Source organism: Balearica regulorum, chromosome 7 (assembly GCF_011004875.1).
Source record: "Balearica regulorum gibbericeps isolate bBalReg1 chromosome 7, bBalReg1.pri, whole genome shotgun sequence".
Taxonomy (NCBI): domain Eukaryota; kingdom Metazoa; phylum Chordata; class Aves; order Gruiformes; family Gruidae; genus Balearica; species Balearica regulorum.
In genome coordinates this window covers 20239184-20382218 of record NC_046190.1, presented here as the reverse complement: position 1 = coordinate 20382218, position 143035 = coordinate 20239184, and the positions used below count along the sequence as shown (strand labels likewise).

Sequence of the window (143035 nt, the reverse complement as noted above, 5' to 3'; positions counted from 1 at the left end):
CACCCAGTGGTGTGTTGTATGTCCCTGCATCCCAGGAAACTGCAGTTGTAGCCGTGCTGCTTCCTCTCACTGAGATGAAAGCCACCTCCATCTCACCTCACAGTACTGGGTGAAAGAAAGTTTGTTCTTGCTTTCTTCCAACACACGAAGTGTCATTAGATTCTTTAGGAATAAAATGTTTTTGTCTCTCTGAGTGTGGAGTTAACTTTCAACAATGGAATTTTTGTTTAAAAAAGATTTCTCCTTATGTGCTTGTTTGATGGAACTTGGAATGTAAGACTGAAGTGATTAATTTGCACTTTGTTTTCTTGCATTTTTTTCCTACTGTAGTTCTGGCTGTTTTATCAGATTTACTTTCACTATCCTTTATGCAAGAAAAATACTTCAATACACAGTACTTCATGTTGTAAATTCTGCAGCCTGGACTGATAATTTGTACTGTTAATTTGTAAAAAAATCATAGCAGTTCCTTCTGCTCCTGAAATCTCTGGACAGTTTCTAATGGAGCATTACTTAAAAAGTCAATGCTGATTTATCTGTTCTTCCTTTCTAAACTGGCTGCATAGTGCAGCTACTTAGAATCACCAGGTTCTGCCCCAGAGCGAGCTGCTTTGTTTAGCCCATGTCTTTGCTGTGTCTCAGCACTGACAAGCATCTCTTAGGGGAGTCTTGCAGAGGCAGTTCAAGATAAGGTTTTGATCCTCAGCTGCCTGTATTGCCCCTCAGCTGCAGGTCACCAAATCTATGTATTTCGAGGGTTTACTATGTCTGACATCATAAAGCCCCAGTGAAAGTAAACAGGAATGGCTGAGACATGGGTTGGTATTCCTTTCTGCCATTTTTTGCTAGGTGAATGTCTGAGTGGGTTCTCCTTCTCTGGCTTTAATTAACAGCACCTAAAACCACCTGATCATAAGTCCATAGCCCTATATATCAATTCAAGGCTCTGTTTGGGAAAGCAACTGCTTTTATCCAACCCATAGGCAACTCCTTAATATTAAATGTATGCTTTTGCTGTGTTGTCTTGCAGCTTTGTCGTAGGTTAGCATCTCAGTGAAATGTTGTGACATCCTTCAGGAATAAAGTTGCTGTCAGGACATGATATAGATTATAAACACATATGTAATGTATACAGATAACCATTTAAATAATCATAACATGACTTTTCATATCTCCTATAGATTTTGCTCTTTCCAACCTGCTTTGAAGTCAAAGGGGATAACAGAAGAGTCCTTAAATATAAGGTAAAGACATTTGGATAACCGTAGATAGCAAGTGCAATTGTGTGAATAAGTTGCACCTTAAAAAAGCATCTAGAAACTTACATATTTGTGCCCCGTATTTTAAAGATTTAAAGGTGTCCCCAGAACTCCGAAAAACATTGTAGTGTACAGCATCCATGGTATGAAGACATGAATAATGTGTCAAGTAGCTGACTCTGCATATTTGATTAATAATTTTTACCTCCTTAATATGACTTTATTGGTAAACTCTACACAGATGGTTAGTGTGGGAAAGAGACAGTCAGTGAGGTGAGGTTAGAGCTAATCCGTAATTCTTCTGAGTAAGGGCCTCTTTATTGTGTGGTTAGGGCAGACAGTGATAGATGTACACATGGATGTTTCAGCATGTAACTGTGCAGTGGAGGTTCCAACTTGTCCCTCAGATTTACCACTGCAGGGAAATAAAGTTTTCTCCTAGTGGGAGGTGACTGAGAGCATGTTCCATGCTGACCTTGAGTTACTTGCGTACCTCTAACTCTTTTCAATTTGGATATCTGAGGAATACAACCCTAAGTGCCTAATTGGTGTCCTCTGAAATGATTGCCTGGAGACTGGAATAATGTTGAGACCTGAGGGGCAGATTGCCCCTATGAGTTTGTGGCCTGTCAGCTGTACTCTTTTTAATTTTCACTCTACCTGTTGTAGATCATTACCCATCTTGTAAGTGAACATTCTGACTCCGAGTATCAGCCATCAGCTTGTAAAAAGTATCAGTGCAGCATGCAACCAGCTCTGGCTAGAGCCTAACCTATGCCTGAGGTGATGGCTGACTCAGTGGAGCATGATGTGTTCTGGGTGGAGTAAGCAATAACCCACACCAGGATTTCCTGTGCTTGCTGGGTGCTCAACAGGTGGGAATGTCTTGAGATAAGATGCACTATGGCTACAGGAACTTTGGGCATTAGCTGGGCTTGTGATTATTGTGAGAAACACTTGACTCATGTTTGGTCTCAGAGATTGAAGCAGGCTGTATGTCTAGGTCTAAAGTAGCCTGTCCTGAATCCCAGAAGGCCTTCAATTTTACTCCATTGGCTGAGATAGAACCCTCACTTTATTCACTCTGAGAATGTAAGGGGCCTTTGGCATAGCTTTGGCTGGGCCATGTTACCACGTGAGCTGAAATAAAATGAATGTAAGATAGCGCCACTGCCTAAGTAATGATCCCAGAAAAGTTGTGCTTAAGTGTAAAGCTAGAGAAAAGTCCCTGTTGGGCATGCTTCCCTTTACTAAGCACCAATCTGGGAACTGAAGGACTAGGGTCTTGATGAGCTTACTTTTGCCTTGTTTGAATTCTGGAGCCATTTCTGAGTTAGAAGAATTCAGGAGCAGCACAAGGGACTCATTCCCCATCTAGGGGGCAATGGCCATCTTCCATAGCATCCTAGCATTTCCTGCCGTACTTGAGACAGGGAGACAGGCCAGACTAAGCTCTTTGCCCAGACACACTATTAATAATTGCACAGCTGAAGCATGGAAAGAAAAAATTACTCATTTGTATCGTATGATGTTGAGGTAGTAGCATTTCTGGGAAACTCCATATCAGTTTTTCCACCTAGTCCATAGGAATAATACACAGGAGTTCTGACTCCCAGACTCTACTGTAGCCATTTAAAAAATTATAATGGACTGTGACTGGTCAACTGAGTACTTTGCCCCTGGCACTCTGTTTTTCATTTAAGTATACTTAAATGTTTGCTGTCACCATATGTTACTACGGCCACAGCTAGCACCTCTTCTCATGTCATGATTGGCTGCTTTCATAATCTGCTCATTGCTTGTACCTGTAATTGCTGTTTGCAGGCTGTCAGCACTCTCTGCCCTAGGGATGTGATTTGAGCAAGTGAATATATGTGCTCAGGTGCACACGTGCATGTGCGCAGAAAGCTAAAAGTACTGTAGGGACACCAGACCTGATTTCATCGATTCACCAGCTGACTCTTGGATCATGGAAGAGGGTGACTCTTCTCTTAGTCACTGCTTAAGTGATATGCCCAAGACCCTTAAAAAGAGCAATCTTATCCCTACCCTTTTTCCCTTCTGTACCTTCCTTGGAGGGAGACTTGGAGTCAGACAAAACACAAGTATAGGTAATGGTGCTGATTGTGTTGTGCAAGTTAGAGATCACTGCATCCACGTATAGCACCCAGAATCCCAGAGAACTTGCTTATGCAGAGCCTGGCCCCTTGATGGCAAACATCATCACTGGTTGTTTAGCTCTAGGCATTGAGTTTGTACTGCTTAATTACTCCTGAGCATAACACTTGTGTCTGCTACCTCTGCTGAACTGGAATGGGCTCATGGTTCCTACACTGACAGTGCCTATCTGAGATTCTCTGAGGGGTTGGTGGCAGCCACCAGCAGCAGAAGGTTCCAAGGTCTGTTCCTTTTCCTCCAAAAGGTGTTTACTGATACTAATTTAACTCTGTCTCACCTTATGAAAATGAACAGAACTAATGTTTGGGGCTCAGTGGTGGAAGTGGTGTTACTAGAAAAACCTATCTTTTTGAAGATTCCTTCACTGGACACGTGCTCACACAGAAGACAAAAAAAAAAAAAAAAAAAAACCCAAAAAAAAAGCACAAAAAAAACCCCCAAACCCAAACATGGAGAACATGTTGTAGGAACAGGCCCAGATGGAAATAGTCCATCCTTTCCCAAATATACATGTTTTAATTGCTTTGGATTTCACTTCAGAGACCACACGGATCTGTTTCTAAAACTTAGTAGATCTTTAAAGGAAGAGAACTGAAGGAAAAGGGAAGAGGAAGGAGGTCAGCTTTTTATTAGCTTGGGCTGGATTTCATGGGACATGGTCTGTGGAGTGCCTTGGTATATTTCAGGGATGTTTGCCTCTTAATCTCCATTCCTCTTGGTTATCCTTTGCAGAGGAATTGGGTGTAAGGAGTAAAGGGAAACTTGGTTTCTTCGAGGGGCTGGGTGTCACGCTCTTTAACTTGTTCAGCTTGTCCCTCTCATCCTGACATATCTTCAGGCAGGAAGAGCACAGATCTTTCTCTTGTATTAAATAAAGCGTTTTTACGCATTTAACGGAGTTGGCGTGCTCTTCTTGCTTTGTTGAATCTGGGAAAGGGTTTCTTTCTGCATTCAGTTTCTTGAGCTTGGGGAGCTTTTTCACACTGTTTGGGATGGTGGTTAAGGCATTGTCAAAGAGACCTATCTCCATAAGTTCCTTCAGGGCCCCAAGACTGGTGGGAATACTGTCAAGACAATTCAAGCCAAGGTTGAGAATACGCAGGTTCTTGAGGAGGTTTAACTCTTCTGGCAGATTTTTGGTGGTCAGCTTGTTGTTGCATATATTCAGGTAGAAAAGGTTCTGAAGCGTGCCTATTGCCCCGGGCAGCTCCTCAAGCTGATTACTATGCAGGTCCAGCCAGCGCAGTTTCTGGAACTTCTGGATGCTGCTTGGAATCTTTTTTAACATGTTTCTGCTCAAATCAAGTTCATCCACATCAGCCAGTTTCAGAATGCACTTGGGGAAGGTGGTGATACCCATCTTGCTTAAGTCAAGACGACGCCCTCCATCAAAAGATATCTGGATGGAATTTTTTGCAATTTTCAAGGTGATCTTCTTCCCTTTTTGACCCTTTGCTTTCCCCTTGGCCATCTCTCCACTGAGAGACAGTCAGACACACACACACCAGGCTCTGTGGACAAAGTGTGAGAACTCCAGTAAAGCCTTTGAAAGCAGTGGCTGTTAGTCCCTAAATAAAAACAAAATAACATAGTTATAAATTAACATGTTACTGCTGGACTCTCCAGAATTCTTTTTTTTAAGGTCAGGAGTTTTCAACCCTGAAGCTGCAACTCTGAAAGTTCTTCCTGAGAGTATTTTAAGTAGGTGAAATTTACAATATTATTTTATTGCGTTGTAACATCTATATTGCATTACAGGGTGAAATTACAAGTGGGAGAAATTTTCTGTCTTTCATCCCTAGATACTGATTTGAGCTCAGCATGTAATGAAACTGAATGAAATGTGTTGTTATCCATCAGCCATTTGAGGACCTGAGCAAAATCTATTGAGTTTCAATCCAGTCCTTAGGGACTGCACTAAAAGAAGCCATCCAAAACTGTACTTGTTCTACCAGACCAATAGGTCACCTTCTTTACAGGCCTAGCATCTGTTGACAGGTTGGTTAAACATCCTGTTTAATGTACCTGAGATTTGGGCTCTGGACACTATTGAAAGATAAAATATTTAAAGCAAATGATTAAGAATCTTGCTTTAACCAGAACCTCTGGAACATAGTGGGCTGCTAGATTTGCCAGGACTGCTTGCAGTTCATCCATACCTGCAGGGCAGGTTGCAACAGGAGGGAGTGTCTGGCAGTGCAGCTTAATGAAATGTTAAACCAGGCCTTAGTAAGTGTCTCCTGCACTTTTAAGGGTGGACTCTGGGTACTCTAACCTGGTCTTTCCATCCATGCTGTGGGATAGATGGACTCCCACTGCGAAGGTGTCCTGCCCTCAAAAAATGCATGTAGGTGTCAGACTTTTGACTTGTGCTGATGCTAGAGCATGTATTATGTGCTTTGAATTGAGGCCTGTATGAGTCCACTGTAGTCTCAGGTTTGGTGAGCTGTCTCTCTGAAGGCCGTCAAATACAGCTGCTAATTATGGCTAGATGACAAAAGAAATAGGATCCCTGGAAATGGATGACAATGTCCCTCTCAGCCAGAGTGCAGAGGGGAGCATGGGTTACAGCTGGCTAATCTCAGGATGGTGTGGGTGCTCTGGCATTTAATTGTGAAGAGTCAAATCGCAGCTTTGATGAATGATTGTTTGGGACAAAATATGGATTTGTGTACAATACATTTATTAGAAAGGCTTCATTACAAACCCTTCAGGCTTTTTGGCTACTCATTAATCATGTGCAAATACATGAAGGAGAAGCTCAGGCTACAGCTAAAGCATTTCAGCTCCTTTTCAATTACATGCCATAGCCAAAAATAATGCAAAAGCAAGGGGGATCTCTGCCAGTTACCACCCACCCTCTCGGGAGCTCTGTAATGTGGCAGATGCTTCAGAAAATCTTGGAAGCAGCACAGTGGGGTCAGTCTTGCCCTGAGGGTACGTTCCAAGATTGAATCTTCGTTATTTTATATAAAAATATTTAAACACAGTTAAATCTTTTTGTGTCTGTCACTCCCATGTCTCTGTCACCAGAACTTACAGGCACATATTACCATTATATCTGATGGCCTCTCACTCTTTGCTGTATTTAACCTTACAGCGCCCCATGGGCAATGCTATTCTTTCTGTAGTGTAGACTAGTAACTGAAGCAAAGTACTCAAGTGGAAAATTAAGCACTTTTTCCCACCTTTGTTAATATTAGCTTAAATAATTTGCCCAGGAGTGGGTAAGAAGTTCTGGAGATCAAAGCAATAGGTTTTTTATCACAGTTCACTCATTTTAAGGATTTGATGCAATATTCTTGTTGTCAATTCCCTGAAGATAAAGTTCAGCTGCATGGGAAATGCTAGAGCCTTACTGCTGATACAGGACACCCTGAGTCTCTTACTGGTGCACAGAGAGTGACCACCATGGTTCAGAAAAACTTCTGCAGGGCAGCTTCCTCACATTTTGGCAGGATGGAAAGAGACTTTCTGCTTCCTACAATTCATGTGAACCTGGTGACTTTTGGGTCCAACTTTATTTTTTTGTTTGAATTTTGAACCAATTTTTGTTTGAATTTTGTGTTGAAGAAGTTGACCAATACATTCAGTGCATTTTGATCAGTGAAGTTTTTCAGCCAAGTATACCTTTAAAGCAAATGAAGGGGACCTCAAGGAAAAATACATATTTTTCCCTAAATTCAAAAATAATGTCTTTTAAAATTCTTTTAAAACCTCTATAAAACTCTCAGAAAACTTTTTGTTCAGTTCCTAGTATTTTTTTCTATTACTATTTATTTAAAACCCAATGGGGAAACATTGATCCAAACCAGTTTGCTTTCTTAAAAATACCAGCTAGCCAAAGAATCAGCCCGTTCTGCAGCTGTCAGTGCCGGTTCCCAGGGCTGGTGTCCCCGGTGCTGTGCGTGCCTGGGAGCACTAGAGGGAGCCTGAGGTGGAAGGTTGAGTGCTGGAGGCTTGTCAGGAGCAACAGTACAGCTTAACCTCTTGGGTTTGGGTACTTCTCTCACCAACCCTTACCAGCTTGTGACAAAGTTTGAACCCAGACCTGTCAGATTTTTAAGAACAGATTTTAAACAAACAGATCAGTGTAATTTCCCTAAGGGCAGATCTCGTTGTATGATGCACTGGGTAATGCCCAGACTTCAGAGAGATTTAAACACCTGAAGGTAGTGTCAGGTCTCCTTTAGATGGATATTTTTTTTTTTTAAATCCTATCACGGACCTCTAAGATGCACTACTCAGGAACACATGAATCCCTAGGGAGTGGTCATGCTTTCCAAGTGCTATTTTCTTTGGATTAAAAGTGGGAGCTATGTTTCAAATTTACAGAAAGGTGATTTTCAATCCCAGAGATAGGGATTAACAGTAGTTCTGTAGAAACACCGCAATGCACCAGACATCTTGAAGGGGATGTAAATAGCTCTCTTGTCTCTGCATGCTTGTAAACTAATTATCAGTGTTTCACAGGACTGTAACTGGAGCTAATGGAGCTTACTTAGCCCCATCTTGTTTTCTTTAGCTCCGCATAAGAGATCTCTAGTTCTGTAGCCACTGATATTAAAAATTCAGGAATCACAGGAGCCCTCCTTGCTGTAAATGTTAATTATGCCTGTTCAATTGCATGCTTGCAGTGCATCTCCTGGAATAGCAGAGGGCGAGGTACGTGTGTTGCCCTACTGCCTAAGAAATGACAATGACAAGAGGAAACTCTATTAATTTTCTCTAAGCCCTCACCTCGCTACCGGGTTCACCATCTGAGTTGCTGGCAAGCCTTTGCCCAAAGGTGGGGGTGCTGCATTTCTATGTGGTAAGGTCTTGCTAAAGAGGACCTTGACTAGAAAACTCTTTCCCTTTTTATCCACACTTCGTAAAATCTTTGGTCTGGATTGGGCTTTTGAAAGCCCAGGGCTAACCCCAGAGCTTTAGGAGTGTTTCACAGGCCCAGAGCTTTGAGGCTGACCTGATACAGAAATGAATAGGAAATGTGTGTCATGGGCATCATGCTGTCTGTGATGCTCTGTGTTGCTGGGAGGTGCAGGGAGGGAACAGACCTTGAACATCGGGACTAGTGTCTGAGGCAAGGAAAGATTGGAGATTACTCCTTATCTGCACTTAAGCACTTGCACAGGGGCCAGTCATGACCTATTGTAGCTTAAGCCTGTCCTAAGAAGGATATCCAGTCCTAAAATAGTAGAGGTTTGGACCCTGATGATACAGTCTCTTCTACCTGAACCTTTTTTCTTCCTTTCTCAGCATAGGGCTGGCAGGAGCAGAACAGACCTTCTGCCTTTGACACTGTCTGGGGTTTCAAGACCTCCTCCTCTGTGGTTCTGCCTGTTATTTTTTTCCCACAGGTTGATGCTTCCTATTTTGTCACACCCAAAGCTGCACAGAACCATCTTGAACTAGTCTGTGAGAAAAGTTTCCTCTGTCTTTCCTCCTGGAAGTCTGTATATTGCAGAGCAGGCATGCCAAGTCCAGCTGAGCTACGCGTGTCCTGCATCTCTCTGGGGGCACGAAGGCAGTGAGGTGATATGTCTTAATTTACTCATGGAACAGCTCTATGGAAATACTTTCCTATAAAGCTTAAAACCAGCATTCATACAGTGAATGATTTTGCATGAAGCCAAGCGGTTCCAGCTAGGGTACATTTTTATTTCCCTGCTTACAAGCCTGTTACCATTTATTTGTTGTTGAATATGACCTGTTGTGGAAGAGAGAGATTAATTCACTGACTATCTTAAATGCAGTCTCTTGCTAACAGGCAGGTTTAGACTAAATCCTGGCATGAGCAAATAGAGAGGTTTCCTTCCTTACTTTTCTTACTTTTCTAGATCACTTCAGAGCCACTGTGCTATCAAACAGTGCAAGCTCACTTATAAAATCAGGGCCGACCAAGAATAAACAAAAATATTTTTTCATCTTAACAATTCTGCCAGACTGCCCCCCTGCACAAGATCTTACCGGCTAGCAGCTAAGACGACTTAGAAGGCGAGGTATAGATGTCACAAACTGCTTGGATTTTTCAGTAGTGTGGGATGAGCCTTCGTGGTCTGTTATTGTGCAGTTGCCGTCTGTCTACTCGTCTTTGAGTAATGCATTAGTCTTTCAGTCTGTAAATAAACTTGTGAGCAGGGAGCACAGGATAATTTCCTTTTCAGTCCTGCAAATTTTGAATTGTACTTCCTTGATGTAAAAGGGCAGCCCTTCAAGAAACTTGTGTATGTGAGTGTGGGGGGGGAGGAGGAGAGGCAAAGAGGACTTCCCCAGCTCCAGGGTGTTTCTATTCAATTCTCCTTCCACAGCCTGTGAAACTTTTGTTCCTAAGCAACAGCAATGCTAGGTCCTTGGAGATCATTAGCATAATGTCTGGTTCCAGCATGCAAGCTCAAGCTGGAGGGAAAAGAACTGAACGACATGCAGTGCCTGGAAATGTTAGACTTCAAATTATGCAGAAAGAAAAAGCATCTGGACCTAGTTAGAAGCTGTTCATCAGCTTCTAATGTTGCCTTAACTGTCCATTTTAGTCATTTGGCTATTTCATTTTACTTGGCTGTAACACAGTGTCAGATACTTTCGTGTGTGTGTGTGTTAAAACTCTCAACATTTGTGATACCATCCTTAGCGCATGCCAGATCAGATAGATATGGATGCAGGCAGAAAGGCTTATTCAGCGGTACAGCAGAGAGAATATGAGCTGCAGTTTATATTCATCTATGTCAGACCCTTCAAGAGTGTAGTTGGTACAATTTGTCTTTGTAGCATGTGAATTTACTGGAATTTGTCTCTGTGACTAGGGCTACTGAGCTCAAACTTTTAGTAACCAATTGTAATAATTTCAAAATAGTGTCTGGAAAAAAAGAACTATGGATGAGAAATAGCTGTGTGTTTTGTAGCAGGTATTGTTCACAGGAGATGCAACACTGAGGTTCCTCTCTTGCTGATAAGGGGTCTGGGATATTATTGGCATAAAGAGGCTGATGACATTGATGTGCTTGCCTGATTCCATGATTGGAGATTGCATTCTGCTCACCTCAACAAATTCATTAAATTTTCTTGATGTTTTTCTTCTGTGACCTGAAGTGTACCTGGGTGCAGCGCTTCTGTGGTGGAACTGTTATCCCTTTAAGCCTGTGAATACACATGGTGCAAACAGTATTCTGTAAATGAGAGAGATTCCTTTGCCCCTCCCTAACCCATTTAATACAGCCTACTTCAAGAAGCCCTACTTTAATATTATGCTTTTTTATAAATTTTGTATTATATCTCTATTCTTTGAGCACAGAGTAAGAATACCGAGGAGGTGGACTGGTACAATCAAACAAGGAGGGCCCTGTGCCTTTCTTCTACAGTAATCTATCCTAACACGTTTCTGAGGTTTGAAAGAGACTTGATTGTTTTACAGGGAAAACTGACATTCCTGTTACGTCTTCTTTCCTCTTTTAGTAGTATGACTTGGACCTAGGTTGTGGCTTACAAGGAAGGGGATTTTCCTCACAATATTTTTGGTAATTGCAAAGATCCTTTAAGAAAAGTGGTTTTAGGAGAGCCTCGGCACTGTTTTTCAGGCTTAAGAAGTCTGAGGGACAGAAGACAAAAAGAAAATGAAAGCAGCTTTGTGAAATTGAAGAACCCAATTAAGTTTATTGGAATTTTAGTATTAATTTCAGTGGGGGCAAAACCTTATCCTTTTGAGATTATCTCATCTGCAATGAATCTCCAAATGGGTTGAGGTCCACCTGTCTCTAGCAAATGGAGAGCACTGGCTATCACGAGAGTGAGATCATAGCCTGATGTTAATGGAAGAGGGATTAATAAATCACTTATGCATAGTGTAGCCAAAGGTGGCTCATCATTAGTACACATCATGCTTAGATTCTGCTGTGGCTAGTGCCCTACAAATACCGTAGATTTAGATATAGATAGATATGTAGGTACTTCTCTTGACTTCATATAACTTAACCCCCTCTTGAAGTTTAGTTATTTACATTTATAAAACACTCTGTTTCTCTTTCAAACTAGCCTTTGATTATTTATTTATTTTTAAATAAAATAAATTTGGTTGCATAGCTGCAGTTGATCTACTTTGAGCTTTTGCTCTGTTGGCTTGTGAGGTGCTGGCTGGAGGAATGCTGATTAATTACCAAGGAGAAAGGAGGAATAGGCTTGAGCTGCCTGTAAGGCAATTCATGTTCTGAGCCCCCCGGAGTCAACAAGGGAGAATGCAGTATTCCAGATCTCTGGGGACTTAGAGGGAGCATCCTGCCTGGTCCTCTGAGACCCAGGATGACTTTTACAGGGGAGCAACTACATTTAGTCTTGCATATTTTGATGATGTGGTGAACTCATCAAACTCCTTTGAGTTACATAGTGGCTTCCAAAGTCAGCAGAGAGAGGTTGTTTTGACCCTTGTAGAGTCCTTATTAGCTGTTTAGGGCTTCTGAAAAGCAAAGCAAGAGTTCCACTAGAGGGTCATGGCACTCACAAGTCAACATATATTATGCATATTTGCATAACATAGACTGGCCCAGTTTAGTCCTGTGTATAGTACTTTAGTTCCCCTATAATGCTCCCACTTTAAAATGTTGGAGGACTGATGGATTGAGCAAGTTTGTGTGTTACATAACCCCCTGCTTTCTAACTCTGCCATAAATCCAAAATAAACCTGGGCAGTTTTAGTGAGCGTCTGCCCTTGTAGAAAGAGAAGAACCTAACCTGATCCCTCTGTGACACACACCCTAATCCAACCACGCTTCAAATAATGCCAGGAATCCTGATCCTGTTCCATCCCTTTAAGATCCTCTCTCTGAGTTACAAATGTCTGTTGGAGACCTTACAAAGGCCAGTGGGGCAGAGCTCTGTGAAATCTATATATAGTGCGAGAGGGCTTAATTGTAAAGAGTAAACGCTTATAATATCTGTTCTACTTCAGAATTCCTACATTCTTGAGCAATATGTGGCTCAAACTGGGGGTGCAGTATCACTGTAACATTAGTCAATGGACTTTCTCCTGATTTATACTGTGTAAATTAGACCATCTTATCTATTATTTTTTTGGACAAAGAGTAAAGATCTTATTTTCCCATATCAGATATGAACTACACCTTTTTGTGTTGCCTGTTTTCTATAAATATAGCATGTCATTGTTAGGTTTCATGTGCTTAGCAGGAGAACTAAACAAAGCTTAGGAGTTGTAGACCATGAGCTAAAATTGGGCCTTTGTTTCATGTTTCTTCATGGAATAGGTTATTACTTAGGCTATGCAAAATTCGTCCCTCAAATACACACTTTTCTCTGAAGATAGTGTCTAAGAAAAGAACAAAATACTGTGTTGAGTGAAATGTAGTGGTTTTCCTTTATGTACACTATTAACTGGTCCAGGAGTGAATAGGCAGTAAAATAATGATTAATAATCATGACAGATAGTTTACAAGGATTTACTACTGCAAATTCAATAAAACTGTAATGATCGTAGACCATTCTGGTGTTTTATTTAGATCTTTGAGGCTGCTTTAAGCCTAGCTTTGTGGATTTCTGGTGTGATCCAATACAGAGCACAAGAGTGCAAAATAGTGGCTAGTTATTCCTGTAGAAGTTTTACAATCTATGGCTGAACTGATTTCCTTGCACTTTGAGAAGTTAGTAATCCTGTCTCTGAGCTGGCACTTTAGGATTAAAGTTGTACACTCAAAGGGGAAAGCATCTCCTACCACCAGTTATATCATGTCACGTCAGTAACCCTGTTTATTTTGGCAGATCAGAAGTTTCTTTAATCCAGAAGCTGTCACTTGTCTCAGTTTGATCTCTAGGAATTGACAAGAGCAAGTCTATGGCCTTCAGATAGTGACACGCCTTCTAGTTCAGTATAGTTGAAATGTTACTTTTGTTTGCTCAGAACCTTTGACCCTTGCACGTTTTTAGGTGAATTCCCATATTTAGAATCTGCCTTCAGCTGGTTTGTTTTTTGTTTAAAGTTCCATTAAAAAGTTGCATTTTGGGAACAAAGAAAGTGGAAAAAACATATTTAATCTATTACTTTTAAAAAATTATAAAAATGAAAACCCATTTTTAAGGACTGCATTAGTTTCCAAGTGTTTTGTGCAAAAAATATCTGTGATATGGAGACTGACACACCTCTGTTTTCATGCTAGTATTTTCAGAATAGAAACAGACAGTCTTAATGGTACCTATCACTAGCACTCTAACTCTACAGTGGGATGAGGTTGCGATAACAGACTGATTAGCAGTGTGGCTTAGCTCAGAACAGCTGAGGAGGATGGTGTCCTCAGCTGTCCATCTGCCTCTGCTGCAGGGGCATCTTCTCTGCCTGTGAGTCAGCTTCTGAATTCTTGCAGTTTACCATGTGGCATCACTGCTGCAGTTTGCAGTGGTATAAGGCAAACAGAATCCATACTTAGCACTGCCACCCTACTTCATGCTTTTTTTTCTTTATTAAATACCATACTTTAAGCGGCACTTCATTCAGGAGCAGACTGGCAAGTAGCTTAGGGAGAGTCAGCATGTCATTGGGAGAGTGACTGACAGTGATAAATTCATCAGCTATCTGAAGCTAGGCCATGCCTGTTCATCAGACAGAGCCTTCCTTTCTAATGAAAGCAGTAATGAAATTTGTATGGTGCAGCACTAACCTAACCAATAACACTCTGATTTTGGAATTATTTGGTCAATGATGAAACCTCAACATTCTTCCAGTCTTGGTGTTCTCTTGTTTCTGTGGGATGAGACCAGGGGGCACAGGGAGCACAGATGTTAATGTATTGACTTTCTCTTACTGTTCTGAAGCAGGTTATTTCAATTGAATGTTTGTTCCTTACAGGAAACACTCAGGAGGAGAAAAGACAATGCTTCAGAAGTGGCAGGTAAGCTAAATCTTGGCTGCACGCAGTTAAGTGAAGAATTTCAGCACCTGTCTGCGTGTCCGTGCACAGATATGTGTGTATGTATGTACTTCAAGGCCTAAGCTGTTCTCTCGCTGCTGGAGGTGAGGTTATTGGCAAGAGGAGCAGAGTATTTACATCCGGCTATTGCAGAGGTTTTGGCTTCCTGCTGTGAAACATACAGTGCTACTGGCTGGCAGATTAAGTGTGATTTTTATGCACATTTTTAAACTGAGACCAAAGAGAGCCACCTAGTTGAATGACTGTTCACAGATCATCTGTACATCTAAATCAGTGCACCTCTTGTTTTCCTAGATGTTTTCTGAGCTGAGATGCATTTACTTGCACGTACTCCTGATCTTGGTGATCCAAGACACATTGAAGAAATCTGTATCATCTTGTTTACATGTAGTGCTTCGTGCAGTCTTTTCTGTACAGGTAGTTCTCCAGGATTTTCCAATACACAGATTGCATGCATTTGGCTCAGTTTAAATTGGGGAAAAAGTGATCCGTTATGCAAATACAGCATAAAAACAATGGGTGATTATAGACAAATGCAAATGGCCTGCCTGAAGAAGAGCCAGAATGAAAACTCAGATTCTGTTGAATGGATTGTTATATAAGAGATTTTGTGCTGATCTGAATGGCAATGGGTCTTTGATTACACTATTTATAATTCTCGTCCTGGTGGACCTGGGAACCACAGGGCTCTGAGGGTCCCTTTGAGGCATGGTCTTCAGGGGTGGAGTTAGGAGATTTTAATGCTTGTTTCCTTTCCCTGGCAGAAAAGGGAGATCAGCAACTTTGATTACCTCATGTACCTGAACACATTGGCTGGCCGCAGCTATAATGATTACATGCAATATCCTGTGTTTCCATGGGTCCTCGCTGACTATCACTCCAAGGTCAGTACTTGCTGCAGCATTCTATGCTTTCTATGACAGCAACCATACAAAGGTTTGTTGACTGATGCAATTGAAGCAGAGAGGTCTAAACCAAGTGTTCAAAAGTTGGGATAGTTAATTTGAATTGTACTGATTCTTTATAGATTAGCCTTATTTTCAAATCACCATGCTCAAGATCATGTTCTGCCTCAGAAAGGTAGATGAACATCTGTCAAATACATTCATAGGTAAGGGCAGGCTGCATCAACTCAGCAGGTAGCCAGGGACAGGCTTCTGTGACCCCTTACATAGAGGTTTGGACAGAAAAGCCTTGAGAGCAATTTGCAACTTGCCAGGTTCCTTATTTGTGAAGCTCTTTGTACATGCTATCGTTTCAGTGGCACATGCTGCCACTCTTTCCAAGTCTCATCCCAGTTCTGGAGATGGGAGTTTCAGTGCTGAGTCTGTGGCCTTCTTGTTCCAGCACAGCCTTGCTGCTATTCAGTGTCACTGAGCTGGTCATGATGTCTAAGAACTCAGGGATATAAAAGTCTACATCTTTGCTGGTTTTGCATTTCAGACTCTAAACCTTACTAATCCTCATACATTTCGGGACCTGTCAAAGCCCATGGGAGCACAGACTGTGGAGAGGAAACACAAGTTCATCCAGCGCTACAATGAGGTGGAGAAGAGTGAGGGTGAGTATTTTAGGAGACTAACAGACAGCAAAGGCTTGACTCCCCTCAGGCCTTTGGGGTTGCTGGTGAATCCCTTGGAAAAGATCACCCAAAATCTTTCCAGAGATGTGGCTAAGGGAAGCACCATGCAAGAAGATCCTTTTGCTTCTGGGTACAAATTGGTTGAGGATTCAAGGAGAAATGACTCCTGCAAGTGCTGCCTTATGTACCTTATACTGCTGCATTCTGTTCTCTTCCCTTGCGTAGGAAGAGATACTACAGCAAAAAGCAATGTTCCCTAGAAAAGACTGCTCTGTTAGCTAAGCTACACGCATTAGTCTTGCTTGTTAGCTAAACTGCATGTAGAAGACTGCTGCACACAGCTTAGCTAACAGTTACTTTAAGAAAAGGAAACAGGACATTTAGGCTGTTGACCTCTGGAGATCAAGACCTTTTTTGGTACTAATGGGGAAGGGGATGGTCTGGAAAGTTAAAGGCCTTATTCTTCAGAGAATGAAATGTGGAAGGCCAAAAAAGACTATACAGAGATGGTAGTAACTGCACATTCAATGAAAATATGCAATGTGTGCTTTTGCTCACAGATACTTGAACACATCTGCTTTAAAGACCTGCTCTCTATTTAGTTGTGCTGTGGTAACCAGATGCTATGGGCTTGAAATAGTGATATTTTGCATTGGAATCTGATTTGTGTCCAATTTCCAGGAGACCTGTCAGCCCAGTGCCACTACTGTACTCACTATTCATCAGCAATTATAGTGGCATCTTACCTGGTCCGAATGGAGCCATTTACCCAGACCTTCTGTTCTCTGCAGGTAAGGGGCAAGATAGCTTCCCTCCTACACCTCGTTATGAACCATGTAGCACATTATAGTGGCTGTGTAATGAAGGAGGATTAATTCTTTTTATGTTTTCTGTATGGTCTATGCTATGTCTGTTGAATTCAGTGAAAACATCTTAATGGGAGCATGATTGATGCCCGATGATCTTTTTTTCTGAGGGAGAAGGATTGTTTAGTTTTGGTCTTGTGATGCATTTTGTAAGAGCTGAGGCATGTAAACAACTAGACAATGTTTTACTACTTGTCTGAACATAAACTTCTGACTTTGGGGCATATGAGACTTCCATGCTCAGTATTCAAAGCCCAAGTGCCCACACAATAATGCGGCTACAGGCAAGCATTTGGAGCTGGCTGTGGTGGCATAAAGAACATTCCTGGGCCGGATGAGGATGCACAGGTTCTGGTGGGTGGGTAATAATAGGGATCATAGGATCAGTTCCTTGAAGGAGAAATGGGGTGAGACTACATCCAGTGCTCCAGAAGGACTGTTTTGTTTTAGCTGGTTCTGAACTTGGCACTGGTTTATGGTGCCAAAAGCACGCACCATGGAATTGAATTTCATGGAAACTGAACTTTGTGCTTACCTTTCCCAGCTTGTCAGCCTACAGGTTCACCAAATTTCCTGACTGCCTTCATCAACAGGCAGTTGGTGACACCCAAGCACAGACACTTGGGCTGTAGCAGACAGTTGTTACCCTTATTTCTGGAACATGTGTTGTGTTATAGCAGGGTCTACCAGGAGAACAGGTCCTCAAAAGTGTATTTTTTTAAGGAGTATCTTGATGGAATCTGCCTATCCTTATGGAGCAATGTGAGGGATATCACTAGGCCAGATATTTCGCACTCAGACTGCTGTATGTATGGTGAAGGCTGGTCATGCCTCCTGCAGCTTTCCAAGTGCTTTGCTGTTGTGCTTGTCTTTTTTCTTTCTCTCTTTCTTTTTTTTTTTTTAATGAACTAATACACATAAAGTGCTGTGCTAATTAAGTAATAAGCCCTATGATATTGGCTGTTACCAGCAGTAGCTGATGGGTTAGTGAACCACCTGAGGCATTGGTTACCATCGCACTCTGTGAGCCATATGTTAGCTGCAGTCATGAATGACTGCGGAGTAGTTATTTCTTGTTGTAAACAACAAAGGCTGCTGTATTTCACTGGCACGCTTTTCATGCACAGCAAGTTCCCAGCCTGAGTAGCTGCTTTGCAACTGTGTGTGATAAGCAGGTAACCAGCATTTTTGTGGGGATCATTATCTTTAGAGGCTGCTGAGATCTGAAGCTCTCAAAATTTTATCTGGCTGTGAATCCACTGAAACTGTTGAACTTCTCATTCCTTTGCTCTTATGTTGCTGCATGTTCAGCTGAGCTCCTTGCTGTCATGTCCCCCAAGTGACTGGTCCTGTAGTGGCTTAGGAATTGCTAACTGTGAGAAGCAGTCAGGCAAACAGCAAACCTGAGAACTGTATGGTCAAGTCAAGAGCAGGTTGGAAATGGAGTACTCCCAAACTTAAGACCTTGGAAAGGTGCTGAGCTGGGAGCTGTGAAAGCTTCTCAGCATCTTAAAAAGTGGGAAAGCTATGCTTATAGCTGCAAACTGCCTGTCTGAATGCACATGACAAGGAAATGCAACAACTTGGGTGCACCCCTTCTGAAAAATGGATGATGGCATAACATCCTGTCAAGTCAAAGAATTGATTTGCACCTGATAACAAAAGGTGGCAGTGAGGAAGCATTGCGTCTAGTAAGAGAACTGTACAGGAGTTTACAAAACATTATTTCTCATTTTATTTAAGTCTATTGAGATATGACTCTGGAAAAAAGTGCGTATGTACTTTGCATATTGTACTGGAATGGATGAAAAACTGGCTCAGACACGTGCTGTATGGTACCTTTCACTTCGCCTTGGTCAAGTACCTCCTAGAATTCCTTTCAGGAATTGGTCTCAGCACCACAAAAAAGCAGCAAAGGTTTCTGTGTTTAGTGTCTTCACTGGAAAGGCATTCTAGGACCCCATGTGCTCAATAATTAGTGACACTTGCTTTTGATTCAACTCAGATTTTATCCCCTTTTATTCTTATCCCACTGTTGCATTTCAGCTAACAGGCTGATCATCTTTCCCGGCATTTACTTCTCAAAGAGAATAGGGTTCTTACTCTTCATTGTGTCACTGACTCTTGAGCAGTCATTTAAGCACTGTCTGCAGGTATTTACTGCTCAGCAATTCTGGGGTTGTAGTAAGTCTTTGCACCTTTGTAAGCATCTCTTAGAAACACTTTGAGGTCTTTGAGTTTAAAGTACCACTAAGGATCAGTGATACTTAGTTTTATAAATGTGGGAAGTTATAACTTCTCTCTAGAGATCATTTTGACTAGTTGCTTTGCATATACCCTGCTGAGCTGTAGTTTTAAAAATCATATTTTTCCAGTATTCCTGATGACAGTATAAGGCCTCTACTGAAAGGAAAGAAAACAGAGCCTTACTCTATCTAGCTATAGTAAGCCATAAGAGTTTATGCCAACCTGCAATCTAAAGGCATAAAACAATTCTTGATTCTCTTTTTCCCTTTCAGTGCAGTTTTTGCATTCATAGAGAGAGAAAACTCATTAATTTTGATATAAATATATGCAAATAAATTTATTAATATAGGAAATGGGAAAATCAGTTATTGCTTCCTTTATAAATAATACAGGCTTAAGTTTTAAAGATATTACTTTTCCCTAAAATGAATTAGACAGCCAGGGAAAATATCACATTTTTTCGTAGTGGTAATATCTTTAACCAGATTTGTTGCGCTAACAGCATTTCCTATGTATATATTATTTTTATTTAATACAGGTAATCTTTTTATTACAAATCATATTGTTTCTCAGGAGATTACCATCAGCTCTCATAAAAGCTGCAAAAAAAGATGAAAAAGCATCAATCACCACCAGACACAGCGTGCTGTGTGCAGATTAAATATACAAAACCCTTTAATATGCTTCAATGAGATACTTGTTAACTGTTGATTTATTTATAGTCCTCCTTCTACTCTGTTTTAATTTCAATTTGAATTTGACTCCGAGGGTCCCTGCCTAATAATGATCAAGAACAAGATGACCTTGTGCATCAGATTAACTCAAGCTAGGCTTACTCATGTGATTAGCCACTTTTTCACTCAGTCCCTTGAGTGGGTGTGGGAAGGCTTCACAATTGTCAGTGGTATGAGGAAGAAGGACATAAAATACAAGGAAGTAAAGTGGAACTATACTGTCATTTAGAGATGAGACTGGACCAAAAACCTGGCCAGAATTCACCTCAGGGGAAACACAGTCGGGGTATTTCCATCTGGAATATGTGTTGGCTTTTGGTGGGAGTCTATCTCAAAAGACAAGCAAGGAGATATGGATTCAGAACTTAGGGTTTATTGAATTCTGTATTTTGGTAGCTTATCCATGAGGGTCACTTCCTAACAAAAGATAATGGCAAAAATTATTTCTTGATTTGCAATTCCCAGACTTAGCAGAGTTTGTAGATCCAAAGGAGTTGCATCGTAAGTGTGCAGATGCCCTGGGAGTCAAAGGACAGTGGTTCTTACCATCAGAAACCAATACGGGAACTGCTGCTCAGGGTTCTTCTGGTCCATGGGAGTGGGATCCCATCCTTACAGCATGAGGATGCTTGGATGTTTCTATTTAGTGGAATGCAAGTCAAAGCTTCAGTTGACTGTTACTGTGCAGAAGGACAGCATCTTCCTCACCTGGCACATGCAACAGTCTACAGGCAGAGAGCAAACCAAAAGCTATCAAGTTTTCTCAATAGGTCAGCCATAAACAGAACCTGACTGCATCTCATTTATTAGTAGATTCAGTCTTGTACCAGCTCTGGGTTTTAGTGTCTTCATTCTGCAATCCTGCTGGCCTGGTCTTTTTGCCCGGTGAAGCAGCTTTGAGGACTGAATGGTTGAGGATGAGCAATTGTTCATACACTTTTCACTGCACTGCAGAACTGTTTAAAGATACTTGTTCTATCTTTGACAATCTAGCTTGAGCCTTAACAGTGGGATGTAGTGTTATGTCCCATGACATATAATCCAAATTAATTAACCCCAATGAGAAATACATATATTAGCCTGAGAACAAGTTGCAGTTGGGCAGCTATACTGCTGTCAGTACCTGGACTAGGTATTGAGAAACAATTTGGTTCTATCACTTTATACAGTTAAAAAGTCACCGTTCTTCTGAAACAGCTTGTTCATTCTGACAAACTCATTCAGATGATCTCCATAAACTGATTGGCTATTTGGTTATTTCCATTGTTGTGGAAATTTTATATTAAATTCTTTCATGCTCAATGTAGAGATCCTTATACACAGGCAAACCTGGATTTTCACAAATGCATATATTATCTGAAATCTCATTAGAAAATCTTTTAGGAATTATGGTAAGGCATATATGCTTCATTCAGTGAATTATATTATTATTAATATTAATTGTTGTTATTGTCTTTCTTCTTGAGGCCTTAGTTCAGAGTGATGTCTGGGGCTACTAGGGCTGCTTTTGTCTAGTGTTTGACTCTCATTAAACTAAACATGTTCAAATGATCTCAGGATATGATGTAGTTTGTTTCTTCTTCTTTACATACTAATTCAGCTTGGGACCCAGACATTCTTCCCTTCTTCCTCCCTTTAAGCTGTCCCTCATTGCCATAAGGAATAAACTGTCCCTTCTGGCTCGTGCCCACTGCGCCTTTCTTGTTTTCCTGGATCTGATTAATGTCATTTGAGTGGTACCCCCTTTCCCCAAAGACTTTTCTCCGAAGGATTGCACATAAGGTTGCGACCCAAATAGTTGTGAACAGCTGAAGTGAAAGCACTGAAGTTGTGTCCACAGGCCTGCAAATCACTTTGGGATGAAAGGAATTAATTGCCTTCAGAAGCATTAATAATGGGTACACTGATATTCTCAAGCTGCCCATGATCATTTCAGCTTGCCTCTGTGTTATTGCAAGCTATGCTAAGACTCCAAGCTTTATGGTATCTTCAACCTACAAAGCTACAAATCAGGACTAAGACAGCCCCTAATATAAGGTCACAGTAAATAGAGCTGTGACAGATCTTGAGGTATCACCTAATCAAACATGTGATGAGGTGATGTGTTGGTTTTGCGTGGCAAGGTTTTGGTAGTGGGGGGGCTACAGGGGTGGCTTCTGTGAGAAGCTGCTAGAAGCTTCCCCTGTGTCTGATAGAGCCAATGCCAGCCGGCTCCAAGACGGACCCGCCGCTGGCCAAGGCCAAGCCAATCAGCGCCTCTGTGATAACATATTTAAGGAAGAAAAAAACAGTTAGAGGGTGCTTTTGCAGCCAGAGAGAGGAGTGAGAAGATGTAAGAACATCTGCAGACACCAAGGTCAGTGAAGAAGGAGGGGGAGGAGGTGCTCCAGGCGCCGGAGCAAGATCCCCCTGCAGCCTGTGGTGAAGACCATGGTGAAGCAGGCTGTCCCCCTGCAGCCCATGGAGGGAGGATGAGGGGGTGTAGAGATTCCACCTGCAGCCCGTGGAGGACCCCACACCAGAGCAGGTGGAGACACCTGAAGGAGGCTGTGGCCCCGTGGGAAGCCCGAGCTGGAGCAAGCTCCTGGCAGGACCTGTGGATCTGTGGAGAGAGGAGCCCACGCCAGAGCAGGTTTGCTGACAGGACTTGTGACCCCGTGGGGGACCCACGCTGGAGCAGTTTGCTCCCGAAGGTCTGCACCCCGTGGAGGAGACTCACGTTGGAGAAGGCCGTGAAGGACAGTCTCCCGTGAGAGGGACCCCACGCTGGAGCGGGGGAACAATGAGTCCTCCCCCTGAGGATGAAGAAGCGGCAGAAACACCGCGTGAGGAACTGACCGTAACCCCCACTCCCCGTCCCCCTGTGCCGCTGAGGGGGGCGGAGGTTGAAGCCGGGAGTGAAGTTGAGCCCGGGAAGATGGGAGGGGTGGGGGGAGGTGTTTTTAAGATTTGGTTTTATTTCTTATTCCTCCACTCTGTTTTGCTTAGTAATAAATAAGATGAATTCCCTCTCTAAGTTCGGTCTGTTTTGCTCGTGATGATAATTAGAGAATGATCTCTCCCTGTCCTTATCTCGACCCGTAAGTTTTCTTTCATTGTACCTTTTCTCCCCTGTCTAATGAAAGAGGGGAGTGATAGAGCGGCTCTGGTGGGTACCTGGCCCTCAGCCAGGGTCAACCCACCACAGGTGATTATTGCAGAATTGGCTAAGATTCTGCATCTGCTTGTTATTTAACAGAATATTCACACTGCAGTCTTTTTGCCTGTCTCCATTTCACAGGGTGGGAGTTTCGATGTTGCAGACAGGATGTTTCACAGCGTCAAGAGCACGTGGGAATCAGCATCAAAGGACAACATGAGTGATGTCAGGGAACTCATTCCTGAATTTTTCTACTTGCCAGAGTTCCTAACCAATGCGAATCACTTTGAACTTGGTAAGTGCTAGAAGGGACTTCAGTGTTCCCCTTCTGCTCCCCAGCGTCCTGCCAAGGGAAAAAGTCCAGATCACATGTTGGGAGCTGATCCCTAACTATGCTGACTGATGAGGCTCTCTAGTGATGACAGATCAATTTTTATTAAAATAAGACTACCAGAATACAAGCTTCTGATATCCGAATGCTATCCGAAGACTCATGTTTCTAGCTTAGAAGGATTGTAGCTCCTATTAGTTACTGTGCAAAGGAATTGCACATTTTGTCAGACAAAAGTAGATTTCAATATAAACAATCTAGATGACTGCTTTTGAAAATCTGGTTTGTATCATCACATCTATGTGGCTATGGACAACAGATTAATTTGACTTTTGGAGATGGATCAATTGTTAGATGGTGTTGGTGAAAGGTCTTTTTTTAAAATCTCATGTCTCTGGTGATTAAAGTTGCCAAATGTCCTCACTATCATCTTGAGAGTTTCTGCACAAACCATGTGTACTTGATCTATCATCCCTGGCCTCCAGCAGCATCACAATCTCTTCTGAATGTACAATAATAATAATAACGATAAAAGAATATACCAAAAAAAGTGATGCACAGCACAATTGCTCACCAACCAAAGCTGATACTCAGCTAGTTTTTGAGCTAAACTGCCTCCTGACCCACCCCTCTGTTATATACTGAGCATGACATCATATGGAATGGAATATCCCTTTGGCCAGTTTGGCTCAGCTGTCTTGGCTGTGGCCCCTCCTAGCTTCTTGGGCACCCCCCCACCTTCTTGTTAGCAGGCAAGTATGAGAAGCTGAAAAGTCCTTGACTGCTTAGCAAGAACCAAAAGCATCAGTGTGTTATCAACATTATTCTCATCCTAAATCCAAAACATGGTACTATATTAGCTGCTAGGAAGAAAATTAACTCTAGCTCTGCCAAAACCAGGACAATCAATGATGAAGGGTGAGAGAGAATCCAGAAAAAATACTATTCAGAAATAGTCATGGCAGTCCTGATTCACTTCACTTTACAGGTAATTCACATCATTTGCAATACAAAGCTGCTTCTTGTAGTGGACACAGGTTGGTTAACAATTAAGGCAGAGGAGAAATACTTTAAGAATCATCCTAAATTGGTGACGGTAAAAGCATCGTAACCCATGGAGTTGAGGTCTAGCTATAATTGTGTTTAAGATATTGGTGAAATGAGACATGCTAAGAAAAGGACAGAATGGGAAAAAGATGTTAGAACGTTGTTAAAAGATAAGAAAGAATTGGAGTAGTTTCATCTTGAGAGGTGGCTGAGAAACAGAGCCTTGCAGAAATCAAGATCCAGAGACTGACCTGAGTGGAATCAAGTGCAGGAACCTAAAAAAGACACCAGAATCTTGCCAATAGAGAACAAATATACAGGAAGATTTTACACTAGGAAAAGACAAGTATCTGTTCACTGCTACACTGTAAGGAAACTTGCAGTCCCAGATCTAAGCCTTAACTTAGAACTGAATTCATCCAGTTGCGCAAGACTGTGCTCTGATTTAAGAACATATGCTCACCTTCTGAAAGGAATCAGATTGCAAAGGACTTGAGAACAAAATCCCTCCCAGTGGCTTGTTTAGTAGAAATATCTGGCAGTTAGGCCTATGGGATTATGTATAAAAAGAAAGTTGTGCCAACAGGTTTGTCTTGTCTGAGTTTGCAGTCTGTGCTAGAATGGTTTGTGCTGAGGATGTGCATATTTTTACTGTAATAGTGACAGTTACTAGAGCATCTTCCTAGTGCTTTATTACTTGATCAGAAATCCTAGGAGAAATTGGTTCTGCAGTGCTCTATGGCACTATATTTGATGTAGAACCTGAAACAGCATGTGTGAAAATTAGCTCAATTTCCTTTGACTTCAGTGTTTTAGGAAAGCTGTTCCTATTTGCAATGTATGTGATTCTTGTTTTTAATTCTCTGTTTGTGATTCCTGCAGGCTGCATGCAGGATGGAACAGTGCTGGGAGATGTGCAGCTTCCTCCTTGGGCAGATGGGGATCCCCATAAATTCATTCTCCTGCACAGACAGGTCAGTAAATATCAAGATTTGTGTCAAAATGTTGAACTGGGTCCCACTGAAATCGAAACTCTGAAGGCCAGAGTCACAAAAAAAACTTTAGATCCAAATGCATCCTGCCTTTGCAGAGTTTGTGCTGGGTTCTCAACTTTGCATGTCTAATTGCCTGCCTAACAATTCACCCTGAATCAAGGCAAACTGTGTGAGGTTTATATCTAGATCTGTGGCATGGACCTGTCTCAGCCCGTAAGTGTATGTGTACATAACATAATGCATGCATATGGCATTTATATGCGTACAGTTCCATGTTGTTGCTAACCACCTGTGTGTTTATTTAAACTACCTACCTCCATCTCTGAGTCTGGCCAGGACTAAAATTATTTTTCTATTTTGGGGGGGAAAAAATGTAACGTGATTTCCTACCCTTAATAGAGTCAGCCTTGGCAATTTGAAAGCAAATAGCTTTAAGGTCCTGAGACTTACTGCAATTAGTGCTATCTGTTAATAGTTAGGGACTCTTCTGTATGATGTCACCTTCTACGTAGTAGTGAGTGCAAAGGCAATTCTGTATGAAGGCTGTTGCATTGAACACAGACTTTGCAGCAGAATATCTTGGTGCAGGTCTCTTTTTGTTAGAGCTAAAAAAGGAGTGGGCTGTGCTACAGTCCCCCTGCATTATCTCATCAGATTTCCTCTGGCAAAGGGAGTCGATCTGTATTTGTATATGTGTGCAAATTGTTGCTGTGTACAAGAAGAGTGATGATTATGTGGTGGGAATAAACAAATAGCCTGTGATTTTCAAGGCATTGCATCATCCTGGTTTGTCATATGTAGCTTCAGTTTCTGCCTCAGTGGGTTCTTGTCATCTCTCTTATGCTATGCCAGTCCTGCCCTTGGGCGTTCAGCTTCCACTCTCTATAATCTCTTTGTAGGTGATTGCATGCAAACTTGTGGCTACAACCATCTTCTCTATTTTGATATTGCCAAATAAGCCCCTCCTCAGCTGACCTCTCCAAATGTTGCTTCCTAAATCCTGTCTCTGACCTTACTGACTGCCTGAACTTTTTATTCCTGTTTTGAACAAAACTAGTGTCATACTCTTATCTTGTAAATACTCTTTTCTCCACTGTTCACTTAACCATTGACAGCAACCGTGATTCTCCCATTAAGTTACTGTTACTTTCATGTCCCTTGCTTAGCACATCTGCTGCATGCAGAGTCTACTTTTTGTGATCGTCCATACTACTAAACAATTTCCATGCTTTTCCTGGGCATTCTTTTGAATCTTTGTCTCATTCTTTCTGATGTCCTGATACCTTATTTGAAGTCACTACAGGGACAACTGGAAGGGGACCATCTTTGTTGTCTGGCATTATGTACAAATCTCTTTCCCCATGCCCTTACATTTTGAATTTCTGTATGGCTCCACTCTTCATACTTAAAGTGTGTCTCCTTTCCCTCTTGAGACCCTATGCATCTGATTTATTTGTTCTGGCCTCTTCTTACATCTCCTTCTCCCTGCAGCCACCTGGGTGCTGTCAGTAATCTAGCCTTAGTCTCATGTTTGGCAATGCCATTTTTATCCATGTTTGAAAAAAATAAAAAGTCCTTTATAAGCTGGTCCATGGGCTATGAAATCCATCCTTCTTCTATTAAACCAGTTTTAACAGAACAGGCTCCTGGTAGTGTGCATTATCTGTATATCTTACAAATAATTAATTGTTGTTAAAACATTATATTCTAAATATAAGTCAGTGCTTTGTAGCACTTGCACCCCATAGTGTCTTTATAGGTTCCTGATGCTTTGAACACTTTGGCTTGTGAATAACTCTGAGAGTGAGCCAGTTCAAATCTGGATTCATTTACACGTGCTCAGGTTACTCCTGTGAGTGAACGTGGACATGATCTGAGCCTGTGCTTGCCTACTTTTTTGTGCAGTAGTCTTGCCTTTGTTGCTTTTTTAGGACTGTTGAGTGATATATTTCATTTTTAGTTTAATTGATTAAGAGGCTCCCTTTAGTCTCTATTGTGAATTCATGACCTGAACACTTCAAATCTGTGTCAGAACAATAATGCTAAAAATATTTAAAAGAACTTTATTTTCTATCTTGTTACTTTACCTGTTTTGAAATGGATAACTTTTGCATCTACTTATTAAAAATGTTGTTTTCAATCGTTTTGAAAATGTGATTGAAAGTAGTCATCTACCACTTTTTGCTCCAGAATCCTGTCTCAATACATAAAAGCTTGTGAATTAATGATATTCCAAGTTGAGTGGTGTGGAGAATAGCTGCTTACTATTATTAGCAAGTCTCAAGTGTCTCCATGCTAAGTAGCTTGACTCAGTGGTGTGGTGCCACACAGTTTAGTAACCTAAGCCAGTACATTGAATTTACAGCATATTCAGTAACTAATCAGTCCCTTTACAGAAGCTACATTAATATATAGCTCCATTATTAGTAAAATAAAAGGATGTAATTTTTTCAAATTCAGATTTGGGCGGGAAGGATTTTAATACATGAGAAAATTTGAAAGTTGGACTTTTTATTCTGATTAGGAAAGAAAACACTATTCAGTGTCTGAATTTCCTCCAGAACCTGGCTTCCATCTTTCAGTCAGACTCTATCCTGTGCCTGTTTGCAACCTATTAGCTTGAGGGGATAGGGAGAGAATGTTTTTGCCAAAGAACTGAGATGCAGAGAGATTAAGAGCCATGTTCAGACTGCTTAAGCTCCTGTACAGACACAATAATAGGTATTACTGAGTCAGGCATCTCTGAAGGTGCCTAGAGAGAGACTTAGGGGCTCAGAGCTCTAGTCACACTGAAAAGTGGTGGAAGGGAAGAGAGACCTGAGTTTTCGTCAGTGCCCATAACCACATGATGACCTACGTCTGCTATGAGGAAGGAGATCCTTATGTATGTGTTGTCCGCGCCGCAGGCTCGCTGCTTAAAGTACAATCCTTGCTAAAATGAAGAGTTGAGCCTAGGGATTGCCCAATTCCTTCCCTTGCAGGGAAGCAACTCAGTTCTATCCACTGAAAATAGGTTTGGGCCACTGAGGTCAAACATACAACAGTTCCCTGATGTTCCTGAGTGACTCCAACCAAGGCATGTAGGTTTTGGGGCACTTTTAGGTTCCTTTCTCTGCACTGTTTCATGCTCTCTGTGACTTTCCAAGGTGCTTAGTCTCTATCCTCCAGTTTCCCAAACATGGGAAAGACAACACTGTCCTTCCCTAACAGAGTTGCTGCAGACAGAAATCCACAGATGTCTGAAAGCTGCTGTAATTTTACACTTTTTTAAAGAAAAACATAGGGAGAAATGCTGTCCCTTGTATTGTGGCTTGTGTGGAGTGTAAAGTACTGAGCTGTGCTTCTTACTGCTGGTGTAATGGTGGGCACTCCAAAAGCACTTAGATAAAATGGGGAACATCTGCTTTCCCCTTGTACTTTGGAGTAAGGGTGCAGCTGGAAATGAATCTATCAATCATCCCTGCATAGCATGGTTTTGCTTTCATTGTAGAGTGATCTCAGATTGTGTGAACTAGGTTCATTTTGGATGAAACGAAACTGAAAGCTGCACTCCAGTTGTGCACTCCAGATGCTGGTGGCATTCAGCCTGTGGGAGCAGACTAGATCTAGTTTGAAGTAAAGCCCCCACAGTGCATGTAATGTGGATACCGGGCCCTCTCTACCATCTGTTCTTTTCTACAGATCTGCTTCCACTGAGCTGCACTGTTTGATTACATTGGCACAGCTGATAAAACCACACAACTTTTACAAATTAGTTCAAATTTCAAATAGGAGCTGTTTAACAAATGAAAGATCATGTTTATAAATTGGTGTTATTATTGATTTGCCAGTCCTGATCAGACCTCACATGCAGGAGTCCAATATTCTCTCCAACTATTGCTGGTACTAGATGTTACACAGGGGGGTGCAAGAAATCTTGCTGTGGAAAGAAAGTTGATTAGCCTGCCTGGAAGAGTTCATCTAACCCTGAAGTAAAGAGAGATTTTGACTTCTGAAACACAAGGGTTTCTGTCTCCTCTGAAATCATCCACAAGACTGGAGGTACTTGTTACTGGTATGACGGTCATTTTTAGGAGGCTTCACAGTGAGTTTGGTACATTAAACAGATCCACGTCAACACTGTTCTGAGGTTTGGCTATTGCTTTGAAGAATATAAGAGCAAAGAATTGTTCTTGACATAAAATTTTGAGTAGCTCCCTGTTTCATGTTTAATAAGTTAGGAATATAGTCTACTAAAGAAATTTATTTGCTTCCTCCTTACACTGCAAGTTCTTCCTCCCTGGCCGGGCTTGTCATAGTGCTCAGTGAAATACTGAGGCTGCACAGTTGCAGCTCTGTTGGTTGCTTTGTTTTGCTCTGGCAGTGATGCTAGGCAAAATTTACAGTTTGTAATTCATGGACTAACTGCTTTTATTAATGAGGATGAGTTCTGAGTCTGTTCATAAGTGTTTTCCTGTTGTTTGCAGGGGACAGATTGTATGTCGTGCTTGCTCTCTGAGCTGCCCTGTGATCATTATAGCTGTGGGCAGGGTCATTTAAACCAGCTGCACTGGGTTAACTGTCTGCTCTGTGAAATGAGCCATTGTTCTGGATCCCATTAGCTTGTTTACTTCTGCTGTGCTTTGGGTGGGATGGTCTGCTTGGGAGACCTTTAACTGAGCATCAGGGAGTATTGCACAGTCAAATGATTTGGAGATAGGGAAGTATTTTTAATAATGCTTAACACTGCTGCTTGAATCATTGGGCAAGGCCATTTGGGAATGCACAAAAATTTGGTGAGGCAGGTGATGGCAGGGGCAGCAGCATTTAGAGAAGCCTCATGGGTTAGGTTGGCTATCCTGGAGGTGGGCAGAGATTCAACTCAAACTTATTGTCCACTGCTTATGAATGTGATGTCTGGGTCTTCCAAGTACAAGTTGTCCACTAAGATTACACTGAGCTTTCTAGGGAGTCCACACTGGGGTTGGATGTATTGCCTTGTTGCGTCTCTTCCAGTCTCCTCCGGTAGTAATTGTTTCTTCTGGTTCCATTAATCCACACACCTGTCACTATGGGTGGCAAATCTAATCAAAGTTAACCATTTCTTATTTTGGGGAAAAAAGTTCAGTCCCCAAGTTTTTCCAGGATGAGGAAATCTGGTGCTGCGACTCTTTCTGCTTAAGCCCTGCGAAGGTAGCAAAATGTTTCTTGATCAAACCCAAGCATTCTTGAAGCTTCTGTCATACAGCTGCCCTGCTGCACCCCAACTCTGCTATTGCAAAACCCCTTCCTTGTCTTGGCTTGCAGCACTCCTTGCCATTTCAGTACAACCTCTACGTTCTTTTTGGTTCGTGGCATGCAGCCTCTGCTGTATCTTTCAGACCCATCTTAAAGCCCCTCTGCTAGCCATCTCCCTTTCCAATCTGTGTTTATATGTATCTTCTCAAATAAAGTCTCTGCTACTCAGTGTGATTCATAACTAAGGCATATTTCTACAAATAGACTAGTACCTTAATTCACTTGTGATTTATCTATAGAGAAAAGTGCTGTCTAGTATCAAATACTAACAAAGTCTAGTATCAAAATACTAACAAATGTTTTTCTTATTTAAACCATCTTTTGTCAGTAACAGTATTGGTGAAGACATGATAGTACAGGCTTTAATGTATGCTGGAGGACATGCCAAGATCTGTGGAGTGCTTGCACTTTGCTTAGTGGAACCTGCCAGTGTTGTCTCTGAGGATATTGCTCCTGGTCTCTGCTGAATCAAGAACGCTGCACTCTGTCCTTCCTTTTTCTGTGGGGATCCACCCTTCATCTCTTTGGTTGCATTTTGTGAGGATCTGCTGGGTATGATGGTACTGGAGGAACTGAAAGTGTGAAGATTCACTTGCAGAGAATTTAAGTCTTCAGCTAGGATTGTAAGGTGGTAATGCATTTGTAATGGATACACTCTACTGAATTAATTAATTTTCTTTTGGTTTCAGGCACTGGAAAGTGAGTATGTCAGTGCACACCTTCATCGCTGGATAGATCTGATTTTTGGCCACAAGCAACATGGCTCAGCTGCGGTGGAGGCAGTTAACACCTATCACCCTTACTTCTATGGAGACAAGATGGACCTTAACAACATTAAAGATCCTTTGATTAAGAGCACCATCCTGGGTTTTATCAGCAACTTTGGACAGATACCAAAGCAGGTACCACTTTATCATGAGAGTAGACAGCATAATTTATTTTGGTTTTGTAGTATTTCAACTGGAAAGAAAGAATTGAAGCTTAAATCAGAGACATTTTCTGATTTAAATCTGCTGAAAGATGAGCTATAGACTTCTCCATATCATGTACTACATCAGAATGCACCCACCTACACGTGTGTGATTCCACTGTCTAATCATGCTGTTCCTGTTGTATGCCTGAGTTCTGTATGCCTGTATGTTTCTGATTTCTGCTCCTTCAGTACAGTCACGTGAGTAACCACTTGTCTGGGAATGGGTACAGTCAAATAAAAGCAGCTCAAAGTCTCACCTACACTTTTCTCTCTTCTGAATCACTGGGATTAGCTTCCTATCTCTGTGAGAAAGTAGTCTGACAAAAATGTAATCAGGGTAAGATTTTATTTTAATGAAGAGGTTCATGTATGACAATCCTGGAGTCTATGATTAAGGATTTAAACAGATGTGTCTCCTGCATGATCTGGCAAATAGAGGTTCATTTTTCAATGCCATTCCTTTGTTCTAGCTCTTCACGAAACCACATCCATCCAGGAATGCCCAAGGGAGAAGCTCATCAGGAAGAGAGACTGTGCTGTCCCTTCACTCAAGTGGAATTCTTCCTCCTTTTATGAGCAGCCTGCAAAATCTGAAGCTCTCACCAGTTACAATAAAAGGTGCTGCAGGGGCTGTGCTCCATTATGTGAGCTAATAAGTGCAGAATTCTTGGATGAGGTGAATCTGGATTTTCAAGAGCACAAAAATAGTCATACAGCTTTGTATGAGTTGGTACAATCAAGAACCTTTCTGCCAATTGTTGTTTGGAAGTCAGCCTTGAAAACACCCAAATGCTCAGGAGAAATATTGAGACTTCTGTTGTGGAGTTCAGAGCAGGTTTTTTTTTTTTATATAAGACAAGTAAATCTTTTCTCTCCTCTACATTCTGAATATGTTAAATTGAAACATAAAGCTCACTGTTTTCCATTGTTGTTATATCTCTTTATATTGAACAGCAAAGTAAATACTCCTGTTTTTCTGTTTTTAAATACTGTTTTTCTCCACTTCTTGATCTTCAATTCTTTTCTTTTTCTTCATCTTTTTCTTAGTCTGTTACTTTTCTTACAATGAAGAAGCCTGGAAAATTTCAATGTCTACTTTTTCATTCCTCAGTGGTGTTCTTTACATCCCATATCTTTGTGGGGACAGTGGGTTCCCATAGCTGTACTACAGAGGCTATTGGTGACATGCCCAGCATCCTCTGCAGTGGATGGCATAAGGCAGTCTGCCAATGAAAAGCTTAATGACACTACTGTTAAACCCCCTCCTTTGGAGCACGTCACTCCCTCTGCATGGATTTATGTGGTCCATTGGAAAGGAGTGTTTCCACTATTTTGTCTGGAATCTCAGTTGTAGAGTGGATTTCTGTCTGTGGACTTGCCCACAGCACTGAGCCCAGTTGTGGGACTTGCCAGCCTCACCACACAAGCTGTGCAAAGAGGAAAGTTAACATAAGTGCTATAAAACCAACAGAATTCAATATGTTCTCTGTCTTTTCAGACTATCCCAAAGGAGCTATTGGGCACATTGTGCACACTGAGAAAGGCATTCTGGCTGTCGAGAAAAATAAAGTTTTGATTCCTCCTCTGTGGAGCAAAACATTCTGCTGGGGATTTGAGGACTTCACCTGCTGCTTTGGCAACTATGGGTCTGAGAAGGTAAATATGAAAAAGTCTAAGCATTCCAGAAATGAATGATATCCTGTGGTCTTTGGTTGGCTTGGGCACCCATTTCAGAGGCTGTTGGGGGGCTGATTTCAAAGAATGCTGTACAGGACTTTCTCGCAGTCAAGCCTCTTAAAGAATCTCAAGTTTGATATTCCAACAGAGTACAAAGTCAGTCTGTGCTGCCGAAAAATGTGGCATTTCCCCTCTAAATTATCTCGTTTTCCTTCCAGTGACTGTGGTGTTTATCAAAATGAAGGAGAAACCCCATTTCATAGGTTGTAAGGACAATACAAGGTCTTCTGGTCACTGATTAGAAATTTCATTGTGCAGAAATTTCTGCTGGAATTAAGATAGGACCATCTGTCAATTCCCCTCTGGCTCCCAAGCTTAACCCAGTGAATTCATTCAAAATAATAATCTCTTCCGTTCCAGAAAGTTAATACTCTTACTTCTTTGCTGCTAAAAATCAATGATCTATGTCATTGGACTGCTTGTTAGGGCACTTGACATATCCACTTTCTTCCTCTATCACAAACACACTGATTTTTGGATGTTTTTGGGACAATGTATGACATGTAGAGACATCTGAGTTAGCTTGGGTACCAGAATAGTGGAAATCAACAGTCAGCAAGATACTAACTTGGGGATTTGTGCAAGCCACATCATTATGTTTTTACACACATACCCATAGTCAATGGAAGTGAAAAAGACATGAGATGTATTTTACTTTCTGCTCCCTGTATAAAATTGAGAGTTTTCTCCATTGATTTCAGTTAAAATCAGTGCTTGGCAATTCATAGTGGTATAAATTATTTGTTTTGTCCCTTCAAAAGTCAGGGAGTCACTGAGCCTAGTGACACTGAGCATAATGAGTGTGATTACACAGTCACTGTAAGAAGTAGTTGGGAGTCCAAGTTGAGTTCTCTGGATCAACAGTGCCTCTGAACATGAGCTTAAAAGAAATTTTTGTCCTCATTGTAAGTAGGTAAAGGTTTGTTCTGTCTGTGGTATGGTTTTTGTAGCTGTGCCATCCAGCTCATCATTAGCACCATAGTGTTGTCCTCATGTGTGAGTATGCTAATTCAGAATGTGAGCAGAAGGATGTTTGTGCTGTAATTGTAGCAATGTATAATAGTCCTGACCTTGGTTTAGGCTGGTTTGGGTGCTGCTAACAGAGCCGTTAGCAGAAAATGGAATTTAGTGCTGTGGTTTTTGGCTTTTCAATCCAAGAGGAGGGTTGCAGAGCCTGGCACTAACTCTGTTAGTAGTGGCCATCACAGCCTGAGCTTTCTTTTTAATCTACATTGAATGTTTGCATTCTGTCACTATATAGTGGCAGAATGAGCTTGCCTGAAGTTATGTAGGAAGTCTGTGGCACAAGAGGGATTGAGACTCAGATCTCCTAAGACACAAGATGCTGACCTTTTCCAGCCTTCCTATTTGGCCCCTGGAGGATGGCACGGTTACATGCAGCCACGTGTTATGCAGCTGTGCTGTGATTATAGATACTAGTTAAGATGAACTTTACTTTTCTGGATTTGAAGAAATGGAGGCTCACTTCTGAAACTTTAATCTGCCATTTGGCATTAATAAATGCATGATATCATCAGATAAGCATTTGACTTAAAGCTGCTTTCTTGTACAGAATATGACTACATTTGAGTGCATGGCAGACTGGGGAAAGTGCCTCTGCGCTGTGTGTCCTTCAGCAACTACCGTAATCACATCTGGAACAAGCTCGGTTGTGTGTGTCTGGGAACTTTCCTTGGTCAAGGACAAAGTGAAATGTCTAAACTTGAGACAGGTCAGTACTGTGGCTCTTTTGCTATAGAAACTTAATGAAAACCAAAAGATTAGTGTCTTTCTCTCAGATGACGGGCACAGGAAACACCTTTTGGTGAATCAAGATGACAGGAAAAAAACCAATAATCAGTTGTATCATGTGACAACCTCTTATGAGGTCAGGAGCTGATAATATGCCTTATACACACATCTTATAGTTATGAACTCTGCTTGGGTTTTTGGTTTGGGGTTTCCCCCCCCCCTTTGGTAGCATTTCCAAAGTTTATCATGATCAAAGAAACAGTGAAGATAAGGCATACGTTCTTGTCACTTGAAGTGCAGCCAACCCTTGGATTATTTTCAAAAACTAGTATCACATGCAGATGCCTATAGTTCTTCTTGGGCAGCTGCAGTGATGGACAGGATCGCCAAACACCCTTCAAACTTAGCTGATGGACACGAAGGCTCAGCTAGGTAAAGTTCTTGATTCTTTTCTGTCAACCTGAATTCAGAAGATAAAAGGTTTTTCTGTCACTCCATGAGGTAGGGATGCATCCAATAACAACAATATAATTTGTGTCCTCATTGTCCAAAGTCCTTTAGTGGTTGTTGATTTGGAACTCATCTGTAGTCATCAAACAGCTGTATAAATGCTATTTCATTTACAAAAGTGAATTCTCATTCAAGATTTGTGTGTTTCAGCTATGGTGAGTTCTCAGCTTTACAAGTAAAGCTATAGTATACCTCTATTATATCTGAAAGGCAGCATGGGACCCTCTTTCCCTAAGAAGTCAAGGGACAGGAAACACTCTGCTACTTTTAGGCAAACTAATAAAGGATTCACTGATCAGCAGGAAGGTCTTCAAGTGTTAGAAGCTTCTTCTATTCATTTTCTCTGGAGGGATATTCAGATGATATTTCAGTACTTTCTGTACCCTGACCCAAAACATATTTTATTTGTCATTAAATGATGTGAAAACTTCAACGTCTGTTGGGATGCTGTAGAAGTATTTAGATCTTAATTCATCTGACATTCTTGTGTGTTAAAATTAGAGGGGATCTGTATTTAGAGCAGTCTCTCTTCTGAGGATTATGATGTTTCCTGCTTGAGAAGTCATCAGAAATATGAGACAAGATCTTCAGTGATGACCTTTTAATCTGGCTGGTTATTATTCCAAACTAGGACGTGGATATAGAACTGGAAGAAATAGCAGTAGAGAAAAGCATAAGCAGTAATCTGCTTCAACATCAAAATGATACCAGTCGGGGGTCAGTTTGAGTTTTAGGCAACTGCTGGAAGAGACTGTCTTTTTATCTCCAATATAATGCCTTTCTCTTTAACAATCTAAAATCAGCTTTGCTGGTGTCTTCCACTGTGATTAATCTGGTATTACCCAAAGTCCACAAAGTGGCATGAGATCATGCAAAGACAAATTCTGTATTTTTTCCTTCTCTTTGCTAGCAGGGGCTTTTTTTTGATGACTGTCTGACATAGATGTAAATTTGAACTATGGTTCTAAATGTCTTCCAGTGAATTACTTGCTGCTTTCATGTAATTCACTGTTTCATGGTGGCTGCTTTTTCTGCTGAACAAAAAAATTGTATCATCTTTCCTGAGAGTGAGCTTTGCTTAAGTAAAGCTGATGTGCTATAAAGTGGATGCTATTCACTTACCAGCTATCTCATGGGACTGGCACATTCTGGTTTGGAATGTAGTAAAGTACAGAAACTATATTTCAGCAGAAAAAGTCACTTTTCCCTCTCCAGCAGGAGCTGCTTCCACAGTTTTGTGGAACTTTAAAGATTGAGCATAATAGCCTCAGTATTGATCCATGCAATTTACCAGTTCCCTCAATGTTCGTAAGCATAGTGATTTGTGCGATCCAGCCCCCGGGCCAAATGAAACACTAGACTGGAAGAAGCACTTGGGCAAGCTGTGCTCTGTCTGCCACACAGACCTCTCAGGGAGGTGTTGAGTGTAGCTATGAAGTGTCTGTTTCCATGTCAGCCAGTTAAGTTAGATGGTCAAGCTTGGTTTAAGTTTTCGTGGACTAAGCATTCCTTCAGTGAAGCTGGTCGCCTTTTTTGTCTTTTGATATTTGTGAATTTACTCTAGAGATAGGCCTCAGAGTTTGTTCTGCAGATATGTGGCAGGATATTTCCTCTTAAGGGAAAAACCTGTCAGTCTTTGCACAGCAATAATGAGAAGATGATAGAAAGCTAAAAGCATGTGACTGGTTTTGCATGAATATACATTGAGACACTGGTGGATTGAAGCTGAGATTATAACTGCTCAGGTCTAGCACTCCCTTCCACACTCAGCTTGTATTTCAATGATTTCACTGTCAGGTAGTATCTTTCTGGGTTAAAAAAAAGGGTTTTATTAAAACTGGCGTAGGAGCTTATCTCTGCTTGACTTGGCAGTTTGGGTGCTGTCACAGTGGGTATATTTTCTTTCATGTTTTGGAGGAAGGAGAGGAAATTTGGAGCCTGTGAACCTGCTTTGTCCCAGCCCTTTTTGCAGAGGTCTTGTGCAGTTCTCAAGCACAGGTACATGGGTTATGCCCAGTCCTTTGTAAAAGAGACTGTTCTACAGCCATTCCAAAACTATTGCTGAGCCTCCTTTTCTATGCTCAGTTGAGAGTGTTTCTGCCCTTTGAAAACCCCTCTTGGAGAGCTCATTTTGTACCAGTATTTTTAGTCAACAGTTCTTGTGAATGGAATAAATCACAAGCTGAAATTCATCCCTCGCAGTTGCGGGTCACCTTCAGTAGTACATAGCCTGCTGCAGCTCAGCTTCTTCACCAGTGGATTAATGTTTGAATATTGTTGTCCTAGTAACCTTGGCAAGTGGCAGCACGTTAGCCAGCAAGAGTTCAGTCTCACAGTCACACGCTGGAAAAGAGTATGAGATGCGTTTGCAAAAATCATCTGGGACACGTGGCTCTCCTGCTCCATGCTGAACTGAGACAGACCCTGAAGATGTGCTAATTATGTCATGAAGAGAAAGCCAGCAGGGAATATGCCTTTATTGTTAAAACTAACATTAAAACTGGTGGGTCTGATTTTTCACAGCTAAAAATCGAGCCCTGAAAGGCCTTGTAGGAAAGCTGTGAAGGACATTTTCTCTGTTGCCCTACAGGCTTTACTTTCGTTGGTGGTTATACAGCAGAATTGCATACTGCTGTCACTCAACAATGCTGCATTAAACAATTGTTGTCAGTATACCTTTATCCATCATTTCTATCTGTGCTATTAAATTGCCTAAAGTGTAGTCCTTTTTTATGGAATTGTTTAAGGCTAAACTAAACTGGGCGCTCCTTATGTCTCTAGAACCTATAAAACAAAACAAAAGGTTGTTGGATAATGATGAAAGAGAAAGGAATTAATATATGGCTTTAAAGCAAAAATTATCTCCAAATGCTGTTTTTCTTCTTAACAAAAATTGGAAAAATATTAGTACTTGTTCAGAAAAAACAGAAAAAAGACTGGGGAAGGTCATTGAAATACATCTTGATAAGTTTTGTTTCAAATTTGAAAAAAAAAATAAAATTAAGAAATAGTAAATTTCAAGCATAAATTTTACTTAAAACTGCATGGACTGAAGTGAAAAATGCACAAAGCATTGTCATAGAGTCTGAAATGTTTGTATGCCAAGCGCCCTGAGTTAGTGTGCAGCTTGGGGCAAATCATTTAATCTCTTGGAGACTCAACTTTCCTCAACCACAAGTTGAAGACAAAGATACTTCTATAAGATCCTTTGGGAATTTCTCCCCATACCTTTTTTGGTTGTCCAAAGAATGTCTAGGTTGTGTATTCTTACTAAGCAAATGAATGTAGGATCGTGGTTCCCTAGTAAATCAGCCGTGCTCTGCTGTGGTTCATTGGTTGCTTTTCCCCAGCAGGCTTTGTATGGGCACACTCAGGCAGTGACCTGCCTTGCTGCATCTGTGACCTACAGCATCTTTGTGAGTGGATCCGATGACAGAACCTGCATCATTTGGGACCTGAACCAGCTGACGTACATAAAGCAGCTTCCTGCCCACAGGGCAAGCCTCTGTTCTGTTGCCATCAACAATTCAACAGTAAGATCTTCATTTATCATCTTTCTTCTGATGTATCCATGAACATTTCATGATAATTTAATGGGTGCTCTTCCCAACATAAAAACATCCTGAGAGTCTGATACATTGATTTTTTTTTCCTTTCTACAGAGATTGCTAATAGTGTTCTTAACGATGAGAGGCGAGCACTAAAAGCAACATCTTAGACTGAGTAGCTAAGTAGAAGCAGGATTAAACAACTTTTAGTTTACAGAGCATGAAGTATTACCCTAGTAGCTCCTGGATTTGCTTCACCCATAACCTTATTGACTCCATTATTTCATTAGTTTCTCCTGACATTCATGCAGCAGAGCCATGTCAGCTGAGACATGTTAGTCCTCAGTCTGCTGCCTCAGCTGACAACTTCCTTACACCTTTGCAGTGACAATATTGGCTTTACTTTTTCTTCTACTCTCAGGTGTGGGAAGAGCTCTTGATAGCAGTGGGCATAAGCCTAGTGCCTGGCCAGAATTGCATGCATGTTGATAGGAAAATATTCTGTATTGGAATTTACTGTAAACACTCTGGATGATATTTTTTTCCAAGCTTCTACCACCCAGAAATGTTGCTTGCACATTTGTATATTCTGTCTCTTTTAATATAGTAGAACAGGATTCCAGCTGTTCAGACAATTCAAGGTTGGATCCAGTACCAGAGCTTGTACCGAGAGAGGCAAAATTGAGTTCATAGCAGAAAGAAACCAGGCAGACATTCTCTGCTTAGTCTGTGCAAAAATAGTCATATCATATCAGAGCTTTATTAACCATGCAGTCTGATGGTTAGTAATTGAGGGTGGGAATTCAGTAGTCTGTGCAATGCTAGCTCAGGTGCCGGCTCCAGTGGTCCTGGTTAGTGTAAAATGGCCAGTTAGTCCTGGTTAGTGGCTTCAGCAGGCCAGTTCAGAATACCCTGGTGTGGTCCCTTATGAAGTCAGCTGAAGCAGTGCCAAGCATTCAGAAATGAGTGGGTGGGCTGGCACAAAGCATGGGCTTCACATCCCAAGAGGATAGCGTCCTCTCCTTTCAATGTACCAGCCGACCATTGACAGCAGCCTTGTCATTGGTAGCTCCTCTTCTGGAGCTGTCCAAAACTGAAATGGTCTGTGCCAGGAACAGTGTGGTGATGGATCTAACAGCAGTTCTCCAGCTTGCTGGAATGCAAATGGTTAAACTGATTGGACAATAGTCTGGAGAAAGGCTCATTTAAAAGAGGAAAAACCTTAGGAAAGTATGACTGAAACTTCAAGGAAAAAAAGATGAAGGGGTCCATATGTTGTGGATGAAAAAAAAAATTTCGATGTTAGTAGAACAGGATGTTTAATTCTGAAATGTGTTTTTATTTACATTTTCTATGTATATTTATATATTATAACATGAAGATAGAAACAAAATGTTTCCATTATGCTAAATTAAATATTTTGATTGACATAAAATTACATGTTTGGTAACCAAGTTCTTTCCTGGAAAATTCAGAACATTTTGAAGCAAGGATTTGAAGGAAACTAATTTCTGAACCACGTACTTTTCTGTGAAATAAGAACCCTGTACAGCTCTTTGTTATGTGACCGTTGGTTTTTATGTTTGCTTGAGCATCTAGAAGCTCCATTTATAGATCCAAAACTCATGGTGTTTGTATCACATATACACAAAATAAAAAGATAATCCCCAAAAGTTTATAAGCTGATAAGGATTGTAAAAGCTTACTCTAACTAATGATTTCAGTTTTAAATCCCTGGTCTAGACCTGAAAAACACTGTAGATCATTACCAAATGCCTGGACATTATGTACTCTTGTGCAGATAAGGTAGCTGAAATTTAATCTCTTGAATTATTGGCAACTCTGTATCCTTGTTTTATCTTCAGAATAATGCTCTGCGGTGTGAAGAGTTCTGGCCCCAAATCAGGCAGGGGTGAAGTACAGTGTTAGTTGATTTAAACCAGATGTATGCTGCTAATTTAAGGGCACACTGGCCTTTGCCAGAATTGGATGATTTTGGTGTTCTATTTAGCTGGTTCTTAGTATGCATCGAGGGTGGAGACATTAGGTGGAATTTCAATTAGTAACTTGATCAAAATGCACTTTTGATAAGATCATTTGAAATTGTAGCATTGGCTCTTGGTTCTGTGTGTTTCTTGCCCCTGCGGGATTTGCTCCTTAAGTGCAGTCTGTGGTAAACCTGCACCTGCAGGGAAGGGAGGAGAGATTCAGCGGCAAAGGATGTTTTCTGCATCAGCAGTGCAGCTCGCTGAATGCTGAGCTGGTCATTGGTCAAATGCAAAACACAGTCTAAAAATGCGATGACATTAAGCTCCCTGTGAGGGGCAGAGGAGGATTGTGAAATCACCAAAGGCTTTGCAGCTAAGCAGGTGAACACCATGTCCTTATTTAAGAGAATGCTTATTTGTAAAACTTAAGAGTACTAGTCCTGGCCCTGAACCTGTGCTAGGCATTGCCTGTGCACAGTCCCTTTCCCTGACAGTAGCTAGGCCAGTTTGTCAGTCTGCTTTTTTTTTACTAAAAGCTTAGATTTTCTGGAAAACAGAAAGGGAACATTTAAAGAAATGTTTTCATTTTAAAAATGCCAAAAAAAAAATGTTTCTGCGTTATCTTGCTAAATTTGAGTCAAGTTGTTTTGCGTTTCTATAGTGTAAAAAATGTCGGAATTTTTCATGAGGAAAAAAATGTCTTTTTTACTTTCTCTGGTTTAAATCATCTGCCCAGAAGCTAAACAAAGGTCAGAATTTAAGTCAGAGCAGCTCTGTAATTTATAATCAGCACTTACGAGTTGTGAGGAGGATGAGTGTAGGATTTTGAAACATTACTTCTTGCTTTGTTACAGGGTGATATTATCTCTTGTGCTGGATCTTACCTATATCTGTGGACAATCAATGGCCAGCTTCTTGCAAGCATTAACACCACCTGCAGCCCCAAAAGCCATGTTGTTTGCTGCTGCTTCGCTGAAGTGATGGACTGGGACACACGCAGTATCATCATCACAGGAAGCACAGATGGAGTGGTGAGGGTAGGTGGATGGGAGAGAGGAGAGGGATTCTTGATTCATTACAAACCAGAGGCAGAATTTTGCATCCTAAATGGAGGGACAGAGCTCCTAAAAACCCATGCCACTTTCTTGACAGGGCAGCACAGGGCAGAACCTGAAAATCAGAGTAAAATATGTGCTTCCTATCAGCTTTTATCCTCCTGAATGGAGAAGTCTTTGCCATTCCAGAAGAGTTTTGAAAACGTGCTTTTCATTCTGAAAGCAAAAATTGTATTGCCCATCAGAAGTATGTTTGAGCCTCTGGGAAAAACAATTCCCTGGGAGGAAAAAAGCAGCACCTGGCTCTTATAGCTGTGGATTGCAGTGCATTGCCTAAAGAATTCAGTATGCACTGCCTTTATTTTACAAATGAAGACACTGAAGTAGAGGTGGTTTTGAGGAATCGTTTAGGTTCACTTTTACATAGATTGACACTGCAGAACCTGTAGGATCCATGGTTTCTGAGAGCTGGTTCACAGCTCAATTTATTAAGTCATACTTTCTCAGGAGCAGGAGAAAGTATGACTTAATTCATTGCTGATTCCACCTCCAGTCTGGCAGGAGAGCTTCCTGGTTTACTAGGATCCTCATTAGTGCATCAGACCTGCAACCTTACCAGCTCCCTACATATGTTTCTCCAGTGTGACACCCTGCAGCGTAGTGGCAGAGGGAGAGACCACGGGAAGTCTTCTGCTGATGATAGTCCAGTTTCCACCCCTTGCTGGGCAGCAGACATTCACATCTCTCTCTTGTTCTGTTGTTATAATCCATGCTTTTTTCCCTTTTTACCTCCTTGCTGGCACAGCTGTGGAGGATTGAATACACAAATACTCCAGACCCAGCTGCTGGAGTGAGACTGCAGAGAGGCATGATGGAAGAACCAGGCAACACAGGTATGGCCACAGGGTGGGCTGTGAACTCCCGTGTGACTGTGTGCTGCAGACCTTATTCGGTTGTGAGGCAGAAGAAGGTGTCTGAGTGCAGTGGTGTGAAGGGGGAGATGGTGCAGGTGACTGGTACAGTGTTACTGAAACCAGCAGCAGCAGTAGTGGGTAGCCACTGCCCTACTTTAGAGACAGAGTGCGCCCCTGAGCCACTAGTCTCATGGGCACATCCTGCCTGGATGAAGCTGAAAGCTTCTTCATAAGCTCTGTCATGGGTTCTCACAAGCTTGATAGACCACCTTTCTACATAAACCTATAAAACTAATGAACTATCCTGGCTCCAGAAAGCCTATTCCCTTGGCACCTCTGCTGATGGCCTGTATTAAAGTATCCTGGTATAATGTCAAAATGGGCAGTACCAGATCCTGCCCTGGGATGGAACAAGGAAGTTTGTTTTCTTTGCCACCTTAAATGAGGTCAGAGGCCCTTCAAACTGGTAGGAGGCCAGCAGCAGGCCTTAGTGCATGGAGCTGTTTATTCAAGGCTGTGTCAAGCTGAAGCTGATACCTTAGAGTTCTTGCAGAGCTGAGGTTAATAAGATGATGGGGTTACAATGCTGACTGGTATTAAAAACAGCTCAAGCTCACTTCTCTGTTCTAACAAATACAGGAGCTGAAATCTGCCAGGGAGCTTTAAAGGCACGTCCTAAATAGCACAGCTTGCTTCTCTTCACATTTTATAAGAGAAAGAAATTGTAGTGTTTGTATGTATAATTTACACCACTTATTTGCTGTGATCCTCATTACAGACATTCTCTATTGCTTCAATTTTAGCCACAAAATTTGCATAAATATAGAGCTATAGATGTAACATCTGCATAAAAAGATATTATACAGTAATTGGGCATTACCACTGAGATCTTCAGAAGTGCTGTTCATGGAACTTGGCATCTACATTACTTCGATTGCTATGTGAAAATATTTATACATACAGAGGCATATTGGAAATGCCAAACCAGATGCCCATCGTACATTTTGTCACATCTCAGAGTAGCTAGAGCCAGATGCTTCTAGGGAAGGTGCAAGAACACCAGAGATTCCAGATGTGACATAGTCTGGCTGTGGTAGCTACATATTTGGTTTCATTGTGGTGTCTAATCAGAGATTGCTGTAAGTCAAAGCAAAAGACAACATTCCTTCCAAAATCCTTGTAGTATTCAGTAGTAATTTTGTAGATTCTTTTTACGTGTAGAAATGCCCAATTTGTTTTAAGAATTTCCTAAGTTCTTGTTCATAACTTCCTGTGGCAGATACTTCCATGTCCTATTTGCTCAGATACAATTGCATGGGAATGTCTTTGAACAAACCGAGATTTTAGCTATTTTTAAAATTTATGACTTGGTTTTCTAAATGAGGACTCAAAAGCTGCCCATGGGAGCACAGCAGAATACTCCTGTTTGTGCCTTTTTCAGAGAGGATCATGGAAGACATGTACTGACCCCAGGAATCTGGTAATGTGTACAGACACACACACCTGTTTGCACAAGAGCATAAGGATGCATGTTCTCAGGCATGCACAGCAACAGCGTTCTTTATTAAAGAGTTGAGAGGTGTAATCAAAGTGGTGATATGTTCCCTTAAACTATTCAGATGACTTCAGAATTATTTTAAATAACCAAATATTCCCACATCTCATTCTACACATTTAGGAAAATAAAATTAATACAAAACAGTCATTAAAAAGACCAAAGTAATGATGATTGAGTTATGTTGTTGGGGGAAGTTGTGTGTGTGTGTGTGAAATGTTTTCAGCATTTAATTATTGGATCTGTTATGAGCAGATTTAGATAAGTTGATAATACCAGGCTTTATGTAATTTCTTTTTACTAGGCAATTATGGGCTGTATTATATCCTGGCAGCAAGGTATTGTGGGGCATCTTATTAAGCATAGAGCCAGTGAAAACTGATGAACAATTTTGCTGAACTAGGCATGCAATTTAGAAAGCAATAATACACAAATCCAATTTAGTACACAATTGATACAGCCGCACGTCAGCACATGTAACTATCATAGCCACAAATTAAATTGGGATGGGCCTATTTTGCAACAGCACAGGCTGAGATTAAATATATTTGTTCTCAACTTAACAACTTGCTGACCGTAAATAATAACAATCCCATCCATGCTGCCCCCAGACACTTTCTAAATATTTATTTTTAAACAACAGGTAACAAGTGTGGAAAACATCTTGTTCTCTGTCGGGAACTGAATCCCAGCCTTGCCTTGACTGGAAAACCAAGTAAGACCAGTCCAGCGGTGACAGCGCTGGCCGTATCCAGGTACTGTCCTTCCCTTTGCATTGCAGCCAGTGCTCGGCAGAGGGCACCACGTCAGCCTTGGTCTCTCCACTGCTCTGCCCGAAATCGGCAGGTTGTTTTATTTTATTCTGGAGTTTGTATTACTGCTGGGTTTTTCTCTTTTTGCTTGTGTTGTTTTTACTAAAATCTCAGTCGAATCACTGTGTTTTAACCAGACGCAGCCACTCTGGGAGCTGGTCTGGCTAACTCTGTTGAGAGAATGGTGTTGGGATAGTCAGTGGTCAGATAGGAGACAACCCAAGAGAAGTAGCAGCTTTCGGCCAGAATAGGTAACTGCTACACCGTCTCTGCACCACAGAAAACCCACTGTCCTGGGAGTTGCTGGAGATGCTAGCTCCTCAAAATGTAAATAGGAAGTTTTTGGCCCAAGGACAACTTTGTTGTTAAAGTCCACTCAGTTTGCACAGCCCGCAGTATTTTAGTTTACTAAATCCCCCTACTGCAGTTTCATCTGGCTGTAAAATTTGTTATCTCCTACCCCAGGATGTTATGATTTACTGTAAAACAGTTGCTGTCTCCAAAAGTGTTGGCATTTTGATAGTTGCAAAAATGACTCCTATATTCCATATTGCTCAGAGCACTTAGTGAGTGTGATGCACAGAAAGTGGGAAAGTTTTTGGGGGGAGGGTTAGTTTCATTAGTGTTGATGGCACCGCATGCAGTAGAGATTTCAGTGGCTGAAGCCGTGGCGTTGTGTGCTGACAATTCAGAATTCTGAATCTGGCCAGCAGATTTAATTAACATTTATAGAGTCTCAGGATCAGAGAGGGGTAAGAGCTTTTGATCTGGCTAGACTGTCCACAACTAACCCACTGAACTCCAGGAAAGTTTGTATTCAATTCTAAGTTCAGTCTTTGAAGTATGAATCTTTGTATACTCTATAACATTGATCTTCAAATTTAACTTTAAAGACAACCTTCTCCCCTGAATGTTGCATCCTCCTAATTGTTACATGTACAGGAGAAAGTCTTGATCCTATTTGCATCTTGTTCTTAAACATTTTTCTCTTCTTTTTCTTTCTTTCTCAAGAAATTCCTCGAAGCTCCTAGTTGGTGATGACTGGGGAAGAGTCTGCTGCTGGTCTGTGGATGGATAGGAAGAAATATTGAAGAACTCTTGCTTTTTCAGCCTTTTGGATGGAGAGAAAATTACCTTTCAGAGCATGAAAGAGTCAGAAACTGGAAAACTATGGTGGGGACTGAATCTCAAAGGAGTTGTTGGACTGACCCTGCAGTCAACTCTGATTGAAATTAAAGAATGGACTCAAGTTGAGACACACACTGACAGACATGTGCATACTCAATGAGATTTTGTAGTATTTGTCCTGGGAAAACTTTTGTATTTTAAATGTTATTTTTACATACTGAATTTGGCATAATACATTGTATTTCACAAATAATAGTTAGCAAGTAAAACTGCCTTGATTATGCCAAAGAGCTTAATAAAATAACATATTCTAATTTTAATACCATGAGATCAGAAAACACTGAGGCTTCAAACAGATGTTAAGTGAGTTTGTTGCAGTATCTTTGTTCTTATTAACATACAAGTATGTTAATATCTCTGTTCTTACTCTTCCTGCTTCCCTGAATCTGTATGAAAATGTATGCATGCCTTTAGAAAAGCTATTTTGTTTGCAGTGTGAAGGTAGGATTTCCAGGTTGACAGTGGTGTCTTTATCCAGCCCCATTGTGAACATGTGTTACGGTGCAATCTTTACTTTCCTAGTCTCTGACAGTAAGCAAGGCAGGCAAAATGCATGGAATGGGTGAGGGTGAAGATCTGACACAGATGGTCAACGTATTCTTTCATTCTCCCCCTTCAATGCCTTCTTTTCTAGCCTGGTCCTCATGGAGTATCAATATATGAGACATACTTCAGGATCTACCTTCACAATCACCCTGCATGGTATAAGTGGGTATCTGTAGTACAAGAAGGCTTAAGAAGGCCTTAGTGTAATACATTTAAGTGCCATTTGTGTCCCGAGTTGAGATGAAGTGTGAAAAATCAAACTCCTTAACACTTTATGAGAATTTGAAGGAGATAAACTGATAACTCCCCCTCTTCCTTACCCTCCTTGACCTGGTAAAGAAATTGAGTATCTTATGCAGAGAAGGGCTGAGTAGCCACTTAGGCAGAGCAACTTCCTGAACACTGCAGACTGGGTCAGGACAGAGCCAGGAAGAATACGAAGGACGTTACGGCCATGAAGGCCCTTGTGTTCATACCACCAAACGCAGCCCTGAACAGACAGAGCCAAGAGGGTTCCCTGATTTCCGCTGCACTGGGACTGATTAGCACTGCAGGAGTGAAGCCCTGTGTGTGCTGCACTGGACAGCCAGACTTTGAGGAACATGAGTAACTGTTATATGCCAAAATCTTGGTGCTAGAGACTTGCCAACATCATTAGGAAGAATCTGGAGTAAAAGACGGGTTTTTATGAGTCTTCCTCTAACTATACCATCAACTTTCTGTAGGGCACTGCTTTTTCATGACTCTTGAATTACGTTGCTGAATGAGCAAGACTTCCCATGGCAAACAGCTTGCTTCCTTACAGAGTGCTGATATGTGTGTGTGTGTGTGTGTGTGTCCCCAACCCACCCCGCAGCTCAGCCTAACCTCCACAGTGAGTGAGGTAATTGCCTGTGGAAAATGTAGTAATTAGAGGCTAGCTCGTGATGCAGACATACAAGGAAGGCTGCATTATGTCTACACAGATGACCTGGCTGGTTATCCTTTCTAACCTCCAAGTGTGTGACTTGACTCAAATACTATCTTTTCTGTGCTCAGTGAAACATACTCTGAAAGCAGGCCCAAATGCACCAATGTTTTTGCAATCAAAGTAATCCTATGGAGCAAAGGTGGACCATGCCCATCTTTCCTTTTCCTGAACACTAGAGAAAGGACAATTTTCATAGAATTCAACAAAATTAAGTACACTACTTCTTTCCTCTTCCCTCTCTGCACATTCCTTAAAAATAAGCTGTGATTTGGATACACAGACAGCAAGACTTTCACTCCTGTCAACTGTGAATACAGCTTTACTGAACCATGACAAAGATGATGATTAAGAGCCATGAAAGAAGCTCACTACCTACATTTTTCATTTACCTAGTAGGCATCTTGATAACTTGCTAATTGTGCCTCCTTTTTTCAAGCAGCCTGTCTTTGCCAACAGCAGATACTGTCTTTCCTAGAGCTGGCACTGGCACCTACTTTGCAGCCTGGACAGCCGCACTAGTGGTTCCAATGCTCTAGACATCAACCTGACTTTGGTATAAGAAGAGACCAGCTGTAGGCTGGCCATGCATGGATTTGACAGGCTCATCTCATTGTCCCTAATGTCGGTTCTCTGACCTATTCAAGAGAAGGACAAGGTGCATCAGCTGTTCTTTTGGATCAGAGAGAACAAATCTGGAGTGTGCATGTGTGAATGGAAGTCAAACAATGGCTTGTTCTAATGTTCAGGGAGTTGTAATTTGGGAGAATATAAAAGGCAAATGGATAGAAATGGGTTGCAATTTCCTCCTGGTGAAAATTATGATTAGCAGTGATTTGCTCTACAACAGTGCTTGGTTGAGAAAGTTTTGGTTTCTTCTCTAGCTCTAGAGGGTTTTCTCCCAGAGTTGTCAGTCATGGAAAGATATGCATACTGTGAGTACCAAAAGCACCACTCCTTGCTTGCAGAGTTAAGGCACAAATGTAAGCATGTTGCAATTGTTGAATTTCCCAGATCTGATAAAGCCAGCACGTGCGACAGTGGTAGAATGCTACCTGGTCATTTTTCTGCAGGCAAGTCTCTGTGACATGAAGTTTTTGCTAAGAGATTTGTAATACATGGTTGAACAAGTAGCTGTATCCAACCCTCTTACAAGGACCTACTTTTATATGTGTTGATCTCCTATGTGTTTGGTAAATGATGAATGTCCATGAAATTTTGTCAGCTCTAGATGTGGAATTGGCTTTCACTGACAGATAGACAAGGCTTGGTGCTAGCTCAAGGCAGTAGTGGTGCCTACTTGGTGGTTACCCTGATGTGATACTGATTCTCTAATGGCCATGTGGGATGTAGGGGTAGCAGATCTAGAATATGCTTGAAAAATTAAGCACGTAGAGAAATTCCACAGCAAATACTTTTTGCATAACTCCGTTGTTACTGTGGCACAGTGCAAACATCACTGGCGTGTTGTAATTATCTCAGAACCAACTTTTGCAAGCGGTAAGTAGCTCAGGGTGAGAATTACCCTTAAAAGAAATCCAATGCCATTAGGATAAGAAATGCAGAAATAAGGCATGGTCTTAACTCTGCCCTGTAGGGAAACCAAGAAGAGAATGTAGAACAGCACAACCTTTGTGTGACTTTAAAAATCAGTTTAATCTGATCGGAGCCTATAAACCCTAAAAGGCCTTAATCACACTTATTTGGTTATTGCACAGACCATCTCGCTTCCTTGTTCAGCAATAGAAGTCTTATAAATGTTACAGTGAGTATTAAATACTGTTTGATTTCTGTAGCTTTCTGTTGGCTAATAAATGCTAGTGAAGCAATATTTGCAGAGCTGCCTGTGCACTGCAGGACCTTTGCATCCTCATAAAAAAGGATTTGCTCAAATCTTTTTTGAAAAGTCCATGCAAAGAGATCTGTAACTCTGACAGGAAAGTTTTGCCTGAGATTGTCACCATGTGCTACTGCTCCTAAGTCCTTTTCATACTGGGATCTCAAAGCTTGTTGCAAGAGGCTGTTGGTAAGAAGATCATCTCACTCAGCATCACCTATGGCTGTCACAAGGGAAGTTATCTGAGAGCTGTATGAGCTAAAATATTGTGCAGAAATATGCTCCCTTCTACATGAAAATGCAGCCTGTTGTGCTTGCCTCTCATCTTTCAGAGGGATGTCCCAAGGAAGTTGAAAAAGAAGCCCAGAAAAGCTCTGGACTTGATTCCAGCTCTCTTGTTTTCTCCTGTTTGGTACTAAGCATCTCTGAGCCAGGTAGCTGGAGTGATTTGTTTGCTTATGGTCACACAGATCACTTAGGGATCAGAATAGTTACTGCATTACTGGTGTCACTCTTCAGACATGTGCTTAGCAATTACTGTTGTTGAAGTCAGCCAGGCTGATGGGGAGGTGTGAGAGGGAACAGGGCTGGTGGAGGAATGCCAGCCTTCCCTATGCTTTTTGCCTTACAGATTGTCATCAGAGCTCTTCCCAAGTGTTGGGAGGCTCCTGAAGATTTGGAACATGAAGTTTTTAAAAGGGAACCCCCTTGTTCCCTGCACTGGAGTTAAATGCTTATGGAAACCTGGTATCCAGAATCAGGCAGCATTCAGCTGTACATTGGGATCTTGGTGACCATAAGTAATATTTGCTGTAATGAGCACTGAGCAAATATAAGCCTTGTGATGAGGACAGCTGTGCCTGTGTTCAGTGATCACTCGATGTGTTTCATACTCAAGTGTTGCAACCCTGTGCATGTGGAGGGTTGTTGATGTAGGGCAGTCACTGAGGGAACAACGGGGAGTGTGCTGGCTGGGTAGCTGGAGCTGAGGATGTTAGGTGAGTCCTGTGGTGGAAAGAACATCCTGAGCTCTTACTGATGGGGGAGAAGCTGTCTCTGTGTAGGTGACTGCAAGAACAGCAAGGGGACTTTCCCTGTTTCAGGCCAGAAATTGTCTCCTTGTTCAGTTTGGGCAGGAGACTCTAAGGACTTTGCTTCTCGCTCGTACCTCTGTTCCTTGGCCAGGACGGGAAATGACGAGTCATGCACCCCTAGCCACTCCAGTTTTGGTGGGATGCTCAGCTCCCATGGGGGGAGCACAGGGATTAAGCAACTGGAATGAAGAGCTCTTTGGCCACTACTGTGCTTAGTCTTTTCCCTGTGATTTTCTGGCTGTGGCAGTCTCCAGTGGAGAGGTGGCAACAAGTTGAATTTCCTCTGCCAATGTCTATGTCTTTATGCTCCCTTATTTTACTGACATCACCAGACTAACCAAAATAAAATGCAGTCAAGCTGTAGTCGTTTAAGTTCCCATCTTTGCCACAGTTGCAGAGCATCAGATCTGGTGAGCGAGCAAAAGGTATATCTTTATTGTGACAGTGGGACCATGCATGTTGTAAACAAGGGATTCCAGTAGCATTGTAGAAATAACCGGAGCTGCTGCCAGACTATGGGTAATTTGTTTGGGAAGGTGAAATCCTGATTTGCTCCAAAGCCTTTGTCTGCCTGGCAGGCTGGCTTCTGCCTGTAGCCTGGCATTTGTTGACTTTAGTTGTGTAAGGACTCAGTTGCCACCTTGCTGAGTGTAGCAGCCTGTGGGCTTCATGGTAGGTGTTCTGAAGCTCTGGGCAGCTCTTGACTCTTCAGAGCCCCATTATGAGCTGAATATATACTCCATATTTGGGCTGTATATTTACAAGGCCCTTCCCTGTGGCAGTGCTGGGACTGTGATAAGTGGGAGGAGGCCCACTAAAAATCTACTCAAGCAGGTCTAATTGTACCAAATAGAACGGCTCAGTAGAGTGGAAAATAGTCCTCATATATCTACCCGAAGAAGATAATGACCTTTTAAATAACAGAAGCAATTTTATTTCAATACCCCAATTACTCTGAACTCTCAAATGTCAAAGTGCCGAGCACTTTCAAAATAACTTAATTTAGACATTTATAGCACTTAGACACTGCTAGTTTCTTATCTAACCTAATTATGGGTTGTACAGGAAATTGCAAAGCATCCCAATTAATGTTATTTTTTATAGTGATACATAGAAGTGGCCTTTGCCATTTGCCGTCATCATGTGCACTGTGATTTACTAATTTTGGCTTTTGAGTTAGTTCCCTGACAGGATAAAGCTCTTCTATCCTCTCGTTGCTCTTTGAGAGCAAGCAAGGAGGTAGTGGAGGTAGAAATGAGCATAGCTATGTTTGCCTGAGGGATTTGAAGGGCACATGTTCCCGTGAAAACACAGTGCCATTGCAAGGCCAGGACTGTTTAAGGTGTAGAGGTGCCATATAGAATAATAATGGCTGGCTGTCACTCTTGTTGATCCTCTCTGATCTGAATACTTAGGCCAATATTCTCCACTTACTTGTCTCCCACAGGATTAGTGCAGGGGAATGAGATTTGTAAAGCTACTTAACTGGCTGCCTGAAAAATCCCTTCACAGACAGTGCTGAGCAGTTTCCCTTCTAGTTCCTACACACAGCAGGCAAAATCAGAGGTACTTCATGAGTCCTTGTCTGCTTTTATGATAAGGGGAGGAGATATGTCCATTTACCATGTTTGAAAGTGATAACTGTTGCCCATCTTCATGGTTTTTTTGCCCTGTGTATTTTATGTGATGTCCTGGTTCTGTGCTGATGTTCTGTTTGTCTACTGGGGAAAAAAGGCAAGAAGATATAGTCTATATACTAGGAAACATTTTGAATGAGTAGGGCTGTGGGGAAATGGATGGTGAGAAGAGTATGGAACCTTATCACTGTAAGTTTCTAAGAAGAGGTTAGATCGATCTCTACCAAGTCAAGTCAGGCTGAATTGGTCCAACCTTGAGATCAAATAATGGACTAGCTGATGTCTCAAAGTCTGTCCCATCTCCATTTTCTCTCTTTTTTTGTGTGTGTGTTATTTCTCTCAGGGGAAAAAAAAAAAAAAAAAAAAAAAAAAAAAACAAAAAAACCCCACCAAAACCTCAGAGTCTTCTATTGACGTGCAGTCTTTTGATCTACTTACCTCCCAACCAAGGTAGTAAAATGTAGTCAAACCAGGTGGTAGAAGAAAGCATGCCAAATGAGTTTTTCACATTAGTGCAGGAAACTGAGAAGATCAATTGTTATGCAGTGGAATTTAGGAATTTTATTTTACCCTGGCAGGTTAGACTGAAGCTAAAAAAGACCTTTCACTCTGATGTCCCTCACCAGAGGTATTTTGGAGAAGCCCTCAAAAAGCAGAATTTGACCTACAAATCAAACATCAAATGAGACTTCATCTGGTCTGAGTCCTGCTATGCCAGCAGAACCTGGCCAAACCCTGGCAAAGGACACAAGTTGATTGAACTTCTTAATGAAGAGAACCCCACAATTATGTTACAGTTATTCTAAAACAAATAATTTGCTTGTAATTACAGAGATAATGACATTCTGACCACACCTACCAATTAGAAAGTTGTAATAAAGAGTAATAAACCACCTTTTCCTTGGGCTGCAGAGTCAACCCACACACAGCCTGTGACGCTAATATGATTTACTCCTATTTGCTGATGGAGGATTCTGGTAATAAAATTTAATGTGGAGGAACAAGGTGCATTTAACAAAAGCTGTAAACATCTCTAATTCTATTTAAAGCTATAGGGTGCAGTACATTAACATTTAACAATCTCATACTAAATTGGTGTGAAGATATAACAGAGATGTATTTGTTAAAATTTCAGCACTAGACCATGTTTTACCAATGACAAGAGAAGGAGTGACCAAAATAGTATGACTCAGCAAACTCTAACTGCTGCTTAATAAGGTATTAAGAGTCTTCATGGCAGCTCCTGTCATAAAAGAACAGTGGACCACATTCAGCTCTGTTGCTGTTCTGCTGAAGCCGGAAGGAGTTAGGCTAGACATTAATTCAGCCTTGTGTTTCCTGCTGGAACAAGTGAAATACAACTTATTCTGCATTTCTCCCACTAATTTTCTCCCACATTATGGAGAAGAAAATTTCACTGAGTGTAGTCTTTCAAGTGAGTTGCTTTGATACTTCAAGATGTACAATTCATTGCAAAGTAAAGGATGATGTTTTTCTTTCTCCAATGATACAATCTGATGTTATTAAATCTGGGTGGACACTGCATAAGAAAAGGCACAGGCAATGTCTGTTCAGGAGGATGGCTGTTCTCCTAAGTATTTCTGGCCTTCTTTCACTTAACTGGTTTGTTGCCTTTCAGGATTCTGCTGTCATCTGAAGTTGGTCACAAATGGAAAACATTTTAAAATAATCATGGAATTTTCTGCAGAATGAAAAAAAAATCAATTCCCACCTACGGGGATTGTCTAAATGCTGAGTATGACATAAACACGTATCCTTGAATAAGTAATAAATCCTACACAGACTGAAAGAACTTCTCACTAAAAAAGGTTATTTATTTAGCTCAATTAACTATTATCTGGGGAATTAGATATCAAACATAAACAAGGATATATAGAGTATTAATACACAAAGAATGGTATTCATGAAAATACTGGGCATAAACATACAGTAGAGGATTTTTCTGAACAGTGGGCACATTGGCCAGTTCTATGTAAAAGGAATGTTTATATACCAAACTTTCTAAAAAGTTTTCACAACTAAGGGGTCAACTCATTAATGTGTTAGGGTTTTATTTTTAATTCCAAAGGAATCACTAATAAGTTCTATACTTTTCTAAGGCCTTCGTTATAGCTGTCTGCATGAGATGTCCTCTCTGAATTGTCAGAACCATGAATGTTTGATCACTCTTTAGCATAATTTCTTTTTGGTCAACGAGTTGATTGCTGTTGTTGTTGAAAGTTCATCACCCGATCAGAGAACAAGGAAAGACACCATGCCCTTTTGGTGGGTGATTAAACTCCTGGGATAATGGAAGGGTGAAACAAACGTTTTCTTGACAGTTCACAAATGCAGACATTAAAAATGCAAATAATTACCAGCAAACCTATTGATAAAAGCTGGCCTTAGTTTGGAAAGAACTGTTCTGATGAGGGTCTAGAGTTGGAAATAGTACTGTACATAATGGCCAGCCTGACAAGCTTTTCTTAAATTCTTTTTTTTTTTTATGCAAGAGATTTTTATCTAACATGGAAGCAAGTGACTGCATTTTACATTTACACATCCTGGCTATACAGTAACGGATTATGTATGCTGTCTAATCTCTACCCCCATTTAAGAAAGTTAAAAAGCAGTTTATACGGACTCGCTTATTCTGGTGAAACCCTGCAAAAGGGTGCGCTCTCCTTTTGTCGTGTGTCCCCATCCCTGCTTTGTCACCCCTGCCCTCCTCCCCTGTGCTCCCATGCAGTAACAGGGATAAGGGCATGAGTATTCCTATGGTGGTTCCCAGCTGTGCTCTGAGCCCTGGTGAGAAGTTGCTGTATCACTAAAAAACCTGACCTGTAAAGGAGGAAGCAACTTGGATCACCTTGATTAGGATTTCAGAACGCAAGGCTTGCAAGTGCTACTCTGAAATCCACACTAAATACTGCTGAATGGGTGCCCTGTCAAGGGCCTCCCTCTCAGACCCGGAGAGGACCTGGCACATGCCAAGTATCAGATCTCCAGGGCCTATGGTGAACTAAAGAGCCCATGCTTTTACGTCTCCATTAACTTTGCAGTTACTCAAGGGTTAAAGCTTCCCAAGGGCTGAAAGACATTTAGCACCCAACTCTCCCTGACCTTTGGTGGAATTTGGGCATTGGAGATTTAGGAGCTTGAAAACACCAGTCCAGCTATCTTTCATGACTGAAATGCCCAGCATGAACAGCCCATTTTCCATGAATGCGTATCAAAGGAAAAGGAAGAATTCCTTCCTGGTTATCAAGAGATGAAGAAAGAGGAAGAGTATTTTGTGCTCTCACAGTAGGCTCAGTTCCCTATCTCTGGAGCCCTGATCTTTGCAAAGAAATTACTCCAAAGTAAGTGAGCAGGACGTTAATGGAGCCTGCCCCATATTAAAGTAGAAGCTGTGCGAGTTTTTCCTCTAGATCAGCAGCTCAGTAATGTAGGCCACAGGAGGAAACTTTTGCAGGTTTGGGAGCACCAACCTAGACCAAGGTCAAAAGCAGTCCTGGTTCTGTCGAAGTCTTTTACTCATTATCAACTTTTTTCCTATTCCCAATCAGAATTAAAAAAGGATCAAATCCTGGAAAATGCTCCCAAGCTATAAATGTTCTTGGAGATTTAACTACGAATGTTTCTTTTGGATTATTCTGAAATGTTTGATTTCAAGCATGTAAGAACTTCACTGAAAGTAACTAAGATTTTAAAGGCAATGTCATTTAGAAAGGGAATTTGAAAATACAGAAACCAAACCTTTTTTATAATTATTTCTGGAGGGGGGAAAAAATTAGAAAAAAAGAAATTTTAGCTTTTCCTTTGCTGTAGAAAAAAGTCTCAGCTTTACTGAGTTAATATTTTTCTGATGGGAAAAATAGCATTAAATTGACAGATTTCCTGGTCAGTGGCCTTTGTCTTCAGAAGCAGGCTGATGTGCATGGGTCCTGCCACTAGTCCTTCTGAGGCTTGTTAGGATGTTGATGTTTGCAGCTGGACTTGTCATATTAGCATCAACGAAGGAATAATGTTTAGTATTGAAAATGCCCCAGGTGGAACTTCAGCCCATTTAAAACAGAGGGGTCGAACACTACAAAGGGTGTCTCTGGGATGTTGCTTGTAGACCAGCTGCTTTTTCCATGATTACTTTCAACTACATTTTGTTTAAAAGTCTCATAGAAAAATAGAAGTGCATGAATGGAAATAAAAAAATAAGGACATTTGTATGATTTTTATAAATAAACAGCACAGCAAGAATTAAATAGAACACAGACAAAGGACATTTATACAGGCATGAACTATTACAGCTTGTTCTCCTCAAAGAGTATCTGTGCATAGACTGTCGTACTGGGAATGCCTTTGGCTTCCTGAATCGGCTTCATAAGTTCAAGTTCAGCATATGTTAAGTTCTCCTCTGCGATTTTTGGCTAGGAAACAGAACCAACAAATTACAGTTATAATGTCATTACCACTGAAAGTAAAAGATGCCTTAAATATTCTATAGAATGGGCTATATTTCTGCTCTCACACATGTTAATTCTACTATGCTGTTAATCAGTTTAGTCTGCAGTAGAGTTAGTTCACAGAAGTTGAAATAAAAATAATATTAAAAATAAGAAACAAGAAATAGTAGGATTTTCAGGTTCATTTCCAATTTCTCCTTGTTTCTTGAACACTGAACATTTTAATTTGACAATTCAAATATTGCAAATTGAAAGATATGTGTTAACAAAATGTTCAGCCTCTTTAATCCTAAATTTTCCAATTTAATTTTAGTTATTGCAGATTTCACAATTTAAAATATATATATGCCAGATTCACTTCCCAGCTGTAAACCTTGGACCAGTTACATCTAATCACAGCCACTCAAAGTACCTTTCATTAAGTTTCTTAACAGAACAAGAAAAACATGTTAAAAATATGTAGAAGGCAGCAGAAATGGATAGAATTGATTTACTGTGATTCCAATGGGATTTCACCACTCTTGCCATTGTATAGATGAGTTCAGAACAAAGAACAAAGGCCATACCACCAAAGCTGTCTGATGTATTACAGTGGTTGAGTTTTAGACTTAAAACTATAAAACTTAGCTAAGAGAGACATTATCAAGAAAATTTACTGAACAAATTTCACACAGGTGACAGAAGAGCTGCCTGCTGCTGTCAGGGACTTCATCCAGACTCAGAGTGGTGGCTTAGAGGAGCAAAGTCTTGTCTTGTGGTCCTTTGTGTGTGTTGGCTCATCAGCTCGAAGTGGGCTATTCCTATCAAATTCACCTCAGAAAGTGTGGCAACAAACAAAAGAGTTGCTGTGGAATTGTACGTGGGGCCCTAGTACTTGAAATGGATTTTGATTTGTCTGTAGAGGATTAAAGTCTGTGCTCCCTGAAGCAGATAGAAGTGCTAAGGCCCTGTGCAAGTGAAGAACTGGAGAATTTGTTCTTTTATCTTCTTGGGTACTGTGTGCTACCTGAATGTAACTGGTGTCCTCAAGTCTAAGCCTAAAAAGGGCAATTAAAGCAAAAAAAGTTTCAGCCATGCAAATTTTTGCAGTAACAAGGAAAGGTTACATCTCTGAGACCAAGAAAGTCTTTGCCAGTTGTAAACTGAAAAATGACTCAAAGTTCATAAACCAAGATTTTCCATACAGTACTTAAATGTTATCATGAAGAAATTGACTATATTTTCTAATGCCAAGTTTCCTTTATGTTTTATTTACTGCTATTTATTTCTTTCTGATTTAACATAAATGATTCCTGTTTCCTTGAAATGTGTTTGAATAATTATTATATTGTCTTCTGGCTAAAAAGATAATCATCTAATATCCTCTGAAATCAGTCCCTGTGCTCCCCTGCTTCCTGTCTTTTGCACTGCTCTGGCATTCTCTCATTTTGCCTTGACAGTTGCACACACTCTGCATTTCAGATTGTTTCCCTCTGGGTGGATCAGTTTACACTTTTACAGCATTAATTTAATCTTATTTCTTCTCTGCAGATCTGATCCTGAAATACTTTGTGCAGCTGCTGCTGCAAGTGGTGGCATTGAAGTCAGATCTGTGCATGTGAGTAAAGACCATTTCCAGGGCTAACTGTCTGCAGGACTGTAATCTTTGCATTTGACTATTCACATCGTCTTCCCTCGTTCCCCCTCTTGCATGGGTAGTCCTACTTAGTCTCAGCTCAACCGTTCTGATAATTAATTTTTATATTCCCCTCTTCTTTCTAGCCTGAGAGTATTGGCCTCAGTTTCTAGGCATTTAAGTTGTTTTTGCCTTTTATGATATGCCAAAGATTCCTTTTGAGATTTCAAAACTATATGTGCCCAGGAGTTAGTAGAGAGGCTAAATACAGCATTTAAGTAGAGGTTGGACATCACAATCATAGAAAGGTTTGAGTTGGAAGGCACCTCAAAGATCATCTAGTTCCAACCACCCGCCATGGGCAGGGACACCCTCCAATAGACTAGGCTGTCCAAAGCCTCATCCAGCCTAGCCTTAAACACTTCCAGGGATGGGGCCTCCACAGCTTCTCTGGGCAACTGTTCCAGTGCTTCACCATCCTCACAGGGGATTTCTTCCTCATGTCTAATCTAAATCTCCCCTCCTTCAGTTTAAAGCCATTACCCCTTGTCCTATCACTACATGCCCTTGTGAACAGTCCCTCTCCAGCTTTCATGTAGGCCCCTTTAGATACTGGAAGGTGCTATAAGGTCTCCCTGGAGCCTTCTCTTCTCCAAGCTGAACAACCCCAACTCTCTCAGCCTGTCCTCACAGGAGAGGTGCTCCAGCCCTCTATTCATCTTCGTGTCATCCTCTGGACTCACTTCAACAGCTCCATGTCTTTCTTGTACTGGGGACCCCAGAGGTGGACACAGTACTCCAGGTGGGGTCTCACAAGAGTAGACTAGAGGAGCAGAATCACCTCCCTCGACCTGCTGGTCACACCTCTTTTGATGCAGCCCAGGACACGGTTGGCTTTCTGGGCTGCAAGTGCACATGGCTAGGTCATGTTGAGCTTCTCATCCACCAACACCCCCAAGTTCTTCTCCTCAGGGCTCTCAATCTATTCTCTGCCCAGCCTGTATTTGTGCTTGGGATTGCCCTGACCTGTCTGCAGGACCATACACTTGGCCTTGTTGAACTTCATGTGATTTGCATGGGCCCACTTCTCAAGCCTGTCAAGGTCCCTCTCGATGGCATCCCTTCCGTCCAGTGTGTTGACCACACCACACAGCTTGGTGTCCTCAGCAAACTTGCTGAGGGTGCACTCAGTCACACTGTCCATGTCTCCAACAAAGATGTTAAACAATCCTGGTCCCTAAGGAACGCCACTTGTTACTGAGCTCCATTTGGACATTGAGCCATCGACCACAACTCTTTGAGTGAACCATTCCTTACCCACGGAGTGGTCCATCCGTAAAATCCATATCTTTCCAATTTAGAGACAAGGATGTCATGCAGGACAGCGTCAAATGCTTTGCACAAGTCCACAATAACACAGCAAATGTTGAAGATTTTATTCTCAGTGTATAATTGCACATCTAGTCTCCATTTGAAGGTATTGGGAGTTTTGCTGCCAACTTCAGTGGGTGTCACCTCAGACCCTCAACATAGAATGGTATCTTGCATGTGAAAAGTGTCCCAAAAATGAATCTGATAAAACTTTACAAACATGCTGTTTGTCACTGCCAGAATAAAACTCTACATTTTCTAAGACTGACCCACTGCATCTTTTGAAGTAGAAATATTTTCATTGTTCTGTAGAAATTGGTTGCTCAGGGCAACTGTATGTGCTTTCCCCTTTGCTGTTTAATTGTATTTCATGTTATGTTTCCATTTAGAAAATGCCGCATGTCCTAAAATAGCCACCCCAACGCCCAGCTCATGTAAATTTTAGAACTAAGATTTATGAAATCATATTGTCCAGGTGTTTTATTGTATTATCTCAAAATTGCATTGTTTTCTAGTGTAGATTATCTCTTTATTCTTACTTTATTCTATTATGCTTGGATATGAAAAATAACACTAGATTCCCCAAAACAGGTCATTGGGCAGTAGTGGCTGATGTGTTGCTTTCATACATTTTTATGATGTTCCTATAGTAAACATAATTTAATAAAGCCAAAACACACTAAATAAATAATTGCATCTAGAAAAGCAATAAAACCAAATAAAATTAGTACTTTCATAAGTGGAAAAGGTACTTCAATTACTGCTACAAGCAACAGCACACCATAAAATGTGTAGAATAATTTCCCTTATGCATATTTCTAGTATGTAATAATTTGATTGAAAATATGAGGAAACACACAGGAGGTTCAAAATTGTGAAGGGTATACAGTTTTCAGCAAAGGATGCGTAATAACAGTGCATGGAAGCCAACACTACTTTAAAGTATCTATGGTAGCCAGGGTTTTATTCCATACACTCTTCTGTACTTCATTTATCAACCACATGTTTAATTTAATTTTGCTGGTTTGTTTGTCCAAAACCAATTTTTTTTTTTTTAACAGGCAGGAAAAGAAAACTAATTCTACAATTTCATCTCTCATTTGGATTGGATAGAGTTTTGGCAGTGTAAACCTGGAATTCTGCCACCAACTCCTTTTTGGAACAATAGCATGACTTTAATAACTGATGTTATAGGTGGGACTGATACTAGGGTGGAAGAGGAAGAGACAGTGAATGACTGGCCATTCACCTCTGTCTTTCTGTCCTGGCTCTTCGCTTAGGAGGTCATTGGGATTTCTGTGGCTACAATATCCTTTCCTGAAAATTACATCATTGTTCTAAAATAATATTGAAATGATTTCTTCAGATAGAATTCTGTTCCAAAGTGACATTTCTAGATACAATATTTATCTTGCATGTCTGTTTTCTTGCCTTGGGATCACTCACTTTGCAGAAATATAAATTAGAAAGAGTCATCATTTTCCAGTGTATCTACTGGCAAATGCAAAATGATTCCTTTTCCAGATTTCTTCCAGTTTAATTTTAGTTTATTCCAGTCACAGGGCTTCCCATGGGCAACTATTCGAAAGAGTTCACTTATAGGAACATTTTTATCAATAAACATTCTGCAAAGTCTATCATGTCAATATTTAAAAGAAACTGAAGTATGTGATACATAGTTCTGTTTTTATTGGGTTTGTCGAGTATATAAATGTGCTAGAAATTACCTAGAAAGGTGGGGTTTTTAATGAAAATTACTCTGATTTTAATTTCATAATCACCAGGAATGTCAATTTTGCTCTTCCTAGGCTTAGATGGTTTGTTTCTTGGCAGGTTGTTTACTGTGAGCACTGTCAGATTGAAAGTTCTTGAAGTCTTAACTGAGACCACTTTTATCCAAATTCGTAATTAGGTATGAAGAAAACAAACTAATAACAATCTCATAAATTTACCTTGTCTGGAAAAACAACTCATGCCAGCTTGTACTTATGGGTTGTTGCAATCTCACCGTTCAATGACCACACCAGTTATCATGAAGATGACAAAATGAATGTGAATTTCTATTTTAAAAAATAATAATAATTGCCCTGAATCTAGTTTACTATCAAAAATAAGCCGAAAAGGGATCACTTCCCACTTCACTTCAGTCTTAAGTATTTTAGTGACTATTGCTGCAGACATTTGGCTTGGAATTCAGTGTCTATATGATCGCATGTGATAGAGGTTTTATTTGGGATATGATGCAGAATGACTTAAACACGGGACCAGGGCAAGAAAATTATGTTTATAGACCAAATTGAATTTTCACCTCTGAGTTTTCTGGATTTAATAAGCATATGTCCCAAGTTCCAGTCAGAGCTTCATAATATTTTTAGTAACTCTGATTTCCTGCAGCAACACTTGAAAACGTTACCCCACCATCACTGGCCTTCCCTGTGTTTGTGGGTGAATGGATTAGGTCAGCAAGGATAAAACTTGCTAATTATGCATATGTTTGCTGGTTTGATTGCCAGTACATGGCAAATTGCCACCTATGGACTGGCCACACTGTGCTGTTGGGTGCACACTGCGGTGCCAGGGAGATGCTGTAGGAAATACAAATGGTAAAGGTACGGAGTAAAGAAGTGGTGGTGGTGAAGTTTGTTGGATACAGTCTCTAGGAATTGCACTTCAGGTTACTCCACAGCACAAAGCAAGCAGCCCTGCCCCAGTGCCATGAAGTAGCTCTTTCTTAGCAAGCACATGCTGGAACTACCATTTTCTCTCTCCCTTTTGCTTGCAGATGCCAGACTCAGATCTTTGGCCTTTTCCCTTTGATATTTCAGAAACATCCTGTTTTGTAGTCACACTCAGTAAAGAGCTCCGCAGGAAAAATGCGGATACTGTCCAGATGGCACAGCTCAGGAGCATCCTGTGTCACCGCCTGAGCACACTCAGTCAGAAAGCATCTAGACAGCACTCTCCAGGCCAACTGGATGGGCTTTGGCCACAGGGACAGATTGTTGCTTCTTTCTGCATGAATGCCCAGATGGGAGGAAGCTGCATACTATGTGCAACCTCAGGAAAAGGAGCTTAGCTCATCTTCTCCTCTGCATATATCCTTTTCATAAGCATCTTTTTTTTCTTTTTCCTTTTTTTTTTTTTTTTTTTTTTCTGACGCTATGGGAGCAGATGCAGTGTGGGTACCAGCTTGGCCATTGCTGGATGGTCAGCTAAGGAGGTGAAGGCAAGAGTGTGCTGAAGTGAAGATTTGGTATGTTTGGTGGGCAGGCTGTAGCTCCCTTGTCTGGGCCACCAGGACAGGGAGAGACAGCACATGCTAGCAGTGGGGTTAGGCAGGATTTTGCAAAATTAATAGTGAGAAAACTCACTGTAGATTCAGAGAGAAAATGATTAGCCTTTGACGGTCCTATTTTTTAATATGCACTGGAAAACCACTCTCTCTAGAATGTGTGGTCTTTCTTGTGCTGAAATCAGTAGTGCTTCTGAGGGCCATAGATACACTTCTGCTCAAACCATATCAACTTCAGTGGGATAGCTCCTTCATCAAGGTAGTAACTTAACTCAGGAGTCAGAAAGAGATTTTTCTTTTATCTCTTTAGAGCTTTGAGTGTTTACCAATGCCAGTGTTTTGATTGCAGGCATAAGCCAGAGATTCCCCTGGAAGAGAGGAATTTAAAAAAATTACTTCTGCAGACCTTCATGAAAAGCTGAAGCTAGATCTGCAAGATGAGTTATCCCCTAGAAATGCAACTGCTGGCCCATAAGAGCACTGAAATATCCAGGGAGTCATTGTCTCCTCAGTGCCAAAGCTGAGAAATATGACATTGGAAAATATGGGGAGTAGGAAGTATGACTTCTAGTGGCACTATCAGTTAAAAATGACAGTTTCTTTCCACTAAGATGCCTATTTTTTACTCCCTAGAAGAGGATTAATTACTGGGAACAATGTCTACAACAATTTGTGCAGCCTTTTTCAGCATTACATCTAAATTTTGCTCTTAAATCCCACAAAAGTTATGATTAAAAAGTCAGGGACAAAGATGATTTACTAAGTCCCACTGAATGATTTTATTTTAAAGAAACAGAGTCCCACAAATGTAGGGCACATAGTGACTGTAAGGGGTGAACTGGTCCATCTTTCTTCATTAACAGAAGTAAATATACCTGGCAGAGGTTTGTCCAGCCTGTTTTAACAGTTTTTGGGGAAAAGCGTCCTCACCTTTATTTCTAGATTCTAAACCAAATCAACATTCCTGGAAATCAGGCTGACAACTTTTTATCTTTCAAAAAGGCCCAAGGAAGTAATTAAAATTTTTCAGTTTTCTGGTGACACTTTTATTACTCCAAATGTGTCATCATACAAAAATCATCTGCTGTGGGACTTTGTAAATACACAAATCTCAGCACAATTCCAGCAAGAGATTTTCTGTATTTATACAAACCTTTCCTTCGTGCGGGTAAACGTAGCAATGTGTGATTTGAACGTGAAAGCAGGCATAACTCAGCAGTTTTGAATATGTTGTGTTCTGAGTGTCTACCTGAATGTGTAAATGACATTTATGTAGAAATGTTCCTATGTACATCTCACATTCTAAAGAGAGACAACGAATAAAAAAGGATTATTCATCTCATAGAGAGAGAAATTATGTGGACTGGGACATGGCGAGTCAAGGAAAAAAATGTTCACCACTTCTTTGTGTATCATATGTACAATGTTACTTGATGTCTGTGGAGATCAATATTGCCTTAAGAAATTGGGAACTTAAATCATCACACATTGTTACATATTGTGGAGGAAACAGTTCTTCTAACAGAGGGTGGCATAGCTTTGAATTTAAAACCATCCAGGAGAAAGGACGACTTGATTGTTCCCAGATCCAGAATCCACAAATTACAGGACAGATGTATTTCACTTTCTTTTTCTCAAGGAAAGGTCGAATGGGTTAAGACTAATGAGGAATTCTACTAGTTGTGCAAAAAACTGACTAGCCTACCTTTCCTAGTTAGATTGATGCACATGGTATAAGACTAGTCTTAATGATGTAGTGCTTAATTGTAAGATGAAAAAGATAGGAAACAAATCAAATTTATCCATCAAATGCAATCTTGCAATGGATAAATTTGCTCCCAGGCTGCTGTGAGTTGCTGGACTGCAGGCTGGACCGCAGCTTAGAATGCAAGAATTCCCCAGCAAGGAAAAAACAAAAGCAGCTCTTCACATTTCACAGCTCTCTGAAGTGGTAATGAGACTGCAGATTATTTGCTCTTATATCTAGACCCCTCTCCCAAAAGGACTCCAGGGACACTGGTTCTGATACACACTGTATCTGGCTGGTTTGTTGTACAGTGGGAAATGCACTGCTGAAACCTAGAAGTCAAAGGGATTTTTCAGGTGAAGGAAACTTAAGCTTCTGGGCAGCTTTAGGAGCACCTGTCTTCATTGCTTGATTCCGGACTATACACCCGCGTAGAACACTGAGCTAAATGTGTAATGCTGAAAGCTTGGTTGTGCCGAGTACATACAGATGATGAGACCAAGTCACAGCCTTCTCAGTTCCACAGGTGTCCAACCCACATCAAGTTCCTGCTCAAAACAACACCCTGCTGCCTTGTAGGCACGGCAGGAGCAGGGAAGCTGTCCTTTGAATGAATACTTCCAAATTTCAGACTTTCACATGTTACTCATTACAGAGTAAACACTTCCAGTGCAGGGACTGTCCTGACCTGCACTGGCTGGCACTCAGCACATTGTCAGCACTTAGCCTATAATGATAAATAAGGATGGGATTTTCAAAGCTGCAGAAAGAAACCTGAGCATCCCATTTCTGTTACATCTGTAAAAACCTGGGAATCCACATCTCTGAGCTGGCTTTGCAAATCTCAACGCAAAATAATGTAAGTGGTGCCTGAAAAAGGCAGGCAGGCAGAATAAGCGCAAAAGATTATGCTTTCACTCAAAGTTAACAAAATGACTTCCAGAAATTTCCCCCAGTCTTCTATAACCATAAGCCCTTCCTGTTTCTCAAGTAGCTTGTACATCATTATCATCATCATCAAAAGAAAATCTCAGCTATTGTGTGGCACCAGGCCACTGATGATCCAATCCATGCTGGGATAAACATTGCTGTCTATGCTGTATGAGCTGTAGGTAGAAGGATGCTTCTCTTAAATAGCTCAGCTATGGTCATTCTGCTTCAGAAATCACACAGGACCAATACCTGTTCTGTGGTGGGGAACCAGGGAAGCCAGATACAGTCCAGTAAAGAGGTTATTAAAGAGGTTAGTCAGCGTAGGAACAGCAGAAGCCAACTCTTATGTACTACGTACATGTACTTTACATGTACAACATGTTGGAAGAACTAAGCCCAAAGGGATCATTTGTAATACAGGATATATTTACCTGATTTCAAAGTGGGATGATGATATGACTTTGCAAAGACCACATAAGTCAGTGGCAGAATCAGGAAAATTCCCGATAGCCTGTCTTATCTGTGCAGATATTCCTCCTCTTAAAAATTAGTGTGAAAATGATGGCATCAACAAAAATTTTGCATAAGTAAAGATTGCGGGATTTGGTCTAACCTGAAGTCATGTCCTTTCCATTGACTCCAGTGAATCACACAGGAGCTCCTAAGCTTGGTGGTGCAAACCTTCATGAAAAGACACTGAAACCTTCTCATTTAGCTGATGTTCTACAACTCACACTCTTGGGCTACGACAACTAATCTCTAGGAGGCAATGAAAGGCTTACCAGAAAATTTGGTTGAGGAAGAATAAGATTTATCTTTACTAACTCAAAGGGCTAAGTACTTAAGGCTATAGCAGAACAGCCCTTAGAGAGCAGAATTTGTGGGCCCCTAGAATTTTCTTCTTCCTAATGACTCTCTGTGCTTCTTGCATGCTATAAAAGCCATCCCTTTTTGCATTTCAGCATCTCTATTTCCTTTGATCTGTACACATTTCTCATTGATGCTAATAGAGAATGATACTGATGGGGAATATTTTTGCAACAAGGGGAGCATAGAATTGTTATTCTGGCTAAAGCAAAAGCAATATGACTTAAGCAGTTTTTAAAAGGCTTTACTCATTGCTGTGCAATTGAACATGATATTAGGCTTTCTCTCTCTCTTTTTTTTTTTAATTTTCATTGAGATTATGTCCATATTTTATCCAGGTTATTGTATTCTTGTAAAATTATACCGCAACCCACTCTAGCACGTTAACAACAAAAGAAATTCTCTAGCTTATTATAAACATCTTTCAAGAAACCAGAAGCACATGTCCTCTGGAAATAATTTTGCTGGTATTTAGGTTATTAAAAAAAAATTCCCAAAACACTGGAATTTTATTTTGTAATGTTCCCTTATACTCTAGCTTGTTTGCTTAGGTTTTCTAGAATATTCTCCTGGTGCCCTGGTATGGTGCCTTTCTTGGGTTGCAAAAGGAAGCTGCAGAAGAAGTCCAGAAACTCAGCAATTTGAGTCTGTCTTGGCAGTGAGAATTACCCCTTAACTATGTGCCATCAGTGAAAAAAGATCCAGTGCAGACACCAGCTGTGCAATAATTACAGTTGGAAAGAAAAAATTCTTTTATCCTGCAGAGATTTGGCAGGATGACTATAGGGGGTTTTTTTGCCCCAAAGCAGACTGAAAATTCAAAATCTGAGAAATTTTTGAGAATTAAAAAAATGGGGAGGCAAGTTTGCTGAAAATCAGTAAAATTTTTCATTTAGATGAACTTTATGTGTTTTTTTCTCTGTAATTATTACTAGTTTGTATCTTTGTTGAAACTTCTTTTATTTCACTTAGTTTAAGTTCCTCACTGAAAAATCATTTAAAAGCAGAAAAAAATATTTTTTTTTCTTTTTTCTGAGAATACTGAAACACAGGGGTATAACCAACTGTGTTGTAAAGGGAGGCAAGAGAAACAGAAACGGGAAACAGCTCTGGGGAGTCTCCTGCCCAGCTTCAGAACATGCCTTATAGATTGACTTGGGCTTAGTTTACTTTGCACTTGAAAGTATTGCTAGGTGCGTTTGCATCTTGAAAATCCTTTGGATAATATTTGTTGGATATTACTTTTTGACTTAAAACTAACTCACGTCCATAGATTATGTGTTTTCTGCGGCTGTGATGTCTCTCCAGGTGCACTCTGAGGTGAAATATGAAAGGGAAAAGAGCAATGTATGGAAACAGCTGCCAGACTCGAGTCTAACAGCAAGGCATTAAAACTGAGTCTGCTGGCTGCACGCAGCATGTGGATCCTCAGTCACGCTAGGGAAGACAAAGCTGATTTTATTGTTTGAAAAGGCTTTATTCCTGCTCACCTCCAAAGAGTTTGAACCTTGACTGGGGTTGCACAGCAGGAAGGGAAGAGCCAACAGCTATTTCTGGCCCATATCCTTGGATTTATTCCAGAAAGAAAAAGCATCTGGAAACAGATTTACCTCAAGTTCAGTATGTGTTGATGTGCTTTATTGACCTGCAGGAAGAGTCTGAGTGCTTTAACTGATAAGAGCTTTTCCTAGGAGGGCTGAAGACTAGCTGATTTCTGATGTAGCTCTGTGCCTGGGCACAGTGATTGATGCAGAGTGTGCACAGCAAAGGGTGGCTGTCATCCCCTGACATCAAGTGCTTACCTGGGTCTTTGTCCTCGTAGCATAGCTTTGGCCTGACACAATTACCTACATGGATATAAGGGGGTTTTTGTGGACTTTTAAAACTTTACCTCTTCCTCTACTGAAACCTGACCTGTATGAGCAGACCCTGGCCAAGGTGCAATCTCTGCAGGACCAGCAGAGGAGAGGTGAGTTCCATACCTAAGCAGCAATATCGCCAAAGAATTTAGCTGAGCTGTTCTGAAGCCACCTGGCATTATGCCCAGGTATCCTGGGTTGTACCGTGACCATGCTTAAAAGGGCAGAGGTTATACACTGGCAACTGGTGGGCAGGTTCCCAATTCTAACCCTCATCTGAAAGTGAAACTATCACAGAGACGTTTGGGTTATTCACATGGCCTAACTTTAGGCACCCACCTTCACCTAAGTTATGGAGTTAGTCACTCTGGGCTCTCTCTATTGCCAGAGAAGGGAGAAAGGATCCCCAAATGGCAATTCAGAGCATCTAGTCTGAATTAGTAGGAGAATCAGGCTCCTACTCTAATTCGTCTCTCTTTCTATTGACTCTATATGGAGCCTGGCAGACCATTCTCTTTATATAGGCAGCTGAAGTTAGTTGGTATAAAACTCTCTCTATTACCTCTGGATGTCTTGTCCAGGTACTGCTTTGTTACGAAAGCAGAGAAAAACATCTCTTAATCAATCTGTAGGGCAGAATCAGACTCCCCAATTCAGATGTGAGAAATCTCAAAAGCAGTGTGACCAGTATGGTTGTGATTCTGTCAGTAACTGGTATTTTTTCCAAAGCACCAGCTGCCAGAAGCATGTGAGAATCAATAGCAGGTTTCATTTTAGAACAGGCTAAATTTGTAGGTACGATCACTGCTAGAAAGCTGGAAAACGTAATCTAGTGTAATCTAACGCTCAAAATGAAAAGAGCCAAGATAATTCATCACTTGAAAAATATTACTTAAAAAAAAAAAAAAAAGGACTTGTATGATTTTAAAGCCAATTTATAGTTTCTGAACCTAGAGTTCTGGCAACACCACAGCAATTGTATTGCAAGAGAAGAATATGGAGAAAATAATGTCATAGAAAATTACTTACCAGGATCAATTTTCTTTGAGGTTTCAAGAGTTTGGGCTTAGGAAAATTATTGGCTATTGGAGCTATGGAAATAAATATTAAGGGATCATTTCATATTATCATCATTCACTGTCATTTTTAGTATATGCATTAGCAATTCATGAATTACAGATTAATAGCAGATTAGGAGCAAATACATGTACTCATACCAGAGTTTAACTGTATTTCAGGTAAGCATAGGAATTAGAAAAATCCATAAGATTAAAGAATCTGATATGCAAAACATGCGGTTTGTGTGCAGAAGCCAGAGCAAATACACACCTTGAGAACTGATCACTTGTGATCCAACCCACCGTAAACCTTCAGGTCCTTTCCCTCCTCTCTCCCAGTGGCTCAGCACTGGCAGTAGTGCTCAAAAAGTACGCCCAAGAGTCTATGAGACTGACCCCAGAGGCAATCACAAATACTCTTTGGAAGTGAAGTCCCCAAGAGGTTGATCTTTATCTGCTCAGCTTGTTTGACTTCTCAAGTGCACCTGCAATTTTAAGAGTGCAATGTGCTGGCTTCCCTCAGTCTATCCCTGACATGAAATTTCATCTTGCCTAACTTTAATCTTCTCTTTGAGCAGGGTGAATATTGCTGCAGAGGTTACTCTCTCTCCTCTGATTAGTGGGAGCTGAGACCTCTTGCTTGGACTTAGTGACTAGCTTTTCAACAGCTAAGGCTGCAGGGAGGTGTGAGCCTGGTCCCAGCAGCAGGGGTGGGCCATTTCTTTCCCCACCGATGGGAACAAGCACAGGTCACCTCACAAGCAGAGTCAGTGGCAGGGTGTAGGAGTCCTGACATCCCACGCTCGGCTGTCCCTCTATGGTTGTGCTCGTGATTTGAAATACCACTGCATCTCTGGTTTTGTACCTTTTGCTGGGATAGCTGGTGGCTGCTCCAGTTTCTCTTTCTCTTTCTTTTTCTTTACTTTCTTGGGCTGTAAAGGGGACATGCTTGTCACACTGGTAACAGTCTCCCCCGAGCTGCAAAGCAGAGAGATATATGAGAGAAAAGTGAAAGCAATGGAGGGAAAGAGAGTTTGTCCCAGTGAGTTCATGCAAACATATCACCTTCCACTTGTGAATGTCCCTACCCAACAACTTGGATTCTGAGCTGGGGACATACTGAAAAACCCTTTCAGGGGTTGGAAATGCTCCAGCTCTTGCATTTTTTCAACCATACAGCCTGGCTGAGAAACTCAGGAGTCTGATCTGTCCTGGCACAGAAAATGCAAAGCGTCAGGTTTAAACAAGACACATTTCATAGCATCTATTCCTTAAAAACATGTATGACCCCACTGCTGCACCCACAATGAGCTTGTACCCATCTGTCCTCGAGGGCAAGAGGCACAGACAGGTTAGGTGACTTGCATAAGCTCACACGGAAAGTGCATGGCAAAGCAAAATCTTCGATGCAGTTTCTGGGCTAAGACTGGCTGAGCGGCCAGCAGGCCAGGAGGGCATGCAGCATGTCTTCAGACAGCTCACAACCCCACATTTGAAAAAGCTAGCTTCTTAAATGAGGTCAGGGTGCTCAGTGCACATAAAATGGAGAAACTGTGCCCTGATCTGTAAACTCGGGCATTCTCCAGTACCTCTGTGCTGAAAAAGCACTAGCAGGTATGAGGGAAGAGAACAAGCTATATTGTAAACAGACTCCTGTCCTAGAAAGCTTCTGCGTTTGAACTATTGCAGTTTAACATCCTCTAAGTCTGGAGGTTTTACCCTTAGTATCTCCCAAAGCCTGAGGTCATAAATCCTGCTTTGAATATTTAGGGCTTGGATACGCAGTCAGGTTGCAGCTGAGCTGTGGTAACAGACTGTGCAGGTGCTCCTAGCTTGCAGCTAACGTGAAATAAAATTGTATTGGCTTAACTGGTAATGAAAGAAATCTTAACTTACAGCTGGGGTGGGAGGAGAGTGTATAGCAGTTAGTTATGATGACTTGGTAAGCGGCTGTTGCATCTGACCACGGGCTTACCCTGGGAAAAATTAACATGACGTGGTTGTGGGGACTTCTCTGTTCTGTGCTGGTGAGTTACGTGACAGTGGGATCCAACCAGGGTCTCCATAGTCATAACTGACAACACTGATTTCACTGAATTTTAAATCATTTGTCCCAACTTGCTGTTCCTCTCCAAATTCTTTCGCATAATGAAACTAATAGAATAAAATATTCAAAGTGGGCCAAAGCCTTAATGAAAGTTAAGACGTCTCAGCTATTGCCCACACAAGAATAACAAAATAACAGACATTATCATTTTATGCAGCTGTAAATCCAGGTGAATGCACTACCATTGGTAAAATCACTCTGGATTTACACTTGCATAGATTACAAAAAGACCCCGGTTTGCTGATTTTCCTGAGTTCTGTTCCATGTACTCAGTCCAAAATATGTTTGCTGCCAGACTTTTTTTTAAAGTGTTTGAAAGGTAAAATATTTTCATGATTTATAAATAAATCTCATCAATTATGTAAACTGAGGGTTGCATTAAAATAATTTCAAAGTCTGCCTGCACTATTGTGAACCTATCCCACAATAACCATTTGTGTCTATATGATTTTAATGTGAAAAGTTTTAAAAGCAGCAGGAAATGAAACTGTCCTGCCCAAACACAGCAAACTGCAAAGAACAAAGAATACCAAAAAGGGGATGAGAACTATTTTTTTAAATGTTTTTTGGTTTAATAATCCAAGGTCATTAAGGCAGATGCATAGCTTAAAGATACTATTATTCTGATATAGCTACTTTAAGCACAAGATATGAAAAGACTTAGTGTCAATTCATTGCATTAGATATTATTCCTGCTTTGCCACTGAAAAAGTGAAGCTACAGAGAAATGTATTTGTGGCTTAAGCTTTTCTTTTAAATGCTAGGGCCATACAGGGTTAACTAATTCTGGGAGATACAATAACTGTACTTGCTCTTAGAACTGAGCTCCTCAAACCAAACAAGGAGGCTCAGAAAAGACTCCTTGGCTCCAAAACACTGCCTCTTTGTGAGCTTGTCTTGTTCTGTCTCAAAGGAAAGTTAGTTTTTTATCTCCAGCTCCTCCTCCAGCCTCCTGGCTTCTATTTCAACAGCGTCACATTGTGCATTTCTTGAAGGATCTAATGATTTTTTAGGGAGAAAGAAAAATACAGGAGTTTGGGTGGAAAACCTGTGGAAGGTGTCTAAAAGTCATGGCGCCAGGACAGCAGTTTCCCTGGAGGTCATGGCTGTCCCCGAGCTGGCAAACTACTACAATTTTGGCTTTACTGTCCTTATTAGAATCACGGATGTGGGACTTTTCCTGTTGTCATCTAAGTCAGCTATTTCCTCTTGTCAAAGGTCTGCAGGGGGATGACAAAAATTCACTTGAGTGAACTGGGAGCTGCTTTGATATTTTCCGAACGGGGAAGCTGTGTGAAAAGGTGCCAGGGATGGACTGGGTACTTGGTTCTGGTTCAGTCTGGCAGAGTTTGCTCCTACGATGTCAGAGTGGCACAGTGGAACCAAGGTGTCGAGATGGACAGCTTGCTTTCTGAGGTGACCACTTTTTTCACCTCAAATTATTTGTCTCCTGAAGAGCAGTCACTGAAGGACTGGAGAGATCAGGCCAAAACAAATATAAAAGACAGAAAAAAAAATTCCTATTTTCAAAGCTACACCTCCTGGGGGTTTCTAATGTGCAAAATTATTTAACACCAAGGAAGATAATAATAATAAAGAGGATATTTAAAGAAAAGAAAACCCCAGGAAATTGAGTTAGGTGGTTTGGAAAACCCAAAATAACTTCACTTTTTATTTAGGTATTTATTTTTAGAATGTGGGAAAGAAATGGGTTTTGGTTAACTTTTTTCCATAATTTGTTATCGGTCAAGTAGCAAACCAAAACCTAAACATTTGCTTTGTTCTTCTCAGGAAATCTGGATTCAATTTTCTTTTCTACCACAGCCATTTTGTGAGACCTGGGGCAAATCACTTAGCCCTTTGTGCTTCAGATTCCAATTAAGTAAAAACACCATTATGATGTGAAGACATGAAATATTTTAAGATGCTTAGGTATTACTGCAGTGGGAGTACAGGCACTTCTTAGACACCGGACTATTAATGTAATTTTGAAACTGGATTCTGCTCTGAGTTTGAAATATCACTAAGGGAGCTGGAGCTGAGCCTCTCTAATCAAGGCTGAATTTTGCACAGCGTAGTCATTTTGACTGGCAGGAATCTCATTCAAATTAGTTCATCTGTTTGGCCTAATGGATATTTAGACACTGTGTTTTGGGTCTAAATGTGTTGAATTAAGTTCTAAGAAAAGGAATGCGCAGGTGGAGAGAAATGAGTTCAAAGGAATTAATAATTTGTGTTTTGAGCAAAGGCTGGAAAATAAAAACTAACAAGTGTAAAACCTAACAAAAATGATGATACTGGTAACACTTTCATAGCTATTTACTTTTAAAGCCCTGAAGTCAATGCACTTTAGACATGCATTTTTGGGATCGGGGTTTTCATTAGCATATCTTGTCACACTGAAATACATGAAACCATATTTTTGTCCATGTAGAGTCATACATTTATCTCACTTCTGGAGATTCCATTTTACAGTGAAGAAATCATGTTGTCTTGTTTACCCCCTGCTATTCAGCCTCCTAAGTTTAGTGTTTATAGTAATATCACTACCACATCATCTATTCCCAGAGAGGCAGATTCTGTAGTACGAGTCTTTTTATCTGACTGCCACACTCCATTTTTTCCATCATCTTTTCAGTCAGGTCTCATTTTTCTCCTCTTCTTATGTTCTCTACCAGTCTACTTTGATTTCCTCCCCCTCCCCCTTCCCTTTTTGCTTTTGTAATTCCAACTTTGTCCCAGCAGCTAATAAAGAAGAAGGAGAAAACATCCAGGGAAAAATAAAAAATGCTGAGCTCTGTAAATTTTTGGTGTGGTGCAATGGCTAGTCAGGGTCACAGAGCAAAGATCCTTCCATGAATAACATGAAAGTTTCAGTTCATACTGGCCTCTCCTGAACTCTCTTGCTTTTTTGTGACTTCACTTACATCTGAGTGTCAGTTAGATTGAATACAGTGATAATCCAATGAGAACGCACTAAAAATTACACTATTTGAGGATCTAGGGTATGCTATACTTGGCATATCTTTTTAGATACTATGAGAAATAGTATCTGTGATACCAAGTGATACTGGATTTAAACTACAAGGCTAGAAACACATGTTTTATGTCACTGAAAACTGGGAAACAGCTGTACTGTATTGTTACGAGGCATCCTGCTTCAATCTTTTTTGTTTGTAAAATACTTCTGTCATCTTTTTTTTTTTTTTACTGCAGTTCCAGCACAGTTTATATCTCAAGAAAATCATAGGATGGAAATCAGTTTTATAGCACCACACAATCAAAAACTTTTGGAGTCAGTATTTAGAGGGACAGTGATTAATGACTGCAGTGGAAGTAGAATTTTTCCCATCACTTGGAGTCGTCAGCTGGGAATAGACTGCGGGCCTTGAAAATCTGTTTTTGAGCCCCACTCCCTGTTCCTGGGTGCAGGAATCACTGGGTAACATTGTGATTTGTTCTATGTACATGGATGGTTTAAGTCATCACCATCTGGAGAGGTGTTGGGAAACCCTACAAAGCAACACAGTATGAAAGTAGGCTCCTCCAAAAAGCAATTCGGATTCTCAAGGAGAGGCTTGTCACTGAAGCACCTGCAAGACCTACAGCTAGACAGCCCAGGTAGATCTCCCTTATCATGCGCAGCAGATGTTGGCTTGCAGGCACGTTCATGAGTCATGGACCCCGGACTCTTTATCCTCCTGTAGGCATTTTGGAAAACATTACTCATCTTCTTCAGCATACATAACAAAACAAAAATAGAACTGGTGCCTTAGGTTATAGTAAAAAGAAGTGTAATCTCCTACCTGTTCTGGGGGCATTTCACCAGGTAATGCTTCACTGTTAAAGAAAAAAAAAAAAAGAGAGAGGAAAAAATGTGACTTCACACCAACACAGTTTATGAGTTACAAATGGGCACTGCACACAGACCTGTATTGCTGAGACTGTGGACTTGCCAGGTTGTTACACTGAGAGAGCTGCTAATTGTCACCATACAATATATTGTGCATTAAAATGTAGTCTGACTCTAAGACATAGCTAGGCTTCAGAGAGAGGAATGTATCAAACAACACCAAAAATCTGCTGTGGAAGTACTGGGCAACACACATTCCAGTGGTCAGGCCAGCCAAAAGACAGCTTGCTAAGGAGAAGCACAGCAGGCCAATAATTTTACTTTGAAGACTTTTATTTCCCTTGTGGTGCCCCTATTTCCAGAAGCCTGAAATAAACCATTCACCCACAGGAGCCACTGCTGTTCCTAATGTAAGCTAGATTGTGGCCTCAGGCATAAAGGGATGGCCTCCTGGGATCGGATCAGAGGTCCTGTCCAGCCACTATTCCGTCTCTGACAGCTGTGTGTGAGCTGTATAAATCCTTCTGCTTCGTATTCCCTTGAATCAGTAGTCCTGAGCAAGGGCAGCTCCCCCCCTTGTAGCCTTTTAGGAGCCAGGGCTATTAAGATGCTTTTTTGTGGCTTAGTGGCTTCTGTGCTCTGCCCAAGCTGTGCCGCATGCTGAGTGTGGAGACATGCAGGCAGGAGCAGAGTCTCTGGCTCTTCTGGTCAACCTACTGCCAACTTATTTCTCAGAAGGAAAAGAGGGTGCATCCCTGGGCCACGATGTGAAGTTGAATACAACCTAGACACACCCCTCCCTTCATGTTGTCCGTTCTTTAAAAGACCATGAAAATCAGACAACAGTGCACTTACATGATTATTCCCCTCTCTACAGGAAAGTTTCCACATTTGGTCTTACCTAAATTCTCCTATTCTAAGGAAGCTCCACAGCTCCTACGGGGGGTGCATTTTAGTCCTAACAAAAGGGGAGCTGAGAGCACTGGGAGCTGGGGCTAACACAGGGGCTGTGTCTAAGCCAGCCAAGGCAGTGCTTCCATCTATCTGTCTGGCCTTTTTTAGATGTACAGGAGAACAGTAGACCTGAGCCTTTGGGGGTAAGGGGATGCTCATATACATTGGTGGGGTGGGGCAGGGCAGGTTATGTTACGTTACGGTTGTTATGTTACGTTACGTTATGTTACGTTACGTTACGGTCCTTGTGGTCTTAGGGCTGAGGAGTTGTGGGAGGAAGTTGGAGTGATGCGAGAGTGGAGGGAGCTGTTGGTGTTCCTGTGGCAGGAGTGGAGGGAGGAGTGAGAAGGTCTGATAGAAATTTGTCCAGCAAGGTGAGGTAACGAGATAGTTTTGGTTGTCCTGGGCCTCTGCCCTAGTCTTAAGGGGAAGAGCAGAGCCAGGCTTCTCTTGAAAGACCTCTGAGGACGATGATACTGTAACCAGCTTGCTGAAGGTGGAAGAAGGATGTGCCTGGACCCTGCCTGGAGGCTTGGGGTGATGCAGAGGGAGGATTGCTTTGCTGTCCCTGTCTTTCCTCACTTCCTCAAGAAAGTATGGACTTCTTGATTTCACTGCAGGCTCTTCTCACATGAATACTAGGATCTGGTTAGCCCAGCCCAAGATGGAGGTACAGAGTGCTGAGAATGGAGAGGAGGTAAGATAACATTATTTAGGAGAGATGCCTTATTCTAGCAGTCTGAATGAGAGAGCACTGCTGTGGGCTGACAGGGTGGGTGTCTTGTGGAAGGTGGCCCTGGAGGGGGTAGAAGAGTATTGAGGGAGGAGGGGGCTCTTTGTGCCCTGTGCCCATACAGCTGAGTGGAGAAAGCACCTCCCAGGGAACTGCTGCTCCCTGGGGCTCACTCCCCGGTAGCTTGCTGCCATGGCCCAGTGGCTGTGGGGAGAAAAAGCAAATCGAGACTGGTGGAGATCGTGGCCGTCACTGACGCTTCTTCCACTGCTGCTTCAGAAATTTAATTCCCTGGTGCTTTACTGACTGCTGAGCCAATTAGTGTGGCTCTGGAAAATACTCTCATCAAGCGGACTTAGCTGAAAGGCTTGCCTGAAAATCTTATCTGTTGTATACCAAATGCCTGTCTGCTAAGCTTTATTCTGTAGTATTTCCATTGAATCCATAAGTTTAATGCTGCCAGTGTTTACTGGATAATGTTAAAAATCTAAATAAAAATTTGGTGAAGCCTGCAATTATTCAGATATTAGGGTAGTGAAGGAAGGATTTAGCAGGTCAGAAGAATTTACTTTTTCTCTGTTATGTATGCTTATTCCATATTTTATTCTATATTACTTCTATATTTAACTGGTGTTGGCTCAATATAAAGAGACCTTTTCTCCAAGCTGCTTGTATGCTTACACCAGCATAAATTAACAAAAAGAGAAGCAAAATATAGCCCAATGTCTGCTCAAGAAAAACCAGGATACATCAGTGTGTCTAGTGCTTGTGGCTTCAGGGTGACTCACCATGACCAACATACTTAAGTGTGGGTACTCCCTTGGCACAAAACCTTTGTCATCACTTAACAGGGTAGGAAGAATAACATCGATCTTGCTCCTTCCTCTTGGCAAGCAGAGTCGTTGGGTTCAGTTAGAATCAGAGTTACTCTACTAAGCACACTACCAGGAAGATGGAGCCACAGCCTGAAATGTGTTTGTGGTCAGGCAAGGACTTCTGTATATATCTATTTTTGGTTTACATGTCTTCTCCCTTGTGTATCTGAGTCACTCATTCCTTCGTGGTATGTCTGTAGTGCTGGAGAGGGAGCAAAGTCACGATTCTCTCCTGTCATTAATGGGACAAATCACTAACCAAAACTCTTTTTGAAAACCTCTGTTCAGAGATGGTCCTTATGCTGTCCTCTAACATGGCGTCTGCTAAGCATGCTGGAATCTCATCCTCACAACTTGTGTGAGGTCTCCAAATAACCCATTCTTAAATGAAAATAGAGACTGCACTGGCTACTCCACAGAGCTGAAATAGCACTTTTGATTACAACAGGGCTGCTTTCATGCAGGTTTAGCCTCTCTGAGAGAAGAATGAAATGGTGATTGTTGACCTTGAAAGATTATTATGAAAATGCACATCTGAATGACAAAATTATGCTTTAGTTTCAAAGAACACTTCAAAGAAGAGAGTGCTAATAACAACCCCCATTTTCCCAAGAATATTGACAGCTAGTCAGGAAGGGAGAAGAAAACAAAACAGAAGACAACTGCTTTGAAACCCCCCCTAAACTTATCTGCAGAAATGTCACTCATGCAAAATGTTAGATAGATCTGGTCAGAATGCAATTTAATGATACAGCACCTGGTCTTTGAAAGAAGTTCCAACAACGTTCAATTTAAGTTTATGCAAAGCTGAAAAGTTTTGAAAAGTCAAAAAAAATTAAAGTGAAAGAGCTATTCAAAGGGAACAAAATGCCTTTGTTCTAGTTTTGATGGCAGAAATGGTCTTTTCTACCAATAATTTTTGTTTGTTTGTTTTAATGAAAATCAAGGTGATATTTGTCTCTGCATTTTCTGCATTCTCCTTCTCCCCCTCTCCCTCTTTGGTAAGAGCCTTGCAGTCAGCAAGAAGGACATCTCACTCACCTGTGGATCTCCTCTTGTTCAGGAGTGACTGACAGAGAATGACAAGTGTAAAAAGGAGGACACTGATGATTCCTATTGAACACACAAAGACTGCGTACACGTACAGATCTGAAAGCCAAGCACAGATGATGGTCAGTGTTGTAGCTGTATGTTTCGTGCTTACAGGATAGAAAAACACTACACCTGCAACATCTAAATAGACCCTGGCCCAAAAGACTTAGGGTAACAGTTCAGACGTAATTTAACTCTCCTGAAACTTTCATACAGTATCCTGCCCAGTTTATAATGTGGTTGAAGTCTTCATAAATGCAAATGGGTGTAGTTACGAGGGCTTGCTTTCAGGACGGAGCAGAGGGCTGGTTTGGGGGGTTTTTTTGTTTGGTTTTTTTTGGTTTTTTTTTTTTTTTGCTGGGGCAACCAAAAACCAGTGGGACTTCAGTTGGATTATTTCCCAGTTCAAACAGCTGTACTGGTTTAAGTAAATAAAAGTGGCGCTGGGGAGAGTGCTGAGTAGCTGAGGAAGAAAGTCTGTGATTGCTGCTTCTGGTGGCAGCACTAGCTTGGAATTTTTGTTTTCTGGTTTTTTTTCAATCTACTGCCTCAGTCTCCCTTTATGGCTTTTATTCAAGTGCCTTAACGTATTCCCACTGGAACTGACAGGAATTGTAGCATGGCAGATCAAGATGGAGTATTTTGTTCAGAAGGAGAAGAAATCTTTAATGACTTATTTCTACTTTTACTAGAACTCTAAATAGACTACTTTAAAGATGCTCTACCCATTAATGTCTTGAAATGTCCTTAGGGAGGTATATTGGCTTCTTTCCTGCTTCACAGAGAGGAAACTAAGCCTCAGAGGTCAAGTGTTCTTAGAGAAAATAGCATTGCTGGAACTAGACCCCTGACCTGCAGTTCTGTGCTTCATTCCCCTTCCACAGTACAACAATGTAGTTTGTAAACTGTGGTTTAAACAGCAAGGCTCCCCACAGAATCAAGGCCAGCCTGCAAGTGAGCACTACTGCCTAGCTTGCAGTGCAGCAGAGTGGCTGCAAATGCCATGCTGGTGCTTCACTGGTGCTCCAGATTGGGGCAGGAGGAGGTGGTAGGAATCCCAACTGCCTGCAAATTCTGGATTTCAGTCTCCTAGAACAGTTGCTCACTAACCTACACAGAAAATACTGATTGTCTTGAAACTCAAGGCAGCTTTAGGCTGCTCTTGCAGAGCAGAGCATGCCTGGTGAGCAGTTTCTAAAGCTAGTGGCAGTGCAGAGTTTTTGGTACCTCTTCAGACACACTCAGCACCTTCCTGGATTAGGAGGTTTATTTGCATTGCATGATTAGTCAGGCATAGGTTATTTTCCCATTAACTATAATAAACCTATGAGAAACTGAAGCTGGAGCCTTCCATTCTCTTTTCTGCAGCACCCCTTGTACTCTGTGGGATGCTTTCTTGGGCAAGACCTGAGTTTGTACAGGAACTAGCAAAATTGGGATTGTTTGGGGCACTTTAGTTGCACTGTAGCATTGAACTAAAGTAACATCTTGTATACAACCAGTAGCAGTTAGATGCATCTTTACCTTCAAAAAACTTCCAAGCTTCATGGTTTTTCTTGAAAGTGGGATCATCAGAAGATTTTGATGAAATCACTGAGGAAAAAAAAAAAAAACAAAAAACCAAAGATGACATGACAAGAACTGAAAACGTGTGGCATAAAACGTTGGGACCTCTTGAAGTAAGTGTGGTTCTGCCTTAGACTTCAGTGCACCAAGATCTTGCTTTATCTCACAGGATGATTACCTTTCAATGAAACACTTTTGTTATAAAACAGCATTATAAAAATGTCTTCCAGCAAATCTCATCTGACTTGGCACTCCTCAAGAGTGCTGTATGGCTTGTGAGACTGCCTCCCTGTTATCATCTTATTCTGGGAAGATGCAATGTGTGGGTCTTCAATCAAAAGTTAAATGCAGTGAAGTACAGCAAGAGGATCGAAACACATTTTAGAAGACCCTCAGTCTTAGAATAGGGTGGCCATGCGCTTGCAAGGCCTGCAATGGCTTTATGGGGTGGTCTGAGTATCCCAGGGAAAAAGCTGCCATTAATACTGTCTGTAGCTGGCTTTATTCTGACTCTGTTCTCAGTTACCCAGAACCCATACCTCTAGGGTTGCAACTTGTGTTTCTGTCCCAAAACAGGCTACTTCTGAGAAAGGAGATTAACAACTTTGCTCAAGAGAATGGGAATTTATTTTTCCCTTGCAGTTATCTATTAAGAAGGATTTTTGACACTGTAGTGCTCATTGAGAGACTTCAAGTGAGAGTACTGCTCACGAGTTCTTTTTCTACTCACTTCCCTCAAAAGTTGGCTTCTATGCTCTGCCTTTTAAAGATACATGGATATGATACCTGCTTACCTACCAAAAAAACCCACCCATGCATGCATAGACTTTCTGAAGCATGTCCAAGTGCTTCAGAAAGCATTTAATTAAAAGGGAGAATAGCTGCAGATTTTGCACAGAATTGTCCTCTGCTTCAAAAGGAGGATGGACTACAGAGCTCTGGGCAAATGGATGAATGTCAATATCATAACAGCTGTACAACACAATGCTAGAATTGAAATGTTCTGACTGCTTGATGACTGTTCAAAACCCTTACTGGTCTCCTCAGCCAGGTTGTTTATGCATGCTGACATTTTTTGATGACATCAGATTAGATGATATCACTTATGATAATCCATGATTTTTTTCTGCTAGCAATCGTTGCAATGGAACAGGACTCTGGTGATGTCCTCCAGCTTGCCAGTGAGGTCTGCACATCCAAGAGGGGATCATGTGGCAAATTATTAAAGAACAAGTATCTTACTGGAAAGGGAATTCATTAAGGAGTGCCCTGTAGGGATAGCCTGTGAGGCTAACTCAATGGATATGGAACTGCTTTCAGGATTATGAAATCTTCTGTTCAGTTGTGATGGGAAGCTCATCCTGAATATTTTAACAATTCTACTCATTTGTTACATGAAAGCATCACGTGTAGATTTTTTAGAATATCTTCCCTGAAAAAAGGGCTTTTGTTCATTTGGGGGGAAAAATAATCTTGCATTCCTGTATCTTGCAACACTTGCCATTAGAAAATGCCGCATGCGACTAATTTTTAATCTGTTTTGTTGGAAATTCTGACACATAAACTTCCCAACAAGACAGATTGTTGTGATCATCTCTACTTGTTTGTGTTGTCCATGCCAGTAGGATTATAGTCACACTGCCTAATTTTCTGTTTGTTCTCCTACATGTAGTCTCTTGGATTGTAAACCATTTGGAACATGTGTTGCTCTTCCTAAGAGATGTGCAGTACTTTGTGTAGTGGACTTGAGGGATCACCCAACTGTAAATGATGGTTTGGGGGTGCTGCATATTGTTCTGAGAAGACTACTCACTACTTTGAGTTTTCTGATAGAAAGGCAATGGGAGAACCATCTTTCTGATGTCTCTTTTTTTTTTCCTCCCCTCAAATAAACTGTTTTCTGGTGTATTCTGTAGTATAATGAAGATCACTACTTTGGTTTTAGGCTAACATTGACCACCCAAGCCCAGGAAAAGAATAGATGCCTTTGATAAGGTTTCAAGGTTCTAAGAAATTTGCCTGGTGCTTTACCATAAAGGTACTATTTTGAATTTGGGCATAACTGTGGACACATTAGCTGGAACAAAATGTTAGACAAGACAACAACTGTGATTTGTTTGAATACTGTTACCTTATTTGATAAAGCACAAGCAGTACAATTTAAGTATCCAAGTGTTTCAGGCAATTTGTATTGCTCCTTTTGTTGCATCCTGGATCTAAGTGTAATATAAGTAAATCCCTTCGCCATAAAAAGTGTAACCAATCATAATATAAAATACAAAATGTGTTTGGAAGAAAATTTCCTTGAAAAGCCCAAGTGTTACCATTGGGGAAACTGGAGACTTTATCACCACTCTGAAAAGAGTTGCCTTCCCTCCCATGCGTAGCAAGTCCCGAACACTCACAGTGCATTAACTGAATGCTATCAAAGGCGGTCCTTTATTTCCAGTAAAGAGGCTTTTAGCAGTAAAACAGTTGCTATGGCATTTAGAGGCAGGTCATTTTTCAGATGTCTTTTAGTATCTTTACTCTGGATTTAGAATTAGAATAAATACTCTTTGGGGGGGGGGGGGGGGGTCGGGGGCAGGTTGTGGTGGTGTCTGCCTCAGATCCCCACAGTGCATAGTGTTGGTGTGTTTAGTCTACAGGTGGGCCTGCCTTCCTCCCTGGTCTCAGGTTTCCTGCTCTGCTTTGGGTAACGTTTGATGCAGAAAGAAGCAATACAGCTGACCAGACATTGTGAGAAAGATGAAGTCATGAGTCTCAAATCCCCGTCCTGATTATGTACTCATAAATCACACTAAAAATCAGGGGGGAAATAGTATTTAAGGGCTGAAGAGTTACAGTTTTCCTTCTTTGCAATAACTAAATGGATCTGAACCCTACACTTCAGCTAGGAAGACAAATGAGAGGTTTTTGTGTTATAGCTAGCAATAGCCTAAGCAGTTATGAAAGATGCAGAGCGACTTTTTGTGAGGAGCCGGGGGGTCTGACAATAACTTACATTTCTTTTTCTTCTGCTGCCATTTACCTGGAACATGTCATTCCCTTTCCAAGCACTCCTAACAAATCCTATGTTTCACTACAGGCATTTAAGAAATTCCATCATTTGGTGGGTGAGAAAACACTCTTTAAACTGCTGACCTGCTCTATGAAATGATATTATCACGGGAAAATCCTAAAAATTATTCTCCAGCTTCAGCCCTGGCCAACCATTCAAGGAAATAACAACAGCTGGTAGTTACTCTCAGCCTCTTTTCCTCTTCTTCCCCAGCACAGCATTTCAACCACCTGTTCTTTGCAGGTTGAGACGAGAGCCCTGGCTTCCCTTCCCCACACTAGTCGCCAGCTTTGCCCCTTCCTAAAGGTGGGAGGCTGAGGCAGTTGGGATGATCAGTCCTCCTGCTCACCAGTTCCTTCTTCACAGTGGCTGAATCTATCCTTTCAGCCAAATCCAGAAGGGTGATCCAGGGGGAGGAAGAGGAGAGCCAGTTCCTAGCCAAGCACACGAACAGCAGGGATGAATGACTGCTGAGCATGAAGCACGCTAATGCCTGAAGTCTGTAGGGCTGAATCATACATGCAATAAAGTTTCGTTTCTTACCCCCATGTGGTTACAAGACTAACCACTGTGTCTTGGCTTCAGCTACCCAACATGGGGTCAGTGCATGTAAAACTTAATGCCCTCCAGAGTTTAAGATGGTTGAGTTCAGGAGATGTTGGGCTCTAGTGTTTTTACTCCTTGCCATTTAAAAACAAGAGTGAAAACAGCAGCAAAAATTAGACAAGGAACTGTTCTTTGAGCTGTGAAGCTAATGAATTCTGTGTCCCACACCATAATGGCTCCCCTCTCCACAACAACCTTAATACTGGCCGCCTTCTCCTATGCTGTGTACAGGAGCCCCAATTACTGACTGCAATGTGGAAGGTCACTGGACACATGGCAGCTCCAGAACAATAATTATCTCTTCTGTTCTTGCAGCTTTCCTTCAGTGAGGAAGTTCATGCAGATCTTCTCTCCCTCCCTCCAGCCAATTCCACATTACTTGTACAACCTTAATAACTTTAAGACCATTATCTCATTAAAATCAGCCCATGGATTCAAAAGGGTGCAGACTAGTAGATAGCGTGATCATGTAGGCTTTGGTTTCTTTAGGATAGCAGGTTGTAGATTACAGATGATATTTGGCTGCAGGATTATCTTTCTGACCCATAGTACTGATTGCTCTGATGATTTGTATTTAGGATTCTAATGAACTTTGAAGTTTTCCCTTAAGTCCCGCTTCTGTGGTCTTCTGTGCAAAAGAAGCGTGGCAGATGCACACAGCTGAGGTCTGGGTGCTGGAGGGCTGGGCTTTTCCCTGGTGGAGACAGGTAAGGGGTTGGGGTTCCACTTTGGACTTGGGTCCTGCTCTGTCATTATTTATATTTCTGACTGTCTGCAAATAGGAAGCAGAGGAAATACCATATGAACGTCTTAGAGGCTTTCCAGACAAGATTTGCATGCTCAGTACGACCAAATAGTTTAGACTAGGATTTCCTTCCTGCTGTTTAAAATTGATCCATGGTCTTTCCTATTAATCCAAACAGAACTTCAGCTTTCAATCGTTAGTGTCTTTCATCATTGCTAGTAATAATCAGCTAATTGCATTATGTTAATGCCATGATTTCTCAAGGCAGATTTAAACATTGCTGGTCAACGTGAGGCTGCTCTTTATCTCTTGTTATATTGTACTTTTCACACCTTTGTTCTCATACTTCTGATAGATCAAAGTAAAAGATTGTCATACCTGAGAGCTATCCACAGGAGATCATACGCTCACAAGGACTATTTTTCACTGTCACATTTCTCTCCCTGGTGTGTTTATAATCCAAAAGTAATACAAAAACCTGAATGACACCAGTGAAGCTGGTGTTGAGGGAATGTGTTTGGATTAAGAGTACATAAACGTGTTCAAATGCATCTTGAAAAGGTCTGTAGTCAACTGAGTTCCCTCAGAGAAAAATTGGTTTCAGAGGAGAGCTAGAGCCATTTTTGCCAAAACATAAGGTAGATATATATGGATTAGGGTTTCCCAGCTACAGGAATAACCTTTGGGAGTCTACACACAATGACAAATTTAGCATGAACAGCAATGGTAGAAACTTCATGAAGTACAGTTTCCTCCCACAAGCTTTTCTGGAATTGCTGGATGAGCCTCTTGAATTTCCAGACCCACGGACCAAGCAGTCACCCTTGATTTTTGGCTTTATTTTAAGAGTTAGCCCTGTGGAAAATCAACTTTTCTGTTTATAAAGGCACAAGCAGGGGGCGAGTTTGCCAGCTGGCGATAATGGCGCAACTGCTGAGCTCAATCACCTCTTCAAGGGAGTCTGTTCTCTAAAATCCAGTTTCACCCATCTCTGTAAGTGTGGGTGTGGTGGCGTTAGATTTCAGCTGACCCATCCCAAAGAGAAGGCCCATTTTCAACTTGAGATCTATGGTCCAAAACCCTCAGCCATTGCTGGTCATTTCTGTATCTGACGTTCAATAGCAGCAGGCTGGTCACTGCTTTTCTAGTTCTGCTTTCTGGATACAAGTGTTATAAACAAAAGTACAGAACTGATACTAGAAATGCTACTTCCCAACTGCTGCTAGAAGTAGAACTAAAAGCAATGAAAATACCAAGAGAGAGACAAAACAGAGATCTAAAATATAAAGCTTCTATTTCTGGCTAACCCGCTGCATATTGTTCAGGAAATGAGTTAATTTCTGTCTGTTTCTGTCTCTTTGTATTTAAATAAAAATGACATTTGTTTATTCTCACTAGCAAAGTTGTAGACACCTATATGTAATGTAATGCCTGAATGTAAAGGTGTTTCAATTACCAATATTCTAGTAAAAGGCAAAGGAAATAGACTGTCTTCTACAACTCTACCAATCTTCTCACTTCTTTACATTTTATTATGGGCTGATTAATGTTTAAATTGTAATGTGTAAGTAAAGAAGCTGAGTATTAGATTTTCTTCTCATGTTCACAGATAACACTTAAAAATAACCTAAATTCAAATGTCTTCTGGATAAACTTGCCAGAGTAAAAAACGGATCATGGGAAAAGAAAAAGTATAGAATTTAAATCAGTGTTTTCTCACCTCTTATTTCAGTAGCTGCTGTGCCATTTGACCATGCCGTCCACTTATTCCTGTGTTTGCCAATTTCCTGGACTTTGCATATATAATGTCCTTGATCTGTTTGCTGAAGGCTTAGAATAAGAAATTTGTACATAGTTCCATGCTTCTCTTTAAGAAGATGAAGTCTTTGCTTGTGGAAATGATGAGTATAATTTCCATAATACTGGACAGACCCAAACTTTGTCATTTTGATCATCAGATGCTCCTGGGTAGGTGACGTAGCAAAGACCCACCGCACAGCCAGCAAATTGTCTGTCTTTCTCTTTTGAGAAACGTGGCAGTAAAGGGTAGCATTATCTCCCTCGGAGTATCGCACTGTTGGTCCTGGAGAGACTGTCACATTTAAAGCCTCACAAACATCTGCAAAGGGAAGAAAAGATGGTTAGAATCCACTATGCTGGGACAACAGCACCATAATCTGTCCCAGCGTGCAGGTCCACAGCAGGTAAACTGATGGCATCTGTTCAGTGTGCAGCAATATAATGAGCTTTTAGAGCCTGGCATTTTCTGTCTCTATGTGAACGTTAAAGATGCTATAAGGCCCTCCTTCAGTGAGTCTGCTCTAGTATTCTTGCTTTCACTAATTAATAAGATAGGGCTGAAGTGGACACCTTGCTGCTCTCATAGGCCCAACATTGCACAATCTTTTGTCAGTCTGAATAAGAGTTATCTAAAGCTAGCTTGGAGCAAGAGCCAAGACTGTCTTTTGGAAAGCTGTTCCATGACCAGCTCTTCTGATGACTTACATCTTTCTTAGGATTTCCAGGCTAAATCGTTTCAATAGCCAGGTTATGCCCATTTGTTCCTGTGCCAACTTCTTTATATAGTGTTTTCTTCTCTAGCACTTGCTTCCTGACTCCATATAGAAAGCAATTATCTAGTGTCTCAGCCTTTGCTTTCCTGAGCTAAAGAAGCCCAGCTCTGTTAATCTCCTCTAGTAGTGTCTTCCCTATTCACCTTAGTAGCCCTTCTCTACATAGGTTCCAGTTTAAATTTTGGTTTTGATTGTACTTTTTTTATTTATTTTTTTTAAATGTGGGTGACTGGAATTATAGATTGGTACCTGTGAAATAGTCACAGTACTTCCCAGATTTGACTAGAAATACCTTGTCTGGTATATCCTGGAATTACATTGTCCTTTTTCATGGTATTTTCACATGTGACTATATGTTAGTTTGTAATTAAATAATATACTTGGGTATTTTCTCTTCTTTGTCTTTTGCAGTTCAGTTCCTAGTGCATCAAAGACATTCTTACTAATCCCCAAGTACACAACTTAGCTTTAATAAGTTCTGCTCCACTTTTGTTACTTGGTTCTCTGTTTTTCCTCCATGCTACCCCAATCTTACGCTAACTTGATAAGGTCACACAATTTCAATGTGCATGCTTCTGTCTACTTCTTTGAGACATTATTTCTGCAAACCTAACATGATACTGTTTCCTAGATTATCACTGAAAGACTACTAACCTCCCTATATACCCATAACCAGCTCCTCACTTTACAGTTCCCCATGGTCATCTCAAATCTGGGTTAAATCTCTCAGATTAGTCCTTCTGACTACAAATTTAATTTTAAATGGCATTGTTTCCATGACAAAATATGACACGAGATTATATTGGAACAAATTATTATTCCATTTTTCCATTCATTTCTGACTCTTGTTTTTCTGTTCTTAATCATGAACCCAGCTTAGACCAGTTATTTGTGTGTCTGCTTTATTTCTAACAATAGCCAGTACAGGTGAAGGTGGAAAGTCCATAGCTGTTCATTAGAGGAACATTTTTCTTTCCTGACCTGATTTATGCTGGGCTGATTTTCTGAGACATGGGAATCCACATTCATTTTATTTCCTTTCTAATGTACATTAAGAATGTTCTTATTAGTCATATCAGAGACTGATCTATTTTGACCCATGGTCTATTGTGGCAATGTGTTCCCTAAATGACTTGTAATGTGTAATCTACCGGTCTGATGGCATCCACTAGAGAGAGAACCATATTTCAACAGTGAGCCTGCACTCCCTGCCAGGCACTCTGCAAAGCACGAAATGTCCTCTAAAATGTGAATATTAAGCTTTTTGTTATGTGAATATACTGTACTCAAATACTAGTGAGAATTGCAACTCCGGGAGTATAATTTTTTCATTTCTGGACGCTTTTCTAGCACATCAGCTAGGAACATTTTAACAAAAGGGACGAGCATTTTGGCAGACACTCTTGTCTGACATCAGCTCCTGAAACACAAACATATATTTATCTTCAAAATAGGCAACTAAAGTATTTCCATTCTATTTCTGAAGGAGTATTGGAGGGAGAAACACTGGGTTTATGGCCCCAGTGAAGCCACGAAATGGAGTGGTAAATTGTATCACCTTACTTAAAGTAAATCCACTGAAATTACATTACAGCTGTTTGAGAAGAACCCTCTGAAAATTAGTAGTATAATAACTATTTTGTGTCATTTCAATAGAAAGCTCTACTGAATGGTGTATTTTTTCCAAGTAGACATTATTTTTTCTTGATGAAAAAGAAAATAAGTTTTATAAAGAAAGGTTGGGGTGGTTTTTTGAATTTCTTGAAGAAAACAAGGCTAAGCAAGGCCTATATTATTGATATAATTATCTGTGCATGATGTTTGTGTGTGCAATTCATGTAAGTGCCAAAGCAAGAGATTACTTGGATAGTAGAAAGCACACAAGTAGAACAGAATATTGAAATTTAAAGTTAAGGCTGAATATCACCAAAAGCTTTCCAGGCATGAAACTTCAGTTATTACTTGCTGGAGTTACCTGATCTTAGTGCTTTACAGGCAGATGTGAAGATAAGATGGCTGCCTCTGCCATTGAAATAAGATTAAATTTTTGAAGGTTGTGTTGCTCATTAAATAAGGAATAAGTTTAAGAATTTCAACAATTTTTAGAATTCTCATAGTTACTTAGGCTATACAATAATCATTTATTAAAATGTGTATTGCGTAAATGAAAACCACAAACTTTTTCTACTGTAATTATGAACATGTCATGAAAACTGTAAAGAAAAACAATTATGTCATTTTCCTGACATGTGAACATCTTGTTTGAAAAAGCTGGCTAGGATTAATTGTGGAATAGAGTCGCAAAATAAAAGGCAAAAGAATCATTGCTTAATTCGAAACTAGGCAGAACATAGTGCCAAAAAGTACCCAAGAGAAAATACAGAAGAACTCAGATATGGTGATGATGGAAGCCTCTGCAAGAAGAAAAAGCAGCATTGTATGTGGAATCTCTGATCCCTTTCTAGCTGTTTACACACATACAAACATCAGTATTTTATACCTAAGGCTTCTACTTTTCCTCTGGGTCATGCCTTTTTATAAGGAAATATCAAATTTTGCATCCTTCATGCTGGAAAGCTCATTTACTTCAGAGGGCCAGTTGCTTGAAGGTTTGTCTGACCGGTGCGAACCCATCTCCTTATCTTCCTTCTGTGGCTCCTATTGGGGCAGCTGTACAAGTCCAGCAACGGGGAGAGCTTTGGTAATTTCCTGGTGCTTTTACCATGAACTCATCTCATCTTATGTTGAACAGGGTCAGGTGATGCTTTATATAACACAGAAAAACAGTGTCCATTTGATTCTATCCTCCCACTGCCATTGGAGCAGAAACAGTGGTGGATTTTGGAGGAAAGAGGTCATTTACCTCTTATGTGGAAAGGAAAAGCCTCATTCAGGGCTCCCAGACAATAGTGGAAATGTTCCTCCTGTTTTTTCACAAGTGCTGGATCAGCCCCAACATGAGGTTTACCCTTGTAATAGGCTCCTTGCCAAGGCAGGAGACTCCTCCACAACTTGAGAGCAAGTTTGTGTGCCAACAGAGCACTGAATTTCTAGACTTCAGATTGCTGTTTCAAGTGAGGAATCACTGGTTTTCTTCTCCTGCCTCCCAGTATAGCATGGTGTAACCACTCAGGTGGAGTTCACCACAAGAGTTTTAGTCTTCCTTCTGCTTGGAAAGGGAAGCTATTTATAGAAAAGGGGAGGAGAGTAAGTCAAAGACTTTAGGATTCCTTTGAAGCGTGCTTAAACATCAAACACATCTCTGACTTCTCACTTGAAACCAGCTCACTTAGTTGCCCCCATCCTGGTGTTTTAGCTATTTGTTTGTTTGGTACCCTCCACCTGCATTTCACTCACCTGCTGGGAGTCAGGGAAGGTTACTGCTGACTAAACCCCACTTTGAAAAATCCTGTTCTGAAAATAGTCCCGTTCTGCTTATACCAGTTCAATTCCAAGTATTAGCTAGGTTCAGACTTTGTTGTCTGCCACATTACACAGCAAAACACTTTCATGGCGCTGTCAGGAGTAACAAATTACATGTTTAGCAGCCAGAAACCTGTGTATGCCAAGGCTGTCCCCTCTGCCTGTGCTGGAAGAGTAGCAAAGAAGCTGTAGTCACCGCTGGGTCCTCACATTTGATGGGCAGTTTCAGCGTGGCTGTGGTTTTTTTGGAAGCTACTTTGGTGGAGATACGAGTAGGGTTGCTTTTGTGCGCTACTGCTCACAATCCAGGTTTATTATTATATATAGGGCCCTTTTCCTTCCTTCACGGAGACTGACAGGCAGAATCTACAACCCACCCTTCAGGACAGAGAGGACTTTTTTCCTGAACCCCTGCTGATAGCTAAGGGACTAGAGATGCGTGCCATCAGGGTAGTTACCTTCTGATCTTGGATTTGCATGACCAGAAGCATATGGGATTGCTTTTACCTGTGTTGTAGTTTGTTCTGTGAAACAATGTTACTGTCAAAGCCTGCTTTATTTTGCCTTCTCTGCAATTAAAAAGTAAGAAGAACAGCAGATGAGCCAGGAAGAAGCAAAGCGCTTTGTTTAAATGAAAATCATTAGGAGCTGGCTAGCAAGATCAGCAAAAGGAACCAGCTGTTTTCAGTTAAATGGATCTTGTCTGCAAGTTTCACAAGTCAGAGGCTCCTTCTCGGAGAAAGCTTCTGCAGTGACTGAAGATGGACTTGAACCAAGCCTCGGTCTCCATCATCTCCTGCCCTTTTGAGGTGGAGGTCAAACTCTTTTATTAACCTTGAATGAGCAGGGCTTCCCCACTGCATAACCCTCACTGCACCTTAAAGTTCAGGTCTGGACTCTGTGTCCATTTTGCAGCTTTAGGACACAACACCAGCAAATGCACCTTTAATTTTGGAGGCATAAAGGTCTTGAGTGGAGGAGGAGGTTGGTTTTTTACAAGTGACCCAGGGAGTCCATTTCCACTGGATGCCTATGGGGTCTAGGCACCTGTGGAAAAAACAGTGCCAAACCTCCCTTTGCCTCGGCTTTGCCTGCAGTTCCACGGTGCAGCTAAACATTGTCCAGCCTGGCACAGAAGGTGGCAGAGGACACATTTCCATAAACTTCTGCATGGGAAGGGGGTTTTTTGTGAAAACACAGTTGCGGGTCAGGTCGCTGTGCAGAAGCGCTGCTGCTGGGAGCCCGGAAAGGCAACGGCAGAGCGGGATGAGGGACCACCCCGGGGCGGGGGGCGGCGGGGGAGGACTCGGCCGGCCGCCGGGAGAGCGGCCCCCCCCAACCCCTCGCTAATTCCCCCTCTCCCGGTGCCCGAGCCCCGGTCGCTGCCGCGGTGCCGACGGTGCGGGGGGGACCCGGACCCTGCTCCGCGGAGCGGAGGGGCGGGCGGCAGCCCGAGGCGGAGCCCGGGGTCCCGCAGGCGGCCGAGGGAGGGCTGCTCCGTGCCGGCCGGGAAGGGGCTGCGGGGGTGGGCGCCGGCCGCTGCGCGCCCGCGGTGCCGCTTACCTGGGGCCGGGGCCGTGGCCAGCAGGGCGGCCAGCGCCGTGGCCAGGAGGCGCATGGCCCGCGGGGCGCCGGGTCCCGTCCCTTCCCTCTCTGCCGAGCTGCCTCCCTCTTCTCCTCCCCGGCCTCTCGCCTCCTCCCCGCCCGGTCCTCCCTTCTCCCCTTGCCTTTCATCTCCTCCCCTTTCTCCTCCTTTTTTTCCGCTTTCTTCCTTCCCTCCCTACTTCTCTGCTCTTCCCACCGTCCTGCCCCTTATTCAACTCTCCTCCTCTTTTTCTCGCCTTCTATCCCTTTCTTTTCTTCCCACCGAGCGCAGGCCTGTGGGGTGGCACTGGGGCTAGATAGGGCTGCTCCATCTGTAGTCTCTGTGATCCCCCCTGTGCACACACCCCCTGCCCAAAAGACATGGATCTGTGCAGATGGTAAGTGGAAAGCTCCCTTCTCTAAGCACAGAAAGCCTCTTTGCGAGCGAGTGAGACAGCCTGGCAGCTAGGGGTTGTGGGGCAGGGTGGTGGGATGGGGAAGGCTGTGCTACACATCCTCTCTGCTTTCCTGGAGGTGTTTGAAATCTTGCAGGCCGTGATGCTCGTTCCCTTCATCCCACTCCTTAATTGCAACACGACCACCATTAATAGGGAGTTCTAGTTAACAGCTGTCCCCCTTTCTGTGAGCCCTGCTGGTGGCAGCCTGGGGACAAGGAGGTCTGACAGGCAGGAGTGGTCCTTCAGCAGGCATGGGGATGGATGCTGTAGGCTGTGTGGACGCTGTGCTAGGACATTACACACAGTGCTCTGGTGTTAGGAGGATTTTTCACTCTGCTGTGACAATACATGCACTGACCACTGACATTCACACTCTCTCTGAGAAAGTCCTAAATTAATCGATATAGCAGCTTAAGGTGCATCGCTGCAAGGTTACTGTGCTTGTTTTGCTGAACAGTACTATACTTCTAGGCCAGAAAGGACAAGGGAAGTTGGCACCTGGCAGTCTACTCCTGTCCTTCCCCTTTGCTCCTTTTGAAAGTATTTATCATCTGAAAGCTCACAAATTTCCAGAGACATGGGCTTAATCCTTCTACCAGCAGGTATGATGGGTTATGCCTGATTTTAGTATTCACATTGCGTGAAATGTGGATGATACAAACACTTTGGCATTCCTGCTTCCCTGGATAGGGCAATTAGTACCAATTTAGCTACTCCACCTTTCTCCTAGTAATCCCTTAGGCAAGATAATACATGTCTGCTTTTAAGCATTGCAGAAAATTTAGCATGTGTTTCATCTGATCCTTATGAGACTGAACATTGCCTTTAATATCACATAATTCTTTTACTTCAGGGACAGACCTTTGTGTCTGTACAGCAAACAGTCATTGCAAGAGTATCACAGGTCTGGATTATGCACTGAACAATCAGCAGACTTGAGGAAACAGAGGGAGTTGTTAAAAGTTATACTGCCTGGGGAGCTAATTAAGATTTGTAGATTTAAGTCTACTCCTTTAACATAGCGAAGGGAAATCCTATCAAAGAGATAAGCTAATTCAAAAAGAAACAGATACATTCACAAAAAAGTGTACCAGCAGTTCTTTAATATGATGGTCCTGATGGAAGCTCCAGCACAGGAAGTCCTTGGACTGGTGATTGAGAGGGAAAGCAGGGATGACTGATTTTGCATACTCTTTTCCAAAGCATTTGCTGCTTGCCATTGTTGGAGAAAAGATATTAGACTGGGTGGATGTTTTACACCTTCTCATATAATTCTGCTAGGCTCAGTCATGCCTCATCCCATGTCTCATAAATTCAGTCTACTAACCTTTTAATGGTATGTACAAAACACTGACGTAAAGATATCGATAAGGACTGCCTAAGCTCTAATGTGAGTCCCTGGACCCTACAGAGCTTAAAGATGCGCTATGAGAATCAGTATCAATATCTGTGTGTTTGCAAGCATCCCACTTACTGATCGCAGTAACAGTTGCTTTAATTGCATCAAGAACCCTAATGAGCTTTGGGACAGAGCTGGATTGATCAGTTGGTGAGAAGGCTTAATAGGATATATTTGCTTGTGATAAGAGATAGGTAGAAGAGGAGGAGTCAGAGGCCCATTTGGGCTTCTCCAGTCATACGTGCATGCCAATTTACTGAAAACATATTCTTTCTGTTTTTCAGCTTGCAATCTCTGTACCTTTGACATTTTCTGTATTGTGGGTTGTCTCTTTTGTGTAGAATGATTTAGTTGGTTTCTCCCCACTGAAAGACCTTTGTTAATATAAGAACATGAAAAGTGCTTCTTATTCTTAAAAGGACGTTTCTTTTAAATTTCAGAAAATACTTTTAGAAGTGGTTTAAGCTGGAATTCTTTTATACTTGTCATTGCATAAATAAGCTCAGGTGATGTTGCCCTTTTAGGTCTTTTTACCAAGGGAGAGCTTTTCTTTGCACAGCTAGGAACAAGGATCCATGAGCTTCTACGCATGGCCCTCTCTCTTGCCGCTAACATGTACTGCCAGCAGCATTCGTTAGGCAACACAGTACCTAACATGCCTAAATAAATCTACATTTTGCCAGTCTCTTGGCATATACTCATGGGCCAGACAACACTAGTCAGGCTAGTGAACTGTGAGGAAACATAGACTGCTGACCTTCCATCTTCTCAGATTTGCTGCTGACTTGTTGGATGATTTTATGCAAACTGGTTCCAACCTCTGGGCTGCAGCTGGGTGATCTGTAACCTTCCTTTGTGCCTGGATTGGAAGGGTTTGCTAATGGAACTGGAACAACCTGCATGAAAGGTTGCAATTATATGGTTTGCATTATTTCACTGTTAAAATCTTTCATCCCTTCAACCCATTGGTAAGCAGCCGAGATGTTTCTGCTTTTTTGAAATGTTTAGTCAGGCTTGTTAATGCCTTGTACCTGATACCATCACAGTTTACCCATGCACCAAAAATTCCCAGAGGCCAAATGAACATGCAGTACAATTCCCTTTTTCACCCACAGGCCAGGCACACATCTCTGTAAGCCAGTGCACCTCCCTCAGCTTCTCTGAAAGTGTGCTGATGCATGCAAGCGGAGCCTCTGACCCGCAGGATATGGCTTTCTCAGCTTTGGCAGCACCTACGTGGCCTCGTTTCCTGCCGGAACGGGTCTGCTCTGACGCAGAAAGTGCCTACTCAGCACTCTGGTGCAGCTAACACAGCTCAGATTGCCTGTTCATGCAGAGCTTGGAGCCCCTCACTCCCTGGGGACATTGTTATTGAAATCATCAGCCTCAGTCACTCTGGGTGAGACCTGCTGTGCAAATCCCCTTTAGCTCCTTGCAAAGTCACACAGGAGAGGTAACCACAGCCTCTTGGCTTTTGCTGTCCCATCCTCCTTCCCTGGCTGCTATTCTTAACCTGCCTTCTACTGAAAGGTCTTACTAACATCCCCAAATCTGTCTCCAAAAACTCCTGCAGGATTCTTGTGAGCAGAATTGTGACTTGCCTTACAGCAATATTGCAGCGTGGCAGAGGGATGCAGTAGCGTCCACTGCAACTCACACAGCGCTGCTTTGGCTGTGCTCTAGCACTGGGAAAAATGTCCCCACAAGGCTGCAACTCTCACCATGTGTAGATGGACTGGGGCAGGCTGATCGCCTACTTTCATCCCTGAGACGTTGTTAAGGAGAGTTATGCTTGTTCTGAGTGATGTATGGGAATTTGTTACCCGCCTGCAGCAATAAACTGTCTCTCTCAACTTCTTTACCTGGACTGATCAGGGCAGCAACAACTTATCACCCTCCCACACCTCATCCAGGCTATGTGCAAAGATGATACCTACCTGCCTGAACGTCATCACGGAGACATGAGTTACATCTCCGATCTTTAGAATCCAGCAGCTGGTAGCTCCCATGGCCTAAGGAATCCTAATTACAAATGAATGTTCAGTGATTGGAGATGGATAAAATCCAGACTGATTCAGTGTTGCCAAGCATGGAGGGAGTTTGGATCTCTATCCAAACTTTCCCATCCCTTGAATGGGCCAAATTAACTTTGAACTGTAACAGTCCAGAGCTGCTGAAGAACACGGCTTAGGATTAAAAACTCTACCCTGGTATTTTTCCATGGCTATTTTGTGGACTGATGTGTGGGAAATACTGTTTTGTGGATCCAACTCCATGTCAACAGGAAAAACACTACATAAGAGCTTCCAAAATGTAAGCATCGTGCTTTTTAGGTCTCTGAATGTCATGCAATGTTTACACTGTGTTTGGGGATTTGATGCTAGTTTACTTGTTGCCATTTATTTCTGACTGATTGGCAAGTTGCTAGATAGGGTGATGTTGTTACTGAAGTTTTCTTTCTCCCAGTGTAAAGTGTCCTTCCTCCATTCTCTTTTCCTTTTTCTTTTAGGGTGATGAATGATACTGATGTACCTGAGTAGGATCTGATGTTTTTCTAGACAGGTGAAATCCTTACTATTGATGCTGTAACGTATTTTTCCATTTTCTCTTTCTTCAAATGAGAGCACATTTTTGTACTTCAGAAAACTTGCTTTTGTTACTACTTTTATGATTATGTTTGGGACTGCATAAAAGCACAAGGGATTTATTATGTTTTTCTTAGCTCTTGCTTCAAGTTTGATCATTCCAATTTGCAGGGCATTGCTAATCCTGAAAAAATGAGATTTGTGGATGTTTTGCAAGAGCGTTCAGAGCCTCTGTCGTGTATTTTCTCTATCCTTAGGGGTGTGCAAGAGTTGAAACCTGATTAAGTCTTACTGTGCATCATCATGCACAAAGGCATAGTCTCAGCACCATACAGTCATACATAGCAGTGTCGTTTGAGGACCATTAAAAAGTCCATTGCAGTTTCAGTTCTGTTCTCCAAAGATATTAAAATGTTGCTTTAAGCTGTCCTTATTTCTGGCAATAGGTGAGCAAATGTCAAGCTAAGATGGATTTCAAAGGCTTTTCAGTGCATTAATATGTCTGGCTATGCATTCTCCTTAGGTGCCCGTCCCAGTTAAACCATTACTGACAATACTTTGCTCTGAGGTACCTGCTGTGAGCCTGCTGATCCCACTATACCCAGCTCAGAGCTGGTCATTGACTTCAGAACGCATGGTTGGTGAGAGCTGCCCTGACAATGCGCTGTGCTATCCTGCTTTGGTTTGCCTGCCTCCCCAAACAAGTGTTACAGCCAGGTTTGGGGAAGTGCTAGCCTCTCCTGAAGACTGCAGGGACATGGTTTATCTGTGAACTCCTCTGTCTCATGAAATTTGGTCTGTGCTTTCCACACAACCTGTGCTGGCACCATATTTAAAACTTTGTGTCCATAATTTGTGTCTGGATCTTCCCTCTAAGAGACATCCCACTGCCTCTTTGTCAATAGGAGATGTAAGAATGACTCTACTGGGAAAAAGCAATGATCCATCTAGCTTGGTGCCCTTTTCCTGACTGTGGCTGGTAGCAAATGCTTAAAGAAGTGTAGTATGGGCAGGGCAAACACACAATACTGTGTTCCCAGGAGAGCTGTTTTCCAGCTTCATATGGTTTGCAGCACTCAGTGTCTCAGCAAGATGTTGTGTCTCAGACCCTCAATGATCAGACCCAACCACACTATGGGCTCCTTTGTCACTTTGTTCTGGGCTGAAGATGATAGAAGTTTGCCAGCATATTCCTCCTCCCTGGTCAGGGTGGCTCCGTGGCTCCCACAGTACTGGATGTGGCCCTGATTGATAGGAATAAAGCTTGGTAGTTACAGAGGGAGAACTTTCTGAGGTGAAGCTCATCATGAAAAAATCACTGAACCCACACAGGGACACTCAAAGAGCCACTGCTGTCAAATGGTGCTACGTGGCTCATGAAGAGTCACACTACACCACCAGTGATCTAATATGAGAAGGTATAATGTACTTTAGCATTTGTCTTAAGTTTTCAGACATTTATTCAACAAATTTTCCAAATTAGCAAATTTAGTCTAGATTTATTTTAAGAATAAAGGCTTCCACCTTAATTCCTTGGGCCTACCTGCTTCTTTTCAGGCCATAAATATCTCAAGAAATGCACCCCTTGCCTGCACTTGGTATTTCTGATCTGCCCTTACCCAGCCACGTGGATTGAGTAGAAAGGTGGAGGCAGTGTCCAAGCAGAGAAATAAATGGTTGTGGAATGCAGGGTTTGGATCAAGGTGAATTAAGGTGAATATGTGGGTGAGATATGAACCAAAACTGGTCAGGTATTGCTCCTAAGTGATACTACATGATTTATTCCTATGCATTAGTTATCTCTATCTGCAGAGCTGTCATGGTTTAACTCCGGCTGGCAACTAAGCACCAAGCAGCCACTCACTCACTTGCACCCCCCCCAATGGGATAGGGCAGAGAATCAGAAGAGTAAAAGTGAGAAAACTCATGGATTGAGATAAAGACAGTTTAATAGGTAAAGCAAAAGCTGCGCACACAAGCAAAGCAAACCAAGGAATTCATTCCCCACTTCCCATGGGCAGGCAGGTGTTCAGCCATCCCCAGGAAAGCAGGGCTCTGTCACGCGTAACGGTTACTTGGGAAGACAAACGCCATCACTCTGAATGCCATCACTCCCCCTTACTTCTTCCCCCAGCTTTATATGCTAAGCATGACAACCATATGGTATGGAATGTCTCTTTGGCCAGTTGGGGTCAGCTGTCCCGGCTATGTCCCCTCCCAACTCCTTGCGCACCCCCAGCTACTCGCCGGTGGGGTGGTGTGAGGAGCAGAAAAGGCCTTGAGTCTGTGTAAGTACTGCTCAGCAATAACAAAAACATCCCTGTGTTATCAACATTATTTTCAGCACAAATCCAAAACAGAGCCCCATGTTAGCTACTATGAAGAAAATTAACTCTACCCCAGCCAAAACCAGCACAAGTGCTATGATACATGTAGAACCTGCCTTCTCCAGGAAGTCTGTTTGGAAAATTGACTGTGAAGCTCGTACAAATTCTGTTATCTAACAAGTGGAACAAAATTAGTATCTGCACTTTACAAATTACTAACTCACCTTTGGAAAGAGCTGAAGTTCACAGCTGGAAAGCAATTACAAACTTGGAAAAAAATATGCACCAACTGGAGACACCCCAGAGGAGAGCCCAGTAAGGAAGATCGCATCTCTAGAAAACATGGCCTGTGAGGAAACACTGAAAAGCTGGGATTACTCAGTGAGACCTGGGAAGCATAATAAATCTCCAGGTATTGTAAGGCTCTTACAAAGAGAGGCAATAAACAACCATCTATGTCCACTGACAGTAGAATGAGAAACTGCAGATCTAAATTGCAGGAAGAGAGATTAGATGTTAGAAAATGCTTTCTAACCATGAGGTTATTTAAGGGTGGAATAGGGAGGTGAGGGGGCCTCATTATGAGAGGTTTCTTAATACAGATTCGACAAATATTTGTCAGAAATCATCTAAGTATACCTGGTCAGCTTTTCAGAAGGATGTTGGACCAAATGAGATCTGAAGAGCTCTTCTAGTCTTATATTCTTTGATACTGATTTGTGTTCTCTGTATGTTGTCTCCCTTAGTAGAAATACTAAATCCTTGAACACACCACAGAAAAGACATTTAAGCTCTTCACATCCCAAGGAATAACAACATTTTGTCTCTGACCTACTTTGTCCTGCTCAAACGTAGATAGCATCTTGCCCTCTTATGTCCATTTTCTACCATGTCCCCCAAGACTTTCTTCTGTTTCTGCTTTTCTTAAGTTAAGATAATAAATCCTGCTTCTCTGTGTTCTGCATTTTTTAAAACATTCCAGGCTGGAAACAAAGTACCCACACACGTACCCACAGCGCAGTTTGCTGTCAGAAAAGCAGGGAATCCTTCCCTAACCTCAGGAATGTTCCTGGAAGATGTGCTTGCCTTTTGCTCTGTTGTCAGGAATGGTGTTGCTACACTTTGGCAGCTGCTAACTTTAAAACAGATTCTTTAAACTTGAAAACAGAAGTAAAAACCTACTGTTTCTTAAGGATTTCTCCCAGTGTAATCAGCAAGCTGCAGTCAAATTTTGTATGCTATATAGGGTTGAGTAGTGGTCGAACTTGGACCTCTGAGCTTCAGGAGGAGTTATGGATGAGACAAGCGGTTATGTTTCCTGCTGAGCAGTGAAATAATGAACAAATATCCATCCAAATATCCAGCAGGTCCATGAACTGCTTAAAAAAATTACCTCACTTGTGTTTCTAAGATGATCTCTTTGAAGAATTTTTGGCACAACTTTGAAAAAACAAAATATTTGACTTGCATGTCCTTCAAATATTGAATATTTTAGGATAGATTCTCTTTCATGTTGTAGATGAGGGTGTATAGTATCTGCCTTTAAGTGAAAAATAGGCTGATACTGTAGCAAGTTAAAGGCATCTCCTTCGTGTAGCTGTCAGGTGCCAAATACTGTCTGTTCAGCTTCTTTCCTTTAAAGGTAAAAATAAAGAGCAAAAAAAATGATTTATCTGTTCCTTTTTAAAGTACAGAAGTTCAGGTGCCATTTCTTAAATGATTCTTTGCAGAGAATATTAGAGAAGCCACATCTTGCATACTGTACATACCGTATGCTTGGATGCATCCTTTAACCAAACACAGACATTTTTCTGAGCAGCGTTGTGGCCATGTGGATAAGGTGCAGGGTTGCTGTATCACAAAATTAGCTTGTATTTCTACTGTCTGAAAAGTTACCTTGTATAAACTCTCAAATTCGCACTACTTATTACAAAAAAAAAGAGAATTTGATCTTTTTTTTTTTTTTCCCCCTGCATTCCTCTCCTTACATGAGAAGGCAATAGACAAAGTTCCTCATGTTTCTCCTCATGCAGGGAGAAGATGACTACTTCAACAGTGGGCCTTAGAAAGGCACCAAATTATTTGCACTGTTTGATGAAAGAGGGGAGGTCCTGACCCATTAAAATTAGTGATTTTTTGATGTAGTGAAGTAGCAGGCAGATCCCTTTTGGCTGTGTCCGGTCTGATTTGCTGGCTCCATGGCTACGTGGAACAATAGTCTGTGCAGGGCAGCAGGGACGTGGGCAGAATTACAAGTGAGCAGCCATGAAATTCCTTTGTGCAAGTACAAAAAGGGGTTTTCCTCTGCATTTTCTAAATGACAGAAAACCTGTATGAATGATACTCTATGACTCGGGCAAGACAGCTTTAAACTCAGGATTGTCCCCTGGAAACATGACAAATTATTTTTCCCACCTGTGAAGGTATTAAAAGTTTATTGTGCTGATTTTAAGTCAGATGTTGGCAAAGATCCTTGTGTTTGTTTGTTTTTTCAAATGAATATCTAATATTTGCTCAGTTTGGGAAAAAAAAAAAACTAAAAAAACCCAAACCCTCCTGGTGGAGAGCCTATGCATAGAACATTTCTACTCCTATGGTTAAAGTCTGTCAAAAGTTATTAATAATAGGAGTGGAGGGTTTTGATGGGGATTGCTGATGGAGAGTGCCAACAAGCAGTGACTGAGTGCAATGGCAGAGGTGGTATGGCAATCTGAACAAGAAAATGTGACATTTTAGAAAGGTCAGATATGAAAAATTTTGGGGAAATTGTCAGCAAAGGGTACAACAGCAATGCTGAGAGCAGCAGCAGGGCTGACACAAGCCAGCTTATACTGATAGGCCAGATAATCATCCCTTGGTCAGGGGAAGGATCACTCCATAGGAATAGCCAATACCTCTCTGTTGCATTATATGGGTCTGTGGGATTATATTTAGAAAAGCAGTGCTGTTACTTGGAGCAGCAATTTTATCAAAACCTAAGGTGTCCACAGCAGATGTTGAGTAAAGGCCTTCCAATCGGGAAGGTTATTGCTGAAGGGCGTAAACTGGGTGTCCCATGCTTGGGGTTGACTTCACCAGGCTGATGGAGGGACTCAATTGTTTGTGTGTGCCTGAGTGTCTGTGGAGACACACAAATGGAAAGGGGGAGGACTCGGCTCCTTCTCTGGGACTCACAATAGACATTATGCTGATCTTTTAGGGATCTCCGTATCTGAACCTAGGCAACCTCTAAAATTAAATAAGACAGGTGGGTGAAAGCATCTAAATTCTGTCTGAATGCCACATAAGGTATATTAGTACTTTGTTGAATGATCCTGCTCTTGAAGTCTGATTTATTTATTTATTTACTTTTATATACAGACTCCTCTCTGACTGTCAGTGCAAAGGCAGTCAACAATTTGACTGAAAGAAAAGCTAGCCATACAGTAAATGACCACAGTGCTAAATGACCATAATACAAGCCATGGCATATCAAGTAATTTTCAAAAATGAGTGTATTTGGACATTGCTCTGAAGACAAAAAGATTGTAGGGAAAAAAAGGAAGCAGGATACTGTCTTTTAAAAGTAATAGCACAAAATGCAGGCTCCAAAATGTTCCATAATTGTTTGTGGTATAGCCTCAGGGTAAGGAAATATTATCATTAAAGAGAAGTAATTTGAGTGAAGCTGCAGATCATAACATTCCACTTACCAGTTGCAAATGCATACCATCAAAACACAGGTTTCTGATAATACACAGACTTTCTCTGCTTCTTTTGATCTGTTAGCATGTAACAAATATACTTTCCTTCTCTGACACTGAACTTAGGAAAGTAAATAAAATCAAAACCATACTTAAAGCATTGGTTCACAGAAAACATTATGCTTATATATATGTCAAAGGCAAATCTTGTATTAGTCATTATAATTAAAATAATACACACATCTGTTTTACGATGAAATGTGAGTAATATGCCACTAATTACTAACATCTGTAGTTCTTTCTAGCTATGATATTTCCATTTTTAAATGCTGTACATTCTGTGGATTAATAAAAAGTGCAAAAGCACATTTAAAATCTAAATTTAAAAATTATGATACCCTGAGCTGTACTTTGATTTTGCTTATATCAGCATTTGTTGTCAGGGACTTCCTGGCGTTCCATGAAGTGTCTGTTTGCCCCCTACAGCAACCAGAACAGATGTTCAACAACTGGACTGATACTTCTTACTTGCCTTCCCAGAAAAACAGACTTAAGCTTGCCTCCTTTTTAGGGCAAGGGTAGCTTTCCTGGGGGCCTGTGTCTTGGAGTAATTGTGCCCTTTCAGCTCTGTTCAGCACTTTTTGAGAGCTTCCTTATTTCCTGAAAGGTGTCCCTAAAGCCTACTTTAGTTGTTTTGGTCATTCCTTCTCTGATGAGTGCTCTGTCTAGATCAGACTTACCATGTTAAGATCAGCAATAAGATTTTCCTTCTTCACAAAGTCTTAGAAAATTGTCTTGTTTCCAGTTTGTTAACTGTACATACATCTAATTCTTATAGTTCTTTAATGGGCTTTGCCTTTGACCTATCTTATCCTCAGTGTAGTGCTAATACAACTGTTCCTGGCATTACATTGACTTGTGCATCAGAGACAGAATTAGTAAGCATCCCACATCTGGCAGCCCAATCATGTTTTGTAGCCATGCTGTCCAGACTTCCCCAGAAGTGGCAGTGGTGGTGTTACCATTGCTGAACTTGCCAGGCCTTGCTTGCCATCTCGTCAGTTATGGCTCTTGCATAGTTTTAAACTCTGGGCATGGTTTTGGCATGTGTGCCGAGTCACGTACTGTTGTTTTGGACTCTCCGCTCCACAGGCGGGTCCTGTCTTGATTTCTTTACTTATGGTGGTTTTTGTGTGCTGTCGTGGCCACAGTATCAGAGCAGCCTGCACTCTGTAAGTCGAGTCTGGGTGACTTCCTTTGCTTGGCAGATTCCAGATGTTTTGCCAGAGTTTATTTCTGGGTTTTTCATGAGCCCGTTTCAGACTTCCATGTGCATGTGTGTCTTAATGCCAATGAAGAACTATTCTCTTGTCAGGGACCTAGTTAGTCAACTCCCATCCTCCCCAACTCCCTTTCTCTCCCCTCCAGAAAAAATGTTCATCTTTCAAATCTTAGATCTGTTCCAAACTCCTTTTATACTTTCCATTTCCCCTGCATTAACAAATCTTGTTCCATTTTTGCATGGAATGCAGTCCTCCTTAAGATTCTGCAATCTATTTTCATTGTGAGCCTCTTGCCTGTCTTAACTGAAAATTATTAAAAACCTCAAGCATTTGAGGTCCAAATTTTATCAGAAATAAATTGACTTTCTGCCCAGTATCCTTCTGTCCTTCCGATAGCATTCATTGTTTGTAGCTGTAGAAACTGTGCAGATCTTCTCTAAGGGTGTTTTTTCACTAGTAGGAAGTTTACCCACTCCATTATTCATTCCTGCAGAATAGTTTGATTCTCCCCTGATAGCATACTTTGACCTGAGATAACACCAAGTCTGGGAGTCTGACAGACTGTAAATGTGATATTCGAACAGGTCAGCATTGGTGTGCATGAACCTCCATTGAACTGAACATTTCCTTCTACGTGTCTCGTATCAGCAATTTTAAAAGCACAGCTCCACACATGCTGTGAATGCTGCTTTTTTCCCCAGGACATTTTCCTTTCCACCTCTCTTTTCGATGCCCCACAATGGCATTGAGGAGGAGGAAAATTAAAAGAGCCTAATGCGCCCTGCAGCCTGGGGCTGAGAATTCCTCCCAGCTACTTGCAGAGTGTTAATGGACTCTGTACAGACCAAAAAGGGACACAAGGAATCTGTCCCAATAGTTTTTAAAACTTCACTTCTGTTGCTAATAACACCTTTGAGAGCTAATGAAATAGTTTTCAGATATGGATCTAGTCTCTGATAATGCTCATGACTGTGAGCATACAAGTAGTATTGCATACTCCAATAGGAAGTTTACTTGGGCAAAATTCCCACTGAGGTCAGCTGGGCTTTCTCCAGAGCAATCCTTGCCTAATAAATCCCTTAATGGTAATAATTATTGAGTTTGGGGTTGTAGTTAAATATAGGAATATTTTAAATTAAAAAATACATGGGCTGTGCTCTCCTGTCTGCATTGCTCTTTCCTACAGTATTTTCATCAAGTTACTCCCAGTCTTTGTTGGTGTATAGCTGAGTGCAGAATCATGCCTCCTATTACCACTTGAAATAACTCATGAAAAAAGCCTCAGTTTTAAACAATTTATTTCAAATATGAATTCATGGCTTTAAACTAGTGAACAGCATGGTATCTAATGAGTCCTGGAGTATCTTAACCATAAAATATAATTAAGGAAAATTCTTATTTTACCTAAATGAAGGTGTGATGGCAGAGTCGTTACAATATCTGGCTTTTTGCCAGAGGTATAAGCTCTGTTGTTGTGCTAGGGATGAGTGTTTTAAGACAGGTAAAGAATCAGATGTTGCTGCTTTGAGGCTTTTCTTGGTCAACTCAGCTATAAATGGGTACCAGTGATTCGATCTGAGAGTCAGAAAGGCAGTTGCCTGTGATAAAAAACCTGTTTTCTTAAATGTGGTTTACCACAGAGTTGGCGTGTATTGGCTGTGCCAGTCTGATGGGTTGAACAGGCTTGTCTTAAACTGTGGCCATTTTCCTACTACTTCTGCTGGGAGATGTGTATTTCAAGTGTAAGCAGATACGTCTTGTGAGCAGCAGAATTAATGAAGTCTGCTTCCCAACAGATTTGTGTTATGCGCTTGGTTGACATTAGCTAAATAAGGCTGTGGCTATTATTAGGTGTCAGGTAATCTGTAAAGAGAGATGTAGAGCATGCCCTAGCCTTGGGAAAAGCTTCAAATGGGGTTTTGTGTCTTTTTAGGCACTGGGATCCACACTGTAGAAAGGACTAATAAGGTCTTTTTCTAGCTACTTGTCTTCATGAAACATACTGGAATGTAACTGTCTTGGAGGCTTCTGCCCTTCTGTCGAGTTCTGATAGAAACTGGCCAATCTATTCAAACGCTGGTGGGAGGAGGCTGCCTTGGCCTGACCTCCAATATTCTCTTAAAAAAAAAATTCCCCAAATCCTAGCACTTCATGGTGGATCCATGCTGTCAAACATGAACTCTGAAAGGATCTGCCATGGGCAGCTTACTACCAGGTATGCCAGGAAATACCCTGAGATCAGTTGTTCCAGCAACCAGTCATGATGCTCTGAATCCACTCTATAGTCACGCTGCAGCCAGGAGTGTGCGGGGATTAGTCTGCTTAAACTGACCTTTCACATTCAGTTTAGGCAAAGTCTATATGAGCCTGCTATGGTAAAGCAATTAACATTGCTTTAAAACTGGATCTGCTTCTCCTCTTATGCCTTTTAACATTCACACAACTCAATTGCTTTGATTTTCTCTTGATTTCCCCCCAGCATGAAAGAGGCTGATTTTTACTCTCAGTATGAAGTTGCATTGACTTCTTTAATGGCATTACATTAGTATCAATTGGCAGTATCCAAAAGGACTAAAAGGCATAATCCAGAATGAAACACAGAAAAAATTCTCATCTGACAGGCCGCAGTCAGGTACTACTGTTAGATACTAGGATTTTCCCAGGAAATTGCAGTATGGAAAGTAGAAACTTTGAGAACTGTGAGGAGAGTTAAATCCATGTATACTATAAATTTCTGTAGTATGGAGAAATTCTGCATATAAATATGTAAATATTTCTCTTTCTCACTGCATTCTTAGAGTTCTTACTTGAGTCAAAGAAATCTTGCTATTCTCCAGAGTCGCTTAAGCATGTGCTTAACTCACGGAAGAAGGGATTTTAAGGAGAATTTCTGTGGAGCCCTGTGTGCTTCCTATCAGCTGCTTCCATGTGGGAATCAAGCCATTTATGTATACAGTTCCTGACTCTCGGGCAATTAAAATCTCAGCTATAATGTTATATTAACACAGAATTCGGTGTGCCTAATGACATATTAAATCTTCCTAAATTATAGCTAAATTACAAAAAGGACTAATTTACCAAAACCAGTTAATAAATGTTTAGAAAAGGAAGCTAATTGAATTATCCCTTGTTTGTCAGAGACAGATAATCTCCTTGTGAGAAATCTCATTTTTTCTGAAGCATGATTAATTGGCCTGACAAGTCAGAGATTATGACAAATTACGCAGGAGGAGATAATAAATAAGTCAGTAGAAAGGCTTGGGAGCAGAGAACTAGCAGCTGCTATTTGGTTTGAGGCTTGGTACCACTTCTGGATTCACCCTGACCCTTGTGTGGTTTCCTTGCCCCTGCTGCAGACAAGCCACAGAGCAGTCACCCTTTGCTCCTTTCCCCCACATGCTCTAAGCCTCAGCCGGATTCAGAACAATAACATCACCTCACCAAGAAGGATGCCTGAAAAAACACATGTTTCTAGGCCAACGACTGGTTTTTATTTACTGAAAAATCAAGGACATGAGATTAATTTTTTATTTTTCCTTAGTCATGGTGGGAAGGCATTTATGGCTCACACAGATGGTCCAGTCACAGACTCATCTTGTTCCCATTAAACTCAACGGAGGAATTAAAATCAGTTGTAGTCATATCTGTGCTCAACTCTAAATGCAAAGTGTGTCTAAGCCCTTCAACAAGGTGTACCTAAGGGACTACGTTGCACATGTCTACACTCCTTTAGGAGAAGGCGTCAGCATATGAACTAAGACTGCCCAATTTTAGTGCATGTTGCTGGGCCATAGCGCTGTTGTGGCTCAAGCTTCAAGCTCCAACAATGAGCAGAGAAGGGCCAAGGGTGGGATGTGTGCTGGTACACCAAGCTGTAGGCTGCTCCATCTGGGCACAGAACAGAGATGAGGCTAGTGCTGAGATGCTAAATAAGGTATTTTGCTCTTCCTCTCATGGGTATCTGATCTGAGTGTCTTTCAGTCTAATGAAAAGCACAGGACAAGGATGTAAAATTTTATCTTAATGTTTGACCTCTGTGTACAGTGTTGCCTGCTTTCATCACCTTGTTTGAAAAGCCTGGCAAGTGGTAGAACTGAATGAAAAGTTTATTGGTTTTGTCAATGTTATATCATGTGGGCTTGAGAATAATTGTCCATTTGCACCCTCTTGTATGTGTAGAACATGCTGCTTAACAGGAACTACATTTGAGTTATTGTCTCATTAATATCATTTGGAAAATGCTATGAATTACATCTAAATTATTTATTAATGTGCTACATTGGTATCTGGATAATACTACTCAGGGAAACCAAGTGTGGGAATCATTTCTGTGCAGGGGATGCAGGACTGAGGCAGTGATCTTATGCTGTAAGTTTGAGAGAGGTCTCAGTATGGGGGGAGGAAGGGAACAGAGATGGGCAAACTCATTACTATTGGCACTGCCTCGTAGTTGGATATACACATTTACATTTAAGTGCCAATGTAAACTTTTCATTTAGTCTACACCTCTAACTCCTCTCTGCCAGTCTGTAGTGGAAATCATCTGCACATGAGTTCCCAGCAATATGCAGTGACCTTTTCCTGCGCTACATCTTGGAGTAATTTTGAGAGGAGATGCAGGGCTAGGCTTTTGCCCTTTGTAAGCCGGGAACTTCTTGGACTTGCTGTGTGTCACAGGGTAGGGACTACCTCTCTGGTAGCAAGCAGGTATGGGCCTGTTGTTTACTGAGCTTGTGTTCATAACCCTGAGAATTCAAAAATCCATAAGCATGCTCAAAATAATCCTGACAGTTTAGAAATTTGGGAGTTTTTTAATTAGCACTATTGATCTCCCAGTTTCTGAGCACTTGTGATGTAGCAGAGATCAGAGCTTCTCTCTGTTCTTTACAGCCTCAAGAGCAAGGTATATTTAGAGGCTCAACAAGGCCAAGTGAAAGGTCCTGCAAATGGGTGGGGGCAACCCTTGATATTGATACCGGGAGGAAGGGATTGAGAGCAGCCCTGCAGAGAGAGACTTGGGGGTGTCGGTGGATGAAAAGCTGGATGTGAGCTGGGAATGTGCGCTCACAGGCCAGAAAGCCAACCATATCCTGGGCTGCATCAAAAGAAGAGTGGCCAGCAGGTTGAGGGAGGTGATTCTGCCCCTTTACTCCGCTCTGGTGAGACCCCACCTGCAGTACTATGTCCAGCTCTGGGGTCCTCAGCACTGGAAAGACACAGAGCTCTTGGAGCGGGTCCAGAGGAAGGCCACAAAAATGATCAGAGGGATCGAACACCTCTCATTTGAAGACAGGCTGAGAGAGTTGAGGCTGTTCAGCCTGGAGAAGAGAAGGCTCCAGGGAGACCTTATTGCAGCTTTTCAATACTTAAAGGGGACTTATAAGAAAGATGAGGGCAAGATTTTTGGTAGGGCCTGTTGCAATAGGACAAGGGGTAATGGTTTTAAATTAAAAGAGGGTAGATTTAGACTAGATATAAGGAAGACATGTTTTACAATGAGGGTGGTGAAATGCTGGGACAGGTTATCCAGAGAGGTGGTAGATGCCACATCCCTGGAAACATTCAAGGTCAGGCTGGACGGGGCTTTGAACAACCTGTTCTAGTTGAAGATGTTCCTGCTCTTGCAGGGGGGTTTGGGCTAGATGGCCTTTAAAGGTCCCTTCCAACCTAAACTATTCTATGATTCTATGGTTTTAAATTAAAGTAGGGGTTGCCACAGCCACATGATTTGAAGATGTAGTGTCTCAAGTAGAGTGTCAGATAGTGCAAAAGTTCTAGATAAATAAAGACTGTTGGCGGCACTTTGCTTTTTCTGTTGTTCCTGACTCTGCTAAAGCAGTGATTTGAGGTGATTTTAAGTTCACCTTCCTGCCTTTTCCTGTGCAATCACTTTTTCCCCTTCCTGGCATCAGTTAGTTCCCTTTTGTATTTAGTGCTCCTTTATATCATCAGTTTGCTTATCTGAAAAAGCAATTTCCCGGGACCCCCAGCTGAGTCCTTGCAAACCTGCCAATGTCCCCAGTCCCATAACAAACACACACAGTCAGCTCCTCATACCAGGACCTCCTGAGGTACCTCAGAGCTTCTCCAGCTCTGCTTTGGGTACTGAATCCCTTTGGCAGGAAGGAGCAGTAGCCTCTAGAAGGGACAGGCCCAAAGGAAACAGACGAGTACTTGTAGCCTTTGAGACGTGGGGTCAGGGTCCCTCCCTCAGGACAAAAAGATCAAAAAGATGCCCATAGCCTCCAAAGAGAGGCCTGGGTTGGGACAGCAATGTCCCAGAGCTGTTGGAGATACCTGGTGTGTGAAGGGCAGGTTCAACAACTAGCCTGCTAACTAGCTGTTAGCACCTCTCATCCTGCAGCTATGCAGAAGCCTTTTCTTCTAAGTAGCTGTTTTGTGGTTTTTATGTATTTAAAGGTGGCAGCTCCTTTGAAGGGGTCCACACAGGAGCCCTTGTGCACTCACCACAGGTTTCCGTTGCTTCCCTGGTGTCACTCTAATGAGTTTAAATATCAAGCAGCTTAAAACATACAGAGGTTGTCCCCAGAAGGGGTGAATAGTCAGTGTTTTATATTCATTGGAGCATTTCAGCCAGTTTTAATCACAACAGAATATGTTTGCATCTGGTCCCAGTCCTGTGAGTCTTCCCTCAGTACTGTGGAGTAATTGAAGAATACGATTAAAGGTAATTATTTTAATTGCCCATTGACTCAGAAAGATTTCTGTTAGTGCTGAGTAGAATCTGGTCTGTAAAGGAAGGCCCTTGTGGATTTCCTGCATCAAGACAGACTGTCAGCAGCAGCAGTGCAAGGGATGCAAATGAAACATCGCTAGCCCCTGCGAGCACTGCGTGGCAGGCTGGGATGGGGGGAACACCTTTTCTAACTGAATGCAGAAGGCAGAGTCTGTGCATTGTGGCAGTTTGCCTGTGACACATTTGGGCTCGTTGTTAGTCCACAGAGTGTTCTACCCCAGTGTAATGTCACTGACTGTGCTGAGCCTCCTGTTTGATACAGTTGTGAGGGAAAGCACAGGGTTCTTCTATGGCTTAAAGCTTGAAATATGAGAATCGAGACCATATATATTCAATAAGGTGAAATACTTAACACCTAACCTATCCAAAACCAGCATTTTTGTTGGAGGCAGCAGTAAAGAAGAATGATGGTCTAAGAATAATAATTAGGTCACCCACGTTGAACTTGGAAAGCACTGTCTGTATTCTCTGCTCTGCTGATCCCGTGTTGGCCTTTGGCACAGCACTTGGGCTGCTCCATGTCTCATTTCCTCTCTCTGTAAAGATTGGATGTGTCTTCTTAGGAGTATGTGAATTGCTTTCATGCAAAAAAAGTGTTAGTAGTGACTACACAAATTCACTGATGTAGTGACAGGGAGGGCAAAGGCCTTTGTGATTTTTTTATGTATAAACGTACAGTATCTATGGAATTGACTACTTCTGACTATGGAAGGAAAATATATCAGAAGATATTAAATTCAACAGGACCACTTCTGGCTTAGTGACGCTAAGCAGAAGTTTGCTGTAGAGCAGTAGGGTATTCTAGGAAAGCATTGGCACGTGCTTGCAATGCTCTTAGACTTCATCTAGATGTTTGCTATCAGACCCTGTGACAAAGAGGCTATTGGAAAAGATGGACTTCAGTCAGACCTGGGCTGGCTATTCTAATATTTCCTGTCTATAATGAGTGCGATTTTCAGAAGTCTGAAGCCTCCATAGGTCCTATTTTTTAATTCTGCAATGACAGGCACTCTGTATTTCAGACCTGATCTGTGCCATCATATGGTATCATACTTCTTTGTCTTTTCTTTAATTCACGCTCCATTCATGTATCTTTTTATAGGTGAGTATAAACATCCTTTCTTTATCAAGTTTGCTGGGTAGGAGGTACTTTTCTTTGCTTGTGTTTTCCCATTTTTGTTGGTGAGTCAAAGCATTTTTAATAGTCTTAGTCTTTTTTATTTGATTAAGTGCAGTTATAAGAAACAGAAAAAAATAATACTATTGACTAAAATGATCTGATTTTTCACTTACAGGCATGAGAGAGGCCAAGAAAGATTCAGGTTGTGACTGTTTTGACTATTACAAATTTTGCCATCCTTTCTGCTTGGAAGAACTGAATCAGACTCTTCCCCATACTGCCCAGAGCAGATTTGTATCAGTGAGGTCTGGCCTAGAGGACTCCTCCCACAGGCACTGCTTTTCTACCCTACCCCTGCAGTTCTACTGAGTCCAGTGGATTTCTGCCCAATTTATTATAGTGTGAGAGAGTGCTGCACCAAGCTGTGTGGCTCCTTCAGTTAGTCCCAATTTACAGTGATGCAGCTGACAGCAGGATTTGACCTGAATGATCCCACTGTTGCTGTGGCACATGCACTGTAACTAAAGCCAACGCTGCATCGTTATCTCTTTAGAAGTGTATGCTGTGTATGCACCTCTTAGCTCACTTCTTGTGTGTACAACTGTCTCCTCTTCTGAATAACTCTATTCAAAAGCATCATTATGTTGCTGTGCATCTGCCATGAGGAGACTGCAGGTCCAGCGTGACCTAACTGGGCATGTGTCCAAACCCTGACTCTGAAGTCCTTCCCGCTGTTATCCATTCAAGGGAGTGCCAGTGAGCTCAGGGAGAGGTCGAGGTGCTCAGCATGGGCAGGAGGAACCTGTGCTGGACAGGAAAATAGGCTGCATCCTTCATCAAGAATTAGTGGAGCTGACAGTATCTTTTGTCTTTTGACTGAATGCCTCCAAAATGTTCCCCTTTCATCTAGTTTTCCTTCACTGACTACTTTCAAACATTGCCGTACAGCTTGGTCCAAATTCAGGAGCTGCTGATGCTGTGGGCGGTGCTGGTAAAGCTGGATGTAGGAATGGGCAAAACCAGCAGTTCTTTGGGGTGGAAAAATAGTTGCAGCAGCCTCATTTGTCTGTGCAGAGTCAGGCTGGCTGCTACAATTGCGGAGTGGGAGAGTTAGGCTTTTTTGGGGCACTGGTTGCTGCTGCACGGCAGCCCTGTGCAGCAGTAGCAGTTACCAAGTGTGCCCAAACCTCTCAGTGGCAGCAGAACCAGCAGCCCTGGGGGTCCCTTGTCCCCCCGCCGTCTGTCTCAGTGCTGCCTGTCCTATTCCCATACCCAGGCAGACAAGGCACACACCAAAAGGTTTTGGGAACTCGTAATCTATTCCCCACCCTTGCCTGATCAAGATTACTAACCTTAATTCTCCAGACCTTTCTCCTTTACTGCTTGTAACTCCCTTTTTTGTTTATTTTCTTCTTTATTTCCCTTAGTGTACTGAACTGATGTGAAAAAAACATTTGTGTGAACAAATAAGGCAAGGTAATAGCTTCCTTCCCTGACCACATGCTCTCTTCTGTTCCAAGTCTTAATTAAAATGGTACTAAAGGAAGCAAATCAATTAACAGATACCTTACAAGATGGTTTATTCACTTACACATGTACACACACAATTACTTACAAGTATCACATTACTGCTTTAGTTTATCTGTTAGCAAACGCTGCTAATGAACTGCAGTGTTACTGAACTGGGTAACATACACCTAGGAATCCAGGGAAATTATTGCAATATATCAATTTCCTCTGAAAATAACCCTTACATTTTGTTGTTCAAAATGTGCAGAAAAATTACTACCCAGTTTCCTTTGCACACTTGGAAAGTTACCTCCTTTGCTAAGGTAATATTCACATATTCAAATCCTTTCAGTTTCAGTTACAAGTAGTACAGTAGCTTATTCTTCATAGAAACAAAATTCTGATATATCTGCTCATATGCTCTGACAGTGTGTTAACTCAAGTCCCTGACTCAGCACATCAGCTCTGCCTTTAATGTCTGGGGTTAATTGCAGCTTGTCACAGTCTGAAAGCTGATTGTTGCATGGGAGGCCCTGCCTTCCATGATTTTTTGAGTGATATTTCTTAATATTACACATAATTTCTGGGTTAGACTTCAGTCTAGTATTTACGTTTTGGGGGTTTTTTTGTTTGGTCTTTTTTGGTTGGATAACTTCTGCTATATTACAGTAGTGAAGAACTGGAAAGAACTTCATTTACTATGATCTGCCACATAGCTAACTGAGAGCAGACACTGGCTTAAAAGTTAACTTTAAGAACGTATATTCGATTAAAAAATCCATTTGTCTATAGACATTGGCCTGAGCTAATGCTATGACATAACAGCTATACTTGTGAAATATGGTGAACATCATGTAATGTTGTGTGTGCCATCTACCTGAGGCCCTCAAGCTTTTGAGTCCTGCTGGGTTTCCTCAGAGGAGCTGTAAGAGTAGCAGAAGCTGCTCAGCGCAGCATTGCTGCCACCCAAGTGCTCCCAGAGCACCTCCAGCTGACGTTTGCTGCCCTGTCTTTACAAGCTGAAATACAAAAATCTTCCTGCTTTTCTTGCACCTTGTGATGACAATATTTGTTATAATAAAGCATTCCTGAAAGAAGTGGATTTAAACAGAATAGAATCTATGGCATTATTTTCTCAACTGAGACCAAAGCCACAGACTTACAGCTTTGGTGAAAGCTGGGAGGTGTTTACAAAATAACTTTGGTTTAAACCATTTAAAATTATGTCAGCCATTCTGAATGTTCTGAGACAAAGCTCTATTTTTTCTTGTTGTCTTTCCCACAGTAAGAAGCTTGTAATTGGAGCCAGGCAAAGCAACATTGATGAAATAAAATTCAACAGAATATATAAGGCTAGAACAGGAATGAAGGGACTGGGAGACCAAAATTAATCACAAATTCTGACTGAAGCTAGTGCATTCTTTTGTACTAAAAAATAGTGATGAGTGAATTTTGGAAATGTCAGATTAGCTTGTTTGTAGAATGTTGACGTGAAATGTTTCATTTCAGATGTCCAGAAATGGGGGAGTTTTGGGGGGGAGGGGGTACACAAAACTGTTTTCATTTCAACATTCTAAAATCATTAAAAACATTACTTCAAAAAGAAATTTTTAATTTTAAATTACCACAATACATTTAAAATGGCTGAAATGAGCATTACCACCTACAGTTAAACAAAAGACATCAGTCCTAAAGCTAAAAAAAATTATAATTTTAGTGTGAATGAAATATTTTCATATTAACACAAAACATATATTTCCTGAAAAACTTGAGAAGCCTTGTTTTGAGTCAACCTCAAATGAATGACATTTAAAGTTACTTCAGTCATTATTTACCTATCTTGAAGTACAGGTGTGACCATGAATTCACCTGTTGAAATATATTGCTACCTTTTTGATTACCCTGTATTTAATTGATTTTAGAAATCAATCATATACTTATCACAGACTAAACACAATCTATTAATGAGCAGAGCTCATCTATTTTATTTTCCTCATACATTTCCTTCATATATATGCTGTTAGGGATTGCAGGCTTTTTGTGTGCAGGTGATTGAAGTTAGCATGCACTATAAGCTCTTCCTGTAATCAGTCGATCCGTCTTTCAATTAAAGAACAAAGAAAGGAGTTGGTATTGGTGAGATTCCTGCCTGTGCACAAGAGACTTCTATCGATTCTCAGACCAGGTAACTGTCAATTGCAAAAGGATTATTGATCGTTTGTACTTTGTTTTCCTAGTACATTGACGTCTCTGAAAAGAAAGAAACATCACAAGTTAACAATAACTTTCTGGCTTTAGTTTTACCTGGAATGATCCATAGTATTATAGTAAAAGCTGAGCTGGGAGATTGTCAGATAAAAAATACAGGAATTGCTGAAAATTATTAATAGAGATGCTCGAATTACATTTGTGAAGTTTCTCCCACTTAACTTTTATTTTCCTAGATGTTTCTTTGTATCTGCCCTGGTTTTGGCAGGGATAGAGTTAATTTTCTTCCTAGCAGCTGGTATAGTGCTGTGTTTTGGATTTAGGATGAGAATAATGTCGATAATGTGCTGATGTTTTAGTTGTTGCCAAGCAGTCAAGGACTTTTCAGCTTCTTGTATGACCCTGCCAGCGAGAAGGCAGTGGGTGTCCAAGAAGCTGGGAGGGGACGCAGCCAAGACAGCTGATCCAAACTGGCCAAAGGGTTATTTCATACCATATGATGTCATGTCCAGTATATAACTGGGGAGTTGGCCAGAAGGTGGCTCAGCTCAGGAACTAGCTGAGCATTGCCTTTGAGTGGTGAGAAATTGTGCTGTGCATTGCTTGTTTTGCATATTCTATTGTTATTATTACCATCATCACCATCAACTTCCTTTTCTGTCCTATTAAATTGCCTTTATCTCAACGCATGGGTTTTACTTTACTTTTTTTTTTTTTTCCCTTTTTGATTCTCTCTCCCATCCCACTGGGGAGCTGGGGAGGGGGGGAACAAGTAAATGGCTGTGTGGTTGTTTTAGCTGCTGGATGGGTTAAACCACAATAGATCTTTGGAGGTACCTGTTTTTCCTAAGTGAATTAACAGAACAAATAAAGATTCTGGCTGTTGTGGTGACCTCCAGATGCTCACTTCACTGCCAGGTAGGAATACACTGGCTGCAAGCAATGCATTTTAGGGCAGCATCCTGCTACAAGAGCTGCTCACAGTGTTACAGACTCTGGATTATTGTCATTCCGGCTGCTTCCCAGTACTGTCTTGCCACGTGAGGGGGGAGCAGCTCAGCAGCTCCTGGATCCGTATTGTGGCTGCATCTTTCATAGCTTACTATCTGGAGTACCTGCTGATGGGGGGGCAGCTGCATTGCAGCATAGTTGTGCCGTAACGCAGACAGCCTTGCAGTATGCCTGGGCCTTACGTTATGGTATTCCAGGTATAGCACTGGGAAGCTGGGGGACAAGGCAGTTAAATGACTTGCCTTAGGCCATGTGGAGCATTTGGCAGACCTGCAGGCAGATCTGGGCTGTCAGTAAGAACTCGGGTAACCTCACAGCCTTTATTGCTCTGTGACCTTTCCCTTTATCTAAGTGGATGTGCCGTTACAACTTCTACGTGTCTGCCTGGTACTGTCACTCTATCTCCCCGCATCACCAGACTCCTGCTTCCCCAGAACGTACCTGTTCTGGCTCGATCCCATGTTTGACCTGCAAAGTATAGAAAGTGAGATATTAACTGTGACTTTAAGAGCAGTAATCAAAGATGAGCATTCAAAGAATCAACACATGAGCAGCTGGGGAAATGCAGGAATTTTTAATCCTTTCCCTTTTCTTCACGGCTCTTAATCTTTTTCTTCACTGCTCTTACTCAGTTTTACTCCATCTAGCGTCAGTGCTTGGAAATAAGATCTTTTGTTGTCTTGCAGCTCTCAACTTGTTTATATTCTTAGATCTCATGACTCCACTGGGAAATGGTATTTATTGTAGTCCCTTTCCTTCAATACTACTTAAGCATTTTCTGGTAACTTTGCTAAAGAAAGAACTGACAGGAGATTTGGCAGCCAGAGACATGCTTCTCATAATTTGCCTCCGTCTTTTTTCCTTCTTTGAGAGAAATTTTGTCACACGTGTCTTTTTAGAAAGCTGTGCTGAAATTTACTGATAAATAGTACAGGTCCTTCAAGGCAGAACTCTTGGAGCGTAAGAGATCAGGGAACTGAAATAAAATGATCTGACAGACTATATACACGATCTTAAAAAAGGGATCTATAAATAATCTTATTTTCTGAGAAGTCACTGAAAAAAGGCTCCTGGGGACCATCTGAAATTAGTGATTCCTTTTGCATATTTTCAGTGTGAACTTGTCCAGAAATTCAATAGGATACAGGAAGTTCGGTGAGTTGGAATATGCAGGAGCTCTGATTTGATGCTGTTCTTTCCTGGCTAAGACCTGTGGCACTCTGAGTCCCTTGTGTCAGGAGGTCTTGTTTTGTTTTGTTTTGTTTTGAAGCTGTCCTTTAGCTATGATCGCAGCTTTCATTCCTAGCTAATCCCATGTTGTCGCCTCTCTGACAAGCCCTAGTCAACGTAAAACTACTCAGTCTGGATGGCAGACAGGTGCTGCCTGGGAGCAGAAGACTCTCTGCTGGGTGGCATCTAATATTTGAGTTACCCTGGGTGTCTGTTGACAGGAGTGAAGAGGGTACTCTTCCAGAAACATTTCTGATTTTTTTTTTTTTTTTTTTTAAATCAGCAGCTTTCCCTCACAGCAGCTCCAGGGAAAGGTAGAGTTACTCATTTATTGCTGGAATCAGTGGCACCAGCAAGTTTGCCAGTAGAGACCATGATAACTGTGGAAGGAATTGCCTCTGACAGGTGTCTGAATATTACCAGGAAAGCATTCTCCTGACTCAGCAGGTTTGGGACCAACTCTTACAATCAAACGCTTTAGAGCTATTCAAGACTAGCCTCAAACAGTTGTGCAGAGGGGTAGGAAGGAGTAAGGATTCCTCCCTGTTTGGCAGCTGTGAAAAGGTCAACCGCAAAAGCAGCTCCCAGATATGAAGGGAGCACAGGCGTCCTGGGCCAGATGCTCTCCTAGGGAATGTGGAGAGAGGCCAGGGAGGAGCAAAAAATAGCCAGAAGTGTGGCTCTGCCTGTCAGGCTGGTAGCTGGCATCAGTGAAGTATGCTGTGTCCTGGAAAGGGGTTTAATGAATTAATCTCACCCTAACAGTCTGGGCTACACATATGCATATATATATAAAAAACTGTCTCTGTGTGCATATGTGTCTGCATATGAAGTATTCCCTCCATTCAGGAATGGTGCTAAGAGGAACTGAGAGCCTGAAAGTGCTACGGAGTGTCTTAGTGCTGCTTTTTAAAGCCTGGTGTCCCCAGCACAGTGCAAAGCTTAGTGTCCTTGGTTTTGAAGTGTGTGATATAAAGATTAATTTCATTTTATGGAAAGGGTAACCAGAGCCAAAGTAACTTGTCCAAGGTTGTTCAGAAGAACAAATTCAGCTAGACAGGACAGTGACAGAACCAGGTAGAAAAGCCAGTTTATTGTTCTAGTAACTGTTGACCGTTGCCTCAACACAGAATGGGTATGTACATTTTGTTTCTGCAATTGTATATGTGCAAGGAGTTGAGACAGCCATTTCTACTGAGATCATTTGCTCGTTTTTTAACATTTACACAAACACACATGGAGTTGTTTGTGTAAATGTTACATACTGTTCATACTTTTATGTTTATTTGCAATGGCATGCATTATTATGGTGTTTTGTGCAGCCTTTAACTATTTTTCATTAAACTCAGTTCCCAGGATGCCTACTCAGAAAACCTAAGGCAGTGAATACAGCGTTCAGTCGGTCAGCCCTCCACTAATCCCTACAGCTTTGAGCAAGGAATCGGGCCTGCTCCAGTGTATCAGGCTCATCTTGTGCAGGTGCTGTCTGCTCCTCAGTGAAGTGCAAATGGACTGCTGCCTGAGAGGCAGAAGAGGAGGTAGCCCTCCAAGTTGTCTTCCATTCTCTTGATAGTTGTTCACTACTGATACTTGGCCATGGTAGCAATGTGAAGGGAGGTTCTGCAGTCAAAGCAGACCACAAAGGAATAATTTTTGATGTATTTTGCAAGGCTCATTTAAATCATGGAGGAGGCTAAGTGTCTTTGCTGGCTCTGTTCTTCCTTATTTGCAAACCTCTAACAACTTATGAAAACTTTGTTGACCTGATGATTGGGTTGTTTGTAGAATGTATTAGTTGGCAGAATGAAAGACCTTGTGAAGGGCTGCTTGGAGAAAAAAAAAAAAAAAAAGCGACAAGTGAAAGAACAGCTTGGGATATAGCTGAGGGATGTTAACAGAAAACATTCTAGTCTTTGACCCCAGAGGTGTCAAAGATTCTGCTGGATCCACACAACTGATTTTTCTCCAGGTCCAAGAAGATGACACTGACAGTCATAGTTTAAAAGGAATATTCCTGGGAGAGGAAAAGAAAAAAAGAGGCTTGTTTTAGGAGAACAAAGACAGATGCAGGAAACTCAGTGGTTCTGAGGAAGTTGTCTGGATTACTGGGGATTTAGAGAGAATAGGGGTGCATGTAGGGTACGGCTAATTTTTTCCCTTTGATGTTTCATGTCTGTTGTTGCAAGATGTTTTATGACCATGCATGATAAGGTTACTTTGAACTGTTCACAGGTCCTGTAGGGAGGAACTGTAGCACTGAAACTCAATTTTGCCTCCTCTACAAGTCCAGAAAATACTTGGGGCCAATAGGAATGGAACTGTGGAAGATGAAAACTCAAAGCTAAAGGATGCACTCAGACAGCCCAAAACAAAGACAGGGATGCAGTCAGTCTGTCCAAGAGCAGTGGTCTGCAAGGTGTGGTGGGACCTGTGGCATACTTTGTGTTGTATAAGCACCACCATTTCTAGTCCTCCACATGAGAAGAAACAGATACCTTCAGGCTACAGACAAGGGGTGAAGAAAGCCCAATGGGCATGGGAAAGATAGCCTGGATGGAGATGGGAGAACAGATGGACTAGGAGGGAAGAGAGCTCTGCCATCTCCATCAGCTACAGTGATGGTCATAAGCAAGTGAAAGCTGGATAGAGTTTAAAGCTTTTTTGCTGTGTTCTCCAGTGCTTTTTCTTCTCTGCTTTCCCATATCCCCCTGCCAAGCCTTGCTCTTTCCAGACCAGACAATGTTTTCTTTCTATGGGAGGAATGTCATGGCTGTATACAAGGGCAAAACTGATCTGAGTGGGGAAAGGGAGGTAACTGGTGGGCTGGGGCAGATCCACTGGGGTGTGTTTTTGTGGGACTATATGAAGTGATTGTTGTGCCAGGGAGGCCTGTCCGTGCTGCAGTGTGAGCTGCCTTCTGCCAGGTGTCTTTCTGACAGCTGAAGCTCTTGGATTTTGTTTGCTCTTAAAAAGCATCTTGGAGGATTTGACCTGTTCCAGGTACTGTTCTGCTAATGCAGAAATGAGACGCATCTCAGGAAGGACCACCCATGAGAGATCCATCAAGTGCCAATGGTGTTGAATTACTTCTGATAACTTTTCCATTTCATAAGTCACTGGTTTGGGGTTTTTTTTCTCCTTTTTCTTTTTTTTTTCTTTTTTCTTTTTTTTTTTTGCAAGACTAGTGAGTTGAGTTTGCAATTTAAGTCAGATGCAGTCTGAGTGAATGGTAGGCAGAGTCTTATATTACATTTAAAGAAGGAAGTGCTTCTTGAAAATTAGGATTCTTCATTGTTAGATGTCCAAAGGCCAGGCTGGGAAGAGACCAAGCAGCTGGGACTCTGCACGAAAGGCTAAGCCAACTCACCTTTTCAAACAATTCCTTATCAAGATTTGCTCTTCTGGTAAGATTGGTAACACTCCAATGCTTTCCTCAGAACACCAGTGACCGTACTTAAATTCATTTCCTATGCCTGTATTTCTTACTTGCATCCCATGTGTTGGAAGAGATGAAACAGAAAGATAAAAGACAGCTGGATGTAACTGAGGGAGCATGTTTAAGCAATAGGAAACTTGGAAGGTGGAGACTGTAATCTTGCAGGTAAAGATGGGATGCTACAGTGCCCATCTCCTGGGGGCATATCACAGACATAGATTTATGCCTGTGCTTCTTCATATCCATCTGCAGTTACCAATGTTTGTTAGTGCTTTGTAGTGATTGACAATTCAGTGGTCACATATTTTGTGTAATGAGTCATTCATTTCATCTCCTTCTGCAAAGGTGTCCAAACAAATCCTATGTTAACTTTTTAATGGGGGGTCTCAGCAGGAAGGCCATGTCTTGAATGAAATGTGGAGAATGAACTAGCCTCATTCTGCTATCTCCAGATTGAAAAGTGAGATACCTTACTGCTGAGAAAAATGTCCTCTTAAAGTCAGGTCAGTGCAAAGAAAACATCTATCTTCAAGTCTGAATTATTTTCACAGGAGGGAATTACTTCATTGAAAAGTAATTAAAATTCACAAAAGTTGCTGTAGCATGGCTTAAAACAACCAATACCAGTCCCTGTTTCCTGCTCTCTTTGTATAAAAATCTTCTGTAGAGAAGACATCTTGGTTACTCTGATTAGGATAAAGATAATTCCTTTGCTGATATATTTTTGGCATCGTGCTATTTCAAGTACTTTTGCCATTGAACTTGCCTACAGTAGAGCAGCAGTATGTGCTTGCATCTTAAGCAGATATGATTTCAATGGATAGTAGAGAGGCTGAGACGGTATCACTCCCTGGCTGCAGACTGAATGTATAGTGTTACGTGTGAATAGCTGATGCAGTGTCTGAGTCGCTGCGATGCATTTCAATGCCCAGCGTCCTGTGCAAGCTGTGGATCTTGATCCTTCTCCTTTGTGCACTGCTCTTCCAGTGGCATGTTCAGACAAGGCCAAAGTCTCTTTTCTTTCAATGTGTATTTATTTATGGATTTTGATTTGTAAATTTTTGGCCCATTTCCCAAAGGACTCCCACTCGTGGCTTTCTCAAGTATCCTAGCATCAAAACTAGGTATCCAGTTAAGTTTATTTGTGAGCTCAGACTGCAGTGATTGGGCAGGTTGCATCTCTCACTTGCAGATGATAGTATCAGTGATATGACTCATGCCTACTCAATTGGCTTCCTGTTTGGTAAATAATGCGTTCTGCAATTCACTGTATTACAGACCATTTTGGACTAAATTTAGATCAGAAAGAACTACTCTCCTCTCCAAAACAGGAGATTTTTCTTTCTATCTGACATTAAACCTCTTTGAAGGATATGAAACTGTTTCATCAGCTCCTATTCACTATCTCTGTCTGTTAGTGCAGCTGGCTACAGACCTGAAGGCGACCAAATGTTAGGAAAAGTGTTCTTGGCTCAAATGTTTAGACTGAGACAGTTCTGCTAGTTGGAAGAAACTGCAGCTCAACATTCGAACTTGCCCAAACCTAGTCTTTGCCATGCCATCCATCTCTGATGTTTGTATTTTCCAAGTGGATGATTTCACCTCCTATGTAATCCATGGCACTGTTTTTAGAGTTAGACAATGAGAAGACTGGAGGCTTTCAAGGTGTGATAACATTCCAGGCCCTCCTCCATTTGCCTAAAGAATGCTCTGATTCTCAAGAGTACCTTGTGATTCACAAGCATAGTCTAGCAAAGGAAAGAGAAGTCGGTCCCTTAGAAAAATACAAAAGAATATCTAGATGTTGCTTTGGGTAAGAAAAGAAAATCACCGATACGCTTGGCACTTGGCTGATGAAGCCTCCCTCCTCTCCTCCATCAAATATCAGAATGACTTGTGTATTGCATTTAAAACCTGATCTGCTGAGTGATTTACAGGGAGCCTGTAGAACCCAGTGAGTGGCATAGGGAGTTTTGGTATGTGCTGTTGCCCAGGATGTGTTGAGGCAACAGATTCCCTTTTTCTGTTGCAGCAGGTTTAAAATATGTACCTTTTCCTTTTTAGCAAATGTTCTCTGTCTCTCCATCCTTCTCCTTGTCTCTTTCTTTGTCTCCTTCTGTCAAAATAAATCTGGCTGCCATGCACTGTAGTTAACTCAAAATATCGCTAACATTAAATGTGCCCAGACATTTTTATTAATACATTAAACTTGCATGAAATTTTTAGGCATTATAATTTAGCAAGCTTACACCAAGATGGCATTTGAAACTGACATGAGCTATTAATTAAAAAAGAGGACATTAAATAATTGTCAGTTGACATCTAAATTACTGTTTTGTTAGCTGAGGGAAGCTTGCCTCAAGCGTCTTTCTCTTCTAAAGTGTTAGTAAATATCCCATTGAGTTTAAGGGCACCCCATTATGAACTGATTGTTTAAATCTTAATGTTGTATACCTGACTAAATAAAGTGGTGAATGCTGTTAATTATTTCACAATGAGCTGTCAGTGTCATGTGGGTGCAGAAACACTTCTGGTTTAAGTATTTGGGAAAGTATCAAGGGGGGCACATCAGAATCCTTCCTGATTTTAGTGGAAACCTATTATTGCAATGTTGGTTAGGTTCAGTATCAGCTAATCAGGGTTCTAGCATGAGAGATTATCTGCATCAAGGTCTTCAACTGGTACGAGGCTGAGCAACTCCATCAACTATGATGGTACTGTGCTGGGTGACACCCACTCGGAGTATGTCCCAACTAGGGACAGAAATTAAGTGGCTTGAGGTGCTTGTGGGAATAATGATGTGAAATTTAAACCAAAATTTGGCTGAAGGTGAATTTTGTGAGTCCTCTATCAGTTGGATTAAAGTATTTTCCTGCACAAACGCTAATAATTATCAATGGTCAAGCTGAAGATGAAGTTGTCTGTGGAAGATATGCCAATTCTCCTCTCTGATCCTAAGGGGATGGTGTCTTGATTATCCCTGAGGGTTTCACGTTACCTGTATCCCTGAGGGATTCAGGATGGCTGTATGATTGGTTGGAGTTAATGTAGAACCAGGTGATTTCAGATAACGGACTTTGCTTTATCAAAGGGTTTTCTAGGACTAGCCACTGGCCTAAAAATGCCATAAATTAGAGTCCCCAGGGAATTGAAGCAAGTAGCTAAAATCAGTTTAGACCTAATTATCACATGTCTCTCTGGTGACTTGACTAAATGGGAAACTATCCCTATGACCAATGGGGAAAATTAAATCAAATAAAAATCAACATACAGCTTGGATTTTCTTGAGGAATCTCCTCGGTATTTATAATACTGTAGCACTTACAGTGCAAGTACTCAGCATAAGTAATATTTCAATGCTCTTTTCAGGAAATAAAGTGGGGGGATTGTGGTGGCTTTGTGTTTGGAAGTTTTGGAGATTTTTTTGTTTTGGTTGCCGTTATTAAGAATGGCTACCTCCCATACAGCTCCTTTGCAATATATGCCATGTTTTAGATTCCAACATATAACACCATTCTTTGGGTCAAGTTCGGTCCTACAACAGAGATGCCAACATGGGTGAGCATTCTATGGAAGGCTACCACATACTTCAGTTATTACTTGTGCTATAAAGGCCCAGTTCCAACCTTTAAGATATTCCCGTTAGGTACAGGCCAGTTTAGCATGTCAACACAAACTCTACGATCTGGAAAGGCCCTACCCTGAAGAAGGTTAGGAGGAAAGATAAAAAAATACATTGAATCCTGTATGCTGTATTTCCTTTTGATTTTCTGTGAGTAGATTTCTTGGGTTGCAGAATGATGGTGCAAAACTGACTAAGCTAGTTCTGCATCAACCATCTGAGATGCGGAAAAGTATAGCTTTGCTTATAAAACAAAGAACCATATATACTTTCTTGCTAAAAATTGATGCTCTCTCAAGGATATCTGCATTTCAATAATCCTACTGAGAATTAGTGTATGAGGGCATTTTAAAATGTTTGCTATGGATCTGGTAGTGTTTTTAGTGTCAGTAGTTTCCTCAAGACCAGTCAAATGCTATACTGTTTCCTTAGATAATCCCTGCATTATAGAATCCCTGAATAACCCACCAAGGAGTAATACATAGATGCCCTGAAGTGAATGAGAACAATGATTTGTTAGTAAATTACTCACTGCTACAGTAGAATTGAAAAGTACAACTGATTAAAAAGCAATGGTGGATTTCCAGTCATTTTCTACGTTAAAAAAAAAGTCATCTTTAACATATATAGTTTTGCCCCCAAACATTGTGAAATTACAGCTTCTCTCACTGGTCAGTGTCGGTGGCTTTAAGGCAGAGAGTTTGTGTATTGTGTCACGTTTCCAGTGTTAAGACTAGAATTTTGGCATGAAACTGGAAACTTCACTCTACCTTCTAGTAAATGCCTGTAGACTGCGACAAGGAATCATCAAAGGTAAGGTCAATGTAAGGTCGTCGTTAAAGATGTTAAATTTTGCTGCCATGACAAAGTCAGTCACTTCCCCTAGAAAGATCAGAGGATGGTATCGTAGATGTTCAAACTGTCTCCAAAGGAAAATATCACACATAATAAACAGCAAGGGGAGATAGAAAAGTCCAGTGTGGAGCAGTTCATAGATCATACCATCTGCATTTCATCCAGGTAGTAAATCTACTGCCTTCTGTGTCTCTTCTTGTCTTTTCCCTCTCCTCCCTTTATTCCCTTTTCTCTTGACTCTGCTCTCTGGCTTTTCCGTTTCGGCTTAGCTCTTTCTCATACCCTTCCCATTCACTGCTCTGTCTATACTGTCCTTAATACACCAGAAAGTTTACTGGGTATTCTAAGTGTGTCCTTCTGGCCATAAAATAGTCCTAATCTATTTTAGGTTAATACACAGAAATTAACAGTGTCTTGTAAGAGAATAGTGTGTTACTAGAAAGGAAACATTTTGTAACAATTAGCTGTGTGAGGTTGGGGAAGTGCCTCCCTGGGAAAATAGCAGACGCTTCACAGCTGGGGCCCTTCTCTGTTGGACAGGCAAAACATTGAAGTACTTGCTGCAAGGGTGCCCTTGCTTTGATCTTCAATTGAGTGTTTACATAAGTTGTGCTGTCTTTATGAGGAATAACTGTGATGGGGACATCCTTCTATCCAGTTCTCTGAGAGAGGCCAAAAGCCATTTCTTAGGTCATTGAGTACAGCTGTTGCCTTCAGTTCATGAGAATGCTGATTAATTAATGTTTGGGGTTTTTTAGTCACTCATAAAATATCTCTAAGGGACACAAAAAAAGCGCCCACATCTGTAGATTACCGTGAGCCAACAGACAACTAGCAGTCCAGAGTCCCTGCTCCTGTACATCTCCATCCTATTGCCTCTCCTTGGAGGAGATGAGGAGTGGCCATTGCCTGAGTAGTCTAGCACTGCCTCTTCTGCCTGTGAACACATCAGGTGCTCAAAACCTAAAATGGTCTTACTGTTTCTGGATAGCAGGGAGGAAGGTGAAGGGCCAAAACACACCCCTTCCAGCAGGAATGTTGCTGCATGACCTTGGCCTGTAAGAGCCTGGCGTGAGGGCAGCTTTCAGAACTGAGATCCAGACACAGTAACTGGGAAATTGTTGATGAAGCTAATTACCCTTGTTTACATATATATATATATTTATCTTAAGGGCTTGTAAAAAGTAATTATCCCTTAAAAATGCTTTTTAAAAATGAGTTTGTAATTATAATGCATAGTACAAACTAAAAAAATAACAAAACTTTTTGAAGGATTTTCTTTTTTAAAAGAATCTCAGTCTGCTAGGATTTCTTTCCTATTTCTGAAGTGTCAACACCCTGTTACAAGGAATTTCCTTCTTCCACGCAGATCTACTAGATAGGCTGCATTCATGGTCCTCTAGAGGCTTCCATGTGTGTTACGTGTTATCATTCAAATCACAGTTGTGTGATCATGCATAAGGAGAGAAGTTAAGCATTACAGTTTGTGCATCACACCGCCTCAGAAAAAGCATGGGGCAATGACTCTTACCTTCTATCCATTTTGCCATCTGAGTCTAAAAAGAGAATAGGAAAATGTGGTTAGTTAAGAAACCAGGAACAGAGTGGTGATAGGCCTGCCTAGAAGTTGTGAGGATGCAACCAGGAAGAACACAGCTGGTAAAGATCCAGCTGTCCTTTCTGAGGCAAAACTCTTTGATATTAGTAGTGTCATGCAACCTTCCTAAAGCCCTTCTTGATTCTTCCAGCTGGACCATCTCATGTCAATTTTCTCAGAGCTGTATCTTTGCTAATATTTTGGCTATATTGAGTTTGACTGTAGACATATCCAGAGTGTCATAAGAAACAACTCTGAGGACAGATGCTTGATGAGAATAAGGTGGAAGCAGTTTCCCTTTGGGCCTGCTATGTAGTGCCACTAAAGAAAGCATCAGCCATTTGTCTTTCAGAAAGTAGAATCATATTGTCATTTGTATCCTCATGGGGTATCTGGGGAGTCTGTTTACAAAATTGTGTTTTGAAAGAGCAGCGTTTGCTGTAAATAGGATGGAATTAGGTCCTGACTGATAGGCTGAGTTCACCATAGTAGTACTGGGCCCAGAGGGCTCAGTCTAATTCACTCTAAGCTTAATAGTTAAGATCACTGTGCTCTCCTCTTTACTAAGCAAGAGTCTATGACTACTGTTGAATCGGTGTGTCATGGTGCACTGCTGACTTAGTAGGGTTAGACAGTTCTGGATGCTGGAAAATTACCTCTCACTTGTCGCATGAAGGTTAATGCAAAAATCTAGCAACAGAAGCAAACGTTTCTGGATACAGTGGATGGACAAGCAGCTCCTAGTCCTGTGCTGTAGCAGTCTGACTGAGTTCACTCACTGTGTTTTCCTTTGTTTAATGTCTGACTCCTTTTTCATGGTGGAAACTGGCTACACTTATCAGAATTTCTCTGTTTTTAAAAGTGGACTGCAAGAGCTGGGACTTCACTTGCAACAAGAGCTGCAAAGCTGGTTTTTTTGAAATTCACCACAGAGGTGCCATAAGCAATGCTTTCAGTCCCCAAATTCTCTTATTATGTTCACTCTTCTTTCAGTAAGGATTATTTCCCCGCATATTTCATGAGATTGCCTCACTGCTATAGTTTCCTTCCAAGTCAAATTTTCACGTGCTACTAAGAGTACAGACCTCTCTTGACCAGCAAAACTTAGGTTGCAAAGATTTGCCTTAGCAAAGTCTCAGGACTCTTTTTTGCAAAAAACAACAGCTTATACTGATGTTCTTGTCAACCTGATAGGACTTTGCATTTCCTCATTTGCCACTTTCTGCTGCTATTGTATTTGCTATGCTTTTTTATTTCTAGCTCTTAACAGCAGTTGAGTGTTACTGTGTGTTGTTACTTCATTCTGTAGATGACAGTTGTATTTCAGCAGCGGAAGGAATCATCACAATATTTGTTCTACAGTGGTCTGTGAAGTACTTTAGAGTCCTGCCAAGAGAGGCTCTGTGCAGACGATGGAGGGCCATGGACCAGCATTGCCCCTTGGGAGGCCCATGGAACAAATTCTGCCTGTCACTAGCTTCTGTCTACTAAAGTGATGGGCATTATTCAGTTTAAGATTTTTTTGGATTTGAATCCAAAACCATGGGTTGTAAACTGCTGGTCCAAAGTCAAAAGGAGCTGTTGCTACCAGCAGTTATGATGTTAGATCAAAGAGCTTTTGCCTGTTTCAGGTGAAAAACATGCTTTTCTGTGGCAACTTGAAAACCAGTCACAGTAGAAAAGTTATAAGGAGTGTTGCTATGTACTCTGATGGAAACTGCATATCTTAGCCAGTCACATTTGAAGAAAAAGTCCAGAATCAGTGAAATAAATAGTTAACTTTAGCTACGAAGCATGAGCAAGCCTCTTGCCCATCCTGCAAATCCAACAGGCTCTTTAACTTAAGTTGAATAGACAGAATTTTGTTTTAAAAATTAATTATTCTAAAAGATATCCAGGCAGTATGCTGAAGTGAATTCTATTTCTCTTGTAAGGCTAAAGAGCAGAGTTTGTTATACTGAAATGTGAATCTGCAGTTCCAGGGACTCCAGCACTTCAGACACTTTTAAAATAGTTCTTCAAAGGAAAACCAGAGCTGTAGTACATAGACAATTCCGAACACTGAAGCTCAGATCTGCTATATCAGAACATAAGGAGATCTAGATCTCTGGATAGGAAATTGGGAGTATTTTTTCTTACCTTCAAAGACATTGTCAATCATCTGTTTTTTGATCATGCAGATTATTACTGCTACAAACCCAATTGCTAGAAATGCTCCCAGAGTAGCTCCTATAATAACATATGTGAAATCTGCAAAAGTTGAGAACAAGTCAGCGAGTGTACCCCATTAAGTAATAAATACAGTCTTTGTGTTTCAGATGTGACACAAAGTTTCCAAAGTTTAAACGTGTCCAAAAAACTTTAAAAAACAAAACCACAACAACAACAACAAAAAAAACCCCAAACCCCAATGTATTTATTCTTCAGAAGGGCCTGATGATGCTGAGCCAGACTAGGTAACTCAGAAGAGTCTACTCTTTCAACTCCCTGCACATCATGAAACCATGTGAACCTGTGGCTAAGAGGCTCAATGCTGTTTTATGGTAATGAACACCTGTAGGCTTTTGTGCGTTCAGGTCTCAGCTGAATTTTAAACCTAGGGCTCTACTTTTCTCCCCAAAGTGAAGTTTCCCATCCTACTCCCTTGCCACTCTGTATCCTGCCAAACTCTTATTTGTGCTTCCCACAGCTGCACGTGCACAGCTTCATCTCTACCTCCCAGTTCCCGGCCTCCTCCCCTGTCCAACTGTTCTGCCTCTCTAAGTCTTCACCGGAGGAAGCAGAAGAATTTTTAAGTGTAAACTATGAACCATATTGTGATTTTTGCATCACTGCGTGTACATAAGGATCCACTTTCATCTGTCAGGCAGGGGGGTGCCTGTGTTCCAGATATGTCTTCCCTACGCTTGTTATATTTACCTAGAAGTAATTTAAGCAGGATTCTGCTGTGCTAGGCAAAGTACTAGCACACTATCAGATTATTATCTTTTATACATAAAAAGTGCATAAAGTCGTCTCAGCACGTTCATTTTTGTTATATTTGCTTTGCCCCTAACTTCCTGTCTGGAAGTGAAAATCTTGCCATGAACTCACCTATTTCCTCCTCTGAGTTTCCAGAAGCATAGACCTTTGCTCTCCAAAAATCTGAAACAGAAATATTTTAGCCTGTTAGGACATGAAGGAGAATGGCATATCGTTATTTCCAAGGGGATGGATGATCTTGGTAAAGCTTAAGAAAGGATCTGGGGCTTCCTGGAGTAGTGAAGTGCCGCCATCAGTCAAGTTAATAAGGACATCCTAGGAATGTGGCCACCACATGCCAGTTTTTGGACAGAATAGAAAATACAATTTTAAAATTTTATATTGTCTTAGCACTGTTTCCCTTCCAGAGTTTTGTCACTGCAAGTCTGAGAGCTATATGCAAGAGAAGTTGCTATAAATCAAGAAAAAGATTACAGATGCAGTAAAGCTAATAAGACATGCCAAGCAGAGAGGATATGGCACACCCCAGCACCCCTCTCCAGAAAACATGAGTCTCAATCCTGCCTGTAGTTCCAGTCTTCAAAATGTGATTTATTGCTGGCAAAGAAAAGAATCTTTTCCTCTTGCAAGAAAATGTTATGGGCTGGAAGCATCCTATTCAGAGACTCCTATGTCAAGTTCCCTGTGCATCAAAAGGACACCTTCTTGGCCCTTCCTTTCTCTGTAAAGCCGCTGAGCTGTGTTGCCTGATGCTCGGAGCGTGCAGACTCTGAGAATGGACTGGCTCTGAAGAAAACAATTCATTCCCACATACTTTTGAAGGAAAAGGTTCAAAATTTTCCAAAAGTCAAGAAAAGGGAGATAAGTCATGTTTAGTATTTATGTTGCTTGCTTATTATAGGAAATTGCTAAAAATGTACACTCAAATGTTGGGTTTTTTTTTCAGTGATGGACATGCAAGGATATTTCCACCAAAGTCTTTTCAAGTAGCTCCAAATGACATAACTGGTGTGTAGCTCCATGAGGTGTTTGGAGCATAAGAAGGCTTTAAAGGCAGATACGACTCCTGCATTTTAAAACAGTATACTGTGAAAGTTTGTTCTCCTGTACGTGCTTCAGGCAGAACATGAAGTCCTCTCCTACAGCTATCCCTCTTTGTCACCCAGGTAGTGGATTGCCAGTACATATGGGACCTGGTAGGGAAGATAGCTGGTTTGCATGCAACATTGCCTTTTCATAGGCATTCCCCACTGTAGTGGGGAATTGTGAGGGAGTATTGTCTGACTGAAACTCAAGTGAGATTTTAAGGTCTTAAATGCATTCAGTTTTCCTACTACTAAGGTTTCCTATATCATAAGTGCCAGCTTGCCTCTCCTTTCTCTCCTCTACTTGTAGAGAAATAATTCTGTCTTATTCAGGTTTAGCGGGCTGTGCTTTCATTTCTTGTCCAGTAAAATGCATGCTAGAAATATGATTGAATAGAAATAAGCTTGAAGTATAGTCCCGCTTCAAAACCAGCCATTTTTGTACCTTTACAGAAATCCATCTTGTGTCTGCTTTTCAGACTGCTGAAACTCTCTTGAGCTGAATGTGGGCTCTAGGTCTTCTGTGGTTTTTTCAGAAAAATCAGATGTATTGGGTGTCTTACAACAGAATTGTTTTTATTTCCTGGTCTTAATCACATTTCTAATCCCAAATTTTCATAAGTTATGAACCAAGCTTCAAAAATCTGGACATGAGCTTAAAAAAAACTTGAGTTTTAAAGCAAATGTATTTTGGAACTATAATTCTGAGTTGAAAGTCCTTTTTTGACAAACTTTTCTTCATAATTAAAATGTCTGGAAATTTATTTTGTACAAGCAGAAATGTTTTCTCTCTAAAAACCCCATGACACTCAGAGAAGGGAGTTGGGAGGGGTGGGGAATCCAACTGTAGATATGATCACAAAAGCTAGCTATACTAAATGACCAAAATCAAAGTTACAAAGAAAAGGAAATTAAAGAAAAAAAAAAAAGTCTAAGACTACATAGTGGGTGTAAAAGCATAGCTCCTGATTTTCCAGATTAAAAACCAGTCTCTTTGCTCTCGCCTGTGAATTTATTTCATTATAAATTTAAAAAAAACCCCTTTCTTCCATCCCCTTAATTATTCTTTGTGCTCATATGAAGAATGTTTTAAATTCAAACATAATAAAAGTGATATTGTATTACTTTTATTATCCTAATGATCATAATACATAGACCTTAATGTATGCTTTCTAATGGAATTAAACCAGTGACATATTATGTGTTTTATAGCAGAAATAACATTTTACATGGAATATTATATGTAGGTCAGCTTAATATATTGAGATTAAATTATTAGTTTCTTTTTAAAAAGGGAGGGAGGGAAATCTCTGAAAACCCACAGGACTAGAGAGAACATTTCCAATTCATACTTTCAATATGGTTTTAATTAAGGTTTAATATCATTTACTGGATGCTGCTTAAATACCGTTTGCTTTCAAGGACTGTGTTAGATAGCTGGCTTCTGTTTGTTTCAGTTTCTTAGGTGGAAAGAAGTGGATGGACTAAGTCAAATACACACTTGTTGCTGTTTGACCTAGAGCCCATCTTCAGTTTAGATCTTTTGGGGATGTACACAAGCCCCCTGGTACAGAGGGGTTAGAAACGATGCCTCAAATTCTGCAGCGTTCCAGTACCGGTGCTAGCTTTCTGACCTCTCTTCTCTGTATACTGAGCTTAGACTAACTCCCATGTCTTGAAGACATGCTCTGGATTTGGAGATTATTTGCTTCGGGGTGGAAGAGCCTTGCAGATGAATTTGATACATATGCTCGAGTGACTCATGGATCATTTTTCAAAGGGTCTTGAAGCAACTGACAGTGCTTTCTCACCTCCCCGGTGTGCCTGGCTCAGGCGTAGCATGCATCTCGCACTCTATTAGAGATGTGCCCCCGGGGCCCTGGCAGCTCCCAGTGGCTGGTGAGAGGCACAGGTTGTGTCTTCAACTGGTGGGGAAAGTTGTTGTGTGTGTGTGTTGTTGGCAGCAAGTCTGGAGATGAGACTGCACACCAGACAGGTCTTAGGTTAGAAGCGGGGCGACAGAGAAGGAGTAAGTGTGAATCTGCTGCGGCAGCCTGCCTGAGGAGCCGGGCTCGGTCAGCTATGCTGGAGCCAGACGTGCAGCTGAGGAAGCTTTTGCTTCTGGCTGCCCACTGCAGTCCTCTGCCAGTAGGGTTACTTCCCTCAAGGTACATCTGCTGAGCAGGTGATGGACCCGCAAATAAATACGCTGGGCTAGGAGCCCCTGGTCTCTGATCTCAGTGAATCCCCAGGCAGGTTTGGCCCTCCTCAGACCTGCTGTGCACAGTGCTGGGCTAAGCAGAAAAGAGCTTCTGAGTTGCACCAAGGGATGTCCTGTTCTCCCTGTGCCCTCTGCTATGTAACTGCCCATGCAGTGCCTTGCAGCGAGGAAAGTGGTGCAGAATGCAATTTGGGCATAAGATCAGGGAGCAGGAATAGCTCACTTTCCCCACCTTGTGAGATACTGTGAACAACTCCCAGGCATAACCTGTGGTGATAAACAGCAACATGTGCCTTGTCTTTCTCAGTGCACAGCACTTGCCTTAGTCCCTTCGCTTCTGTTGCCTCCTGCTTCTATATGACTTTCTTCTCCCTTCCTCCCGCATCTCAGGTTTCTCCTCCTCTATGCAGCAGATAGTGGCTGGTCCTGTGGCACTGCAGTAGCCAGGGGTTCAGTGCCATTCATCTTTGGGGAAGGAAATGGGAATGGAAGCAAGTATCTGGGAAACCCAGAGGTAGGGTGGAAGAAAGGGATGGCTCCTAGTGGGTTTCTGAGCAACTCCAGAGTCAAATGTGGAATGCCCACGACCATAAGGAGGTTACAGGCAATGATTGTGCTGGAAACCATTCATGAAAGACATTATTAAAAAAAAAAACCCCACAGTATTTTGGCTGGTATTTAGTGTACCAAAATTTCCAGTTACATGTAAATTTCATAAGATGGGCACTGCTGGCATCCAGGCAAATGGAGTCCTTCCTCAGTCCTCAAATTAGAGACAAAATCCTTCTTTGTAGTAATAGATGAGGACAGGAGTCACTCCTACATGAAGACAGGATTTTTTTTTAACTCTAGTCCTTGCCAGGCACACCTCCATCCAAGGCCTATAGATTTGCCATTGCCTGCACCTATCCATGTAATAGTTGGAGGGATACTAATGTGTTTTTCCTTCTATCTATTGCAAAGTGCCTTTTGTTGTATAATATGTCTTGCTGCTCTTGATTCTGCATCTCTTTGCTCTTCATGAATGCTACTGTATTAAGTGGAACTTGTGCCATTTGGCTGTTGAGCAGTAACTAGTCAATAACTGGGGAGCAGTCATTGCTGACTTCACATCTGTAAGAATGGTTGGTTACCCGTGTACTGTGTGGTGAACAGTCTCCATTCCTCTGGATTCTTGGAAGTATCTATAGAAAGGTGCAGAGCACTTGAAGGGCCAACAAAAAAGGATGATGAGAGCAATAAATTCCTATGTGTACCCTGAGAAGGACTACAAGAGGATATAGCACTGCTGTAGATCTATGGATACCTTTGCTTGGAGAATCTGAGGCAGGAGCAGATATCCAGTGGATGCTAGCTGGAACAGCTAGTCTGCGTGCCTCAGGTGGGGCAAACTGCCCTTGTGGGATTCCCCAAGAGTAGATGATGATTTTCTATGAATAACTGCGTGAAGTAGGGTGGGAGATGTCCTTTAGGTAAGGATGAGGCTTTTGCCACCAGAGGGTGCCTGCCCCCTTACCTAATGTGTCGGAGATTGCAGTAACCCATGTAAACATCTGTCTTTGTAGCTGCTGCCAGCTCCATCCTCCCCATTAGTCCCAATGTTAATAAGACTCCTGCTGACACTTCCTGTCCGTAAGCCCCACTTCTTCCCTGCACTAAGTGGAGGTGAGTAACCGTGAAGTAAGAGGCAAGCTGCGAGGATGAGAAAGCCCTGCTTCAGGCTTGTAGGAAGCATTAGAAGCAGCCTGAGTCAGGAGCATCAAAGTCCTCTGAGAGCCACAGAGACCAAAAGTGGTTTGCAGATAGCATGCATACAGATCAACTTTTACCTCTACTGAAGAAGTGTTTTCTATACAGTGCTAAAGAGGGTACTCAGCAAGCTCTGCCATCTCATTTGCAAAGATGCAGGTATTTAACTTCATGGCATCTTCTGGATTGCACACAGCTGACCCCTTAGCATGCAGTCTAGGAAATGTTAGCCAGAAAACTCAGCAAAATACCCCACTGTCTCAACAAATGTTCTTTTTCCAAGGAACAGAGTTCTAAACAAAATTTTAAACAACATGCATATAGTTAGACTGGGAAATAAATAACCCCATCAAGCTCAGGAAAAAAAAAACCTCTCAAAAAGTGTGGAAAAGAAATATGATAGATTACTTACGTAAGAGAAGAAGAAATGCCATTAGGACTGATATCCAACTTGTTAGTAATGTCATTGTGAAGTTTTGCCAACAGAGTGGTTTCACCCAAATTTTCTGAATTTAGCTCTTCTGCAGTGTCTTTTTTTAAAAAAAAAAAAAAGAAGCTAGACCAGGTCACATGACTATATTAGGAAGCCACAGTCACATCCTGAGTAGTTACATTTGCAATTAGAAGTTCCCTTTTTTGGGTTTAAGTTCAACATATAAATAAACTCCCCACTTGAAAATGTTCTGTGGAAAAGGTGGACAGCCAACAATCACAGCCTTACTCAGCTGGTTTCTCTCTAAGAGACCTTTAAACACTAATATCTATTTTTACAAAATTGAAAAAGTCCTACTGCAGTGAACTGGTCTCTACTAAAGTCTTCTAAATCCATGGAGTTGCAAGTGGATTTTTTGTCTTAGAAGGAGAACCTTCTAAGATAATCTCTCTCAATGTTGCCAGCTTTTTTTTTTTTTTGTAAAGTTTTGAGGAGAAGGGTACTTGGCTGAACATTTCACTTTCATAATCAGCTTCATCAGGAGCAGAGCAGAAGAAACCATGGCTGCAAAGCCATTGCAAGCCAGTTCCTGGAAAAGAACTTCTACCAGGAAAAATGTCTTGAGATAGTAGGAGCTAAAAAGCAGCAACTTACTAGTAGATGATACCAATACTCTGATAGGAGTCAAGCTTATTCTTTGAACCACAGTGAAAAAACAGATTTTTCTGTTATTCAGGAAAATTCATCTTTTCAAGCAGGTTAACCTGTTCCAAAACTGGATGACAGCAAAGCATACGAGTAAATATTAACGCTTTTTGCTAAGTGTACCCATTCCTCCCAACTCATTTCAGCACCATCCTTCAGAGGTGGAAGGCACAAGAACATAGGTGGTTTGGTTGTTTGTTTTGTTGGGTTTTTTCAGCAGAGGTCTCTGGAGGGTTTCCGTATTGCTTTTACCTCTTGCCTCTTGATGTGCCTTCCTGCCTTAGATTAGTCCTTTGCTGTCTTGTGTCTTAATCTCATGTAGATGCTTCTGTACTCCAATCAAAATAATCTGAAACACTTCTCTTGAGTGAGAAGTTTTAAGAGGGAAAAACTGGATGTTTCTTTTTCTTCCTGTTGGTGAGGGAATGTCTGAGCAATCTGGTCTCAGCAGAATCTCACATCTAAAGGCTGGATGAAACATCTGTCTTGCTGAGTAAATTACAGTTGTAAAGCCCTCATTCCAGAAGTCTATTTTTAATGGAACCATTGTACTCTAAGGAATGTTGGTGGCTGCATGTGTACGGCCACCTTGGTGGAAAAATGACTGCAAATGAGCAAGATGTTCACAAATGTTTAGTTGCTCTGACAGGCTGTGAGTGAAAAATCGTGTTTATGACTTCCAGTTGTTTGTGGAGGGAAAAGCAAAACACAGTGTTAACCAACAAAAAGATTCTTGAGGCACTAAAAATACAAATAAAGATTACCAATGTACCTTCTGAAGTGGCCTTAATTTCTGGCCTATTTTGCTGTATGAAGCATGGGTAGAACTGACTGAGTGCAGTAGATGTGACAGTATTTGTTAATGCTTTGACCTTTTGTGAGCGTTTGTGTGCACACGTGCCTGTGTGTGTAATTCATTTTTGCTCTTTCACTGTTCCTGGTTCTCTCTGGGACCTGATCTGAAAACACCAAATCCAAGCAAACAAAAATCTCTGCACCAGCTGGATGGAAAAGATCAGGATCCTCATAAGAAACCCCATGATGTTTTTGTACCTCGTGCTTTACCTGCAAATGATCCCATGCTCCAAGCAAGGCTCCTGAAAACCTCTGAAGGAAGGAATAACATGAATGTCAACTCTCTTTTTTTTTTCTTTTTTCCTCTCTCTTTTTTTGGGTGGGTTTTTTTTTGGTTGGGTTTTGTTTGTTTGTTTGTTTGGATTTTTTTGTGGTTTTTTTTCCTCTGGCCAAAGTCAGTGGTCTCAGGGGACTCTCATGTTTCAACAAAGCAACTAAGCATCTGAGTGTTTGGCTGAACTCTCTGAAGCAGCTTGGGTTATTCCATTGCTACTTCTCCACAAAATGCTTCAGATAGCTCAGCTAGCTGACTGCACACTGCTGACCAAGTATGCTTCACTATTCTCATTCACAGCATACCTCCAATGAGAAAAAGCACTGATCAGAATAAGCCAGGCTTAATAAAATCCTGCTTTGTAGTAGGTTTATTCTGATTCTTGACCAAACTGGGAAATGTGGTTTCAAGCATAGTCATCATTATTAACCTTCCTTCTATTACCCACTCTCCACCATCCGGCCACTGGGCAGGATATATAAGTTTAATTAATTCTGCTTTTACCTTCGACCTGTAAATAGTGGGAGTAATGTCAGATTTATATGTTATATGAATAACAAGGGTTTCTCAGGAGACCCTATCCTGGTGAAAGAGGCTAACTGTAATTTTCAGCTGTGAGTAATTGTATATAATATAATCCTAAATGATTTTTCTTCTGTAATTTCATTAGAGTTTAGAAATTTAATTAGATTTTGAATCACTCTGAAATAAAGTAGAAAAACACCCAGAGACTAAAAGCAGTGGTTATTTTGTCCTCTGAGGCCAGAATTCTTGGTCTCAAATTGGCATGTGTTCATTAGGAGGAAGTTTGCAGAAGTTCTTGATATATTATTGTCTTTCAGAATGGACGCTGAATAGGTCTTTGGAGAGCATTAGAAGAGCACACAATTATTATACAGACTCTTTTTGAGGTTTAAGATCATCCGCCTTGCATATACTTAATAAAAATATGCCTCTAAAGTTGTTTAAGAAACTGTGGAGATAGGAAAGATGCTCCTCCAGTGCCTCAGTGCTCTTCCTGGTTTATTAGCAACTCCAATACCTGTGTATGATGATACAGAGAGGAGTTGTTTGCTTTACTTTAATGATTAGGTAGGTTTATGGTTATTTTTATTGCTACACATATGAACTGTCATGGTGGCTGTAATTAGAGGCACAGTAAAATGCTATTCCTTCTCTTCCATCTGAGGTTCAAAAGAAATCTGTCCTTCTGGCAAACTTTGATTCTCTGTGGAATTCATCCCATGTGCAAAAAATTGAATCAAACTGCACTAAACAGGACAAAGCAAAGACCAGTGCAGCAGCTTATGATTCTGTGGGGTGCCAGGATAGTTGTGATGAGTTCAGAAAGGGGATCCTCTTAAAAGATTCTGAGGGACTGGATATGCAAGTTCTTGTTCCCTTTTCCATTTAACTGGTGTAACATGGTTTGTGTTTGTGGAGATGGCCTGATTTCTACTGCTTAACTGAAAAAGTGTTTTGGGCATTTAGAAGCACATTCTCCAAAGCTGTTACCCATGTAGCAGTGCTTCTTTTCCTGTTGGGGTTAGTTGCTTGAACCAGGACTATCTTAATGATTTTGTGAGGGCACGTTCTTAAAGGGCAAATCATATAACAAATTGACAAGTTAGAGAGGAGGAAATTCACATTACTTTGAACATGGCAACAATATAAGGAACCATAACAGAGCTATAAACAGCATGAATTAAAGAATCTAACAGAAATGAACAAGGGGAGAGAGAGCAAATGTTGTGAAATGAAGAATTTCAGCAGGACAAATCAAACAAATGAAAAGTTGTTTAAATAATGGCAATCCAACCTATTTGAAAAGAAAGAGGAAACTCCAATGCAATGGAATGCATGCCAGTCCCAAAGTGAGAAGTCAAAAGGAAACCTCCCAACTGAACCAGGATGTTCTGTTACTGACTGACCTTTGCAAGTATTGTTGGCATCCTCTGTATTGGCCACTGCAGGCAGACACGGAGTGAAACGGTTCTTTGGCCTGGTCCAAGGGGTCATTTTGTTTGTTTCATTAACAGCTCTTGATGAGAGCTCATCACCACATAAATCCAGTCCTTGGGCTCAAATATATGCTTTCAGAGTGTGGCCAAGCAAGTCTCGAGGTCTGATTGAAAAAGATTCTTGGAAAAAGATTTGAAGTTTTTGTGCACTTGGCTTGATGGATATCAATGGAGATTAGGCAACCTCGGCGTGGTCTGGTGTGTCTGTGGATGTGCCGCCTGCCATTAACATGTCGCATCACATCATGGAACAAATTGAAGAAAACATGTTCAGGCTGGTGACTGCCAAAAATCAAGGTTCTTTTGCTATGGGCATCCGGAACAAATGGAAACTATGCCTAAAAACTCACAGCTGCTCTTCCTTTGCTATTTTCTCCATCTCCTCCTCTGTCAGGACTCTGAGCTTCTGGGACAACTGGGAGGGATTCCACATCTCAGCAAGCAGCAGAATCACAGATGTCAGGCGTGTTAACAAAGGGAAACACGCCTGCACCAGTTATTTAACGCCTTTCTCCCTTGACATTAAGGAATACTATGGGAAGCCATTTAACATTTCAATCTTGCTTTTTTTTTTTTTTCTCCTTCTATCTATGTTTCCTTTTCAACATGAAAGAATGTGTTATGTTACACAGATGATGGCACATTTTAAAAATGTGTTTTCTTGATTTTACTTGAGAGACACTATAGCTCAGTCCTGTTGCCAACTCAGAGAGGTGCAAGGAGGGAAAGAAAAAAGCCTTGGGACATGTGCACTCAATTGTCTTTCATGCAACATCAGCAAAGAAAATATCAAAGTAGTCCATGGCTCGGTTGAGCAGTCTGTTCATTTGCGGCTGTCCTGCCCCAGGTCTTGCTCTGTTCTTTAGGCTTATAAAACTGTGTAGTGTCCCTCATGGAAGTTACAACTTTTACTGAGCTTAATTTCTTCCGTACCAAGTGTATTTGGATTATTCATTCCGGTGGTCTGCATCTATGTGTCATTATTCTTTGCTTCCCAGTGAAAAGGATTTTTTTGTATTTCTAAAGCAGACTGATTCTGTTGTGCTGCAGCAGGAAAAAAGGGTATTACAAGAGAAGGCAATTTCTTGCGTGGTGAAGAAAAGCACCTGCACATCACTCTGGGAAGTTCTATATCTTTCAGGTTAACACATAGCAACGAGTATATTATGTGCTGGGATGAAACACAGGTAGGCAGACATAAACTTGAGTTGAAAAATAAATCTTTTTGTAGGAAACGTGACTAATCTGTGTGCTTGAGAGGTGCATATCTGGTATTTGCATGAAAACAGTCAAATTCATTCTAGGCTGAGTTTCAGACTCCTGTCACTGTGCTGTAGGCATGATCTAGGATCCAGGGGAACCTAATGACACAGTTTATAGCTCAGACTTGAGCCCAGACAACAGGAGCATTCATTGTTCCTCTTCAGTGTGCTTTTCCATACCAATACCCTTCACCTGGAGTGCTTTGGAACCTGCATGCAGCATAGCAGGGCTTTCAGTGAGGTGATCTTGGTAAGGTCAGGGTGGTATGGTTTTTTCGCTGTTCCTCTGTGTGTATCTTTGGTGGGGAGACAGAGATCTGTTTAGAGCTAGGGTATTATAAGTCATTGAAAATTTTTCTTTGTAGTCCAGACCTTGTGCTGCACGGTCATTGCAGCAAGGGTGTTTCTAGCATCTTCCTTGTGTCTCTTACTGTTAATTTCCTACAAGCTGGGATTCCACATAGCATACAGAGAGCATCAGCAAAGGTAGCATTTTTTCCATCTTTCTCTGTTTTAGACCAGAGGATTTAAATTCCTTTCTGGTTTCAGCTAAAAATTTTCTAGAAGAGGTATCAATCTCTAGCTAATGCATTTAGGCATATAGATATGTTCTTAGGATTACCTTTGTTGACCCTTAAACGTAGTCTACAGCCTGATCTGTATTTGTAGACCACAGCTCAGAGGAATGGTTTTACAGAAAATTATAATCTTACTTGTCTTAGACAACCATAGTCTAATCTGTAGCCTGTGGTATAAAATGTTTATAAAAGTTGGAGACAAATTGTCTAGTATGAAATAGTTTATTTAGGTTAAAAAGATTAATAATAAAGACTCTTCCAGGCTTCTCATAAAATCAGCAGCTGGCCTGACAGTTAGCTGAGAGAGTCTAGAAGCAGGAGGATGTGTTCATGCTTGAGAAGACTGGGAAGTGTTTCAGTTAGCTAAGGAAATAGGAAAGAGGTCAGGATCCTGCCTTAGACATAGTAGTCCATGAGTCACTGGCAAGGATGAGTGTGGGAAGACACAGAGCAAAAGTTTAACCAGTCAGAGGAACTGAGAAAACTGAGAATTAGGCCTATGTTCTTCCAAAAGCGAGGTTGCAAGTAATAGTCAACAGAGTTTCTGTTTTGTAGCTTGATCTTGTTTTATTTTCAGTAGAACCAGGTCACTTTAGTAGCAGCTTGAGACCATCTGATCTGACTTTGTTTTTTCTACTGAAAAGGATTATTTTTCTACTTTCAGAGGGCTAGCTGGTGGGAAATTTCTTTTTAAATTACAAAACCTTCACCAACTGGAAA

General features: G+C 41.4%; 4 protein-coding genes and 1 long non-coding RNA gene across 13 annotated transcripts in view; 2 read left to right on the top strand and 3 right to left on the bottom strand.

The window, feature by feature from the left end:
• WDFY4 (WDFY family member 4) overlaps window positions 1-46872 on the top strand; it is a 146595-nt gene extending 99723 nt beyond the window's left edge. For 3 of the 6 annotated variants that reach the window (XM_075758328.1, XM_075758324.1, XM_075758326.1), the window contains 16 exons: window positions 1182-1244; window positions 14281-14323; window positions 15127-15246; window positions 15806-15923; window positions 16626-16735; window positions 23072-23225; window positions 25191-25282; window positions 31270-31482; window positions 32024-32171; window positions 33052-33209; window positions 34864-35022; window positions 38903-39085; window positions 41943-42125; window positions 42949-43036; window positions 45256-45367; window positions 46436-46872. In XM_075758328.1, coding sequence (XP_075614443.1) covers window positions 1182-1244; window positions 14281-14323; window positions 15127-15246; window positions 15806-15923; window positions 16626-16735; window positions 23072-23225; window positions 25191-25282; window positions 31270-31482; window positions 32024-32171; window positions 33052-33209; window positions 34864-35022; window positions 38903-39085; window positions 41943-42125; window positions 42949-43036; window positions 45256-45367; window positions 46436-46502 — 2011 coding nt within the window. In that variant the 3' untranslated portion in view covers window positions 46503-46872. Of the gene's footprint in view, window positions 1-1181; window positions 1245-3083; window positions 3216-14280; window positions 14324-15126; window positions 15247-15805; window positions 15924-16625; window positions 16736-23071; window positions 23226-25190; window positions 25283-31269; window positions 31483-32023; window positions 32172-33051; window positions 33210-34863; window positions 35023-38902; window positions 39086-41942; window positions 42126-42948; window positions 43037-45255; window positions 45368-46435 lie in introns of those variants that run through there. The other 3 variants (XM_075758329.1, XM_075758327.1, XM_075758330.1) reach the window with 2 other exon arrangements.
• On the bottom strand, window positions 2632-9587 carry LRRC18 (leucine rich repeat containing 18). Its single transcript, XM_075758353.1, has 2 exons — window positions 9408-9587; window positions 2632-5005 (listed from the first exon to the last, which is right to left on the bottom strand). The coding sequence occupies exon 2, from the start codon at window positions 4906-4908 to the stop codon at window positions 4120-4122; it is 789 nt and encodes a 262-aa protein (XP_075614468.1). The 5' UTR covers window positions 4909-5005; window positions 9408-9587; the 3' UTR covers window positions 2632-4119.
• A 6245-nt stretch (window positions 46873-53117) lies between the features above and the next one.
• On the bottom strand, window positions 53118-93203 carry VSTM4 (V-set and transmembrane domain containing 4). 2 transcript variants are annotated; one of them, XM_075758352.1, is made up of 8 exons: window positions 93050-93203; window positions 87211-87609; window positions 81037-81105; window positions 79462-79569; window positions 75812-75845; window positions 70764-70876; window positions 69870-69931; window positions 53118-54395 (listed from the first exon to the last, which is right to left on the bottom strand). In XM_075758352.1, the coding sequence occupies exons 1-8, from the start codon at window positions 93102-93104 to the stop codon at window positions 54384-54386; spliced, it is 852 nt and encodes a 283-aa protein (XP_075614467.1). In that variant the 5' UTR covers window positions 93105-93203; the 3' UTR covers window positions 53118-54383. The 2 variants fall into 2 exon arrangements, with proteins under 2 accessions (XP_075614467.1, XP_075614466.1); XM_075758351.1 differs by lacking the exon at window positions 53118-54395 and adding an exon at window positions 54508-57120.
• On the top strand, window positions 93008-114245 carry LOC142602607 (uncharacterized). Its single transcript, XR_012836355.1, has 3 exons — window positions 93008-93468; window positions 97437-97489; window positions 112858-114245. It is a non-coding gene; the product is annotated as an uncharacterized LOC142602607 (long non-coding RNA).
• On the bottom strand, window positions 114246-136749 carry TMEM273 (transmembrane protein 273). Of its 3 annotated transcripts, none has more exons than XM_010306330.2 (6): window positions 136600-136749; window positions 131244-131294; window positions 130290-130400; window positions 128085-128109; window positions 117852-117878; window positions 114246-116441 (listed from the first exon to the last, which is right to left on the bottom strand). In XM_010306330.2, the coding sequence occupies exons 1-6, from the start codon at window positions 136652-136654 to the stop codon at window positions 116399-116401; spliced, it is 312 nt and encodes a 103-aa protein (XP_010304632.2). In that variant the 5' UTR covers window positions 136655-136749; the 3' UTR covers window positions 114246-116398. The 3 variants fall into 3 exon arrangements, with proteins under 3 accessions (XP_010304632.2, XP_075614471.1, XP_075614472.1); XM_075758356.1 differs by lacking the exon at window positions 128085-128109 and adding an exon at window positions 126469-126580; XM_075758357.1 differs by lacking the exon at window positions 128085-128109.
• Between the last annotated feature and the right edge of the window lie 6286 nt (window positions 136750-143035).

Bases quoted from the DNA above. Each gene is read 5' to 3' on its own strand.
- VSTM4 (XM_075758351.1), bottom strand. From the start codon at position 93,104: ATGCGCCTCCTGGCCACGGCGCTGGCCGCCCTGCTGGCCACGGCCCCG. The intron at 81,106-87,210 runs GTGAGAAAACAC...TTTTTTCCTCAG, and splicing joins AGCAGCTACTGAAATAAGAG to TGATTTCATCAAAATCTTCT. The intron at 57,121-69,869 runs GTAAGTAATTTT...TCTGTTTCCTAG, and splicing joins CTCAAAGAAAATTGATCCTG to CCAAAAATCGCAGAGGAGAA.
- LRRC18 (XM_075758353.1), bottom strand. From the start codon at position 4,908: ATGGCCAAGGGGAAAGCAAAGGGTCAAAAAGGGAAGAAGATCACCTTG.
- TMEM273 (XM_075758356.1), bottom strand. From the start codon at position 136,654: ATGACATTACTAACAAGTTGGATATCAGTCCTAATGGCATTTCTTCTT. The intron at 131,295-136,599 runs GTAAGTAATCTA...TTTCTGTTTCAG, and splicing joins GGCATTTCTTCTTCTCTTAC to ATTTTTGGAGAGCAAAGGTC. The intron at 126,581-130,289 runs GTAAGAAAAAAT...TGATCTTTCTAG, and splicing joins GATTGACAATGTCTTTGAAG to GGGAAGTGACTGACTTTGTC.